At 36.5% G+C, this 120,435-nt stretch overlaps 2 protein-coding genes across 7 annotated transcripts; one reads left to right on the forward strand and one right to left on the reverse strand.

The window, feature by feature from the left end:
* Nucleotides 1-4,340: 4,340 nt before the first annotated feature.
* On the reverse strand, nt 4,341-58,513 carry LOC120776704 (arginine-glutamic acid dipeptide repeats protein). Of its 6 annotated transcripts, none has more exons than XM_040107597.1 (16): nt 57,467-58,513; nt 30,621-30,740; nt 26,072-26,228; nt 25,903-25,979; nt 14,404-19,264; nt 14,216-14,339; nt 14,002-14,146; nt 13,773-13,930; nt 13,258-13,317; nt 12,594-12,677; nt 12,376-12,496; nt 11,243-11,342; nt 11,041-11,129; nt 10,926-10,978; nt 8,315-8,929; nt 4,341-6,084 (listed from the first exon to the last, which is right to left on the reverse strand). In XM_040107597.1, exons 2-15 carry the CDS (start codon nt 30,666-30,668, stop codon nt 8,914-8,916), a joined length of 6,093 nt encoding a protein of 2,030 aa, XP_039963531.1. In that variant the 5' UTR covers nt 30,669-30,740; nt 57,467-58,513; the 3' UTR covers nt 4,341-6,084; nt 8,315-8,913. The 6 variants fall into 6 exon arrangements, with proteins under 6 accessions (XP_039963531.1, XP_039963533.1, XP_039963529.1 ...); XM_040107599.1 differs by having other exon boundaries at nt 11,243-11,276; nt 30,606-30,740; XM_040107595.1 differs by having other exon boundaries at nt 30,606-30,740.
* Nucleotides 58,514-59,065: 552 nt separating this feature from the next.
* On the forward strand, nt 59,066-110,480 carry LOC120778009 (UPF0687 protein C20orf27 homolog). Its single transcript, XM_040109674.1, has 2 exons — nt 59,066-59,674; nt 109,246-110,480. Exons 1-2 carry the CDS (start codon nt 59,644-59,646, stop codon nt 109,734-109,736), a joined length of 522 nt encoding a protein of 173 aa, XP_039965608.1. The 5' UTR covers nt 59,066-59,643; the 3' UTR covers nt 109,737-110,480.
* The last annotated feature ends 9,955 nt before the right edge of the window (nt 110,481-120,435 follow it).

Here is a 120,435-nt window from a genome sequence, read left to right on the forward strand (position 1 = left end):
AATAGCAATTATCAAATTGAAGAACAACAAAGCGGCAGGGGCCGAAGAATTATCGGCAGAGTTTTTCAAATACGGCGGTGAAGAACTGACAAGGCATATGCATCAGCTTCTTTGCAAGATATAGTCGGATGACGGCATGCCCGATGATTGGAACCTAAGTGTGCCCTGCCCAATCCACATAAATGGGACGGAAGAATTTGCGCCAATTACCGTGGGATAAGCCTCTTTATTACCGTGGATAAGTCTCCTTAATATTGCATATAAGGATCTATCGAGCGTATTGTGTAAAAGACTGAAGCCCATTTCATCAACAAACTGAAACAAAGCTGCCTTCGACAGTACGAAAAGGAACTGCCTCTATGCAACTGTGTAAGCTGACATGAGCAACACAAAGAGCTCCGTCAGGTTCGGTAATGACCTCTCCGAGCTTTTCGATACCAAACGAAGTTTCAGACAAGGAGACTCCCTATCGTGTAACTTCTTAAATATATTGCTGGAGAAAATAATTCGAGCTGCAGAGCTTAATCGAACAGCTCTTCTATAAGAGTGTTCAGCTGCTGGCGTACGCCGATGACATTGATATCATTGGCCTCAACAACTGCGCCGTTAGTTCTGCTTTCTTCAGAACGGATAAGGAAGCGAAGAAAATGGGTCTGGTAGTGAACGATGACAGACGAAATATCTTATCAAACAAACAGTCTTCGCATTCGGGAATAATTTCGTTTACCTTGGAACCAGTGTCAATACGAATCACTCTTGCTAACCGGTGCTACTTTTGACTGAGTAGAAAATTAAAAAGTTAAGTCCTCTTTCGACGAACAAAGACAAAATTCTGCAAGTCTTTCATCATTTCCGTCCTGCTATATAACATCATCTAATGAGTCGGCCTTGGAATATTTATGATTATTTGCGCATTGGCAGCGGCGAGTACCGCAGTCGATGGAACTAGGAGCGGTACGAAATATACGGCGACATTGACTTAGTTCAGCGAATCAAGAGACAGCAGCTACATTGATCTAGATCACTTTGTCCGGATGGAAGAAAACACTCCAACTTTAAACGTTTTCGATTCAGTACACCTGGATGCAGTGAAACGCAGACGAAAAAGCTTCAGACGTGACAGAACACTGCAGTCGCGACTTACATAGCAAGGCCCGTATGCTTCCAGTTAAAAAACACCACGAACTTCTCTTCAAGCAATTTCTGTTGGGTTGTTTTCGCAGAGTGACGCTTGCGCAGCTTCATTCTGGATACTGTGGTCCTACTTATCCAACACCGACCCCGTCATACCAAATATATGTCCAGCATGCAAAGAGTCCTCAGTTGATACTAACCAGCTCGTTGCATGCCCAGGAAACTTCACTCATCTAACACCCGTCATCCTATGATCTGACACCGTCGAAGCACCTGCTTTGTCACGAAGTTTGTAACACCCAGTCGTCGGAGACCCTATAAAGTATGTATATTAATGATCAGTATGTTGAGCTGAGTCGATTTAGCCATGTCCGTCTGTCAGTTTTTAAGATATCCTTTTGACATTTCGCAAACGTCATTTTCTTTTCAAGAAGTTGCTCATTTGTCCGAACTGCCGATATCGGACCACTATAACATATAACTGCCATACAAACTGAACGATCGGAAAAAAGTTCTTGTATGGAAAACTTTTGCATTTGACAAGATATATTCACGAAATTTGGTATATACACTGAACGATCGGAATCAAGGACTTGTATGGAATCTTTTGCATTTGACAAGATATATTCACGAAATTTGGTATAGTTTATTTTCTAAAGCAAAATTGTAATCTCCGAAGAAATTGTTCAGACCGGTTAACTATAGCATATAGCTGCCATACAAACTGAATGATCGGAAAAAAGTTCTTGTATGGAAAACTTTTGCATTTGACAAGATATATTCACAAAATTTGGTATAGATTATTTTCTAAGGCAACAATGTAATCTCCGAAAAAATTGTTCAGATCGGATTACTATAGCATATAGCTGCCATATAAACTGAACACATAGTTACTGAAAGAAATGCACCTGTGAAGGGTATATCAGCTTTGGTGCAGCCGAAGTTAACGTTTTTTCTTGTTTTGATTGACTGCTTTTTTCGGGAAAAATCTATTAAAAGACTTTTGAATCAAACGCATATTTTATTAGGATTTTTGAAGACATTTCTGAGATTTATTGCTGTAATTGTTTTTGTTTTCTTTAATAATTCTTTCATGTTGCATTTAAGTATTCCTTAGGCATAAAAATGACCGTACAATAAATTAAATAATGTTTTTTGCTTTCTTTTGTTTTCACACCGCAACCCCCATTATTTCTGAGGGGCTTAATGCATTTATATGCACGTGTGTGTGTGTGTGTGGTGTGGCGTGGCTTTCTGTGTGAATCTGTGTAATTTAATGAAATTTTGAAATTTGTGTGTATGTGTATGTATGTAATTGAATTTACTTTGATTTTGTTTAATGTATGTATACATATTTTTTTTGTTGTTGTTGCGCTAACGCAAAATCCTTATATGCAATGTATTTTAGTTTTCTACAGCTTGTATTTTTGTATTTTGTTACGCTTTCACAATAATGTTAGTCATTACAATAATTAGAATTTACTTTTCACATCTTCTATAACTAGATTATTAATTGTAAAATATATACTTTATAATAATTGCTTATGATCTTAAATGTATGCTATACATTTTAGCCTAGTAGCGTTATTTGAACTTAAATTTACACATATCGCTATTTCTATATATATTTATGTGTATGTATGTTTATATTTTGTATTTATGCATGGTTGTTTTTTGTGTATATATTTGTTGTTGCAAATTGTTGCTGTGTTTATTACATAACTAAATAATCAATCAATTTTTCGTCCCTAGCGTGTTTATATTTTTTTATGTTTTTTTTGTTTTCGTGCTTGTTATGCTGCAGTATGAGCTCATAGCTGAACTGACGCGCTTTGCTTTTATTATTAAATTATTTTTATTGTTATAACGATTTATTTTTTGCAAAATGCATATGTTTGTGTATGTTTAATGACTTTTAAGAATGTGCATTGTTGTGAAATTTTTACTAATTTTATAATGCCAAATTATATATTGTCGCGTCATGAAGTGATTTCAAATCAGAATTTTAATAAATTAATTTTTTAATAAAAAATAATAAAATAAAATAAAATAAAATAAAAAAAAAAAATTAAAAAATAATAAAAAATAAAAAATATTAAAAAATAAAAAAAAATATTAAAAAAAAACAAAAAGATTATTAAAAAATAAAAAAAAAAACATAAAAAAATTTTAACAAAAATATAAAACAAAAATAACTAAAAACAAAAAAAAATTATAATGGATTATAAGCAATAGGTGGCTTGATAAATGTAAAACAAAAATAAAATTAAAAAAATAAAAGTTATAAAATTAAAAAAAATAATAATAAATTAAAAAAAAGATATGTAAATAAAATCAAATAAAAATTTATAATATGCATTATAAGTAAAACGTTGCTTGATAAAAGTAAAAAAATACAAAAAATAAAAATAAATTTAAAAAATTAAAAAAATATAAAAAATATAAAAAAATAAAATAATAAAAAATATTTAAAATATATAATATATATAAAAAAAAAGATTAAAAACATTATAATAATAAAAAAATATAAACAAATAAAAATTTATAATAATGCATTATACGCAATAGATTGCTTGGTAATTAATAAATTAATTTTTTAATAAAAAGTAAATAAAAAAATAAAAGCATTAAAATAATAAAAAAATTAATAAAAAAAAAATAAAAAAAAAATAAAAAAAATAAAATAAAAAAAATAAAAAATAAAATAAAAAAAAAAAAAAAAATTAATAAAAAATAAAAAAATAAAATAATAAAAAAATAAATATAATAAAAATAAAATAAAATTGTAATAATAAAAAAAAAATAATAAAAAAAACAAAAATTAATAATAATGCATTATAAGCAATAGCTTGCTTGTTAAATGTAAATTTTGAATTTTCGAATTAGTTTTTAATGCTAAACGCCGTTTATTTACAGTAATGCAATGGTGCTGCTGCTTTTCTTGCTGATTTTTGATTTTTGCGTGCTGTTACCTACACTTTAGTTGTAATTTTGAAGCATTATTGGCATAAAACATTTTTGCATTTAATTTCTCATTTACTTTTGAAAAAATTTCGAAATTTTTACTTTACACTTTATGCACTTAAAATCAAACAGAAGCATATATACACATTGCATATACATACATATATGCATGTAAAAATACCAATTTTCATTATTTTACTTTAAAGTGTTTTTTTCGTTTGACTGTCGCATAAATACATACATACGTGCTAGCCACCAAAGTACTAGAGCCATATTCGAATTTTATTTCAAAAATCTGTTTCTGTTACCAACTAATTTACATACACAAACATTTTGGCTTTACATTAGCATATCGTACCTAAATATATACATGCGCTTATAGTTATCAAAGAAATTGCAAGTGGCGGTGCTGCTTGGAGGCGACAGCTCAACTCTTGTCATTAACTACTTTTATATATTATCATTAAATCAAATAGTTTAGTTGTCAGCTTAAAAATATAGCATTAGACTAATTTTGAAAATGTTTGTCAAGTATTTTGCTTACATTTTAGGCATATTTTATTCAAATTCCACGCTAACAAGTAATTTGAGCGTCAAGTAAATGTATAAATAGCATTCAATTAATTATATAAATAAACAAATAATACTAAAGTGTGTTAAATAAATATGTTTAATACGAGTTGAAAGCATACAAACGAGGAGTACATTATATAATTATGCTAGCAAACAAAATACTTCAAGGAGAATCGCTTAAAAACACGCTTCACATTTGTTCATTATTAAATTGGTCAATTAAGTAACATATTTACAGATTTATGTGTGTGTGAGTGAATTTATATACATATACATCTATGCATATATGTATATTTGATGAATATATAGATGTATATTCAACACGATTTGCATGTACATATGTGTATGCTTCACAATTCCATAATTTGTCTATTCAATAGTGCCACAGCGCAGCTACAAATATAATATTCTTTGTAAAATAAAACAGAAAACTCTAAAAAATAGTATTAAAACAACTTCACTGTCATGGCTATTTATTGGTTAACTGAAACAGCTTGCAGTTGTAATTATAACTACCATCTATGTATGTGTGTGTAGTGAACACGTGCATGTCGCTGCCTGCAAGAATAACGCATTCCGTCAAAAAGCTTTGTTTTCTAACAAATAACTCAAAAATCATTAACTGCACATTTAGCAGCTACCGTTAATGTGCATGTTGTTGCAAAAACAGCTTGGTTTAAGCGAAAAAAACCATATGTAAGCGTATTTTTTTTGGGTTACGTCTAAGCAAACGCGTTGCTTGGCGCATGAATTATACCGTATTATACTCTCTATATGTATTTATTGTTGTAGTGTGTTGTCAACTTCTCAGCTACTGCATTTATCACTAATTTAGTGTCTAACGCCTACTGCCGTGAAAAGACTTGCTCAATATTGGCTTTTTGTAAATCGAACGCGTTGCAAAAACGGGATTTCGAAAACAACGTTTGTACAAAAATCTATAAATTTATGTTATATAACTTACAAGATATACCACTAAACACTTTTTTGTTTACTAATTTCAGTTATCGCATATTTTTTAACACTTTCCTTGTTAGAAATCTCATTTAATTACTTTTTAAATTTACTGTACTGCAGTTTACGCGCTTTCTTAAGTGTTGCTCAAATATTTTCGAGTTGGCTTAATAGCGCCGTTATACACATATACTACTACTTCTTTCGTCTCACTTTTGTGTATGTGTTTATATACATTGGTTTGTTGTATTAAACAAATTTATAAAATATTCAACTTATTTGATATAAATATGCTTGCATTGCCACTTTGTTCCAATTCCATTACAGTTCGGTGTTCATCACTCATTATAACGGTTGTTTGATTGGTGGAATATATTCATTGCACTTTTTTTCGTTTTGTTTTTGCTTTATGGCGGTTGTGTGCTATTTATTCCAAGTAAATACTAACGTAGTTGATTTCTGTGGAACAATGGAAAGTATTAGAAAGAAATGTTAGTGGAATATTTGATAAACATTATTTAGTATACATAATATAAATTTATATTGTATCTGTAAATAATATAAACGTTTAGGAACTTATTAAAATTTATTAAATTATTACTTAATATAAGTGAAAGTTACTATGAGTGCATACTTTTAGCTGTACATTGGCCTGAAAAAAAAACTATTTTGTACCACTTTTTTGACTGTTTCGCATTTTAGAACAGTAAAAATTTCAATTTAGGGATATATTCCAGACATAAAAAAAATCTATAAAGAAGACTATTTAAACATTTTGGTTCAGTCATAAAATATTTTACACCTATTTTAAGCCCACCATCTATAATTTTAATTTTAAAATTTACTTTTTAATATTCAATTCTATTAAAATCTTTCATAATATTGGGTAGTCGAAAAATTCTTTTCGTATTGCTAATCAAACTTCAACTTATTTTTTTTTATATTTATAATGAAGTTTAATGAACCAAAGATGTACCATTTTAGTCGACCACTTTTTGCCATTTTTCCGCTAGAGAAATTATTCCATCAGTGTAAAACTTTTCTGGTTTCTCGGCGAAAAAATGGGACAAGTAATTTTCACAGGCTTCTCTTGAAGTAAACTTTATTCCATTAAGCGAGTTCTGCATTGACCGAAACAAATGGTAGTCCGATGGTGAAAGGTCAGGACTATATGGTTTTTGCCGAGTCATCAAAGATGTGTGTGGTCTAGCGTTGTCCTGATGGAAGACCCTTTCTGTAGATCAGCGAATTAAAAGACAGCGGCTACGCTGGCTAGGTTATGTTGTCCGAATGGACGAAAACACTCCAGCTCTGAAAGTATTCGACGCAGTATCCGCCGGGGGAAGCAGAGGAAGAGGAAGACCTCCACTCCGTTGGAAGGACCAGGTGGAGAAAGACCTGGCTACGCTTGGAATATCCAATTGGCGCCACGTAGCGAAAAGAAGAAACTACTGACGCGCTGTTGTTAACTAGGCTAAAATCGCGTAAGCGGTGTCTACGCCAACTAAGAAGAAGATCCACTTTTCGTCTCCTGTCACCATTCGCATTAGAAATCGTTCGTTTTCATTTCGTTTCACAAATTTCATTGTGTGGCTTGCGTGGCACTCTTTCCGTTTTTATACAAAAATTTCAAAATATAGCGAATGTCTTCATTATTTTCACTCAATTTAATTTTTTTTGGTTAAATGAAGCTTAAAATCTCTCCTTTCCAACACTATATGGTATGATACAATGTGATGGATGGCACTGGAGATATACGACTGACAAAATACGAAAAGACTTTTTTGACTACACAATATTTATAATTGATTTGTTCAGTCAGTTTATATGGGTGGCTCTATGCTATGGTAGACTAATCTGAAAAATTTGTTCGGAGATTATGCCGTCGCCTTGGAAAATGATCCATGCCAAATTTTATGAATATATCTCGACAAATAAAACAGTTGTCCATACAAGCACTTCATTTTGAGCGTTTAGTTTGTATAGGAGCTACATGCTATAGTGGTTCGATATACGCGATATACGACATTTGAATTTCAGAACGACAGACAGACTGACGGACATGGCTAAATCGGCTCAACTCGCCACGCTGATCATTTATATACATGTACATATATATATATATATATAAACTTTATAATAACCGCGTAAACCTTGTCTACGCCAAAGAAGATATGTATGTATATAGTTCAAGGGTCCTACTTGATGTTACAAAGTTTGTGGCCAACACAATATACCCATACCCACAATATACTCATGGTATAAGAGTTGCTTCAATTTTATAGCGAGATTTTACCTCGCAGGCTTTATACACTACATTAAAATTGTTTTTCTGCCATGCACAACTAAAAATACGATATTAAACTATAAATCTTATATATACATATATGTATAAATGCACCAGATTCAACAAATGAATGACGGCTTAAATTGATTTAGAAAAAAAAACTAAAACTAAAAAAATATTAAAAATAAAAAAGTAATATTTTTGAATTCGCCAATATGCACATGTACATTTTTGTTTAGTTTCAATTTGCAGGCCGCTCAGGAATTTTTGTGTCTGGATTTTGTTTTGTTTCAATACAGAAAGTATATGCAAACAACAGCACAAATGGTGTTGCCATTGTAATAGTAATTTTATTTACAGTTATTTATAAGTAGTAGTTTAGGAAATGACGAGTATACTAACTTTTCGCCGTCGAGGGGAGGAATTGTCAACAATTGCAACAATTAATTGCCCAAAGCACAAGCATTACACAACAAATGAAATGTACTTCACAATTATGGATGGGAAAAGTAAACACAAAATAGTGTTCGCTGTACATTTCATTGGCGATGATGTTGCTTAATATTACAATATGATGGAGTCGATACTGATACGAGTGGAGTGGAGTACAGTGAAGTGGAGTGGAGTGGAGTGAAGTGAAGTGGAATCGAGTAGAGTGGAGTGGAGTGGAGCGAAGTGGTTGCGACGCATAAGTTTGTTGGCTTCCTTGTTGTTGGATTGTATCAAAGATGTTGATGGTGGTGGTGATGATGATGATGGTTGTTGTTGTTGGTGGTGGTGTTGGTAGAACGATGAAGTACACGTACGCAGCTACGCATTATTTACACAAGCACTAACGTTTAACGTTCACTCTATTTCCAAGCGTTTACACACTACGTACTGGCGCTACACAAAGGACGCGTTAACGAAACTCCAAGTTTTTTTTCCGCAGCTTATTCAATCCATTTGTTGGGTTCGAAAACTTAACGCATACTATAAAACGTTCTACCAAAGTGGTCCATTTATCTGGGCCGTTGTCTGTTAAGAATACACAAAATGAAACAAAACAAATTCAAAATTTACGAAATTTCATACAAAGCAGAGACAAACTATACATTTTTGCTTGTTGTTTTACAAAAACTGTCTCAATATTATACAAACATACATATATACTGGGTGTGGGTGTGTGTTAATATATGGAAATAACAGCAATAATGTATACAAATAAACTTAATAGTTGAGCGGGAATTAAATATATTATTAGGCATGAGTTTGTTTGTCAAATAATTGCTGAGAACTTGAAATTGTAAACAATTGATTTATGGCTCATAAATCTGTTATAATTTATGTATATTTTAATTAATTCCATGTACATATGCACTTTTTATATGGACAATAGCGTTTAATAGACTATATATCGAGTGCTAGGTGTGACATTTTATGGCTTTCGTTGTATACCGCAAGCAGGCGCCGCATTATATAACTTGATTGCATGGATTTTATATTTGCAGTGCACTTCAAAATGATTTATTGCTGCGAAATGTTAGCATGTTGTGCTGACAATGTATGCCGCAGTGACATTGTATAGCTCTTCAAAATTACAATTAAAAGGTTATTTGTATTAAAACAAAAAAATAAAAAAGACCTTTCGTAAAGTACTTAAGTGTTGAATAATTAATTTACAATGCTTTAAACTCGAGTTTATCAGTTACTTTGATATTTAATGTTAAACTATTCCTATAATCTTCACAAATAAAAAATGTTTTTCATACAAGAACTTAATAATGATCCGTCGGTTTGTATGACAAGTCTAAGCTTTAACAGTCCGATCTGAACAATTTATTCGGAGATTGTACTATTGACTCTACTAATCAACTATGCCGAGTTTCGTGAAGATATCTTGAGAAATCAGACAGCTTTTCATACAAGATCTGATTTTGATCGGTCGGTTTATATGACAGCTATACGCTAGAGTGATTCGTTCTGAACAATTTTATTATATGATGTACCGTTGGCTCTACCAATAAACTATACCGAGTCTCGTGAAGATATCTTGACAAATAAAAAAGTTTTCCATACAAGCACTTAATTTTAATCAGTCAGTTTCTATGACAGCTTTACGCTAGAGTGGTTCGATCTTAACAATTTATTCGGATATTGTACCGTTTACTCTGAACATAATCTATGCCGAGTTTCGTATAGATATCTGAACAAATAAAAAAGTTTTCCAAACAATATCTTGATATTGATCAATCGATTTGTATGACAACTCTAAGCTATAACAGTCCGATCTGAACAATTTATTCGGAGAATGTACCGTTGACAGTTACAATAATCTATGACATGTTTATCGAGAACTCATCTTGACAAATAAGCACGTTTCTATACAAAAACTTGATTTTGATCGGTCAGTTTCTATGACAGCTTTACGCTAGAGTGTTCCGATTTGAACAATTTATTCGGAGATTGTAGCGTTGACTCTAACAAAAATATATACCGAGTTTCCTGAAGATATCTTTAGAAATAAAAAAGATTTCAATACAATGACTTGATTTTGATCGGTCGGTTTGTATGGTAACCCTAAGCTATAACAGTCCGATCTGAACAATTTATTCGGAGAATGTATCGTTGACTGTTACAATAATCTATGCCGAGTTTCGTATAGATATCTGAACAAAATAAAAAAGTTTTCCAAAAAATATCTTGATATTGATCAATTGATTTGTATGGCAACTCTAAACTATAACAGTCCGATCTGAACAATTTATTCGGAGAGGGTACCGTTGACTGTTACAATAATCTATGCCATGTTTATCGAGAACTCATCTTGACAAATAAGCACGTTTTCTATACAAAAACTTGATTTTGATCGGTCAGTTTCTATGACAGCTTTACGCTAGAGTGTTCCGATTTGAACAATTTAATCATGTAGCTATTCAAAATTTCTAATACATAAAAACACAAAACTTTTTGAAGCGCACTGCAATACGGCGCCACACTGGTGAATATACGAGATTCAGATTTTGGTACTCACCTAAAGTACTGCTCGTGCAGTGACTGTCGCTGAAATTCCGCAGCCTGCAAATACTGTAATACAAATATATATGTCATTAATTATGTAAATATATTGAATATTAGTGGGGGTAAACCTGAAGCTGATCGGCGTAGGACATGCGCAGCAAAACATCCGGTTCTCTAGGCATAAGCATACTTGGCCGTGGATACTGGCCAACATTCGCTGCATATGCAAGTAGAAAAGAAAGAATAAAGAAAGGCAAGTGTTAGTTGGTTACATGCACTTTTGGCCAATGCGATATGCATCGCTGGCACGTATTTTATATACAAACTCACGTGGCAGTTGAAATCCGGCCTCCGGTGGTTGCGGCTGTGAAGGCAAAGGCAAATGTAAATGAGTATGAGAGTGTGCATGATATTCTCTCGTCAATCGTATCTGAAATTTTAAATTTTCAAAAACGTAGCGAATTGTTTTGAGTGTGTTTTTTTGCATTGCATTTTTTAGGCGGGGTTTGTTTTGATTTTGATTTTGATTTTTTTCTTTAGCAATTGTTGCGTTACTTTTTTATAAGTTGAAAAAAAAATTACAACTATTTTTGATGAATTTACGAAAATGAGTATCGGATGCACTTTAAATGTTAGCTTAACTTTCGGTTTTGATTTGATTAGTTGTTAATTCGAGTAAATGGGCGGGCAAAATGGTGCAAAAGCCAATTGCTGTAAATGCTTAGCGTTAGAAAAAAAAAGGCCAAATGAGTTTACAATGATTAATATGAAATAAAAAATGTTCGGCAAGACAACACATAAATGCCGGCGACTTTTCAAAAATCGCACAGACACTTAGCAGATGAACTGTGATAAAATGTTGGCGAAACACAAAGGAACCCATACAAACTTGCAAACAGACAACAATAATAATAATGGATCGAAAAATGGGCAGCGTCAAACTGACTTTATGTTACTTTATGATTTTTCAGTTGAATTATGATTTTTGCTTAATTACATTACCGTTAAGTGTTAAATGTCGCCAATTAGTGTTGAAAAAAAGTTTAATATGCAAATTTTTCACAAGTGATTTGAGCGATTGTTAGATATGAATGCATGAATACAGACACACGCACACACACAAACATTTTTATACAATATTTTATTTTTTTTTTGTTTTAATATTTTTCTTTTTTGTTCTGGTTAATTCGCAAATTTTGAAATTTTCTTCCAAATACGATTGAAAGTTTGATTTGATATGTCCTTAAATTGAATCGATACGATACGATATGAGATGACAGTATGATACGATACCAATTTCATGAACATATGATAAATGTGTGTAATTTCAAATATAATTTTGAGGTAACAATAATGCAATAATGATAACGATGACTTTGTTGTAATACATAATTATTGTAGGTGCTATTTTATTTATATATTTTTTTTTTGTTGTTTTGGCAACTCATTGTATATATATTTACCATATGCTCGCCGGGATCCAGGCCAACATGATGTGGCGGCGGTATGCCCAAACGCTCGCGCTCCATTTGTGAAATAGCCGCAGGATTGGCGTACAGCGGGAACTGTGATGGATGTATGCCACTGTGTGTGTAAATAAATAAATAATTAAATAAGTTATACTACATAAATATATCATATACCATAAGCAACTACTTTTTATAGGTTATGTCACACTTACCGTCTGTAGTATTCCATCCAATGCGGATCCATGCGCGACTGACTGGCGGCGGCCGCTTGTGCGTTCTTTATCTCTTCCAATTCCCTAAAAATATGTTTAACGCCATTAATAAATTTCGTTAAATAGAAAACTCAAAATCGAGTAGCGTAGAAGGAGAGCAATAAAATAGAAACATCGACAACTTTTGCGGTGGACAGGTTAACAAGGGAATTCTTTGGCATATTGATAGAGCTGGAATGCATGGCGAAATGAAATGTGGGCATATATGGAGAAATGCTGCATATAATTTGGTATAAATGAGAAAAGCAATGCGAAATAAGTGAAATGAAGAGCAATGATAGCAGGCAAATGAAGTTGAAAATGAAATTAAATACAAGGAAGACCTAAATGCCAGCATAACAAATTTTTATAAATATTTTCTAATTTATAATAAAATTTTTAATATAGTTCATATAGGTATATTTATCGATAGCGATTACCAGATTTAAATAAATAAATTTTTCAATATAAAATATAAATATACATAAATGAAATGATAGAGTAGTTGAGCAGGTATTATGACATATTGGGAAGCTGTTCAAGCAGTTATTTGACATTACTCGATTTCTGTTAGAAGTTTTATGTTTTTAGTAAATTAACAATGATGTTGTTTAGGCAACTGTACCTCTCTCTACTATACATTGGCCCCATTGGGTGATGATATGGTACCATCTGTTCAACAGGGCTGAAATAATTCAAAAGAATACAGACGTATAAATTTTCAATTATTTCATTTCGTCTCGCAAGTCGTAAAATACATAAATACATACATACATACAGGCATATGCAAAGGATCTATACTAAAACTGAAAACAAGTATAGATGTGGAGATGTGAAAATCAAAAATAAATGATATGAAGTTTGAAATTTGAAAAATTAAGTAAAAAATATTACAAATGAATTTTTCATGTATGACTTTAGTTTGTCAGTGGGACAACAAGGCCGAAATGGTTAAATTTTTGCCAAAAATATTGCTTAAACAAAGTAAGAGAGTTAAGAGAATTTCATATTTTTTGCATTTTTTATTTAGATTTTACTTTTCGCCAAATTACTGTTCGATTTTAAAATGAACTCAAAGAGAAAATTTGTTTTATGCGTTGAACCTGCGCACAACATCGAATCTACACTTGTCACACTCACCTGAAAGCCACATGTGGCCTGGCGTACTCGGATAGCTGACGCAGTGCTGGCGTATCCGCATATGGCGGTTTGAGTTCGGCCTTCAATTTGGCCTGTTGGGCTGCCTGTTGTGCTGCGACAGCCTGTTGCTGCTGCTGTTGTTGCTGTTGCTGTTGTTGCTAAGCAAACATATCGTAAATGAAATTATGTTAGTATGACTGAACATTTTTTTTACAGCTTCAATACTCACCTGACGCCGCTCACGCTCCTTTTCGGCTAGCTTTCTGTCGCGCTCTTCACGCTTTCTCGCGAGTTTCGAGTCTGCCACAGGCTTGAAAATCAAATCCGTACGCGTGCAGGAGTTATAATCACCACGATCGATGTGACGCACAAAGCTATAATATATATAAGTATAAAAATGCGTGATCAGATAGGCCAAACAGTGTACTTCGGTCATGACTTACATAGCGGACTGCGAGCGATGGCATTCGGTGTCGTCAGGTTTGGCTTCGGGACTAGGACCACGCGGTATATTTTGCGTTGGGCTTGGAATTTCTGGCTCTGGATCGGGCTCGATGTCAATCGGTACTGCCAGATATAAGAGATTTGTATATTTAATGAAATGTACTTTAGACAGTTTAGTGACACTTACATGGTTCCGTCGGGTGATGTGGGCCGCCCAGATTAGCCGAGTGTGCGTGCGCTCGCAGCGCATCCATGTGCGACGTTGGCTTCATACCCATTGGCTGACCATCTTGGAATGGCGAGGAGTGCGGCGGTGGTGGATAACCGGCTAAATGCCCTCCTGGATAACCAGCTGGTGGCAGACCAGTAGGGGCCGAATGTGAACTGCCCGGCGGACCGCCACTGCTATTGCTGCCCTGCGGCGTCTTTGGTGTTGGGGGTTTGTTCTGTGCCTGTGCCTGCGCCTGCGCTTGCGCTTGTGCCTGTGCTTGAGCTTGAGCCTGAGCTTGCGCTTGTGCTGCCGCTTGTTGTTGTTGATGCTGATGATGTTGTTGCTGTTGTTTTAACTGGTGAGCAGCTACTGCTTGTTTTTCGGCCGCCGCCGCTGCTGCAGCTGCCATTGCTGGATCGTCGGGACGTGTGGGCGGCGGTCCCGGTAGACCAGGATGATGTCCACCTAGCACCGAAGCTGGGTCAAGTGGTCCACCAGGGGGTGGTGGTTTCATGTAGGCTGTGGGGAAACCAGGTCCGTATGGTCCGTAGCCATAATTGAAGGGATTGTGATGATGCGGGGAGTAGAACATTGAGGGATGTAAAAGTGGATGGGGATATGGCGACTGACCGGGATGTACGGCTATTTGCGGTATACCAGCGCCTGTCGGAATTAATGGCAATGGCAGTGGCATTTGTGGGTGTCGGATGACAGGCGGTGAAGCGCCAGGCCTTAAATGCGGTGGCGGTGAAGTGCCCAGTACGCGTTGATTCGGTTGAGGGCAGTACATTTTGCTCAATGGACTGGCCATCAACGTGGAAGCGCTGGATACTGGTGGAGGTGTCATGTGCGGTGATTGCTGTCGTAAGAGTGCATGACGATCTCGCTCTGCTACTGCGGCAGCCGCCGCCGATAGTGCCGATGACGACGGATGATGGCTGAGTGGACTTTGCGGTACCGGATGTAGCGGACTCTGACGACTCAAGCTGCTAACACTTGAAGCAGGCGATGTTGATCGATGCGCAGCGTTTGAACCAGGTGTACCGCTATTTCCAGGCAATCCAGCACTACCACCGCCGCCGATGCTTTGAGGTCCACCAATGTTGGAGTTAGGTCCCTGCACGCTCGGGCTAGCGCGACTAAAGGCAGATGATGGCACAGTATTCGTGCTTGTTGCAGTGCTGACTGACGTTGTGGTAGAAGACAAACTACCAGAAACAGATGAATGTGGCGGTGCAGACGAGGAATGCGGTGGTGCAATATGTGATGGCGGTGTGCGTCTACTGAGTGCCGACTCTGGCATGCCAGTCAACGATGGTGGCCCAGCCAATAGAGCGATTGGGCCACCACCTCCCGGACCCAAACCGGCCATTGAGTGCGATAACATTGGATGTCCCGGATGGCCAACGCCAGCGACAGCAGCGTGTGCTGGATGACCAGGGGGCAAATGCGCTAAATGTGGATGTATGGGCATAGGATGACCAATGAGACCTGGTGGTGGATTTCCTGGCATACCAGTTAAAGGAGAACTGCGGTGTGCATGCGGTGACTGTTGGGGTGGCATCGATGCTTGCGATGTTGGTGGTTCACGTGGCGGTCCAGTCGGTGTGCCACTATTGATATTCATGCGCTCCTCGTGCAAACTACGCGACTGCGGTTGCTGTGCTGGCGACGGCGTGCGCACTGTGCTCGATTGCAATGGCTGGGGTGGCATTTGATGTGTAGGTGGCGGCGGACCACCTCTCGGATCATGACCTTGTAATGTGAGTGGAATTGGGGTATGCGGATGCATACCAGCGGGCATATCTGGATGCTGACGATGCAACTGTTGCAGGTGACTGGGCGGGAGGTGCTGGGGATGTAGGCCTGACGGTGCTACCGTTGACAATGGCGGAGGTGCGCCAACTGAAGACGGTGGCATCGATGAAGCTACAGACGACTGTGGGTGTGGTCCTTGTAATTGTTGCGAGTTGTTCGGGGATGGCGTTAGATGTGGATGATGCATTGAACTGGGTGGTGGTGGACCAGATGCACCAGGTGGCATACCGGAATTCAACTGACCATGAGATGGCGGTCCGTGGGGTGATACCAAATTTTGTGGATGCATGCCAGGCGGTAAACCACCACCAGCCGGTGAAGGCAAATGTGGTGATGGATGCGGCGATTGGAATTGCTGTTGCTGTGACGACGGCTGTGAACTACTATTGCTTCCCTGACTGTCCTGACCCGGGGTCGAACGAGATGATGCATCTATTGGGCTTTCTGAAGGCGGGTATTTCATACCACCAGGCTCTTGAGTGCCGTAAGGAGAACCTTTAACCAGATTTTCCGCATACGGTGATGGTTTCATTGGACCACCATCATTTGAGCCTTGAGGCGGTGGCGGATACTTCAAATCTTGTGGCGGTCCATACTTTGCAGACATTGGATCGCCATACTTTAGCATTAAGCTTGACTCAAAAGCAGAACGCGCCAAGGGATGTTGCACCTCATGCTGATAGTGAGGCTTCGGCATCGCAATGCCGGGTGGCGGCGTAGCACCAGGTGGCGCACCGTGCGTAGGTGGTGGCTGCGGATCTTGCGGTACACCTGGGCCAACGTACTTCAAACCACCTACATCGCCCGGCTGACTGGCCGCAGGCGCATATTTGCTTTCAGCATTTGGCATGTTATAAATACTTGAGGCCTTCATCTCAGGCAACTTTAGCTGCTCACCTGGGAAACCTTTCGGCGGTTGTTGATGTGCAGATAGATCGCCGGGATACTTGCCCGGTTGTTCCAGGGCAAATTTCATATCATATTTACCCGCTGCTGCAGCAGCTGCTGCCGCCGCCGCCGCGGCTGCTGCTTGCATATCTTGTACTGTGCCATACTTCATGGCGTGTTCCAGTGGAGGTGGTGGATACTTGATATCCTGCATTGCAAATTTGCCACCTTCATATTTGATGCCAGCAACAGCAGCAGCAGCCGCCGCTGCAGACTCATTGTACTTCATTTCCATATCACCAGGATACTTGTGCGTTGGTGGAGGGCCACCTAAGGGCATGCCCGACGGTGGCGGTGCGTTGTTATCATTACTTGGCATCGATTGTGGTGGCGGCGGTCCATACTTGAGTTGCCCATCTAAAATATATCCGGGTGGTGGTTGGACACCGGTTGGTGGTAGGTGCATATGCATGTGCGGCGGCTGTGGCGGTGCCTCTGGACCTCCGCCTGAGTCATTGACCGCTGAAGACATTGATGTCGGCGGCATGCCCACATTATTTTTGCACTCCTCGTTTTTAATCTCCACTTTAACTTTTAGATCTTGCGGTTCATTACTGTTCTGATTGCAAGTAGCATCCATGGAATCATCCAAAGGTTCTTTCTTAATGAATACTGCGGTTTCTTGCATATTCACATTAGTATTGTTTGGTGGCAGTTGTTGTTGCTGCTGCTGTTGTTGCTGCATTGATTCTTGCTTCATATTGGCGATCTTCTTCATCATCTCCTGCTCCTTCGCTATATCAACGGCAACAGAATTACTTTCCGACACATCCATTTTTTCAACAGTGTCTTTTCGTTCCGTGGACAATTCGCCGCGGCCAATCGAAGCATTTAACGCTTCAACGGTAGCTATTGTCGGCACTTTCATGGGTGTTGGCGGCGCACTGACCACACTCATGTTCTCCTCGTTAGCATTGGAGATCGGCTCTTTAGTCGCAACGCTACCGGCATCGCTTGTTGGTGGCGCTACAGGCGCTTGCCCGCTAACTGGCGCTTGTATATTTGTCTCTTCATCATCATTTTTGATCGTCTCTTTGGTGTCTTCAGCAGGCTTTTCCGATTTCTCAATAATATCCGCCTTTGAATCGCCATCTGCAGCACCACTATCTTCTTTGCCGGCGGAGCTATCCTTGCCCTCTTTTAACGACTGTTCTACGGTATCGGTCGTATTTGACTCGGCATCATCCATTACCGAATCAGGTCGACTATCCGAGTTCATGCTCTCTTCCGCCGGACTATCGGGTCGCTTACGCTTACCACTGTCCTTACTAAGGCTGCTGCCATCATCGGTGACATCACCACTGCCGCCGCCGCTGCCAGAACCTGCGCTACCATCCACATCGGTACGCTTCTTCTTGTTCGGCGTATCCTGCTTACCGCCTTTACGCTTATTCGCCGCCACCGTCGTTGTCGTATTATTCTCAGCGTTTGCGTTTGCTCCTTTAGTTGGTGTCTTTGGACTATCGGCTGCTGTTACTGTATCGGGAGTTTCAGTACCACGTTTGGGTCGTTTACCATTCGCTACTTGGTCTTTTGTATTGTTATTCTGTTGTTGTTGTTGCTGCTGTTTATTGCGTGTCCTCATTCTAGATGGTGATTCATCCCTTTTGTTTGTCAGACTGGAATCGCTGTCGCACTCGCTGATATCGTCCTCGGTTAGAGAACTATTCTCCTCCTTGGAGACAACGGGCGACGAGCGCGTCGAATCTGCCGCCGCTGACGCCGTCGTCGCCGTTTGTGGTTCCGGTGTATCCTCCTTCTTCGGAGGTGTATTACTAGCGCGTGTGACACGATTGCGACGCAAGGCACTTTGCCGGCGTCGACGATGCGGTCGATTATTATTGGCACCCGGTGTCTTCTTCCACAAATAGTAAAATTCCACCAATTCGGGTGTCTCTTTGTGCGGTAGTAAATCTTTGTGTATGCGAAAGAAATTCTTACCGAATTGCCGTAAGCCCTTAATGAATTTCTTTGTTTCGTCCTCGGTCCACTTTTTATCGATGCCCTTCGAAACGGGACACTTAACGAGTGCTTGTAGTGCTTTGCCTGGATCGTAACCAGAATCGTGTAACTTAAATTGGAGAGGAAGAGAGAAAGAGAGAGAACACCAAAAAATTAGTCAAAAACAAAATTTAATTGCAATGAAAATTACAAAAATTAAGGATTAAAATCGAAAATATGTAAGATAAGGAATAAAATTTTAAGCGGACTTTCGCTACGGGCTAATGGCAGCATTAACGGTATAGCATCCAAAAAAATATTCTTCTTCTTTACTGGCGTAGACGCCGCTTACGCGATTATAGACGTTTCTTCTTTTTGTTACGTGGCGCCAATTGGATATTCCAAGCGAAGCCAGGTCCTTCTCCATTTGGCCCTTCCAACGGAGTGGAGGTCTTCCTCTTCCTCTTCTTCCCCCGGCGGGTACTGTGTCAAATACTTTCAGAGCTGGAGTGTTTTCGTCCATTCGGACAACATGACCTAGCCAGCGTAGCTACTGTCTTTTAATTCGTTGAACTATGTCAATGTCGTAATATATCTTCTACAGCTCATCGTTCCATCGAATGCGATATTCGCCGTGGCCAACGGGCAAAGGACCATAAATCTTTCGCAGAACTTTTCTCTCGAAAACTCGCAACGTCGACTCATCAGTTGTTGTCATCGTCCAAGCCTCTGCACCATATAGTAGGACGGGAATAATGAGTGACTTATAGAGTTTGGTCTTTGTTCGTCGAGAGAGGTCTTTACTCCTTAATTGCCTACACAGTCCTAAGTAGCACCTGTTGGCAAGAGCAATCCTGCGTTGGATTTCCAGGCTGATATTGTTGGTGGTGATTATACAGATTCCTAAATAGACGAAATTATCTACGACTTCAAAGTTATGACTGTCAACAGTGACGTGAGAGCCAAGTCGCGAGTGCGACGACTGTTTGTTTGATGGCAGGAGATATTTCGTCTTGCCCTCGTTCACTGCCAGACCCATTTGCTTTGCTTCCTTGTCCAGTCTGGAGAAAGCAGAACTAACGGCGCGGGTGTTAAGGCCGATGATATCAATATCATCGGCATACGCCAGCAGCTGTACTCTCTTATAAAAGATTGTAGTTGCTCCAGCAGCAGATTGAAGAATTCGCACGATAGGGAGTCGTCTTGCCTGAAACCTCGTTTGGTATCGAACGGCTCGGAGAGGTCCTTCCCGATCCTAACGGAGCTTTTAGTGTTGCTCAACGTCAGTTTAGACAGCCGTATTAGTTTTGAGGGGATACTAAATTCTGACATCGCTGCATAAAGGCAGCTGGGCATGGTGAATATTTGGTCGGTTGTGGATTAGCCAGATTTAAGGCCACACTGATAAGGTTCAATCAGTTTGTTGACGATGGGCTTTAATCTTTCACACAATACGCTCGATAGACCCCTATACACAATGTTGAGAAGGCTTATCCCACGATTGTTGGCGTAGTTTGTGGGGTCTTCCTTTTTGCGGATTGGCCAGAGCACACTTAAGTTCCAATCGTTGGACATGCTTTTGTCCGACCATATTTTACAAAGAAGCTGATGCATGCTCCTTATCAGTTCTTCGCCGCCGTGTTTGAATAGCTCGACCGGGAATCCATCGGCCTCCGCCGCTTTGTTGTTCTTCAGGCGGGTAATTGCTATTCGATAGATCCTAATGGCTTATTTGGAATATCGGAAGGATCAGTGAAAACCAACCAGCCTAAGAAAAGTGAAAGTTTTTTCGAAAACAGCTTTCCTTCTACCAGGAGGAGCGAATATCATGGCAAAGTTGAGCCGAAGCCGAAAAAAACACGTCAAAACAGATCTAAAATCAAGGTTACGTTGACAGTTTTCTTCGAATATCGAGGTGTGGTGAACTCTGAATTGCTTTCGATCGGCCAAACTGTCAACAAGGAATACTTTCTGAGTGTTATGCTTCGTTTGCGCGAAACTTTTCGTAAAAAGTGGCCGGAATTATAGGCCGACAACTCTTGGTTTTCGCTTTCATTGATTCTTCGTGAGTTTTTCGCCAAATTTTCAACTAATATCGTACTGCAACCACGGTATTCGCCTGATTAGCTTCGTGTGATTTCTGACTATTCGGCAAACTCAAACGACAGCTCCGAACAAACCGTTTAGAGTCAATTGAAGACATTAAACGTGAATCGCCTCCGGATATTTACTTTAACAACTGTTTCGAGGATTGGAAAATACGTTGGCACAAGTGTATTGGGCCAATGGGGATTACTATGAGGGTGACGACATACATATTTTGAAGAACAAATTAAGAATTTTAAAATTATGAACAAATTCTTACTATTTTTTGCTCATAGTAGTATATACTTATATGTGTATGCAGAAGATGACTTCACGATAAAGAGGTTTTTTAGACCAGAAGGGTAAACCTGAATACTTGAAAAGCTTGGCTATCGACTACTATATTCGCTATAATTGATTCACACATAATCACTTTTCTTCCAGCTTAAAAACTAAAAATGCCAACCCGTGTAATAGCTTTCACAGAATCGGAACGACCAAACGTGCAAATTATAAATAAAATTAATCATCTTAAGCAGTATTTTCTCCTATATTTTCTTCAAAATATTGCAATTATTCAGATTATTTTCAGCTATTGAGCGAACATTGCTTCGTTAACGTTTTGTTGACACATCACATTTATTATGATTTTTATTTTCATAAATTTGATTAATTTCCTAATTAAAATAATACGAATATATTTATTGATGGCATGCATAACGATCAATTAAATCTAATCTAACTAATAAAGCGGATTCAATTGACTTCGAAAGAAATTATTGGATGACCAACACATACATACCTACTCGTACTATACAATAAGGTATATTTGCATAACTGTAGAATGTTTGACAGCGAACATTCAATGGCAATTAAACGCTTTAATGATTGCTTTCGCTATAAATTCAAATTTCTAGAGACCTGTGTATACACTTGTAACCTCATTAATTTATATGTACATACTTATGTACGGCCATACATTAGGGACTTACCAAGTTCTTAAAATATATCGATACATTTTATGATTCAAAACAACTTAGCAATTTCTTAAATGTGAAGTTAACAATTTGAAAACCTGCACCACGTAAAGAAACCAAAGGAAACTTCTGATAAAGATATAGGCCACCGAATAAAATTTCAATTTTTAATGATGCGGACTGGCTGAATGGAGTCAAAATCTTAAAATTTAATGACGACCCCTCTCTGCTATGCGTAAAAAAGTGGTGGCTAAGCTTCAAGGCTCTCAAGGCCGGTCTCAAAATTGTAGACCTAAAGCCACATTTTGGGATGGAAACCACAAATTACCAGAAGGAAAGGAAAATGTTTCAATGAGCAATACTTTGAATAATGCTATTGTTTATGATTTTTTTAAATAATGCACGAAATATGTAATACAGTATTGGCGTAAAATTTCCCTTTGCTGTTAGGTGGCAGCTCTGGTTATACAGTTACGAAGAATAAAATAGAATCATCCATGGTACTAATTTTCCTTTCTCAAAAAAATTATGAATTTAATTTAAATTCAACTAAGTTATATTTTTATTATGTACTTCGCATCAAGTGCTATTGGTAGCAGTAAAAATATTGGAAAAAAACAATTCATAAATATTACAAAAACAAAGGTAAAGAATATATTTCAAAAATTCGATGGACAAAAAAAAGAATCAAAATCTTTTACATTAAAAAAAAATATATTTTTTAAGGGAATTAATAGAAAAATTGGAAGTACATTGTAGTGTATTTTTAATCGTCTAATACCGATGCACATCTTCTAGGCATAGACCTATTTAGGCTACCGAAAGTGTTCTGTGGAACAGAATACCAGACCTTTGTATCTTCTCTCAGAATTCTGCTTTATTTTTCGGTTTAAGGGGTGCAATATTTTCCTTATCAATTTTCCGTAAGTTTTTGATGAGATTCAGATCTGCTGATTACTCTGGCCAAGCCATAACTCTAGCACCATGATCTGAAAACCATTTTTTGCAAGACCCGAAGTATGTTTCGGGTCGCTCTCTTGTTGGAATTGCCAAAATGCAAGGCCAATTCCATTCAGGGAGTATGACCTTATCTAAAACCTTAACGTATATATGGCGGTCAATGTTTTCTTGTATCCAAAATATAGGTCCCGGAACACAATATGAGAAACAATACTAAACCATTATATTGCCCCACGGGGCTTGAAGGACCTAGTCGTGTAGCGGACGCACACTTCTTTGTTTTTTGGACGTCGGACTCACGCGTAACTATCATTTCCTACCATATTAATTTTTCATTGAGACCATAAAATGTCGAACCATTTTTTCTTAGTTTTCAGCTCCGCCCTTATTAATGTGTCGTTTTGCAAACTGAATACGATTGTATCTATGCCGTTTTCTCAGCATTAGCACCTTTCGGGACCATGTGCCAAAGCACTTTTTCTCCACAAGTCGTCTTCTTACTGTTTTTGAAGAAATGTTTGCACATAATTCTTATTAAATGACTGCAGAGGCCTTAAACGGTACGCACATCGGCAATCATGCAATATTTCGAACGACTTGCGCAGTCATTTTTTTTGTGATCGGCCTATTTATTCAATATTTTTTCAGAAATTTTAAGGCATCAAACACAAATATTTGAGACATATTTCATATGTTTGCAAAATTTCAAAAAAATTATGCCATTGTTTCAAAGCAACACCTTTGATTCTATTTTATTGTCCGTAACTGTATATGTATGCCTTTCGGAAGATATTTTTCAAAATATCCCGCAATTGATGTCTATTTTTTATAACTTATTGATACTAATTGTTGAACATATGCAAAATGGCCTAAAACCTTGAGCCTGATTTTAAACCTGAATAATGACCGACTATTAGAAAACAAATGGTAATAATAACGAATTTTTCAATAGGGACGCATTTTTGCCATTTCTCTTCAGTCTTCAGTCTAGTGCAAAAATTTGAATCCACAGACACAGTACAAAATGTTCCCGTGCCAGTGAGACAAAGAAGTGGCCGTAGTGTCGAGAATATGCTGCTGCTAGCGCATCAATTCAGGAAGACCGACTGATTTGGATCTCACACATCGTTCTCAAGCGTTGGGCATCGCTGTGACGTCGTTGTGGCAAATTTTGAGAAGATCGTGGCCTACATCCTTACAAGATCAAATTGACCACCAGAATCATCCTATGTTCGTGAAATGGGGTAAGCACCAACTTGAAAATGATCTGGATTTTCATCGAAAAATCATCATCATCAGCGGTGAGGCTTATTTCTGACTTCGTCAATAAGCAAAATATGCGTTATTGGTCAGCCAGCAAACCACACGTACTCCATGAGTCATCATTGCATTCCGAAAAAATTACGGTTTAGTGCGGTTGAGCGTCGTTGAGCCGTACTTCTTTCGTAATGATCAAGACCGGCACATTACCGATAATGGGAATCGCTACCGCTCAATGATAACCGAATATTTTTGGCCCGATTTGGATGATATTAATTTGGTCAATATGTGGTTCCAACAGGACGGCGCCACAAGGCACACAGTGAATGTCACAAACAATTTATAGAAAACCAAGTTTGGTGACTGTGTCATAAAATGTCCCAGTCAATTGGTCGCCAAGGTCGTGCGATTAGTCTAAGGTCTATGCCAACAAGCCGATTGATGAACTTCGTATCGGCCGCTTTATGCTTGAAAACCGTCGAATATTGGGTTTGGCGTCTGGACTTCTGCAAGCATGCCCGTGGTGATCATGCAAAAGAATTAGGATTCCATACATAATGGCATCGAATGTACTTTCACAGGAATAATAAATTTGAATTTAAAAAAACTTTTGTAGCGCTCTTATTGAAAAACACGTTATTTTTCAACAAGTGGGTATACATAGATATACATATGTATGTACACATATTCCAATTTTCCATAGCCATTTCGGAGTTGCTTCTTGGGGTGAAAAGAACGTGTGCAAAATTTTAAAAACTGAAGGACTAGTTCGCATATATATATATGTATATACATATATATATAGACAGACAGACAGACGGACAAGGCTAAATTAACTCAGCTCCTCACGGATCACCGACGTTTTCTTCGGAGCGTTAGAAACTTCATGGCAAACTTAATATACCCTGTTCAGGGTATAAAATTTTTAAAAATACCACCATAAAATGTTTTCTACGGCAACTTAAATCTGAGCAATCGGTATGTTATTTCCATAGCCACATTACAAGTCCATATAAAATATTAAATGATTGCTCAACAAAAGTGCCTCGAAGGATTATAAATTTTAAAAGTAATAAAAAATATATAAACTTTCCACTCGAAGCACTTCAATAATAATTATTGAAGGAATTTTATTATTTTATTTTATAACTCATTAATATTATCGTCGTAAAAGTTTATTAACCTAAATGTTTTCGGCAAATATTTAATGCAAACAAGTCACATTTTTAGCAGTTATATATATTTATTTTAGTTATATAGGAAATATTAGCACTCTATAATGTGTGAACAATACACAACAACACCAACAAACACATGTAAACGGGCGCCTTTTCACAGGTTTGCTAGTAAATAAACCAGCGATATTGAGGGGAAATATATATATATAAATATACATGTACATATGTACATATATGTAAATATGATATAAGTAAAACAACAATAAAAGCTCCATACAATGGAAAGTGTGCCTGGGTGTGGTACTTACAATATCCAATGCGTTAATTGTTGTATCGTCACGACTAGCAGCCAAACAACCGTCTTCTAAACCTCCATCACACATTCCTGAAAGGCAAAGCGTATGGTAATTGTTGAAACGTTTTTTATTCAGTGAAATCTATAAATAATTGTTATTATTTGCACACACACTTTATTACCTTGAAATGCAGCCATAGAACGCGCCGCACGCAAAAACATTAACAAATCGCCATCGGCCACAATGCCAGGACTCCATCTTGATTCTTCTAATTCACGTTCGTCGCTCTCTTTGTCAACGGGGAAGCTTGAAATTGGATTATAATCGGGCAATTTTGCCTTTTGTGTCCATAAAACAATTACGCAATTAGTAAAACTTATATGCATTGTTAAGTGTTAATTAATATTTGTTTTTGTATTTTTTTTTTCATTTACTTTTTACGCCTTTCTAAGTGATTTACCTTAGAGTAGCATTTAGTTAAAATATATATATTCTTTTTGATATTATGTATATTATTATTGCTTCATTAATAGTTATTTATTTGCTTTTGTTATAAATTACTATATTTTATTATATAATTATCTCGTTTACACAACAGCAACAACAACGAAAAAGTCTACTATCATTAAGTTACACTTTGGTTCTAAGTATATCATATATTTACGCTTATGTACATACACAAATACACATACATATGTGTATATTGATAAATATGTATTTGTAATGAGTGATTAATGTTGGATGGGAGGACGACTGGATTCGGTTCGGTCGGTTGGGTATTATTGGAACCCATTTGCTTTGTTGGCAGGCGGAAAGCCGCAACTTATTTTGCGAACGGGTTAAGCAACTTTATTAATGTACTAATTGTCAATTATCGTGAGCCAATTACAGGGGAAAATAATACTATGCGTACACATACATACATACATATGCACATATATAGCATGTGCGATGGTATCAATGATGAGAGAATGAATGAATGAATGAAATCTTTAAGCAAAATTAAAAAAAAACTAAAACGGCATCTAAATTACGCTCAAAATAATAGTTAAACAAAACATAATATAAATATAAAAGAATAATACAAATACAACAAACAAAAAAATTAGTAAAAAAATTAAAATTATGTATAGAATATAATAAATAAAAATAATAATAACAAATAAAATAATAATAAATATAATAATAGTAAATATAATAACAATAATAATTAAAAACTAATAAAAAGAAAATATAAAGTTTTAAAAATAATTCTAAAAAAGTATTAACTAAAAAATATTTAATAACTAAAATACATATGTACATTCATTCAGAATAAATAATAAAATAATAATAGAAATACAACAACAAAATAAAAACTTAAAGTATAAAAATAAAAATTATGCATAAATGTAATAAACAAAAAAATAATTAAATGTTAAATAAATAAAAGTTTTATAAAATATATTATATATATATATTTTAAAAAATATTAACTAAGAATATTTAATAAGTAAAATAAATACATTCAAAATAAATAATAAAAGAATTAATTAAAAATAAATTTAAAAGCGATTAAAAATTTATCATTAAGAAAAAAAATAATAATAATAATTAAATATTAAATAAATAAAAATGATTTATTAAAAAAACATATAAACTTTTAAAAACAATTTTAAAAAATATTAACTAATAATATTTAATAAGTAAAATAAATACATACAAAATAAATAATATAAGAATTAATTAAAACTAAAGCGATTAAAAATTTATCATTAAGAAATATGAAAAATGTTATAGAAATATTATTAAACGAATCATAAAACTTGTATAAACCCAAAAATTAAATAATTAATATAAAAAAAATAAAAGTATAAGAAATACAAGAATAAATTCATAAAATATATAAAAACCACAAAAAAAGTCAATATAAAAAAATAATAAAAAAAATAGAAATAATAATTGAAAAGATATTTTAAAAAAGGTAAAACACTAAAAAAAATACAAAAAAAATAACATTAAATAACAAATTAAAATAAATAAAATAAAAAACTTAAAAAATAAACATAATAAAAAGCTTAAAAAAGAAATAAAAAAAATAAACAATTCATCAATTACAAATAGTAGCTTCAGTAGCTAAAGAATCTATCATGAAGACATAGGAAAAATATTATAGAAATACTATTATTGGAGCAATAAAATTGATAAAAAACACAAAAAATTCAAAATAAAAAAATTATAATCAAAAAATTAATTTTTAAAATCAAATAAAAGTTAAAAAATATTTAAAAGAGTTACAAAAAAATATAATAAAAAAAAAATCAAAATAAATAAAATAAAACAAAGATAAAAAATACATCAATTACAAAAGGCTAAAAAAATGATCATAGAGAAAAAGGAAAAATATTGTAGAAATAATATTAATGGAATAATAAAACTTATAAAAATACAAAATTAAATGCATAACAAAAGAAAAGAATAAATTATGAAGTCTACAAATGAAATACTAAAAGTATAAATATCTAAAGCTTTCAGCTGAGCAAGTAAATATCTACAGTATGCAGTGACAACGTGCTGCTACTAACGAGAGTAGAGTACATAAAATTATAATTAAAATTTAATAATTAATTACTTCTACTTTGATTAACATTTACATATATTCTGCGTTATGTATGTATATTAATGGTGGGACAAAAAAGCGAATTCAATTATGGTCAACCTAAAACTAAGCTACGCCTAACCAAAAGTAGGACACCGACGTTTCTAACCCAACTTTTGTTTGAGTCACAATAAGGAGTGAAAATTCTTATGAGTCTCAATTACTTTTAGAGTGGTCCATTCTTTTAGTCATGATAAAAACAAGCAAGCATACTTTTAAGAAAAAATTAAATAAATTAAACTGTAAACGGCTTGAGCAAGAACTGAAGCCGCTAGACATTCCCGAGCGACATCGCTTTGCTCTATAGGGTCTTGAAAAGTTTCAAGAAGATTCGACGTTTTCGAACCAAGTTTTGTTCAGCGAGTCCCATTTCTGGCTCAATGGGTATGTAAACAAGCCGCCACTTCACCTGAAAAAAACAACAGTTTGGTGGGGTGTGTAGGTCGGTGGAATCATCGGTCCATATTTATTCAACAATTACGCCGGTGAGAACGTAACCGTTAATGGCGGCCGTTAACGCCCCATAATAACCGACTATTTGATGCCTGAAAAAAATGAGGCTGCTGATCTCGGCGACATTTGGTTTCAACATGACGGCGCTACTTCACACATCTCATAAATCAATGATTTTATTGAGAGAACACTTCGTTGAGCAGATAATTTCACGTTTTGGGCCGGTAAATTGGCCACCAATTCTGTAGGGATATGTAAAGGGATATGTAAAGTCTAAAGTCTATGCGGACAATTCCGCTTCGATTCAGACCTTACATCAGAACATCATGCGTGTCATTCGTCAGTTATCAGTTGAAATGCTCGAACGAGTCATGAAAAATTGAACTCAACGGATGGACCAACTGTGACGAAGCCGCGACCAACATTTGAAAGAGGCAATCTTCAAATAATAAATGCCAAAGAATATTCTTTCGAATGATAATAAACATTCCTCATTAAATTTGAAGTTTCCTTTTTTTTAAGTAGGAAAACCCGAAATGGATCACCCATTATTTACAGAATACTACTAATATTTGGCTTGGTGGATCGAAATACCTGCTTCCTAGATAACTTTCTTATCTTTCTGCGTGTAGGTATTATGTGAAGAAGAAACTATTGTAGGTCAATGATATTCTCAACTGTTGAATCGAACTCCTCGAACTAAACTAAAACAACTAATTTTGGTGGTAAAAATATTGATAGAGTTATAAGTATGGAAACGAAAATTCCCATTTTAATCTGCACTTGTAAAAATGCATGGCAGCACAGCGCTCAAATCTATTTCAATCAAAAATTTAATAATCTCATCAATTAGTTTGTTTACCCGCTTGGCTAATGCAATAAACTCCTTTGTAAACACAACTAAGTGACATGGCGTCAAAACCAGCAAAATACCGACAATTAAGTTTCAATTAACCCATATTTGTCGTGAGGCTAAGTATTCACGTATGCTATTAATTACAAATGTATTTATTTAAATATCTAAAACCGCCTCTAAATGCGATTATACGCTTAGCGCTAATTACACAGGCATAATCAAGTGAAAATACTGCCAAACCAACACACACGCACACGCGCACATATAGAAATAAGCTCAGCATAAGTTAATTATAACAATGTACAAAAAAAACAACACAACAAAAACAAAAATGTATGAAATTAAAACCGCAAAGCAATAAAATACAACTACAAAAGGCTAAAGCTCGGCACACAACAAAATATGTACAACAAAAACTCACCCACACACACAATAAATAATAACTTGTCAGCCGTGTCAGCAGACAGCAAATTAAAATGTGAAAATCTGTATTAACGTAACTACAACTCAACGCTTAGTAGCAACAACAACACAAAAATGTGTACAATATATACAAAACGAAAGCTTTTTCGCTTACAAAAACAAAAAAAAACAAGAGTATAATAATATTATGACTAGTGCATGAACTTTATGATACGATTATGATGATTACGTTAAGACTTGGAATCGATTTGATTTCGTTTCGTTTTTTCGATTTGGTTTGATGCAAATTTTGAATTTGAAAAATTAGGCTTGTTACCGTGAGATTTTCGTGAGTTATGTACGTACATAGACATCGTTTACCTGGTGGCCGGGACCCACTCGAATTTCTCCCTGAGTGGAGGCCGCCATTACCCTTTAAAGACACGCTTCCGGTCCAGTGTTAAGCTTTTTATTGCCCTCTATGATGATATAATATTTAAACTGTAAGAGAAAAAAACAACAACAAACGATGCATTAGTCACACAATAAAGATTATTTCATGGTTTTCAATAATTCAAAGCATAGTTATACGATAATAATGGAAGTACCAGCGCTGTGGGGTGGTTTAATTTGAATTGAAAATTCATAACCATCAGAAAATAGGGAAAACGACAAAGGTAATTGATAGAGCCGCGTTGATGCTGATGGCGATAATGATATTTAAGGGTAAATGTGCCCAAAGCACGTACGCAGCCATGTACAGGGGTGATAATAAAATTAAAACAATTTTCGAAAAAAACATTATTATTTAAGAAATAATACGAATTTGAACGAGTAAATTTATTTTTTTTATTTAATAAATGAGAATTTTAATGAGCGGAAAAAAAAATTGCATGTTCGAAAATTTTGAACAATTTTTATAACTTTCTTTATTATTTAAGAATATGAATTTCATTTGATTGGATAAATAAAATGCATTTTCGAAAATTTTAAAAAAATTTTCAACTGAGCTTTTTTTGAATGTTCCAAAATTTTTCGAAATGGAAAATTTTAACTACTAATTTTTTTTCATTATTTAAGTATATGAATTTAAAATTTAAAAAATAACTTTCATGTTCGATAATTTTGAAAAAATGTTATAACTTTTTTTTTTGTTAAAGAAATAGCAATTTTAAAGAGTGGAAAAATAACTTGTATGTTTGAAAAATTGGAAAAGTTTAACTAATAACGTTTTTCATTATTTAAAAGTATGAATTTCATACGATTCGAAAAATAAAATGTATGTTCGAAAATTAAAAAAAATTTTCAACTAACTTTTTCATATAATTTGTTTTTCATAATTTGTTTTTCATTATTTAAGAAAAAGAATTTTAATGAGTGGAAAAATAACTTCCATGTTCGAAAATTTTTATAATTTTTTTTTTTTTGGTTTTTTGTAAGAAACAGCAATTTTAATGACTATGTAAGTTTTTCCAAATTTTTTTTTTTATTATTTAAAAAAAAGAAAAATTTTAATGAGTGGAAAAATAACTTCCATGTTCGAAAATTTTGAAAAAAATTTCAAATTTTTTTTCTGTTTTTTGCAAGAAATAGCAATTTTAATGAGTGGAAAAATAATATGCATGTTTGAAAATTTGGAAAATTTTAACTAAACATTTTTTTTCATTATTTAAGAAAATGTATGTTCGAAAATTTCAAAAGTACTCCACTAATACAAAAAACAATATTCGAAAGAATAGTGTACAAACAAATCGTAAAATCTAATAATTCCTACAAATATTTCTAAATGATTTCAACTGTTCTATGAAAGCATTGAATAATAATCGAATTTTATTTATTTTTAGTCACTTCGCTTTTATGCGTTTCTAATTACTGTGCTGTCCACATTATTTTTACTGAATAGTCGAATACTGATTTCCAATAACAAAATATTGCCTACATTTTTGGAAATCACGTCAATCAATTTTAAAATACTTCTTAAATATTTGGAAAAAAAATCCTATTCCCACTGTATGCAGCGTCACGTGTGACTACAATTCTCCGCTGTTATTGACTAGCTAAAGCCTCATTGCAGTCAAATGTAAAGCAAGTGAAGTAGCAGATATAATTACAGTAAGTACAATGCAGCAGAAGTGGGGTCCATCTAGTACAATGAACATCAATGCAAAGGTTGTACAATTAAATTCGCTGCAATTGACAGGAAAATCACAAACATGTCCCTCCTGGGGCGCACAACAATAGGTATACTACAAATGCAAGATGACCGTGTGGGAAAAATTTTCATTGAACCAAAGCAGAATACGTTGACATTGAAAGTAAAACATTTCAAATAAAAGTAAGGTTTGAAAGAGTAGCAAACAATTAAGTAATAAAATAAAATAAGAAATACTTATGATTTTGCTTCAGTTTAAATTTTTTGTATTTTTAACAGATTTTAATACTATTTACATTATTTTACTATTTACCCTGAAGGAAGTACATGAAATTTGCCTCGAACTATTTTTCAGTTTTTGAGATATCGGTCTGAAATTTTGCATACGACCTTTTCGGCCCAAGAAACGGCTGATTTTTCGAAACCGACGTTATCGCACCGTAATAGGATATAGCTGCCATACAAACTGACGGAACCAAATCAAGCGTTTGAATGGAAAACTTCTTCGTTTAACGAGATATCGTCATGAAATTCGGCAAATATTATTGTACAAGGCTGGGATACAATATCCTAATACACTGTTCAGATCGAACTACAAGGGGGACTAGCTGCCATACAAACTGACCGACCAAACTCATGCCTTTGTATGGAAAACTTTCCCATTTGTCAAGATATCTTCTCAAAATTTGGCAAAGATTACTGCACGCGGCAGCACTACAATTTCCGAACAAATTGTACAGAGCGGACTACTATCAAATATAGCTCAAAATCAGTTCAAAATTATGGAACTTTGACATCAAACCGTAACGTTAGAAAGTATACCCGCTTCTTCGCCTGAAAATTTATAGAATCACTGAGAGAAAATTAAGTGACTATCAAAAATATAAACAACAACACTTCCTACAAGGCATCCACATACATATCAAACACAGCCACAAAGACCGAAGTGCCGCATTGTGTACACGAAATATGAGACGAATCGGAAAACGAAGCAAGGAAATTAAGAATAACCAACAAAAAAAAAACCTTTAAATTTTTAAAAGAAAAACTCATCACAGGACGAACACATCAGAAAATTGGCGGCGATAGCTTGAAATGCAACAACAACAAAATACCACAGCAGACATAACTGAGGGCTGCACAACGAGATACTCAAATACTTACATACATATGTATGGCTTATATGTACATACATATGTATGTATGTAAGGCGATATGTATGCATAGGCGGGCAGATATGAATGCACAATGAGGCGTAAATGGTTTATTTGTAATCAAATTAACACAACACGCATACTTAAAAGCGCGGAACCTTTGTGCGAACACAGCTGCGCACACACAAGCATACACACGACGCTCAGTTCGCGCACATTCTTGGTGGGCACCTTTCTTACCTACGTTTTCGGTGCGGCATTGAGCAGCTGTAAAATGATTTTCCACTTTGCCCGTTTATGTGGAAGTGTTGCTGTAATGGAAGCTATTTGCTGGTTGCCTAAAAGGTCCATCAGCACCAGCAACAACAATAACAACAACAGCAGTTGTTAAAGAGGATTCCGAAATCAAGGATAATAGCAAAAATAACAGCAGTAATAATGCGTCAAATCCACTTACTGCAACAACAAATGGAATGACACTCGCATGGAGCGAAGGAACGCAACGGCAGCAACAACAACATTAACAACAAGCACATCAAAGACTGACGTACGTATAAACAGCAGTAAACACATTTTGGCAATAAATCAACTTCAATAAATCAATAACGAAACACTCAATTACAATTTCAATTGCCCAATGACGATGTCGACAGCGATAATGTTCATTGGTGTTGATGGTGGCAGCGGCGGTGGAGGTGAGCCGATGGAGCGGTGATGGGTGTAGATGGCAATCGTGTTTGGTGAATGGTGTGGTGTGGTGTTGCCGGTGTCGTTTGACGCCTTGTAAAGTGTTTGGTTGCTGATTGACGCCGCTCTACTCGCTGTTGTTGCTGTAATATGACATGTTGTCGTCGTTGTTGTAGTTTTGCTACCGATAGGTTATTTATCATAGCACATTCCTATGTAGATTTTGTTGTTTTTGTTGCTTTCGCTTTTATTCCTAGCGTACACAGCAATGCAACGCTGTAAACGTGCAGCACACCACCAACCACACAACACCACACCGCAGCACACCGCATCACATCACATCACAAAATCCGCACTCAATTGCTACTCGCATTTTGCATTTAAAGTGCACACAAATTATCGCAATTAAATGCAATTAATTAAAAATACACTCAAACAAGCTCGAGCTAACGGCCGCCCAGCGCCAAGCACAACACACACAGCACACAAGCAACAACACAAACATAATCAGTAAACAGGGAACGTAGCGCAGAGACAAAAACCGCCAAACGGCAGCCAACAGCCGACAGCGAAGTGCACAAATTACAAAAACAAAACAAACACAAATTATTATGAATAAATAACACGAGCAATTCCAACGGCCAAACCGACCAACCAACCAGGCAACCCAACGAACGATCCAGCTAGCCAGCCAAGCCAAAGCGACAGCCAGTCAGCCACTCTCAGTGAGTTAGTCAGACAGCTGGTCAACGCGCCAATCGGTCAGCCCACCGCATAACCAAGGTAAGCTAAGGCAGGCAAGGCAAGGCAAAGGGGCGTACGCGGGCACGAAGTATGGCGACGAGCACGACGATGGCGTGTGGTGGTGGTGTGTCGGGGTGACGTAGCACGGCATGGGTGCATATAATAATATTGTAAATCATCATAAAGCTGCAACCGCACAACCGAAAGTGACAACAACAACAACTACAATGATATACACAGCAACATTAGCATGTAGATATTTAAATAAATAAAAGAGATATTAAAAAAAATTAACTACCGCACAGCACAGTGGGACTCTTGTTGGATAAATGTGATAAATAAATTTTTAGTACATCGCTTAGCTTGTGTAGTAGAGTAGTCGGTATTCAACAGCGCACAATTGATCCTTCTTCAAGAATCATTCTACAGGTGAAATGTCTTCTGAAGGCGACAGCAACGGTCGAGTAAAGTACCGAAGTATTGGTCGATTTTCATTCTTGCGACCTGTTCAGTCAATGCTTTTAGCCCAGTACCGGACCAAGAATTACTAGAATATGCGTTTTAAGGTCTTGCAACTGGTGAGATCGAAAAAGCAAAGACTAATTTTGCCATTTCAGCTTAATCCGACCTTATTGACAGCCGATTTCTAATTTGTTGACTAACTCATTTAGGGTACCGGGTCTTATGTTACCAGAAGAAACGCGAGTTTACAAAATTTCTGCAACAGGAATGAAATGTGACCGAGTTCATACAACTATGAAACAATAAGACCCTGCACTTCCAATAAAGATAACTGTCAGGTGTAGTATTAAAATTGGGATCCCATTTAACCGATATTTTTTTAATTTAACCGAAGATTCTTGAAATGCTGCAGACAGGTTATGAATATTTTGCTCTGTACCTCCTTTTGTGACCATATTGAACGGTAATATGGTGAAAATTCAATACACCATGTTACATAAATTCGAACACTAACCTATCTATAAGGGAATTGTGGAACGGTATTTCAAGATACTTACGCAGTAGAGAGAAAGCAGTCCGCCTACTTTGCAATGTTGCGATCAACCCAAAGTGGTGATCTAGTGACTGATGTTCAGAGCATACTGAGGTCAAGGAGGGAACATTTCTGCAGCCTGCAGAAAGTGTAACATCTAGAGATGGCGATCCCCCAATCAATGACGATGGAATAAAAGTTCCATTGCCCGACTATGATGAGATTCGAATAGAAATTATCCGCCTAAAAAACAATAAAGCGGAAGGGACAGTACCTGCCGGGGGAGGCAGAGTAAGAAGATCTCCACTACGTTGGAAAAACACGATGGAGAAGGACCTGGCTACACTGGGAATTTCCAATTGGCGTCAAACAGCAAAAAGGAAGAACGACTGGGCGCTGTTGTAAACTCGGCTATAACCACTTAATATGAAATGCAGTCCCAGAAAACGATAATCAATCGAAGACCTTGTTTGCAGGATCGCAGGTAATTATCGCATAAAATAAATGGAAATTTATCTACCGTAACCACTACTATGGGCGGTCCGGAAATACGTATATTTGCGAACTGGATTACCCGACTGCCGCTCCAGCGTTTGCGCGTAATAAAAACGAAACATCAAACAGTTTATTAGTCATAAATCTACACCCATAATACACAGTGCAAATTTAATAAAGGTAGCACAGATAGCATATGGCCGCGATGCGAGAGCAGGCGCACATAGAAAGGCTATGGGCACGACCGAGAAGGCACGCGCAGGCAGAGTCGACGAAGCGTTGAAAAAGCAAGAAAAATATTGTACAAGTAAGTCTTTTAAACTGATTTGCACTTCACACTGAATAAATTTAAGTGGGCGCGTGGTAGAGAAAAATTACGGCATATTACCACATCGACGAGTGTTAAAGTAATAGGTACACCGAAAAAACGGCACAAAACGGCGCGATGACGATGCGGATGGACTGCACGGGTATTAGGCGGGTAGGTAGGTGGGTAAAGTGTGTTTTTTCGCCTGGCGGACCGACAGACAACAATTTAGTGACTGTGAATTTCTCACCACCAACGGCAACGACGACGACAACCATGAGACCAATAGACCAAGTCATGTCGTATAGCGTACGGTAGGTAACGCAGATAGGAACGAAATAGCGCACCGCCCCGCACGACACGACACTTTTATTCCTGCCGTTCCTTTGTGTCAGTGAGCGCATATGCGCGCGCAAACATAAGCACGACAAAGCTCGAACTGCCATGACTTGCAACTGTTAGCCAAACGAACTCCAAGCTTAACGAGCGCGTACAAAAGCGACTGTGGCCAGCGACGAGTCAGAGCTGCGAGCTTCAGTGAGTACCAAAATGTAAAGCTAAAACAAAAAAGCCTTACCTACATATACACATAGAAGAGGACACATTACCAGGAGCAACAAATGTATGTACATACGTAGAAGTGGTGGCAAATGTGGTAGGTATTAGCAGTATCACGATTTCAACACCATTCGACCCAAAGCGCAACGGCACAGGCGACAACGCTAAGCGCATGTTATAGCGACACCAATGCGAATAATACTGCCAGGAGAAGCGCCATTAAAATCACCATCACCGTCAACATCCCTCGATTATTTTGCCTTGCCACCCCGATGTCGACGAGGACGACGACGACGACGACGACGACAAGGCGAATGGGCGCAAAACCAGAGAGACAGCTAAAATCCACGGTGTGCCGGTAAGTGCGCTGGCAGCGGCACACAAATCGTCAGGAAGGAAGGAAGGAACATTGGATGATATACACTGAATACGTAAGCATTCGGCGCGCCACCGAACAAATGTCGTTTAATACTCATATCATGGTTAAGCTATAGCGGACCGGACCGGTAGGAAAATGGTAGGTTGCGTTGGTGATGGCGATTTCCGTCGACCGTCTTTTCAAAGTATACTGCTCGTGGTTCGGTGCGCTATAGCCGAGGAGGGTTGACTTTTATGGTTTTAACAAGAAAATTTTAAGGTCACTGCTTAATATCGCAAAACAAATGACATGTAGGGTGGCGAGAAGGCAATAAAAAGGAACAAACTTATTAACCGCATGCAACTACATAAATCGATTTTAGGTAATTTGGGAAATTGCGATTACATTTGGTTAATCGAAACCAATTGAATGTGACACAAAAAAACAATGAAAATAAAAGGGATAATATAACCCAAGCAGCATGTGGGGTTGTTTCTAGTGGTAGAGGGTTTTTCTCAAACGGAACGCGTGTTTTTGACCTAAAATTCGATTTTTTATGTCTTTATGTATAAAAACAAACATACATTTGTATTTGCCTGGGTGGATTCGGTGTCATCCTTAAAGACAACAAGTTGAACACATCCCCCAACCAGATTAAAATTAGATAATAAGGAATTTTCGTATGTTCTGGTTCATAAATAAAACAATTTTAGTACAATTCATTTTTTTTGGATATGGAATGGTCACTCATAACAATAGAAATGAAATATAAATAAGGGCTAGGTTAGGTTAATCTGGTAGGCCACGCATAGAGCAGTTTGGTTCTTTGCGATTTGGTTCAGATGGAGTTTAGTTGCTATGTCCAGGATGAGTAGTCATCCTTTAGGATACCTGCGCTTGGCATGAATTTTAACGGACTCTGCGGCCTTACTATTGATAACTCCTCCAGTGTTTCATACCGTGAGGACCCCGCACGCGTACAGCGTAATCTTGCCAATGCACGAGAGATGCGGCACTTTTTCCCCGGTGCCCTGCTCTAGAAATTTCCTGCAGTACTCTTGAGAGCCTATTTAAAAAGATCTTTGAACTCTGAGTCACCTGAGATTAGTTCGAACTGCATTTTTGATAACTTAAGCCAACCAAGATGAGTAAAACAAATACGTCTCACCATTTCTATAAAACCAAGGATCGAATGTTAAAAAGTGTTCAATAGTTCCACGTTGAACCTAAGTTTAGGCTAACTGTCATTTAGAAATTTAGACGCCGTTATTCATACATCTCCTCTATTTTTGTGATTTCATTCGGAGCACATATTACGAGCTTTTCCAGTTGTTGTAACAAATATATATACCCGATTCAAACAGAGTTACCTTATTTTCACACTAGCTGTTAACATTGTACTTGTGATTCCTAAAATTTCTAGTTATGGAGCACCGAACGCTTTTAGATCAACGAGCTTTGAGCCAATCACATACTTTTTAAGGTGGCTAATATCAATCCCAGTCGCTTCTCCAGGTTATAGTTGGGAAGTAAGTGTATACATAGATGATTTCACATCGCCTTCCTCCATACAGATTTGGTAATTAGCATCGGACAAGACAGGGTTCATTTCCACGTCAATCGGAACCATGTAAGAGGAACGAACACTGACTTTTATCTGTCCCAAGGACTATAAACTCGGCACCATTCCTCGAAATTACTTCAGCCGTTCCTACGTCAATCGAATCTAATAACCGGAACGCACATGGATTTTTATCCAGTTAAGAACTATAAAGTCGACAGCATTCAACGAAATTACTACAGTAATATTTTCTGCCGGTACAACAACAAATACACGGTTAGAACGCCGTTATGACAACACCTGTTCGGATAAAATCCGGGACCGAAAGCGGTAAAATCGGCTGATGTTGTTGTCGTTGTTGTTGTTGTTGTTGTTGTTGTTGTAGCGACAGAGTTCTAGCCCGACATTTTCAAAAACAAGAGAAGAAACAATACTCAGTCTAAAAGGTGCTAATAGCCGTTGTCTAATTATTTTCTTTGAAGAAATCTTTATATTTCTAGGACAAAGAAGGACGCGAAGACATGCAACCCAGTCTTATTTGCTTTTGTACTTATTTGTCTTATTTATAGAAATGTGAGAAGACTTATCGTCGACCAGATCAAATTTACCAACCAGTGCAAGAATTGGTATATTTTGGGTTTACCAGAAATTAGGGTGGGTGAGTGTTACAGGGTTTTTTTCCTTTTATTATAGAAGCAGGGAAGTATTTAAAGACTTCGTAAATAAGAAAATTAGAGGGACTCAAATTCATTACATGCTTGCTTCTACGAAGTCCACACAATGCCTTCATGCCAACAAACATACAGACATATTAGTGATATAAAAGATTCGACACATTTGAGCCGACAGTTATCCATCAAAAGCGATCAAGTACAGGCACCGAACGACAACGCTGTGCAAATATATAGATATGTACGTAACAAAAGGTGATCGAGTGGCATTGTATTTCGCACCTATTCACATACACACGCGCACAAAGGAACGCACAAACAGAGGGAGCTACTTCAACTGCCGATCGATAAGCGTTACAAATTCAGCACAAAAGCGGCACTAATTACGACAAAAGACCTTACACTAAGTGAGTAGCTTGTCTATCAGTTAATCCAAACAATAATACTTTTCACAAAGCATTAAATGTGTAGACACACAACACACACACACATGCATCATATATGCGACTGTTTGTGTGTGGTTGTAAACGCACATATTTGAATGCAGGAGTAAATGTGTGCTAGATCTAACTGAGCGGAAACCGATTCCGACACATTTAAACTTAAATTAATTACTCTAACAACAACAAACAAAGCTATTTGTGTGAATTATTGTAAGAAAATGAATAGCAAAATACACATTTAATAAATCCCTCAAGTGATTTCCCTATTAGGTACAAGAGTGCTCGTATATGCACACAAGAACAACAACAACACAGCCAACAGCGACCATAAAACACACGCGCACAGTGCTCTGGATTGGCTGGGCATGCTGGCGGCGGCGGCAGGCAACAGTTTTAGTAAGTTGGTGAAACGAGCGACCCGCCGACCGGGCGTACGACCGACAGACAGAACGACGAAGTAACCAACCGCCGTTATGACCTTCCGTCCAAACGACTTCATATATGTGTGTGTGTGTGTGTGTTTGTGCGTGATCCCCTCGACGCTGGGCCCCTGCTGTTGTTCGGCGCAACCACAAATTCGTGCCGTGAGCTCTGTGAGCTCCGTGAGCGTCGACACGACAGCTGGTGGATGGGGAGATCGCATGAGAAAGGCGGCAATAAACGGGCTGACACGACCATAGCTTACTTTACTTGGCATTGCTTACTCGCACTCAAATAAAAATGTTTGTGTGTGTGTGTATGTGTAATTGACTGCCTAGCGGCGGGCTGCCTGCTGCCGTTGCTGCTGACTCGATATTGTCGTTATTTGTCTGACTGCCGCCTGCCTGCTGGTGCTTGGCTTGCTTTGGCTTTGGCCTGGTCGGTCTGCTTCGGCTTACTTACTTGCCATTGCCAGCCAGGCATCATCATCATGGTAAGTGGCAGGCAGCAGTGGCGCTGCAAGTAAAGCGGCGGCGAGCCAGCAAACTTTAGTGAAATATATTTGCTATTGTTGTTGGGATTTTATACACTTGTGTATGCACATATGTAAGTGAAAATGTACGTCAAAATGTGTATATCACCAACTTGTACGAGCTCGTGTATTTTGTGTGTAGACAAGAAATGGTATTTTTTTTCCTTTTGTATTCAACACCAATAATACTTTCAACGAAGCATTCGATTATTGTTATTATACAAATTAACAAGTAATTTGTAAAGCATTAGCAGAGATAAATAAACGCCGCGCACATAACATCGGCAACAAGAAAATTAACATCGAGCACAAAAACAACGCCAACAGCACTAACAACGTTGAAAGCAACTAGTGTGGTATAGTAACAACAACGAAAAAGAAGGCAATGAGTCAATCAAATATACTAAACTCACACACAGCTAACCCATGCAGCCAAATTGCGAGCGGAACACCTACTAATAACGGTAGGTATTATCAAAAATCTTCCCAAATTTTTAGTGATAAAGCTAAAATTGAATGGGAGTTCCAAATTTCCACTTTAGAAATAATTATTTTTATCACCACAGTTATAAATTGATAATTTCCGCAAACCGTTCTTTAGCAGTTGGATGTTGATAACCGTTATACGGCAGCTGGTTGTAGTTATTGCATAAGCACTTTCATGTTATCAAAAAAAAGTCATTGGTAGACAAAAGAAACCTCAAAGTACCGAATTTTACATGGAAATTCCGGTTTCAGACCCCATTTGTACTGGAAACTTAGCCTTCAATAAGTATAGGTCAGACTTGCAGAGCTTAGAATATTTGTTGTAGACAAAAATAACCCCTCATGTAGATAGACATATAGAACTAATGAAAAGAAATCCATTGTTTGGAAAGATAAAATTTCATACTTAAATATCATCTCAGACAGTTGCCTCAAAGATGGACACCAACAAAAAAATACCCCATCTTTTAAAGTATTTCTTCGAGAAAGGTGAAAACGCAGGCCAGGCGGCTGAAATGCGAATATTAGTTATGGTCCTTATGCTGTAACAACCTATTAGAGACAATTTTGCCTTTTCGACTGTGTTCCTTTAATTTAGTTGTCAAAGATGCATCAAGTTCTGGGAGACCAGTTGTCGAAAATATCGATAAAATAATGAAAATTGCCACCCCGACAAACCCTAGAGACGGGCAGCTTTAGCCAACACGAGGGGAATTTTATTCTATCAGGACAACGCCAGCGCAAACACATCGATAGTGTTTAGCCAGAAGCTTCGAGAGCTTAGTTGGGGCTTTCTTATACATTCACCGGATCTGGAAACAAGTGTTTACTACCTGTAATGTCTATGGCGAATGATTTTCTTCTTCTTTATTGACGCAGACACCGCTTACGATGTTATAGCCGAGTTTACAAAAGCGCGCCAGTCGTTCATTCTTTTCGCTGTTTAGAGCCAACTGAGCTCACAACTTCCGGTCTTATATCAAGTATCCTCTGGGTAACCAAAAACATCAGTTTGGCGGAGAGCTAAAGTGAGAAGCCGAAACCTCCCTTCTTAGGAATGTGCGCTGGTTTTTTTTCAAATCTGATGATTCTAACTAAGCACAATAAAACCTTCAACTTAATGTAAAAATTATGGATTCCTTTTACTAAACTCTATATTTTAAGATTTAACCCTTTTAGTGCCGGGACCAACGTTACTCGAAAACAGCTAAACCTATTAGTCTCAAATTTTAAAACGAGTTTTTAAATATATTTTTTAGAAATTAATCGAAGATTTTTTTTCACCGATAAATTTTTTTATGATAATTTATGGTTGAAATCGGTTTGAGAAATCGCCATTTTGTCAAAAAAATTTATTTTGTTTTTCCTTCGATTAATTACTAGATTTAACATTACTTTAAGCGGTTAGGGGTAGTCAGAGGCACGAAAAAATTAGAATTTTTAGTATTTTTTTTTTTGCTAATAAATCGTGTTATTTTACAAAAGTAGTAATATGGCATTATTATAGAATGTGTTGAGTTGAAGTCACGAAAATTTCCAAAAAAAAAAAATTAATTTCCAAAGTTATGGTTGTTTGTGTTGACCCAGTTTCAAAAAAAAAAGGTACTTGCGGCGACAACCATAAGTCCTTGGAGATAAATCTAAAATCAATCGGACAAAAAAATTTGTTTTATAAATAGATAATTCTGGGCCTGATCGAAGGATTTTTTTTTTCAAAAATTAACAAAATGGCGGCTTCAGGAAATTTTTTTTCTACGTTTTTGGGAAAAAATCAACGGTTAATTGGTCTTAAAAATCGAAATGCAAAAAAATAATAAATTTTTTGAAAATTGTGGATTACCCCCAACCCCCTAACGAAATTCTTTAATTTCAGAGGGTTCAGTTTAGAGATATAGTGGTCACCGCAAAATGTTTTTTTTGAGAGGAGCTTCCCGACGTCAGTTGTAGTTTCTTTCGAAATAAATATTTTTTACTAATAATAAGTTAAATAATACGATAATATGTGTATAAATCTCGGCATCAATTGCTTTTTCAGCATTTAAACTGTATACAACCCCTTAATGAGATATTCGCATACTATCTCGTACATAATCAACTCGATAACTTTATTGTTAGTTTTGCATGTAATTTCTTTGGCAAGAGCACACCGATACGAGACTCGCTTGATTTGCCCACTTCCAATACGAATAACGAAAATCAGTTGGGCCTAAAAAGTGTATATTTAATTTAATTTTTTGTAGTTTATAATTAAATAAAAACACTTCTAAATTTGGTAAAATAAAAGAATGAGTTCAAAACATTCAAGTGTTAGCCATTTGGCTGACTGGGTTATGCCGTGATGACTTGCAACACTGACTGGGCCGCCTGCTCAGGTTAATAATGGAAACGCGCGCATATCGTACTAATAATAACAGCTTAGTGGCATACTGGGCTAAACATATTAGGCGTACAACAACAGCAGCAACAATACGAACATTACATTATAGGTAGAACAAACGGCAAAGCGAACGGATGTGAAAGGTGAGAATAATGGGGAGAAATGGGGAAGTGTTCACGCATACAAAAGAAGCCGCAGCTAAAAATAAAGAATGTGGAAGAAGTCGAAGTGTAATTGGAAGTGTTGTGGAAAAGCATGACTTATGAGATGCTTACATAATTAACGCCAATTACATGCACACACACGCATACACACACACGCGCGCGCAAAAGAGCATGCCATCGTAATATGTCAATGAGAATTGTTGGCATGAAAATACCACAACGGCACTGCATAAGTCAAATAAATGCTGTCGAAAGCTGGACAGCAAAAGTAAAAAGAGGAGAAAAAACAACAAAAATTTTCTTATGAATGTAATTCTTACATATTTTTGTCGTTTTCAAGCAACCCTGCGTGCGCGCATGTGTGCGTGTGTAGCTGCAAATATGCAGATGCATGAAAAAGGTCAAACGGTTTGTGTTGAATTCCAAAAAAAATTGCAACAAAAACAAAAAAATGTGAAACTAAAGTACAGAGGGTCAATCGCGCAGGAAGCCATCGCTTTCCTTACATCCTTGAGGACCTGGGCAATTACCATTTTGTATACAAAAAATGTCTCGATACCGAGTCTACGAAGTGCATAAATACAAATTTACATATTTGCAAGCAAGTGCGTGTGCTGTGTGTTTTTGCGTGCCTGTGTGTCGAAGTCAAACATTTACTGGCTTACCGCACCACTTGAGGCGATTTCGCAAAGCCGCAAAAACCAGCAGCTAAAAAGACAGACAGACGCTCATTCATACTTAACAAACATACATACATACATACATACATACATACATACATGCACTATGCTGTGAAACGCTTGCGAAAAAGCTCTTTGTGTCTACATATAGTCCGCACGCTCAGCGCTTTTGCCCCTTGCCACTTGGCCTCCATGATATGTATGTATTTATGTATGTCGGTCGGTATGCACATGAGCTGGCCTTTATTCATCATTGCGTATTGACCATGGAGCATGAACCGCTTAAGTGACTTATGAATAAGTTCTTTGGGAGGCGAAAATGTACATTTGTTATTGCTGAGCACGCACAAAGATCAAAAGCGAGCAACGAAAATAAACCAAAGCGAATGGACGGACGGACAACAGCAAAAGATTGCCCAAATGAAATTCATATGCTGGCAGCACCACTACAAACACACACATACACACACATACACATACATTTATGATGTAAATGTAATGTAAGCAGTGGTGAGTTCTTTTCCGCGCAACGGCAAATGAAAATCGCTACAACGGAAAGAGCAACAGTCAATGGCAGACGAAAAGTGAGCTGACGATGTCGACACAAAGATCTTGTTAAACATCGAATATTGTAGTGGACGGATATTTGTACATTTGTTGAACAATTTTCGCTGAACGCTTGAATGCTGATGCCGAAGCTGATGCTGATGCCGTTGCTGGTGCTGTTGCTGTTGTTGATGCCACGATACACGACAAACGATGACGGCAATGAAGATGAAGATGAAACCACATAAATTGTAGGGATTTTTTCTGGGGCGGAAAATAAACAAATCCCCTTGCTTGCAATACTTTTAGTGGCGCACAGCACACTCCAGTCAGTCGCTGTTGAGCAAACATTGCAACCATCTAAGCATGCGGTGCATGTGTTTGTTTGTTTGTTTGATTGATGTTGTTGTTGTATAGTAAGTACATATGGCGTGTGTTGTTGCATTTCACCCGCTTATGGCAGCTTCAATTTGTCAGTGAGTTAATCTCAATCGGTACTTTTCCGCACTTTCATCCACTAGTGATATTACTCAATGTGGCAACGCCGCTACAAACAAATGCAAGTACAGAGTAGACTAGTGGTGGCTGTAAACCATAGTTTTATGTAGTAGCGATGTGTTGGAAAATATCCTCTTTGATGCCATACATACATTTGTGTAGTACACAGCTTTACTCGTTGAAATTGAGAGAAAAGTTATAAAATTAAAAAAAAAATGGATAAAGTTGTTGCATAACAACGGACACAACAATAAGAACTACAGGAAATATAGTTTATGATATTTTAATATAATTAAATTTAAAACTTTCCGAAATACTATTGCATATTTTTTTAATATACCGTCTGATCAAATATGACACGGACTGAGAACTCATTTTCGCGCATTTGAATACCATCTTTATTACCCCACGTTTCGTTGTTGTTGTTGTAACGGGTACCTAACCTAACCCCGTTAGGATGGTAAGGATTATAAAGGTTGTCATCGAGATCATCCAACGGTAGATCCAGAAAACGGTGTCGGACCAAAGGAAGAAGGATGTCAGATGCGTAGGTTTAGCAGGGTATGCAAAGAGGTGACTAGTATCATGCAGAGATGCAATGCACGCTGGACATATATATGTTTGATATGTCCGGGTCTATTCCGGATAAGTACAACTTTAACCTGCTACACTATCCGCAATGGGTGGTGGTTTGACTCCAAGTACGCCATTCACTGAGAGGGAGTCGGTGAAGGTGTTAATGGCTCCACTGAGAATGGCGATCAGTGCATGTCTGAAGTTCGTTGCGTCTGAAGTTTGGTCGGCGTATTGTCTTATGTTGTCGACGTAGTTGAGGAAGGATCTCTTGATGCTCCTAAGAGGCGGTACCGCTCCTACGAAATCAACCCAGCAGAAACTGCTTGGAGAGGAATTCATTATGTTCCTTAACTGGAAGCAAACGGGCCTCACTGTGCAGGTGTTCGATGGGAGACATCAAGAGGCATCCTGTCGTAGTCCGGAGTATTCTGACATGTTTGTTGCTTCTTCGTCTGCGTTTCACTGCATCCAGGAGACCATATTGGTGCGGCGTAATTAAGGACCAGCCGGCCGATTGCCATGTTTATTGCCAAAACGTTATGTGCTGCCGGCTAGCGACTTGAGGATCTTGTTGCGGTTCTATACTTTGGCAATAATCACGATCTGGTGATCTCGTGGGATGTGATCCACGTCTCTTCAAGAATAATGACGCGTTTGTTGAATGTATAGTCCTCAGCATCTCTTTTACAATCTCCAGGTTTTTTTTTTTTGCAAAAATGGAAGGCTTTTGTTACGATTCTAGCATGAACATGCTTCATACACAAAAAATTAACCAAAATGTGATTCATAATATATGTTGATATCATTTGCTGCTCTGATATCTCTGAGGCCAACACGAGTTCAAGCACTGTTTCTGTAATCTTTTCGATGTTATCCTCATTAACAGAGGTGGATGGACGACTCGCATGAGACAAATTTTCGATGACTTTTCGATCGTCTCTGAACACTTTGTGTTATGCAATTAATTATGGCATATGACAATGGATAAATAAATCATTTTATTTCTGAAACTATCCAGATAGATGAAATAATGTTTAACGGCTTATACATACAGTTTTTTGGAAACCTTTGAAGCGGAAAACACGGGAAAGCAGCGCAATCGAAAGAGGAAAGAAATATTTGCGGGATCCTTCCTGACCTTTCAAAGTCTTTTTTGTTGTTGCTGTTGTTGTATCGGCAGTAATATTCTTGAAGTAATTTCGACCCATGGCGCCGAGTTAGCAGTCCTTGGCCGAATGAAAACGCGGATCCGTTTCAGTTTCTTAGATCATAGTTTCGTGGGAATGGTTATTTTTTATTAGCTACGCTTGCTTATGCTTAACACAAACATAACATGATGAGTCAATTAAATATATTGGGCTACTCAATTGACCTAGGTCTAGGAGTTTATTCCTAGAAAATAACTGTGAGGAACAGTCGAGAAAACCACTCGTAAAAGCCGTATTTTCTTGCGAGCACCCTAAGATTATATTAGAACTCCATTTAAGGCACAAAATCAACATCAATTAGAACGATGGACCGCCAGCAACTTTAGTCCACTGACTGACAGACAACTGAGCGCTAGCTTAAATAACCGTATTCGCTTTAATGTACCCGAATGCCTTTTATGTTTAGTGTGAGTGTGTTGCTTTTCAGCTTAAATGAAAATGACAATTTTGTGAACTCAAAAATCATGACTAAGTGAAGTATTTTTCCTCACTTAAAAGCAATCAGAATCAAGAGTACAACAATAGATCCCCGCATTGTCTACTTTACTGGCAGCAGAACGAACAAAAACTCATATCCAATGCTTTTGCACGTCTTTCTTCTTGTCTTTAATCACCCAACGCTTTTGCTAGACCCTCAAAAAGCGCCGCGCCATGCCACCCAACACCACTATTAGCAACGCTTCGTTTCGTTCCATTTCAGCACGTCACTGCCGACCGACCAACCAACCGACCGACCATGCCCTCTGCTATTTGCTGTGTGTACCTTTGGTCCATAGAATGCTTTTTACCTCCCAAAGTTTCTACACTATTGTGACGTTTCTCAATTCTTTTTTTTTGCTCGCTCGTCTTTTTTATGTTCACTTCATTTTTGGGCGAACCAACGTCCGACACAACACGAGCCGTTCGGGCGCTACTTACTGCTATTGTTGTTTTTAATTTTTTGTTAGTATTTCGTGTTGTTGTGTACAGTTGTTTGGCATATGGACGCGTCGTCATCGGTACTCAACAGCGTAAGCATCAGCATCAAAATCATCACAATCGCCAACGCCATCCTTGTCATCGTGGTCGGACTTCATTTCGTCGTGCCATATTTAAGCGGAGAATGCTTGGCAGCCAGCTTGCTACGATTGTTGGTGAGTCGGCCGCGGTCGGTCGGTTGGATGAGTTGATGAGCACACAGACCGTTGGATGGATAACTGTGCGGCGAGCTGACTGACAAACTGAGAGACTGCCTCACTGGGTGGCTGACTGACTGACTAGCGCATACATGGCGATGACGAGCTCACTAGCTAGCTGAGTGTACAGGCAACAGGCGGGCGGACGGACGGATGAACAGACTGTGTGACTCGATCTACTCGGTTGAAAGCTGTAAAGTTTGCTTCGCTAGCTGGCATTGCCACTGTCATTGCGGCTGCTGTTGCCACCATACGGTGGCACTCGCAGATTGAATCCATAACTATATGCTTCCAATGTTTGGCGTTTTTATACATACAAGTATTCGTTGTGTGTTGTGTGCGCAAGTATTCATGTCGGCTGGCTTGTAAGCCACTTACGAAAACGAGTAAATGCCACTGGCATCCGATTTGTTGGATTTGCTCATGAAGTTGTTAAACAGATTGTCGGTGTAGATACCGCACGCGTTCGCTCGCTCGCTTGCCTGTCGTTCGAAGCTCTTCGCTCGTACCACGAACCTTCGCCCTCGTGCCTCGTACCTCGTGGCGCACGCCGTTTTGGCTATGGAACTGCTCCTTATAGACAGTAGCTTTGGCTAAAGTCAGTATACTACGAGTATATTTTGAGGAACGCGTGTGTGTGTGTTTATGTGTTTGTATCTACCCACCACCATAGCCACCAAGTGTAGCGCTCACTCGCCTACCTTCCGCATCGTGCGCTGTGGGTGTTTGATGGCTGCTGTAAGCCAATGCCGACGATACGTACGACAACTTGGTCCTTCTGTGTGTACGTACCTTCATCATTTTTCGTATGATTAGTTTTATGTAATTTTATCAAGAGTATTTTAGGGATTTGTAGCTTTTACTTATGCTTTGTGGTATTTCATCTGAGCAGTATTTTTCGTTCGTTGTTTTGTTTATTTAGCCACTTCGCTTCATGATTTTCCGCTCTCTCGCCACCCTGTCGTCGCCCGCTCTCCCTCTCTCCATCTCTTTCTCGATGCCACTCTCCACCACCACCACCACCACTTGGTGCAGAGCGTTGAGTGCTTTGGGCAACTTGCGGCTGCTTGTCGGAGGGTTTATAGCGTGATAATGAAATTTATTAAAATTTATGAGCGCTCGCAAATAAATATACTGAAATTGATTAGTCATGAGTTTTATTAGGTGGCGACGATCACCACAATTACGACTACTGCAACCGCAACCCTTTGATTTTTCTTGTTTTTGCTTACAGCTTTTTATGTTTTTTTACTCAAGTTTGGTTTATTATACCCTGAATGTTTCTAACACCGAAATGGAAAGGTTGGACACCCCTCTTAAGCATATGTACATATAAACGATTACCGTGATGGGATGGATTTAGCCATGTCCGCCTGTATATACGCAAACAAAGCTCTGAGCTTTTAAGGTATCAACTTGAAGTTTCGCAAACGCCCTGCGCTCCCCAAGAAATTACTCATTCGTCGAAACAGCATACTTAGGACCACTATAGCATATAGCTGTCATACAAACTGACTGATCCAAATCGAGTTCTTGTACTGCAAACTTTTTTATTTGAGAAGATATCTTAACGGAATTTGATATAGATAATTATCAAAAGCAACGCTGTAATATCCGGACATATTGTTCGCATCGGACCACTATAGCATATAGCTGTCAAACAAAATGGCCAATCCAAATCGAGTTCTTGTACTGGAAACTTTTTTATTTGAGAAGATATCTTAACGAAATTTGATATAGATAATTATCAAAAGCAACGCTGTAATATCCAAACATATTGTTCGCATCGGTCCACTATAGCAAATAGCGGTCATACACAATGACCTATAAAAATCCGGACAAATATATTTGTATGCCCTTTTATACTATAAGAAATGCAACTGTGAAGGGTATTATAGCTTCGTTGCAGTCGAACTTAATGATTTTCTTGCACGTAACCGGAACGGACTCGGATTGTTTATCCGAGTGTTTAATGATTTCCTTGCAGCCGAATTTAACGAGCTCTTCAGTGGGTCCATTCCCACGACAACCGGGTGTACGTAACCGGAACGGACTCGGCTTTTTTATGCGGTCAAGGACCGTCAACTCGACAGAACTCTATACCAACAACAACCACGACAGTCGGGTCTACGTAAACGGAACGAACCCTCATTTTTAACCAGACAAGGACTGTCAACTCGGCAGAATTCTGCCGCTAGAACAACAACATTTTCTAGTTCTTATTTTAATTTTGAAAAATGTCGAGTGTTTCGCCGGCGATATGAGTGTGAAGGCCACGATACACACTGCTCCGATTTACAAATATGATAACGGTTGAGTGCGGCACACTCATTTGTACATACATACATACTTATATTAATGTATTGAAGTATTTATTTCATTTGTAGCTTTACAAATAAATCAATTCACTTTCAATTAAATGTTAAGTAAATTTGCGTATGAATAATGAATGTGAAAAAAGCAACAACAAACAAAAAATCGCTTTCAACAACATCAGCGATATTTTTGTTGTACACTTATTATTATTGTCATATCTGTTGATGTTGTTGTTATTGTTGTTGTTGCAGCTGTGTTGTCGTTTGGCCATTGTTTAAGTGGCTTCCAGTCAGTTAATCCTTAATAATCCGCATAAACATGTTAAACAAAAGCAGTGCAGAGATTAACGCTCCTACACAGCACACCCACACACATACACATCCACGTACACACCTACAAACATGCAGGGAAAGGTAAAGATGAATAAATATACACGGTTTAAGTGCATATTGGAGCGCATGTGTTTACATATACATACATATATACATACATGTAAATGTGTGTGTATTTGTGTGCCTTGCAAGTGGGTTGATTTCAGTTTAAATACTTTTTAATACACAAATTTGTTGTAACGAACGCGCGCAAAATTTATTTTCCAACAACCTGAGTTCGTGGAAATTCGCAAATCCGATGACTCGATATTATTTTGCCTTAGTTGGCATTGAGCCAAACGCTCTGCACATATGCACACAAACATGTAAACGCTCCTCTATAGTGATGTGGCAATGTGTGAGTATGCACATGAAATAAGTTTTTGAGAAATTTATTATATTTTAAGGACTATTTGCTTATTGAAGGGGGGAGATGCTTTTCCAGATAAGTATGCATCAACAAATATAGAGAAAATACAACAAAATAAATAGATTTTTAATGTAACATTGCAATTAGGAGTATATTGAGACTTAATATGGTTATTAAACCGGTAAAGTCTATTTTATTCAAATTTGCATTGCACATACTATGTGGTATGTGGGAGTTGGGGCTCTCACATTTTCATTCAGATAATTCACATGTTGGCCGATGTACTTGTATGCGGTATAAAGTGACCCGGAAGTTCGAACATATTAGGAACATATTAGTGCGCGTTCAGGGAAGTGTAGACTCGATTCAACCCATTTTTGATACACGGAGTTGCCAATATCAGGAAAGGATTCTATCATTTCAATTGTATTTCTCACAAATTGAACGACAGATACTGTGGTCCACATACATATTTGGTACCTAGTCTTGAACAATTTTTCGTCTTACGCTGACGTAATCTAAAAGCATTATTCGCGCAAAGTGTTATCCCGTTATAATATTTGAATCTTGATTTGTACACTGGAAAGCAGTCAGATGGATTTTAAAATTGTGATATACATATGAGAAATGGGCGTGGTTGCAGTCCGACTCCATTTTCGCACTGTGACATAGGAATGTGGGTAGAGGGTTACATACTGAATTTGGTTGAAATTGGTCGACCAGGTCCTGAAATTGGTCGACCAGGTCCTGAGATATGTTATTTTAGCCAATAGTGGACGGTACCAGCCAATCGTCACATTTTTATACTGGCTCGTATAAAGCCCTCTCAAACCATCTCGAGCGTCAAATTTAATGTCACTAGCGGTACATAGTTATAGATTTTTTGCGCTTTTAGTAGTTTTTATATGGGGATCTGATTTCATCCATTTAACTCTGTCGGTTTTTTTAAGAATTGACCTAAGCGAATTTGGCTATTTTAGCTTTAGTAGTCTAAGGGATATGTACATTAAAACAAAAAGAGGGAGTCACGCCCACTTTTTTTTTAAATTTTACGCCCACAGGGCCTCTTTTCTGCGATCCCATGTGCCAAATTACAGTTTAATGTTGTAATTAAGTGCTTAATTATGGCACTTTGAATGTTTCCTTTAATGGCGTTTTGTAGGCGTGGCTGTGGTTCGATTACGCCCATTTACGAGCTCACCTTCACTTTTTTGCCAAGAAACATTAACATATACCATATTAATTTTTACTCAAGTTATCGTTTGTACAGACAGGTGGACGGACGGACAGACATTTACCCGGATTTCAACCGTACAACAGGTTGTAAGAGTATAAAAATGTATAAAATAAATAAATTTGAACAAAAAGTCAGTTGACGGATTAATAAAAAAAAAACTGAGGCCGTTTCGGTTGTTATTTAAACTTTCTGTTTTTCTTTTTGGATTTCAACTTCAAAATTACAACAAGTTATATTGTTGTTAAAACAGAATGACAGAAAACATCCCTGAAGTAATTTGTAGGAATGCTGCCAAGTTGACAGTACCTGACCGGATAAAAATACGGGTTCGTTCTGGTTATTTAGACTCGACTGCAAAAAATGCAAGTTTAGAAAAAAATATTTCTGTTTTCTTCTTTTGATTGCATTGATTTTGATAAAGAAAACACTAATTTAGCTTCCAAGTAATTTACACCCTAAACAATTTTCTTTTACGAAAAATTAAAAAGAAAAACACATAAATTAAAAAAATAAAATTTAACAGTAAGTAACAGAGATTTCAAGCTTGATTATCGTCAACGCCATTTGCGATAATCTAAAGTGTAGGACGACAATGTGGGCAATCAATTGAACTGTCAGCGTGACAGCGTGAACGATCCGCCAGACAGCCAGCCAACCAGTGAACATGGCAATTCGAAGGCACGCCATCAACTACTCCAACTCACTTACGCGCAGTGTGTCCTTATTATTATTTTACTGTCGATTATTTGCTTTATTATGCTTGAATGTAATAAATATCCACCCTCATTTGCGCTTCCACGAACTACTCGCTGTGTGCGACGATGACATGGCCGGTAGTTATGACTTTATTGCGACAAGCACATCATCCACCCACGGCCACAATAAGTTACTCGCCCCGCATGTATGGTACTTACTTGCTTACGTCGCACCAACGTCTGCACCACGGTTTATGCATAAGTTCGTTGTTCAACTACTACGTTGACGACAACAAGCCTTACTATAACGGTTCAAACATACATACATATATAGTGTATGTACATACGTATTGTTTTGAGACGACGGTGTTGATGATGGGGCATAAGAAGCGTGAAATCGGGCGCATGAACTCACAAATTGACCATATTTGCAAATTGAACGCGTGAGCAAACGGGCGAATAAGTGAATATAAACGAAGCCCCGTATCGCCCGAATCCACACACCCGCACACTAACAACACTAACCAAGCACAACTCACCCCGCACAGGGTACAGCGGCGTCTCGTCGAGCGAGTCGAGTGCGCCAAGCTGCAGGCTCTAAGCCTCGGGCGCGGAAATGGTTGTGTACGCAGTTAAAAGCCATTGTAAGCAGATTTAGTTTGTAATAAATGCCGTGTTTTAGTGGTTGCACTCCCAAATGGAATGGAATTTCAAATTGTCGTGTAACAACACTTTACAAACAAATTGCGGCTTGTCAACCTTCCGCAGGCGTGGCGACGAGCAAGCGCTTTCTCACATTTGCCACATTTGACTTTTCATAAACGTTGATTTTTTGGCATTGCGCCACATTCATTCACTCAGTTAGTTAATTCACACAATGTAGTGTGTTAATTTGTGCACAAATTACAATTTCCCCTTATCATATTAGCCACTAAATATTTTATAATGTTAATAATTGAATGTGTGTGACATTTAATGTTTATCCCGACTAATTGTTAACGGCACTGCTGTTTGATATAAAAAAAAAATTATTCTCTATACTGTTACTTGCTTGTACGCGCACACATCTGCTTTATAAATACAAATGTGCCTTACAAAAATGTTTTCATGCATTTGTGCGCACATGCTGGCTTATACTACAAAAGTGTGTGCTTTGTATGTGGGCTTACCGAAAATAATTTCACCGACTTTCCACCTCATAATTGAATTAATTGCCGAGTATTGTGGGTGTGAAAGCTTAATTGAAGGTTATGAACAACTGTAGTACTCAATTTATTTAAATATTAAATAAAAACAGGGAAACCTTACCTTATTTCACTGAAGCTATACACCCTTCACAATAATCGAAGATTACAACCTTGATTTTAATGGGCAGTGTGTAAATAAGCTATATGCTATAGTGCTGCGATATAATCATCTGATATTGTAGCTTTGATAGGAACAATAGTTCATGTCGAATTCCGTGAGAATGTCTTGACAAAAAAAACAGTTTTTAAACCAGGACAGGATTTTGAGTGTTCGGTTTGTATGGCAGTTATATATGCTGTAGTGCCTATTTTACAGCTGTCTTAGAAAAAATCCATGCCAAATTTCGTCAAGATATCTTGTCAAATAAAAAAGTTTCCATACAAAAATTTTATTTCGATCTTTCTATGGCACGCATAAGCTGTTGCCGTCCGATATCGGCGATTCCGACTATATTTCTACTATATTGCACTATTTGAACAAGTTTAGCATAATAAATTAATCGCACTTATTAATTTTTCCCACAATACTGCGTAATGTATTAACCACTACCCACTAAGGTATGTAACTGCGTACACACACATAAGCAAATATCTGTAGTTTCAATTTTATTTTCAATTGAACGGCGCCTTTTATGGGCGACTGTTTATTTTTTTCCCCCTTTTTTGACTTTGTACACGCATAACGAACTAATAGACTTGCTATAAACTGTCACAATGTACGGATACAATTTAAATCAATTATGAAGCACCACTTTTCGTTCAACAAAACGCAAAAAATTATTTATTAGAATTACTTATACGTCTGTATGTAGTTTTAAAAGCACGTAAAGTTACTACTTTTATTGGCATGTTCGTTGTGTGCGCGTTATTTACAATAATTATGATAGTAATAAACCAAAACTTATCACCCGGAGAATACGCTTGCCTGTTGAAATTGAAAATCAATCAATTTTATAGCTGCGCTGTTAAGTGGAAATGTTGTTACACATCAATTATTATTAACAACAGGCCAAAGAGGCGATAAAGCGTATTTTAGCAACGTGTAATAATAACATATTATGTCATTCAAAATATAGCAAATACAAATTTAATTATGCATGCACTCATATAATCATATATTCGTACAACATATGTATGTATAAGTAAATTTTTGTGCATACGTTGGACTTAACCTTTCATGTTATTTAAACAATTAATTTTTCATTTTTTAACATTATCAACGTTATCGAAACTTCAACGTTATCTAGAAAGTCGATTATGATAATATTTATTGCAATACAAGTGGTGTTGATTAAAACACTGATTGCTGCAATAAATAATACACAATTTTAAGAATATTTGAAATTTTGGTAAATACAAAAATAGACATATTCACATTTGCAGGGTTTGCTGTAGAAGTATTCTGAGGAGATAAGAGACTGTATAACTACTTATGAACTACTGCAATTATTTTGATAACCAAAAGTATGTACTTAAGTAGACACAATTGACAGATTGGCCTTTGAATTGAGTTGTTGTTATAGTATTGATTAAATTGTTAAGTACAAATACAAACTTATATACTAGCCGTTTAAGCAGTATGCTTGTCGAAACACGGTTAAAAATATGAAATGATTTATTCAACAAGTTTCAGTAAAGGACCAGTGCGCTAAATCACAAATGTCATTATATTTGTCAGTTAATTGTGTAAATTTTAAAATACAAAATGTGCCAAATAATAAAAATTATATGAATAAGAGATAAAAGTATATTTAAATATGAAAACTTTACAAAAATTAAGTGCAACTTGACAGATTAAATGCATACAATATGGAAAAATTGAGAAGATCAAAGATACCAAGCATTTTCCTGAACCCTCTGTTTCTAGTATATTTATATTTATTAATTTTCCCCTAGCACCATTGTCATAGAACCAAACTACTACATATTTGGGTATTTGTAGACTTTCGAACGGAGAATCATCCTATACATCATCGAAGTTATACACCGCTCACAACAGTTGGCATACGTGTGGGCTAGTTAGAGAAAATAGCGTATACTTGCACGCGCACATGCCTGACACAGATCTTATAATATAGATACATCTGTACATACCTACTAACAAATGCAATATTTGTAGGTATGTGCATAACAAATTTAATAACCAGCGTTTAATACATTTCGGTTAATAGACTATTTTATAAAGCAAATTTTAGAATTACTTACCATCGATTTTGACAAATTGTGTAATTGCAGCTTTTATGGAAATATTAACTAACAGCTGTCTGTGCGGCCGTAAAAATAATATCCCGTCAATTACGGCGTTATTTGCAAAATGTGGGAAAGCACGAGTAAAATGATGATTGCTTTAATTAATTTTGTTGACACATACACACGGTACTTGGTCAATTTGTTTAGCTATTTGACTATATGACAATCGCACAATTAATTTAAGAGTTTGAAGTTAATTATTCACAAGCTTTAATTTTTTAAAAGCTATGAATATTTATTTATTTGTACTTAATATACACTTATAAAATTGTGCTAAGAGTGTTGTACTTCACACACCAGTATCATTTATCGTTGGACAAACACTTGCAGGAAATTTAGATATTTAGACTGTTTTAGCTGCTAATAATCCATAGTTGCTAAAAGTGTTGCTCCGCCCAAAGGCGAGGAGGAATGCGGCGTGTCGAAAGCTGTTCTATGCTTGACCGCTTCCCTCCTGCTGCAATCGGTCTTGAGAATGGTATTCCCTTTAAATTGCTTTGTTCTCATCTACACAGACGTGCTTAGTTCAAGCGCGATTCTTTTATTTTATGTTTTGCCTTTTTCGCACTTTTGTTAATTAAACACTCGTAGTATAGCTAAACGCGTGGCTTCCAGGAATTTTCCGAAAATAATTTTTATAGCACTATTACTAAATACAATATACAACTTGCAACTGCTATTTGTCCGTCGCCCGTTTGCTCTTTGCTCACTGAATGCATATACGTTCAATACTTTTTCGCTTGTTTGCTTTTCGCCGTCGCTGAGCACCGAAAAATGCTATGAGGCAAATGGGGGAACAATTTTCTTTTTGCATACACTTTGCGCACGATATTGAGTTCCAACTTTCACACAAATTTTCGACACTGTTTTGTTGTGATTGCGCGAATTTTTTTATAATAAACTGAAGGCAATATATATGTTGAATGTTTTTCACTAAACTTTCAGAATTTTATTACTTTCGATTAGTAAATAATTAGTTCTGAACGGGAGCTCAAATTTTCTTCGCGCACTCAACAAAACAGGGCGACCATTTTGAATTTTCTACTCGCTCATTAGCAACTCGTTCTTACGTGACGAGATAAGTTGGATGTGTTTAACGCGAGTGTGTCCAGCAATATAATAAAGTTGCCTGTCGAAAATTTAAAGTAATACAAATTAATTAATTATTGAAAACTTTCTTTAAACAGAAAAACCAATACTAGTTTAAGAAAATTAATGCCTTTGAAAGGCATACCTAACACATCCTAAAAATATTTTGCTTTTTTTAACATAAAAGAATACAATTAAGATTTATTTCTTTTTTTTTAATATAAAAAAGAAGTGTATAAACGCGTAGTTCCCCTTTATTAGATGTTTTATTCAGTGTTTATCTAGAAAGTATATTTTTATTAATGCATTATCAGGAAAAATTTAAATTTTGATGTTAAAATTTTTTTTCAGAGCAAGTAAAATCAACCCTGATTTTGCTATCATACAAACACTCTTTGCGAATGTCAAAGTGAAAGAAAATAGATTGGGGAGAGTGGAGCAAATTCTTGGAAATTTTAGCGCATTTGGGGCCGTTTCAGTTGATTTTTGTTACTCCTTATGATTACTATGTGTTCGCGGTCTTTTTAAACTACTGTTTGTTAATAAAAATCGTACAGCTTCATAAGTTAAAAGTTTTGTGGAAGGCATCGTTATACGGTAAAAAACAGTCTTACATACATGTGCCAGAAATAAAACCAGGCAATCATTGGATACTCCGGATATTGGCCAAATAAAAGTGCAACAACCTTGAAAGAGCGATTCTAGTACAGCCGCTTCGGTGTATAGAAATGCACACACACTACAAAAGTTATTAATTGTATATCTGCCTTCTTAAGACAACAGAAACTTAATTAACATTTTCTGTGTGTCGGCTTGATAACACAACAAACCCCCAATTTGTCATCTAATTGCTTTACTAAAAGTTTACTTTGGGCTTTCAGTGTGCCACCAGTATTGTGTGTATAGAAAGAGTTAATCGATGTGTAAATAAGTGATATAATATTTACGCATTGAATGTACAAGGCGCCTTAAAAAAATCAAATTAGTTTTAACAGATATTTTATTAGTGTACATCGACAGCCCAAGCAAAGCCGGTAAACAATATGGCGGAAGCGAAAGTCGAAGATCTTGGAAGTAAGTCTGACTGAAAACTTAATATTTATGTAGAAGAAAATTAAAAAATAACGTTAATTTCTAAATATTTATATTCACTATATACATATGTAAGTTCGTTCATGTGATGATATCACTGTCAGCTGATATTTTTATACAATTTGTACTTTTACTTAATGAAGTATATATAATTTATTCAATTGGTATTTGTAGAACTGGATTATCCCATACCTTTTATAATTCAATTTTGTTTCGGGACTCATTTCGTTCTTTCTTTACTGCAAAAAGTTATGTTAATTTACTAATTCACAAGAGATCACACACTATTGTTTTGAATTTAAGTACGCAAAACAAGCAAAAGCTTTTCAAGCAAATTACCAGTTCATTTGAAAATTAAAAATTATTTTTATACCCTGAATAGGATATACAATATTAAGTTTGGCACAAACCTCGAAGGACAGAACGGAGACCTTTAAAGTTTACCATATACATACATACATATGTATGTATGTTCATATATGTATATATAAATGATCATGGTTTTGAGATCTTTATCTGGAATTTTGCACCCAGCTTTTCTCCTCAAGAAGCTGCTTATTTGTCGGAACTGCCGATATTCTATCACTTTATGAATTAGCTGCCATACAAAATGAACTATCAAAATCAAGTTCTTGTATGGAATTTTTTTGTATTTGTGAGAGGTGTTCTAACGTTTTTTTTTGTGTTATTACTTCATAGAAATTTTAATATTGCACGAAATTAGACACTTTTCACTTTATATTATTTGTTATATGGTATCTCTATAGTTTTGTGAACACATATTCTAATCTGATTGTTTTTGAGATAAGCAGAAAATAATATTAGCAACATATATGAATGTATATGTATGTGCATACATACATATGTAGCATTTAGGTAATAAATTCTGAAATCAATAATTATATATTCATTTAGAGGAAGATTGGAAAGTTTGTAGGCTAATACATAGATAATACTACTATGTAATATTAAATCCATATGATTTTTAGTCAGCCCCTATATTTAAAATATATGTACGTATGTATACAAATATGACAGCTGTCGAACTATTAGTTCATGAGATGTTTAAAGAAACTTGTATTGATTACAAAAAATAAATCAAAAGGAGTTTAATAAATCTTTCCTTTTTGAGGAAAAAATACTGCGGAAGACAATATTTGTATTGATCAACATATAAAAACCCCAATTAGTTTTGCATGTCCGTAAAGTGAAATTGTTCCAGATAGCTGAGACTCTCAATATCAAAGAAACTTATTGGATATATCGTGATTGAATATTTGCATAGGTGAAATATATTTCCTAAGGAGTATTTTAAACTCTTTAATCGTAGTAAAGCCGAATTTTTGCGACGATATAAGGCAGTCTGTTATTGTTGTAGCGGTAGAATTCTGCTGAGATGACAATCCTTGGCCGGTTAAAAAACCAAGTCCGTTCTGGTTACTTAGACCCGACTTCCGTAGGATTGGTATGACAGTCTGTCTGTCCCAAAGCGTAGATATACGCAAAAGTCGGCTGGTAAGGTTATGGCACAAGTAGTTTTCGATGAATGTTGTATCCCCATCGATCAAACAAATTTTATCAAAAAAAATTTTCTATGTTAGCCTACAAACTCTTCTGCCAAATTTATAAATTGTTGTACATGGCGCTTAGATGAAGTTGTGAATACATATATTAAATAATTTTTGTATACATAAGTATATAATTTTATGTTATAATTTCTAACCGCTTTTGTTGCTCCACAATAATATAAATGCCTTCTCCACTAACTCGCTTATACTTGTCATACATATGTGACCTGGTCTACGGAAAGGGGCTTTAGGTGTCAAAAAAAAGGAGAACAATTAATGAGATAACGAGAAACTGACGATTATTTTTAACAGCTTTTCCCAGAAAACTAGTTTTCGCACGTTAGCTCCCTTTTCGTAGACCAGGTCACATATACTGCTCAAAAGGGCACACATTTTTTATAAATACTGCCGTCTTATAGTCATAAATATTGTTTCTATTGCATTAGACTTTACAGAATATATTATGTTTCTGAGAAATAAGTGAAAAACAACAGTATTACAAACAGCAACTTGAAAGTTTCCGTAAACCTGGGCTTCTATTTATAGACTTGTGTTCATATTTCCAACTTGCCATCACTACAGCTTGCATGTAGACATCAGTTTCCGTTTCCGCAGCCTGATAGCATAAAGCACAGCAGTAGAAATGCAAATGAATTTGTGTACATATGATTTTCTCTTTGAAATGTTTTAAAATAGATATTCTACCTTAACTGCATGCATACACATACATATGTACATATGTATATGTAGAATTATGTAGCTGCATTGTGTTTAGAGTTTGTAGGTTTTGAAAAAATCGGATCAACTCAAAAATAAGTTATAAAAAATCCATATGATGTTAAATGTAAAAACTTGTAGACAAATACATATGTATATACGTACATATATATTTTAAATACATACATATATAATTACCAACTTTTTTCATAGACACATGAGTATTTGCAAAACTTTGGTAGAATTCGCACTGAAATTATTTATCTTAAGCATTAAAATGGAGTCATGTGTAGAAGTTCAAGCAAGTGAGGAAAGTTCTCTGATCGTCATTCACTTGGGAGTGACCAGGAAAGATCCCCTCCACAGGGTTGTGCGCTGGGTTTGGGACTTACCACGTAAAAAACGCCACCAATGAAAAAGAACAACAAGCTTCGGAAGAGAAATGTCGCATTTGATGAAACGATGAGCTGTATGAGATATACGCCAACATGGACCTAGTTCAGTGAATTAAAAGACAGCGGCCACGCTGGCGTGGTCATGTCGTCCGAATAGACGAAAGCACTCCAGTTCTGAAAGTATTCGACGCCGTACCCGCCGGAGGAAGCATAGGTGGAGGAGGACCTGGCTTCGCTTGGAATCTCCAAATGACGGCACCTTGAGAAAAGAAGAAACAACTGGCGCGCTTTTGTTAACTCGACTATAACTGCGTAAGCAGTTTCCACGCCACTAAAGATAAGGAAAAGGCATTAAAAACCTAAATCCATAATCTACAGCAAACTCTGACGCTCATCTAGATCATAAATTTTTTGCCTCGCACTAATTCTAAATATGTATGAAGTAACACTAACCTCCTCTTAGAGATGGTTTCATGACAATCTTTGACCGCGAGACCGTACCAGCTACAGAGGCTCAAGTCCTCATAACGTTGGACTTATCAAAAGCTTTTGATACAACGCTACTTGAGGACATCGAATGTCTACGCTCCCTCCAGGGTTGAAGGGGTGGACTGGGAACTACCTAAACGGTCGACAATTATCTGTACTGTTTCCAGGTAAAACTATATATTGAGAAGTATTAAACAGAGGGTTCCGCAGGGTGGTGTCCTCTCCCCTTTGCTGTTTAATTTCTATATCTCGAAACTTCCTCAACCACCAGAGGGCATGTACTTAATGTAAAAGGCTATCTCTCCGACCTTTCTCGCTTCCTTGCTGCACGGAACTTAGTACTCTCTCCCACTAAATCCACAGTAACCATATCTACAAACTGGACGAAAGAGTACAGACTTGACTTAATATTGCAGTCGATAGCATTAAAATTTCGACTGTCAATAATCCTAAGATTTTAGGTGTGAAACTCGACAGCCTATGCTCCTTCACTCCTCACACTACAAAGTGCTAAAGTACACAGTCGCAACAAAATCCTCAAGTCACTAGCCGGCAACTCATGGGGTAAAGACCATGAAGCGTTGTTGGTAACATAAGAAGCAATGAGCCGGCCGGTCCTTAACTATGCCGCATCAACATGGTGGCCTGGATGCAGTGAAATGCAAACGAAGAAACTTTAGACATGTCAGAACACTGCCTCATGATGTCTCCTATTGAACATCTGCACAGTTTTCATAAAAATCATCCCTGCAGTTACCTGCTTAAAGCGGAACCGCTTTCTAGGCGCATCATGAGGTCCTTCCTCAACTCCGTCGCCGACTTAGAATAATAAGACGACCAAATTTCGGACGCAACAAACTTCAGACATGCACAAACCGCAATTTACAGTGGAGCCATTAACAACTTCTCCCTCTCAGTGAAAGGCGTACTTGAAGTCTAACCACCACTCATTGCAGACGAAGAGTTCAAGTTTCCGCTAGAATCGAGAGTGAACCTTGCGCAGCTTTTTCTGGATGCTGTAGCAGGTTAAACAACTATTTAACCAAAATCGACACCGACATAAACAAATGTCCATCATACAACGAGTACTCACATGACTCTAGCCACCTCTTTGTAAGCCCAGCAAACTCCACACATCTAACACCCCCTTCCCTATGCTCCGACCCCGTCGAAACAGCAAGTTTCCTGAGACTACCCTTGGATGACCTCGATGACAACTTATCTTTACTTTACCAGCCTACCGTTGGACGACCTTGATGACAACTTGCCTGAACCTTACCACCCTAACGAGGACTAAATAGCTATTACAACAACAACAACCAATCAAATCAAGCTAAAAGTCGTTTTATGCTATAGGAATTTAATCTGTGAATGGTATTATAGCTTCGGTGCAGCCGAAGAAGCTAATTTATGTATCTAATATGAAATTAACATATCTAATCGTTAGATGTACAAGGTCAAGCAGCAAGTCGTGAAACTTTTGCGACGCTTCAAACGCCCTTACAGCATTCCAACATCAAATAGCGGTTATCCGGTGTAATTGCCGGAAAATATACGTCAACACATATGCAAAATAAAATATGTAAAAAATTGTCACGTCAGATAACCTCAAAGCAACGAGTGGAATTAATAAATTTGTCGAAACGCTAACAGATATTTACGTAAATAAATATATACGTGTGTGCGGGTGTATGTGTGGGTAAATGCAAATATAAATTTACACAGCTGTATTCCGACGCTAAGTTAGTTATGGACGTCGTTCCGTGCTTTCCTGCACTTTCAACTTTCCACAAGTGCACTTGCGCACCACGGCGTATACGTTATGCAAGTGAAGAGGCGAGAGAATGAGCGGAAGCAAGTAAGCCGCTAACCATAAAGCGCTGATAAGGCTGGTTCTTTGGCGCGCAGCCAATGCCGCGCATATCGTGGCTGACAACAACAAAGAAACGGCACAATGGCATTGAGTGCAACCGCTTTGTTGTTGTTGTCGAAATTGCTTTTTAATACTTTCGAAAATATTTTCGCACCTCAATGCAAATAACGAGCTTTAGCGCCATGCGCCATGCTACAGAGAAAGAACGAGGAAAAGCGCCGAGCGAAAAGTAAACACACACATATGTATGTATATACATATGTATATACACTTGTTTACCTACACGTGTACAAATATACATAGAATATTATATTTCTTATCCAAGACATTTCCGTAAATTTGTTACGTCCACCGTGTGGCTCAGCTTTGGGCTCTACATTGCTTAATACCGGAAATCGCCTTGCATCAGCGCAATAACAACAAACATGTATCTGCATGCATAAATCCTAATGTAAACTATATTGCACTCGTAGAGTGAATGCAGCTCTTGCACACCACAGCACAGCAGGCTGAAGATGTTTTCATTTTATACACACATATGCACACACACAAACATCTATACCATATGGTATATACTATACAACTGTAAAAGCATGCATTTTTAGCTTTCTTATCGGCCGTTCATGCACTCGTCATCGCTCAGGTGCAATTTGCACTCGCTTTCTTTGCTCAAATTGCATACTTTCAATTTGCAGCCGCCATATTTTATGCCTCAACATACATACATACATTTCTACTTTTCCCAAAACTACTTTCTTTCACTCCAAGCTTATGTCCTTGCTTCCTGATTCGTTATTTGCCGACAGCAAACTCACCAGAGCAAAAGTTTGAAGTAACTGGACTTGCAGTGCAACGACCCAGTTTTGGCGCAGTGTAAATTTCGCTTTAATATTCATATACAGATATGTACATATGTATGTAACAAATATTTATGGGCGAAATTGCCATATTTCACTTAAAAGGAAAACCAGTCATTGCTTTTCAAGAGCGTGTACGCAACACCGTTAGAGTTTCTTGCCTGCAGAGCAAAGAGGAGAGAGGCAGATAGAGGCTAACAAAGAACTGTAAAAATGTTCAAGGAGCTACAAATTCGTTGGTCTAAGAGCATGAAGCGGCACTTTGATATATTTCATAAGGTGTTAACATGGGTTTCCTCGAGCAAAAACAGTCATTTTCAATACTTTTTTCAAATTTTCCAATATTATAATCCATTATTCCAAAGATAAAGTATTTTTCAAAAGTTTTGTGAAATTTTCAAAGGAAAATATTTAAAACTCGGCCATTATGATGTTGTTGTTGTTGTAACAGGCGCCTAATCCACGTTAGGATGGTATGGATTAGTTAAGTTGTCGTCGACGTCATCCAACATTAGCCCCAGGAATTTGTGCCGTGCTGTTTCGACGGAGTCGGACCAAAGGAAGTAGTGTGTCAGATAAGAAGGGTTAGCAGGGCATGCAAATAGGTGGCTAAAGTCATACAGGGACTCATTGCACGCTGGACATATGTAAGATATATCAGGGTCTATTCTGGATACGTGGGAGTTTAAGCTACTACAGTATCCAGTAAGAAACTGCGCAAGGATCACTCTCGACTCTCGCGGCAACTCAAGCTCTTCGTGTGCAATGAATGCTGGTTTAACTCCAAGCACGCTATCCACTGAGAGGGTGTTGTAGGCTCCACTGTGAATTATGACGTCATTTCGTGCAGTCTCTTAGAAAAACGTGCCCCCATGTTCACAACAGAACTACTTACAGGACCATTAAAAGTAAAAAGAAGACAATGCGTGTTCTTTTAAGACCGAAAACTGACATTTGATGCAGGAAAATACAAAAAAAGTTGAATTATATTTTTTGCAGCCGTTTTTATACAAAAAATGACAAATTTTGGTAAACATTTCTTGAGTTTTTTAATGAAATAATTAAATTATATCTCGAAGACCACTGTAAAATTTCAATAAGATCATTTGAATAGTTGGCGAGAAATCTTGACAACTGACTTTAAAAACACCGTTTCGAGAAAAACGCGTCTAAAGTTGTAAGTGACTAAATAGGTGATCTCGAACTCCTCAAGGCTCTACCTCCAAAATTATTACTCGGCTCAACTTGAGAGTTTTTATCCAATATTCTAAAGAAAAGGTTAAATGAGACAATATTTTTTTCATTTGGACTCTGAACCAAGAAAATCAACCGTTGAAAAGTAGTTTTCTAAGTTTGAACTAGGTGGATGACCGTAAAGTGAAGTTGTTCAAAATAGCGGGCACCGTACATCATATCATTCACGAATATTTGGGTATGAGAAAGCTCTGTGCAAAGTGGGTGCCGCGCGAGCTCACTTTTGGACAAACACAACGACGAGTTGATGAGTTGATGAAGTGGAGTAGTGTTTGCAGATGTCCCAGCGTAATAAACCCGAGTTTTTTGCGTCGATATGTGACGGTGGATGAAACATGGATCTATCATTTCACTCCGAAGTCCAAACGACTGTCAACCGAGTGCGCTGCAACTCAAAGCATGGAAAAACGCAACAGTTGGCTGACAAGGTTATGGCTTCTGTATTTTGGAATAACTTTTATTGATTACCTTGAAAGAAGAAGAACCATCACCAGCAACTAATACATAGCGTTATTGGACTGTTTGACGAACGAAATCGCCGAATATGTCCTAATTTGAAGAAAAAGAAAGTGCTGTTTCACCAAGAATTGGGCTTCAAATTGCTTCCGCATCTACAGTATTCTCCAAATCTGCCCCCCTTAATGTTTTCCTGTTCTCAGATCTACAAAGGATGCTCGCTGCGAAGAAATTTTCATCGAATGATGAGGCCATCGCCGAAACAGGTCTATTTTGAAGCAAAGAACCAATCGTTCGAGGGTCGCTATAATCAGTGTATCGCCCATGAAGGGAACTATGTTGAATTTAAAAAACGAATTTTGCCTAAGAAATGTAGGTGAGGGACTTTTTAATTCACATTCCTACTTGATACTAGAATTCTCTTTTCGTATTTTTCGTCGATTATCGATATCACTATTCCGATTTAAAATTGTTCCCTAGCATTCATTTCGAAGAACATTTCATGCAGTAAAACAATGTTTACACCCAAAAAGTCGATTTTTCGTCATTAAGCGTCCTTAGCTTGCTTTTAATGCCACAGTGGCAAAAATACGCTTTTACTCGATAGTACAACGTCCTCGTAGGAGGATTAGCCTCACGTGTTTATTGTAAGTATCCATATACCCCATATACCATATACAAAAAAACACGTATTTCCAAAGTAGAATACGCTGGATTTTCCGCTGATTGACGGACTGCTTGTTGTGCTAAGTAATTTACCATAAATTTTCGCTAGAAATCATCCCTTTTGTTTGGTGGAAGGCGGCCACTTCGGCCACTTTGGCGTTGGTTGCTGTCTCCCCAGGGTGGAGACAAAACAATTTTATAGCCGCTATTTTTCGCGTACAAAACATCGTACATAGTACACACCTACATTCCTAGTCTGTTTGTATAGGCCTTTATGTAAAAATTGGGCGCATAAAAAGTACAAAAAAAAGGAAGGAAAAATGCTTTTTCTTGCTTTGTGATTTCACGTCGCAAATCGACATACTTTCACAAATATGATGGGGCTACTTAAATATGTATGCGGTATGCGCTGAATTTTACTTGTCAAAGTGCTTTTAAGGCTAAAGATAATTGAATTAAATTTTATTGTGGTTAATGGTAAGGAACAAAAGAATAAAATGACGAGGAATTTTAAAAGATTTTAATTCACTTTTGATGAGTTTAAAGGTTGGCAAATGCACAAATTATCATGTGGAATACATTTTTTCGAATTCTTTTTGTATGTTTTAAGCAGCATTTGTGACATGTAAAATCGTGCTTCAACGTCTCTTTGCTTCAATTCATGTAGCACCCTATTTCCCTACATTTGAATGTATCAAGCTGCTTTTAGACTTTTTCAATTGGCCGCTTATGTGCCTCCCAAATATATTGAGAGCTCTTCTTGCCTTTGGCAACAATCTTCATCGCGTAATATATCTAGTTTCTCATCCTCAAACTCTTTTGGCCGTCCAGGACGTTCTTCGTCTCCCAAGCCAAAATCCCCACCTTGAAATCGCGCAAACCACGCTCTCAGCTGGAGCACGTTCACCATAAGCTTCCGAAGGTTTGAATCTGATTAGTAAAAAGATAAAAAGAGTCCCGAAATCTTTTTCTAATTACTAAACGAGTTATGCATTTCGAAGTTCCCTACTTTTTTTTAAAGAAAACAAAAACTTCAAATTTAATGGTTAATGTTTATTATCTTTCGAAAGAACATTTTTTGGCATTTACTTTTTGAAGATTATCTCTTTCTAATGTTGGCTGCGGCTACGTCTCAGACGATTCATTCGTTGAGTCCAATTTTCGATGACTCATTCGAGCATTTCGATTGGTAAATGGATTGTCCGCGTAGACTTTAAACTTAACATATCCCCATTGTAAAGAGCCTATCGAAAGAGTGGCCAATCGACCGGCCCCAAAATGTGAAATTATCTGCTCAACGAAGTGTTATCTCAATAAATCCATTGTTATCATGGCACGATAACGGTCGCCAATGACGGATACATTCTCACCGTCATCATTTTTGAAGAAATATGGACCGATGATTCCACCGGCTACAAAGCACACCAAACCGTTGATTTTTCTGGATGAAATGACAGCGTTTGAATCTCTTCGAATTGCTCTTCGTCCGAAATGTGGCAATTTTGCTTGTTTACGTACCCATTAAGCCGGAAAGAGGGCTCATCACTGAACAAAATTCACACGAAAATGTCGGATCTTCTTGAAAGCCCACAATGCGAAGCTTGGGTAGGTCGAGCGGCTTCAGTTCTTGCCCAAGCTGTATTTTGTACAATTTCAATTTAAGATCTCGACATAAAATGCTCCAAGTCGTTCCATACATCAACGGCGCCGAATCGGCTCTCCATGGTCCTAGTGTACACTCTTAGTTACGGCTGCTATATTTTCTTCAATGCGTTGTGAACATGGTCTATACGGTAGAATATTATCCAATAATGAATAAAGGGTCTCAAGATGGGTCATAGAGTTGTGAATAGTACGCACGAAACACATTCTTTGTATATTTTCGTAATAAAGTTGAGCGATTTGTAAACGTTGTTCAGGCGTAAGTCCTTCCACGACAAAATGCCAAACAATACTGAACAAAATTAAAATGACAGCTTGAGACGACTCACGTGTGATCTGCCAAAAGAAAAAAGTATCTTTACTTGGATCACCCGTCATAATCGTCCTTATTTCTCTTCCTTCTCCCTCTCTCTTTTCCTTTATTTGCTTCTTTCTCTTTTATAAACTTTGACAAGCTATAATAACAAACGTGACTTGTATAAATATTATCATACCTTTTAAAACACCCTTTACATTGCATACCAGTTGTCTGCAGATATTATACTACTGTGATCAGATTGAAAGGTGAATTTTTAAATTGTACTTCGCGTGTTTTTCGAATGGAAATTTTTTTTTTTGGTAAGTTGGTAGTACTGTTAGTGACATCTATGCTAAATTGCTTTTCAAAATATTCATTATTATTTGAGACAGACATTTGTTTTGTAAGACTCTTAAAGTGAATTCTTCGATTTTTACTAAGTCTGAATTTATTGAACAAAGAAGTGTGATAATCCATCATCTCATACTGTATTGGTTATTCGTGATCATTTCGCCACATTTTCAACTAATATGGTGCCGCAACCACCATTCGCCTGATTTACCTTCGTGTAACTTCTGACTATTCAGCAAATTCACATGACCACTCCGAGGACACCGTTTGGACTCAATTGTGGATATAAAAGCTGAATCGAAGATGGCTCTGATGACCATCACGACCGAGGATTTTTCCAAGTGCTCTGATGAGTGGCATAAGTGTATTGCAGCGGGAGAAGATTACTTTGATGAAGATGAAATGGACAAAATTCACCTTTCAATTTGATCACAGTGCTATTTATAGTTAGTCATATCGCTAGAGCTAACTAACAAATAATACATACAAATGAAAATAGCAAGACGATTATCTAGACAATTTATCTGTTCAGTTGTGTTCCGTGAATAAACATATGTACATACACTCGTAGTCATTTATTGAACAAAAATACAAGTATATGTCTAATAGCATTATATCCACAGATATAAGAAAAATAGCGTTTATAATTAATTTTGACATTTCGTTTGTTAAGCAAAGAATAGTCTTATCTAAACTAAATAGTCATATGAGTCTTCTTTTGTATTGTTGAGAGCTAATTAGTTATTTTTTCTGACAAATTTATGGAAATAATGTGGTTCCGTTATTTAATTGAATTTTTGATTAATCACTCGTTGGTATAACTGGAACTACGAGTACAATGGAAATGTTTTTAGCAAAATTAAAAATGTTTAAGTTGTCAAAATAATAATTAGAATTTATCAAAATTAGAAAATTATTAGAAAATAATAGTAGATATTTAACAAATATTATTAATTATTTATGCTCATAATACTTAGGAGTAACTGTAATATGTATTCGTTTTCATTCATTCACTTATAACTGATAATTATCACTGCTGCCATCAATCAGCTGTCGGTGCAAACAAAACAACTACATATAATAATTCCAGAAAGAAGCATTTGTGTGCCTAATAAATCAAATCGTTGTTATCGCGTATCTTTTATTGCCAAAAATTTATTTTTACGAAACTGAGTTATCTATACAATAATAAATTTGCTGACAAAAACAATGATGTTAAAGTACAATAAAAAATATTTTTGAACAAGTAAGGAAGAGTTTGCTACTTTCAATGACTAAAGACAGAGAAGTACCTTCAGGTACATATGGCCTGTTCGTTATATGTGGTCTAGGGTGAATTTTCGCCCGATTTTATTCTTTCTAAGCACAAAAATCCACCGTTATAAGCAAAACACACTCTCAATTTGCAGTATAAAGTCACCCGGAAGTTTGAAACTTTTGATATTAGGCATACAGGGTCCGGCACTCTAAGTGTAACCAATTAAAAAAGCCATTAAATCGGTTTGGAAAATTATTTTTATTTATTTTTAAGTACAAAATGTGTGAAAATAATCATAAATTCAGGACCAATCGATATGACCACCTTTTGCCTTAACTATGGTCTTGAGACGATCAAAAAACGAATCGCAAGCTGCCCGAATGTGACTTGTCGGTATTTTGGCCCACTCAGGGACAATGGCTTTCTTCAGTATCGCGAGACTGGTGTATTTTTTACTTCGGACCTTGCTCTCCAAAATGGCCCAGAGAGAATAATCCATTGAATCCGCATCTGGTGAATTCGAAAGCCATTGTGTGGTCGTAATGAAGTTCGGAACGTTGTTTTTCAGCCATTCTTGGTTCACTCGCGCTTTGTGAGACGGTGCTGAATCTTGTTGAAACGTCCATGGTTTGCGGCCGAAATGTTCGTTTGCCTTCAAAGCAGCCTCCAGAACACTTTTCTGATAATATGTCGCATTTACTTTGACGTCAGGCTCGATGAAAACAATTGGAGAGCGCCCATCTGCGGTGACAACGGCCCAAACCATTATTTGTGGTGGGTGCTGCCTCCTGGTGGCCAACCGATGGCTTAGATTCTCGTATGAACGGTCGGTCAAGTAAACCCTATCGTTTTGAGAATTTACGAATTGCTCAATTGGAAAAATTTTTTCGTCAGAAAACACAATGTTCGGAATTTGCCCGTTTTCGGTCAAGCGAAGCAACTGTTTCGCTCTCTCAAGTCTTACTTGTTGCTGCTTCAGTGTGAGATCATGGGCCTTTTGGAACTTGTAAGGCTTGACCTTGAGCTCATTTTTCAATATGCTGCGGTCGGATATTTTCAGTTCTTTAGCCATCTGATTGGCACTTTGTCTTGGATTTCGCTCAAGTCGCTTCTTCACTTTCCGAACCATCTTACGTGACGTTGCAGTCTTTTGATGACCACCTCCATTGCGTTTTGCGATGCTACCAGTATCATTGTAACGAGTGATGGTGCGATAAACAAAAACTTTACTCACATTAAGGTGTTTGAGCTCACGAACAATTGCTGGCTTTGATTTTCTAGCTAAATATAAAGCAATCACACTATTACGTTTGAATTCAATCGCTCATCACTTTTTTACACTTCGAGTGCCGGACCCTGTATATGGGCTAAAGGAAGTAATTGACCCCATTCAACTAATTTGTAGCAAACAGACATACAGTAGTATCAGGAAAGGATTCTCTCTGAATATCAATTACAAATCTGACACATTGACAAATATTTTCGGTAAAACGTCAAATACGGTGCTGGAGGGGTCCACATATTGGTACCTAGGGGCTTGAACGGTTTTTATAGGATTTGAACAATTTTAGTCATAAGGTGGCATACTTCAAAGGCTTCGTGCAAAGTTGTATTCCGTTATATTAATTGCTTCTTGATTTGTAAACTGGAAAGGAAAGAGTCAGATGGATCTTAAAATTGTGTTATGTGGGAAGGAGGGGCGTGACCGTAGTCCGATTTCGCCCATTTCCCCACTGTTACATAAAAATATCAGAGGAATGCTACGTACCATGTTGCAATCGGTGCGGTGGGTCTCGAGATATGTGCTTTGACTCAATGACCAATTTTGATCCGGCTCCATTAAAGCCCTGTTGTTATACCATCTTGTGGGTAAAATTTAATGTCTTCGGCGTATTTAGTTATTGATTTATCAAGCGTTTAGTATTTTTGAACAGTACCGTTATATTAGGGTGGGTGCATTTAGCATCAGTTGTCATCCATTTTAACACCATTGATAGGAGTTTATCTTTTATTTGGATTTTTTAGCTTCGTTGATTTAAAAGTTATGTTCATTAAACTTATTAAACGGGGGGCTACGCCTGGGCTCAGTTTTCAGAGAATCGCTTTCAGCTCTATTATAGCACGGTACAGTCTTATATTGTCATACGAATGTTTACTGACTTCCCATGCATGTCAAATATATCTAATCTCTCTCAGTTTTGAGATTACTTATTTGGAACAGAGTTGCCGGTCCCGTTTGTAGTTGCTCTGTGTGGATCCATCAACAGGCGTGCTCGCGTAGGCAGCATTGAATATGTTTCTGGTTAGGGCTTCCGTAGCATAGTCAATATTTGCCTCAGAGCACATGGTTATGTTACGATCCACATTTTTCTTTAGACATATACGGTATTTTCAAATGTTTGCCTCTTTGCCAAGTACACTTGTGGGTTTGTTTATATCAGTGAGCCAAACTAACCTGTGGTCAACGGTAGAATCCTCGAAAAATTGATCAGATCAGACCACTATAACATATAGGGATCTTTCAAAATGCTCAATCAAAATCAAGTAAAAGATATTTGTATACCCATTTATGCTGCAAAAATGGGGAAAATCGCTTCTTCTTCTCCTTAGCACCTCAACAAACACAAATTTTGTACGAATTTGAAGCTTCGAGCGGCTCTGTGAGTCACAAACTTGAATGTACGTCTCAAAATGTTCCAATATTTTAAATCAATTCCATCACGTACTTTATATACTTTGTGTATGCAATTTATTGCACAAAAAATCTTTTCGAATGAAATTTATTCGCAATTTATTTATTTTATTGTTTAGTGTTTACACGTATTATCATATTTCCCTCTCAGTAAATTTGTAGGTATGTATATTAAATGTAAATATTTTTTTATTCTCACATCGGCGTGTATTAGAATGTCAACAAGGCATGCATGTGCGAAAAATCTCGACAACCCGACAAATGCCAAGCGAAAACGACGCTATGCCGCTTACGAATCAAAGGCATGGCCGGCATTTATTTTGTTAATGCAGAATGTTGAGCATTTGCATGCTTGCGACGTCAAGCTCAAGTGCACGAATGTTTGCGCGAAACCGACAGTATTGGATGCATACGATTCATTGTATAATTTACAGTAACGTCGAAAAAATATGTACACTAAATAATACATGTTGATGTATACAGGGTGCGACATTTTTTTGTGTTACTGCAAAGACATACTATATTTCATGAAAAACAAAAATATAGCTGTTTGCAACAGTACTTGCGCCAACATTAGCTTAGAATCACATTTTTCGGAAACGAGAGGAAACGTTAACTTCGATGGCACCCCTTTACAATTATTGAGTAGTCGAAAAAGTCTTTTCGTATTTCTAATCAAACTTCAACTTATTTTTTTATATCATTAGTCTAAATCGAAATTTCCAGAACGAAAGCGAGCGAACCACTGTTGTGCTACATTAACTGAAAGAGCATCGTCTTCGTCAGCTATACAAATTTCATTGGTGGCTTCCGTGGCATTCTTCCCCTTTTTATACAAGAATTTCAAAATATACCGAATTTCTTCATTATTTTCACTCAGTTTTGAACAACTGTAACTTTTTTTCAACTTTCCCGAATTTAATTTTTTTTTGTTAAATCTCACCTTGCAACACTATATGGTATGTGATTGGTAACTCTGGAGATATACGACTGCAACGACTTCTATTGACAAAATACGAAAAGACTTTTTCGACTACCCAATATAAAACTTACCATACGAAAACCTGATCTTTCGGCAGTTTGTATGACAGCTACATATATGTTCCAGCGATCCGGAGCAAATGACGTGTGTAAAATTTCAGATCGATATCTCGAAAACTGAGGGATTAGTAGGCGTATTTACTGACAGACAGACTCAGCTCGTCACCCGTATCATTCATACATAAACATGTACATACATTCAATAGAGTATCCCAAGTTTCTTTCCGGATGCAACACTCGATATCGCTTAACAACTCCTTAAGGGGTATTCTACTCTAGAATTTTGAAAAACTCGATTTTTTTTCATATATTTAAAGTTTAGACCCTTAAGAACATATCCTCTAAAGGATTTTTACAAATTAAAATTATTTTAAGAGTTACACTTACTTTAGTGACGCAGTACCTAGCCCGGTTCCCAGTATCGAATTTTTTAAACGCGTTTTTCTCGAAACTACTTTTTTCCACACGGTACCGGCATTATCTCAAGTTCTATATAACCGATTTACTTGAAATTTTGTGTGAACCTTCTTTATATAATCCTTTATCATTCCCATAAGCATCGTGTCAAAATACAGGTACTCTTTTCAGAAACGAAAATTCTCGAGACATGTGATGTAAATACATAGTAGCAACTCAGATAAATATCTCTACATATTCATTTACTTTTTTGTTTCAATTGAAAATACTTGTATTTCCGTTCGATATCCTGAACGCAAGTTTTACCACAAAACTATATCCTTATTTATAGTATTTCAATATCTATCTAGGTATTATTTGCTCCAATGAAGACAATTTGTTGTTCCGCAGCTACAAGATTGTGACCGCTGTGGCATGTGGTAGCTATGCAGACTGGGAGCATCATTCGTTGTTGTGTTTTTTTTTTGCAAATTGTTTTCAATACTAAAGCACAACACGGCATTCGAATGGTTAAAAGATTTTAAGTCCGCGGAGATTCGCCATTAGCTGTAGATGAACGATTACTTTCTCGATTTTAGCTAGGCAGGGATTTGAGAGATTTAAATCTTGACCCACCTGTACGATGTTAATCGTTTGGTATCTCGACTAAGCAGCTCTGGATGCCATTGCTGGATTTGAAATTAATATTAATATTAAATATTATTTATATTATCTCAATTAATCAATATTATTTTTGTATAGCTCAATCGCACGAAAACCTAGAACATATCTTGAAATCATATCAGAGTAAAGAAAGAAGAGAGGATCCAAATTTATATCCATCTAAGTAACATCAAACTCTTTGGATTTAAGAACAACTAATTGACGATTTTTTTATACCTCATACTATATACAGGGTGCGGCAGTCAATACTGCAATTATAAATAGCGCGCAGGAGCGTAGGAGTGGTGGGGGGCGAGCAGCCAAGGTCACCATTGTGTTGTCCTATTCATAGCATTTCAGTAGACATGGAGCCGTGGACTAAGCAACAACGTTCGTTTGCCGTGAAAGCTTTTTATCAAAGTGGTAGCTATGTAGCCGCTCGGCGTCGTTTCCGAACGCATTTTCAAATTAATCGCAATAGACCAGTGCCTTCGGTAAACGCAATAAAGTTGTGGGTCGAAAACTTTGAAAATATTGGTGAAACGACAAGAAAAAGAGGTGGCAGTGCGAGATCGGAGTTAACGGAGTTTTTCCAAACCGAGTGATTTCCCGCAATGGCCCGATTCCGTGGCCGCCCCGTTCACCAGACCTCACTGCGTGTGATTTTTTCTTGTGGGGTTATCTAAAAAGTAAAGTGTACGAAGAAAGACCTCATACTGTTGGTGAACTGAAGGCAAGAATCCGGCTAGAAATTGAGAGAATTCCTCAGCCTATGCTTCGTGATGTTATGAACAGCTTCGCAAATCGCCTGCGCGAATGCCGTGCACGGGAAGGCCGCCATCTTGCTGATGTTATTTTCAAACAGTGATTATTTTCAATGTTTCTTAAATGCTTTTTAATGTAGAAAAATATTTTATGAATATAATTTTGATATCTATGTCCGTGTTTTTTTTACACCTACTTCAAAAATGCGGGATTGACTGCCGCACCCTGTACATATGCACATACATCTATCTTTAACCCTTTTAGTGCCGGGCGAAATAGAGGTGCCTATGCGAAAAAAACCGGCCGAATTTCACAGTTTTACAAGGGTTCGGAAAAATACTTGTCAAACCAAAACGAGAAACAATATTTACATGATTCAAAAAGCTGCGTATTATCTTGTAATGAAATTAGATTATTTATAACGCAGTACAAATTTATTTTGAGATAGAGTTCTACCGCAATGCTAGTAGTGAACCGCTATAATTCCCGAGCCGATATATCAGCTCTGGCACTTTTCGCAAATACAGCTGTATATATCGGTTCCCGGCACTAAAAGGGTTAATGTATATATTTCGCTTTTCTTATGCCACAAATTTGGTTCTGCCCTATTATATATTTCATTACTGCATTTTAGCACTATACTTGTAACACATTTCCATTTAGAAGAGATAAGTCAATATGCTTCGAAAAAACAAAATTTGATATATCTAAGTATGTAAATAGAGCTCCGACATACGACAACCCTCATTTACAAAAATTTAAGTCGTCTATATGTTGCCTAGACTTCCTATACCGAATACAAGTAAAGCTTTATTTCGTGAAAAACAGTGGTTAAATCGGTTTATACCATTCCTTTCTTCCTTTCTTGTCTTCCATATGCTCATTATAATAATTTCTGACTCTTTCGTTAGCTTTATAGCGTATGAATACATCGGTCAGTGTAGGTAATATAGTACTAAAATAAAGTGAGAATAGTTTGCGTAACATAAAGTGATTCCGTATCGAAATTGATTGATATCGGTCTGTACTAACTTTTCTTTTATTAATATTCGTATGAGGAAGTGATTTGTGTGAATGAAATTGATTTTAAAGTATATGTTTCAGTAAAAAACAAGACGACTGTATCGATAATAAGCCAAACTTAGCGCTCTCTTGTTTGTTATATACATGGGTTTCCAATAGCGATATGATTTCGTGTGTTAAGTGTCGTTTCAGCAATTTTTAATATGTCATGAGATATGTTTTCTTCATTGTACTCAGTAATGTTTACAATTTCATCATGGAAAGATATAAGCAACTGCAACTTTTCGTGCGCTTTTGCCATTTTATGGTCGTAATAATCCTTCACCGGTGTTCGCTATTCGTCGAAATTTTGAAAATTTCGAGCGTACATTTCCTTTACATAATGTTCAAGTGTCAATAAGACAAAGAACCGCTCGAAGTAACGACAATATTGCTGCCGTTCAGACAAGTGTTTCTGAAGACCGAAATTTGTCGCTTCCAAAACGTTCTAAAGAATTGGGAACCTGGCGGATTTTGAGAAGGGATTTGGGTTTGCATCCGTATAAAATTGCTCTCACTCAAGAACTGAAGCCATTGGAACACCGTAAATATCGTGAATTCGCTGATTTTGCCTGGAACAACTTGTAAACGATAACATCTACTCCGATGAGGCTCACTTTCATCTGAGTAATGCGGTAAATAAACAGAACTGTCGATTCTGATGCGAAGAAAATACACAAATTATTCATGAACAACCATTACATTCACCTAAATTAACAGTTTGGTGTGGTTATTGGTCTGGTGGAATATCGGTCCATACTTCTTTCGAAATGATTCTGGTCACGCCGTTACTGTCAATTGAGAGCGGTATAGATCGATGATAACAAAGTTTTCATGGCCGCTATTGGAAGAAGTTGAACTTGATGATATATGGTGCCAACAAGACGGGGTTACGTGCCACACAGCACGTGCAACACCCGAATTATTGCGAGAAAAGTTTGGAGATTCGAATATTTCAAGAAACTTTGAAACTGAATGGCCTTCAAGAAGCTGTGATTTAACACCATTAGCCTACTATTTATGGGGTTATTTGAAGTCATTGACTCTCTTCAAGCTTTTGAAATCAATATTGAATGTGCTATTCATGACATACATCTTGATTTAGTGTCAAAAAGTACTCGAAAATTAGGATCATCGAACTAGTTCCAGCTAAAGAAGTCGTAAATGCCTTTTGAATGATGTTATATTCAGAACTTAACGGCTTCGATTGTACGTTATATTATATAAAAAGCATTTTAAATTATTATACTTTATTGTATTTATTTTACTTATTTATTTTTTTCAGTGTTTTTTTAGGAAATCATATCACTCTTATTGCAAAACACTTTATTTAGCTGTTTTGTCTACATTGACATCTGTGTTTTCTAACGGAATTCTAAATATTTGGATGACTTACGTATATAAAATATGCACATACATATGTACATATATGTATATATACACATATATACAATGCCGTGTAGCTGCATATTTACAAACCAACAATAAAAAATCAGGAAAAATTTATAAAATTGTAAAATTGAAAATACGCAACAGATTGAATGAAAAATGGAATTAGTAACAAATAATGGAAAAACAAGTCAACAACCTCAGCGGTGAAATGAAATAGCGATACAACCGGCACGCCCACACGCGTACATACATATGTATGTACCTTTGCTGATGCTGTTGCGCCGATTGCTGTTCTACTACTCTTTGTTTCTGTTTTTGTTCTTTTTTTGTCTTTCTTGATGTCAACAACATTGTCGACGCTTAATTGTAACATCAGCAATTCAAAGGACGTTGCCACCTACATCACCTCCTACACACAGGCACATGTGCTAGTATGTACTTACATATGTATGTATATGCGTACGTAAATAACAACAGTCAAAGCGTAGAGCTCTTATTGTTTGCTGCGCGTCACACTAACAACAAATATAGAGTATTTATTGTTGCAACACGTTGCACGAAGCCCCACGGGTCATTTTTAGTTGAGTTAGTGGAGCGCTTATCCTCTCATTTAACTGGTAATATTAGCTGTTTGTGTTAACACAAGTCTTTGCCGACAATTGATTTAAGTCACAACAAATTGCTATGTGCATACATACAAACAAACATAGATTGGAATGTGAAAATGTTGCTGGAAATCATAAGCCAACACATTTTTCTGATTTAGCCAGAAAATAAATTTTCAATTAAATTTTAACAAAGAAATCCAATTAAATGATTTTTTTTTAATATTTCACCAGAATTGGTTACGTGAAGGAATGCAAAAATGCTGCGTTATTTTAAATGTTCGACTATTTTTTTGAAAAAATCTGAAACTCGTTTTAACTAACAAACTTTGTTGTCTGATACCATATAAACCCATATATTTGTATACCCTAAACATGATGTACCTAACAGCCAAAGTGAAAAGTCATAGACCTTATAAAATATATTGCAAAAAATAGTAAGACTTTGTTCATAATTTCAAAATTCTTAATTTATTCCTCAAAGTACTTAGCCTTGGACACAATACATTTATGGCAATGTTTTTTTAAATCCTCGAAACAGTTGTTTCCGAATTGCCTTCAATGCGCGAAGCGGGTTTCGCCGAAGTGATCTTTGAGTTGTCTGTATAGCCAGAAGTCACACGGAGCTAAATCAGGCGAACACGGTGGTCGCGGCCCGATATTGAGGAAAAATTTTACTACAAACTCAGGAAAAATCAATACAGTAAGCGACGGTGCATTATCGTGGTGCAAAAACCAAGAGCTGTCGGCTCATAATTTCGGCCCCTTTTTACAAAAAGCTTCGCGCAAACCACACATAACACCAAAAAAGTATTGCTTGTTGACAGTTTGATCGGTTGGTGGGAATTCGAAATGTACCACAAATTGATAATCGAAGAAAATTGTTAACATAACATTGATTTTTGATCTGCCTTGACGTGGTTTTTTCGGCTTCAGCTCACCTTTGCCACGATATTCGGTCGATTGATCGTCTGTTTCCAGGTTGTAAGCACAGATCCAAGATTTATCGCCAGTAATAATACGTTGCATAAAATCCTGGTAGTCGGAAAGCATTGTTTCACAGACGTTAACGCGACTATGTTTTTCGAAAAAATTTAGTGCTTTTACTTTTTTTAGGCCGAAACGATCTTTCAAAATGGTAAGATCTTTCACCTGTTAATCGTTGATTCTCAAGCACCAATTCCTTTCTTTTATTGACGTGTTGATCATCAGCTGATGTCTTAATTTGACATTTACAGGATACAGAAAAGAAAAAAGATGAAAAAATCACAACTTGGCCTTGCTAGTAGAACTATTATTTAAAATAAATTCCAATGCAAACATCTAGTGAATAAGACTCAACATGCTCACACATATGTATGTACATTATACGTACGAAAAAGTTGTGGTATATAATAGGTTGTCAAAAAAGTCTTGCGGTATTTTCGCTAGTTGGCGCTGAAAGCGCGTAGTTCTAGTTTTATTCGTCGCATCGGGTCATGCCATACCTTTTTGGAAAGCTCATTTCACGCGCTAACACGTGTTTGATTGCTTGTTGTTTCTTTTAAGTCGTTCGTGAGTTATAGCGTCGCAAACATGGAGCAAAATAAAGAGAAAATACGGCATATTTTACAGTACTACTACGATAAAGGCAAAAATGCGTCTCAAGCCGCCAATAAAATTTGTGCAGTTTATGGACCCGATGCAGTTTCCATTTCCACCGCACAACGATGGTTTCAACGTTTTCGTTCTGGTGTAGAGGTGGCCGAAGATGCGCCACGCTCCGGAAGGCCTGTCGTCGAAAGTTGCGATAAAATCGCTGAATTGGTCGAAAGAGACCGGCATAGTAGCAGCCGTAGCATCGGTCAAGAGCTGGGCATGAGTCATCAAAAATTCAATTAAATTTCAATAAAAAAAAAAAAATCAATAAAAATATTGCAAGACTTTTTTGACAATCCATTATGTACATATATGCATACTCATATTTTAGAAACCGTAATTGTTCAACCATACAGATATTCAAGCCAGTAAAATCCTTATTTGGAAAAATGCTTTAAATTTTATTCACGGCAACTTAGCGAATTTAGATGACCGATAAATTAACTTGTAATTTCCTTTTGCAGACATCTTTCACACATACTTACATTGTGTAAAGCTGTAATATTAATTTTCTGGTTCACAACGAACTTTCATTTAGACAATTTTGTAAGTGCCAATATATTTTTGGGATACTACTGCAAGTTGTTGCAAACTAAACCAATTAGTTATTTTTACTCGATTTGGAAAAGTTCACCGTTCACGTGCCGTTAGGTGCATGTATACAATGGTGGCCAGATTAACAGTCATCAAATTTATTTATAACGTTCAATGACGCCAGAAGCAAAAGGCTTTATAAATATCATTCAAAACCGGTGTTAAATATTTTTTCACAGATTTACCAATTTCTTTGCTTTATAAAGACTATGAATTTAAGAAAACTTTTAGTAAGGTTATACCTTACAGTTATACAGGTGTATCAGTTCAGTGATTGCAATGTGAAAGAAAAAGTAAAGGCTGTAGGAAGGACGTAGAGTGTCCATATATAGGCTCATCACTCATATTATAGTTAGGATGAGTCGCATGCCTCAATAATTTCAGCTTTACAAGTTCGTGTACCTGGAATAGTGAAAAAGTTTAAATCAGCTATTATGGTCTATATGTTTGTCACTACAATATCAACAGCATGAGTTATTCTTAAGTACGCCACTGTACTTGCTCATAGCAACGAGGTAATTTTAGCTGCTTGCGTCCATTGAATTATTGGCATACAATAACCATTTTAAGCAACAATTGACTGACATAAGCAGGTTAACAAAATACGAGCAAATAGTGTAAGGGGGAAATTGGAAAGTTTTTCAAACAAAAACCGCAAATGAGCCTACAAAGAACCCTCAGAGAAATTTACAATCGCGAAACCATATATAATTATTCAACAGAAAAGAGGATAATGAGAATATGTCTAAAAATCATGAAGCATAATATTAAATACATAAGTCTCAGTATTTCCGTTTTCAGCTGAATGTAATTTAAAAAATCAAGCAATTAAAATCCCAGCTTATTAATATGAGACTTAACTTTAGCTACTAGATCACCACTTTGGGTTCTACAAGAGTATGCTTCAGCTGCCTGCTTTCTCTCCACTATGACAGTCCTCATCGTGCCAGCTGTTCTTTCGGCATTTACGAACATCACTGGTTTCGCTTGCAGCTGTACGTAAGGAGATTGAAATGCCGTCCCACACTTAGAAATGGACGTCGTACCTTATCTGCGTTAGTTGATGGGCGTGCTTTGCTGTATCTTTTCTACAACAAGATAGTGGTCCGAGTCGATGTTAAGTCCTCAGGTCGTACGCCCGTCAAGGACATTGGAGACGTGTTGTCCATCTATCACAACATAATCGATCTGGTTACGAACTTTTCGATCCGAAGACTTGATGAATTTTCCTGTGCTGGAAACTAGTACTACAGATAACCATATATCGGTCCCCTGCGAAGACATTCAGACTCAACCCATTTAGAGGTGTGTCGCCAGGGAAGCTGAATTTGCGGACTTTTATACTTAAGATGCCTTCTTTGCCCATCCTGGCGTTAAAATCGCCAAGAACAATTTTTATATCGATATCGATAACGTTGTTATAGGCGCGCTCCAGCCACTCATAAAAGGCAGCTTTGGTCATATCGTCCTTCTCTTCCGTCGAGCGTGGGCGCAAGTCAGAGTACGAAACCCTCACCGAATTTGCGCTCTTGTAGTAAATGTCATAACGACCTACTCGTCTTCGTCCTTATCCCGTCCATCACTCTTTTCTTCAGCCTTTCCTTTTACAAGGACATCAACCAGCTGGACATCGCCACCTTCCCAGTTTAGGGACCGGATATTCCAGGTGCATACCCTTAAATCATAGTCCTTATTACGTTTGCTATGGGCGTCATCAAAACTGTGGTCATTCAACCGAGGCTGTTGTTTCATTTTCGTTGGGAGTGGTTTATACGTGGCGGGTACAAAATCGACCGCAGTACCCCGCTAGGCGAGTGGTATAAAGTTTTAGCGAAACCTTAAACCGAATATGTCAGCGGGGCTTCGCTGAAACTTCCTCTCCTTTAGCCGTGACCCCAGACTCCACATGGGTTAGCTGCCGCACCTTACACAAGGGTTGCTTAAGTTTCGAGGTAACAAAAGAAAGCCGAGTTAATGTTATGTACCAAATGTGGTTCAAATACGCTCAGTAAATTCTAAGATAGGAATTTCGCCTAAAGGTGGGCGGTCCAATTTTTAGCATGTTTGTGCCACCTTTACTGTAAAATATAGTGTTTCCAATGTCTCACGCTCTCTCTCTTTAGTGAATTACTGCACTTTTTGTACTTTTCAACATAGCAGTTATATGGAATTGGACGTCCCACTTTATAATGAAGGAGCGAGAAACACTTGTGTCACCTGGAATTAAACTCGTCTCGTCAAACTGATAATTTTTTCAAATATGTATAACTTTATATTTATCTCGATTAGTTGCAGGTGCTACAACAGGTGCCTTAGGTGGACAAAACTACTATACTTTGTAGAAACATATTGCGAGAGTATAAAACGAATTAATTCAATGAATTTGCATAACTTTATTTTGCATTTCCACCAGCGAAGCCCTCCAGCGCTGAAAATGGAAATTTTTCCGCTCAAGGGCAGCTTAATATATTATTGCCCCATATAGGTGGATTATTCTCGCCGCAACGCATTGCATTTGTTGTATAAAAACAAACATACATACATATATGTATATGTGCATTTGCCGCACATGAAGTAAAAGCCCCGCACGTAAACCTACCTACTTTATGTTCTTATTGTTGTTGCGATAACAATATGGCAACAACTTGCATTTGCGAATTCAATTTATTTTATCTCATTTTATAGTTTTGCTAATGTTTATTAATGCATCGGCGTTGGTGTGTGTGGGTGTTTGGTAATCATATGACCTCTTTGTTGTTTTCATGATTGACAAGTGCACGCCGAAAGGCTATTGTTAATGGTTGGTCGGTCGGTCGGTCGGTCGGTCAGTGGGCGGCAGCTCTAAAACACAGGTGGTCTTGGTGACAATGCTCGTCCGTTGGTTGATAGTTGATGTTGACGTTGACGTTGATGAAGATGAATTCACAGTTACGCGCATATTTTTCGCATACGCAAAAACACCTGCAATGCCATAGTGCTACATTGTGGTAAAAAAACATCTTATTTTTTCCATAGTTTGTATGCAAATGAATTTTTGAGATTGCAGCTCTTGAGCTAATTTAATAAACTTTGCTTGTGAAAAAGCGTTTTCAAGTGAAAAAGTTAGAGTGACGGTCATTCATTCATTATCATTGATTATTACATTTACTTATTATGGATACCCATATTAATAAAGGGGTCAGTAGGGTAATCTTTTTAAAAATATTTTTTTTTTTGCATTTTCTGTTTCCTTATACCCTTAGAATTAATATAGAAACCCAGTTTACCATTGGAAGATTCGACGTTCGGAGCGCTCGTAGTGCACACCTCAAACTTTAAACGCGTTTTTCTTAAAACACACTCAATCGATTTGCTTAATTTTTTTTTTAATGTTCACAAAACGCCTAGCTATCGTCCCTACTAGATTAATAATTTTTGATAAATTATTGACAATGTTATGACAAAATTTATGTAAAAAAATATGGAAAAAATTAAAAAAAAACGTTAATTACTTTTTTATTTATCAACATTTTTTCATGATTTTAGTAGGGACGATAACCATTCACATACTTTTTAAGAATAAATTGGGTTTTTGTATTTCAGATGATACAAACATGAGAAATCATGTCCGCCAGTGAAAAAACGCATCTCATTCACCCAGCCATTTCTCCGACAGATGTCATCGAAAAATTCAGAAAAAATTTGTTTATACAATCCACGATATACCTCATGATTTGTGAAAAAAGTTCTATTGTAGAACAAAAATTTCTATAAAAAAATGTCAAAAAACAGCCCAGATTACCCTACTGACCTCTGAAGTGTTTATATTTCTAAACACATGCGTTTAAGAAAAGTCGTCGTTTTCTTCATTGTCTGACACTGACGTCGTTGATGGGCATGTTGCCAGTACGACGATTACTATTTGTTTTGTCAATATGACATTTCATTAATACATGCCTGCAATATAAACGCTGTCTGGATGTTTTCAACTGACTTGTATAGTTTTAAGTTTTGAGAGAACTAAAAAAAATACTCAAAATTCCGGGATGTCAAGATATATTGCAAAACGCAAAATGTTATTAAAACAAGAAGAAAACGTAACTTCGGCTGCACCGAAGCTTATAATAACTCTTCACTATGCATTTTTTATAGCATAAAGGAGTATAAAAAAATCATTTCATTGGTTTAGATCGTTCAATTTGTATGACAGCTATAACATATAGCGGTCCGATCTGAAAAATTTCTTTGACGATTTTTTTATTCCCTTGGGCAATAACCATTGCCAAATTTCATAAAGATATCTATGGGTTTTGTAATAATATGGTATTGAAGCAACAACTTAATATGACGCAAAAGTATATGTCGCGTATTTCAGCTTAAAATTTGGAGAGCAGGATAAAGTTTGAGCACGTCATAAAGTCTGCCAACGATATGTTGAAGATCTTCGAAATTGGTTTAAGGGCAAGAAAAAAGCTTTCCGTTATGAAATTCGTATTGTTTGGCCCGAGCAAAAGAACCATAGTGATGATGAGTTACTTTTATTCGTATAATACAAAAGGGTATAATTCAAAGCGGAAATAGTAAATTTCATACCCCAGTCTGCAATCAGCTACCCGTATCATTCTACGTGGTCATGATGACTACAATCCAAAATTGTGTCTTCTTTCTGGTTTAGGTATCGTTAGAAGCAGTTCAGTTCCTAAATTGACCAAATTAACGACACATTTAAGATCTTATACGACCCAGCACCGTGACGTATTTGTATACATTATTCAAATACAGAGTTTGTCCGGAAAGTAACAGGACTGATTTTCTTCTGCCGCGATTGTACATCGGAGCGTGCGCGCTCCCACTGGATTCGGTAGAGGACGTTCCTAGCTAACGAACGAGCGGCTGGTCACTTGTCTCCGAGCACGTGGAGACTTAGGGCAAACACTTTTGCGCCACGTGTTTCTGTTAGTGGTGTAAGCCGAGAATGCAGCGTTCGTTAGAGCAGAGGTACGCGATTAAATTCTGTGTGAAACTCGGTAAATCTCCGACAGAGACCTTTGATATGATCAAGCAGTCTTACCCAGATGTTGCTTTAGCAAGAAGTGGTGTGTTTCGGTGGCACCAGGCCTTTTTGGAGGACCGGGAAGAGATCGCTGATGAAGACCGTGCTGGGAGACCTGCGACTTCGGCAAACACCGACAATGTGACACGTGTGCGCAAAGTTTTGAACTCAATTCGTCGACTAAGTATTCGTTTATTTGCCCAGATGTTAAATTTATCAAAATCTGTAGTTCATGACATTGTGACGGAGCACTTGAACATGCGCAAGGTTTGCGCGAATATGGTCCCAAAAGTGCTCACTGACGACCAGATATTAAGACGAGTGGAAGTGTGCCAACAAAATTTGAACATGTGTTAAAGTGACCCCCAATTTTTGAATAACGTAATCACAGGTTAGGAGTCATGGATTTTGAGTATCCTTACCTGAAAAGGCCGATGAGAGGCAAGCAGTTTGAGACAACAGCGGGAATCCAAGCAGCATTCACCTCGGCTCTCGAGGATATTCCGGATAATGACTTCCGTGACGCCATCAATGCTTGGAAATCGCTGACAGCGCTGCATCGACGCAGAAGGAACCTATTTTGAAAGTTTTTAAACAATTGTAACGATTGATTCAATATTTTTTTTTTTAAATCGACCCAGTGCTATTACTTTTCGGACAAACCCTGTATATGCCTTAAAACAGTTCAGCAATTTCTCAAGTCACTTCCTAGAGATGAAAATTGTTTCAAATACTTGGTATCCAAATTTACAGATTACTCAGAGTCAAAGTGTTTTCGTTGGACCACATATTCCACGATTTATCGCTGATCCACAGTTCATCAAAACCCTGACGGATCCTCAAAGAGATTCAGCACCCCCAACCGTCTTATAGCACAGACCTCTCTCATGCTGACTACCATTTATTCCGGTCCGGTCTATGTAAAAAGCCCTCACCAGAATACTTTTCGCATCAGAACATATGAGAAAAAATGAGGGTGATTCATACTTGACCTCCAAGCTAGCGCAGTTCTTTTGCCAAAAAGATGTTATAGGTTCGGATTGGCAGTACTATAAATTATACTATTGTATATGATTTTCACAAATTTTGGAAAAACCGCTCAAATATAGTAATAGATCCAATAAATACCGCTATAACTGTAAAGAATTTTATTATTCCAGTTTTGTTTTTGTTAGATTTGTACGCCGAGTATTGTGAAGAAACGTAGGTATATAAGAATGTATAATTAGAAAAAAAAGCAATTTTAATGCTATATAATCACAACACATGGAATTTTTGTAAGCTTTTGAAAACACTTGGAACAGATTCGTTAAATATTTTACGGTAAGAAAAGTCAAACGCTAAAATTATGATTTTTATAAGAAAATAAAAAAAAACAAGGAATTTAAGAAAATAAAACTTAATTAATTGCTTATGATTATTGGTGACTAAATAATTTGTATGTTGGAAAAATGAGGGGGTGTGTAGCGCTAATCAATTTGCTTGAATAAAAGCGTCACTGAAACAAACAAAATATATATATATGTACGTAGACAGCCTCACAAAGGTATATAAATACATACATAGATTTATACACATGTGCCACTAACTATTTATTTCCTTTAAAAAAGAGTAATTTTTGCTTCCACAGCGTTTAGCCAGCGTCATCTCCTTTCCTCCAACCAATGTGGTTCAAGGCCGCTTTAGTTGTATGTCTTCCACGTTTCTTTATTTTATGTAAAAATTTATTTTCAGCCAAGTTGAATGGTGCCACCCGTGCCCAGTTAAGCATGTTTATGCTACTTGAATAGTTTTTCGTTCTCCGGACATACATATAGACATGTGTCGACACAGCGCTAATGGCAAACTAAAAATCGATAGTATTGAAACAATATGTGACCCACACTTAAGTGACATAAATACATACAGATGCAACACTTATGTGTACATATCCGGTATATAGACAGTCTTTAGTGAGTGTTTTGCAAATATTGTGGACAACATTTAGATAAAGCGACATTTGTATGGCCAACACAAATTGGAAAACTGAATGTCAGGGTTCAAGTTGAATATCGCTAACTTTGAAACAGAGGGGTTGTGAGTGACCAGTGAACGTGTAATGAAATATTTTGTTTTCATGATTTTTATATTAGTGTATACTTCCGTTTCCATGATCGAACTTTAAAATTTAAATATGACACATATTAAGGGGCTATACTAGTGTGACACTTGCAAAAAAAATGTTTTTTAATACCCTGTGAAATCGGCAAGGTCGTATCTTCAATAGTTTTTGGATGACAACGTTCTAATGAGCGACCGCTCGGAGGTGCAAACATATATAAGTGAATTTTAATGGCGTTTTTCTCGAAACGACATTTCTCAAAATAGCTGACATTATAACTCAACGAGAAATTAACCGATCGACTTCAATTAAAACTGAGTATTGTTGAATACATTTACTATACAATGACCTACGGTCTTTTTGATTGGTTGAAATTTGTCAATTTGACATTAAAAAACGACAATTTTTTACCTAAAAAAACTATTTTTTTTTTTATCAAAATTACGTCATTTTGTTAATTTTTGATATTTTTCAAAGATCGTGGTTCATTGTATAGGAAATATCTTTAAGTTTAATAAACTTTTTGATTTTTTTTGTTTAAGCTACTCATTCGGCCGTAATCATGTCAGCAGTTGGGGCACTTTTCTTTGGCACCTCCGAAGACAGCCCAAAACTCCGTTATTTTTCAAAATTTTTGTAAAAAAAAAATATAACTGAAAATATACCTTATTACGTTCAAGTAAGTTCGAAACATTTAATAGAGTACTTTCTTTTGAAAAAATTCACGAAAATCGCCTAATTTTCATGCGTCACACTGGTATAGCCCCTTAACGAATATATAAGGCTAAAAGTAGCTAAACGGACACTGACCACATTACGATGATTTTCCAAAGTCACTTATTTTATTTCATGCTCGTTTAAGTAATGCCCGAATTTCTCGTTGTAAACACAAGGAATTGATCCAGTGAGATCTGAAATTCCAACTAGAAGTAATTGGTGTCTCCTCAGTAATCTAGATTTTTAACCAATCCAGATGTGATAAGAAAAATTATCCGGACTAAAAAATGTTATATTTCTGAGGCAATCTCAGAGAATAGTAGTTTTGAACTATAGCTTTTTCAACTTACGACACTAAAACATAAGCCGCGTAAAAATAATTTTTTCACTGAATATTGCCCAGTTAGCTCTTACAGTTGGCAATGGTCCGATTCAAACTATTTATGAAAGCTTTGTAGTCGTATTATTTACGCATTCAAACTGTATGTGTGAAAATAATGTCAACATAACTTATCTTAGAAAAATACAAAAAATGTCCACAATATTAGTGTTTGCACATTTTCCCGCAATTTGCTCAGTGAACAGATATTTTTTTATTCGAACGAGTTTATTCAAAAAAAGACGCCATTGAGAGCATTAAGTTTTTTTATTTCTGACTCAATCGGCACTTAGGCATTTCTGTTTGGAGAAAGATCTTGTACATCTTCATCTTTATTGGCGTAGACACCGCTTATGTGATTATAACCGAGTTTCCAATAGAGCCCCAGTAATTCTTCCTTTTCGCTGTTTGCGCCAATTGGAAATTCCAAGTGTAGCCAGGTCCTTCTCCACCTGGTCTTCCCAACGGAGTGGAGGTCTTCATCTTCCTCTGCTTCCCCCGGAGGGTACTGCGAATACTCTCAGAGCTGGAGTGTTTTCATCCATTCGGTCGGCTAAGCTGGCTAGCCGCTGTCTCTTAATTCGCTGAACTATGTCAATGTCGTCGTATAACTCGTACAGCTCATCGTTCTATCGAAGGCGGTATTCGGCGTTTCCAATTCGCAAAAAGCCATTAATCTTCCGCAGAACCTTTCTCTCGAATACTCATACCGCCGACCCATCAGCAGTTGTCATCGCACATTCCTCTGCACCTTATAGCAGGACGGGAATAATGAATGACTTATAGAGTTTGTTCTTCTCAATTGCCTACTCAGTCAAGTAGCACCTGTGATTCTGCGTTGGATTTCGACGCTGACGAAATTATCTACGACTTCGAAGTTATGACTGCCAACAGTGACGTGGGAGCCAAGTCGCGACTATTTGTTTTATGACAGGACACATTTCGTCTTGTCCTCGTTCTCTACCAGACCCATTGGCTTCGCTTTCTTATCCAGTCTGGAGAAAGCAGAAATTTTCTACATATGCTACATAAAACAGTTTTTGAAATTGAAACCCTAACAAATCTCCTCATTATACCTTTATCCAAAAATCCCGGAATCGGAATGGTTTATAAATTATTATAGACTTTTAGTTTCCTTTTATGAACAATTTATTGTCTCTGGAACCATCAATAAAATTATTGAAATTAGCGTCCCATTGTCTTGTGTCACATATGCATACATATTTACACTATTACCAACCAATTGGCCTCAGCTCAGCCTCCTCCAGTTATTTATCACAATAATAACGATGTAAATAAACTTAATTGAATGGCAATACAACAAAAAGGTTTTCTATTAAACACACTTATATACAAGTGTAACAAGAAAAGTAAAGCGGGAAATAGGTCAGTGGAGAAAATTGTTTGGCGTAAAATATGAAATGAGGGAGATGTTAAGTCTAAGAAATTGATTTTCCTGATACAAATTTTTCTATCTGATAGTAAGAACAAATAAAAAACTGTTAGGCGAATGACCTTTTCGTTACAATGAAGAGCTCATATTAGGCGAATCTATCTTAGAGATGTCTATCAACCAGTTTTTAGAGTACGAAGCGAAAAACAATCGGTTTTTGACTTACATATGTGTTTATGTATGTATCCAAACTTCCACAACTTTTTATATTAGCTTAAGTGTAGACACATCACGTCAATGTATGCTTATATTGTTTAATGAAATGTTGTTTAACAAATCGTTGAAAATTAATTTTATTACAAACCACACAATGAGTGAAAAAAAATTGTTAAATCAATTTATTAAGTGAGTGAAATGGGTGAACTTTTGTTGTCGATTGCAGCAACCGAACAATTTGAACATGTTGGTTAAAATATTTTTAAAATGAATATATGATGAACCTTGTGACTTGAAAGAAATATTTATGACTGTTACTTCTTAGTTGGAAGATACGAATTGTATGTATGTACAAGTTCTTTTGGTGATCTTTAAAAATAAGATAATATTTTCTGTACGTGGTTATAGCTGTTAATAACAGCGCGCCAGTCATTTCTTTCTTTCGCTATTTGGCTTAGAGATTCCAAAAGCAGCTCTTAATCTGCATCCTCTTCTTTCTTTTATTGTTATTTTGTGGACTTTTTTAATATTTTCGTTGGTAGCAACGTGCACTACGTTCACCGTCTTTGCTCATTATGAAAAAAAAGTTGCGCTTTACACGAAATGATACACATTGTGACAAAAAAGGAACCGGAAATTGTTAATAAAACGCAAAATATTTAACTACTCGTCAATATTTATTGTGTCGCCTCCAAAGTAATCACCACAAGATGTCTTTCCCAGTATTTGAAACATTTTATCTCTTCGATCGACTGAAATGAGTTGTACGGAGCGGCAATTTCAGTTTGGTGAACAGGAAAAAATCACGCGGAGCCAATTCTGATGAATACGGTGGTTGATCGATGTTATTAATAGCGTCTTAGGCCTCAAATTCGGTCACAATCGATGCGATGGTGCATTATCATCGCGTAAAATCCATGAATTGTTCTTCCACAACTCTTGCCGTTTTCGACCGATGTTCTCACGCCAAATAGAACCCCTTATTGACCGTCTGTACTTCCGGAACAAATTTATGATGCACGAATATCAAAAAAACAATGAACTTCAGCTTGATTTTTATAAAAAAATTTCATAAAAATGTGCTCCATTTCAGCAATGATTTCGGCATTCTCTGTGGATGAAACCTAAAAAACGCTCGTTAACTACATAGAGGATATTATCCGTACTTTTCAAAAAAAATTTTGCCAAAATTTCGGTCGTTCTTTGGTCTGTCAGAATTCAATTTTTGATTAATTAGGCTGTTACATTTTAGAAAGATGTAAACCAAAAACTATTTGTGATACGTATATCAACTTGAAATTTTATCCAATTTCAGTCTGAGTGTGGGGTGGAATTAAACTGGTAATATTGTATGATTTTTCATAATTCGAAATATTCATAATTTATTCAAAAACATGAATTATTCTGCTATAATCACGTGAACCCATCATTATATTCTACATGTGACTACATAAACACATTTGTCTGACAGCAAATTGGCGCGAAAGTAAATTTAGACAAAGTTATGTGGCACTGACTGAGCTTGTACATACGAAAAGTCAAAATGTGAAAAATGATTTAGCGAAATATTTTCGCGAAAAAGAAAAGCGATTGGTTTCGTGTGATAATGAGCAGCTGTTGCTTCCGTGTCGTAAGCGAAAGTAAATTCCCGCCCACATATTGGCATCAGCCGTTGAAAGCAATGTGGCAAACCAGGCGGTTAATGCTAAAATGGTTTAGACCAACAATCAAAAAAAAACAAATCTTTTACCATACTGATTAGCTGATTTGAATACTTGCAAATAAGTTAAACAAATGGATTTGATAAAGCTATATATTTGTTACATTTGTAGAAGTCCAATCAAAGGTTTCATTAATCCAAATTGCTGTTGCCTGCTCGAAGAGATCGCACGAAAATTTAGTTCCACAGCTATATGCTATAGTGGTGCAATCAGAACAATGCCTTTGAAACAAATTCATGCCAAGTTTCGTGTTCGGTTTTCCGTTAAAGGGCTAGAGTGATCGATCAGTTTGTATGACAGCCATATGGTAGAATTGTCCGACATCGATGGTTCCGACAAATGAACAACTTCTTGAAATAAGGACATGATGTGCAAAACTTCAACTCGGTATCTCCTGTTCAGGGAATAATTCATTAATTTTAAAGGTGGTGCCACCGTTTCTATTCTGGTTTACGACGATTGACTTTTATATTTGAGCCTTAGAGAACAAAAACAAATATTAACCATCGAAAATCGCTTTTAAAAATATTCTTCATTAAAATCTATACAATTTCGTATGCGTTTGATTGCAAGAAATACTGGAAAAGGTATCGAGTGCGGCCACAGTGGAATTCATGTTAAGCACAGGCATCCTACAGGGCTTCTCATGGGCATCACAACTAAACTTCATCTGGTATCGCAAAGGGCAAAAACTGGCCCATGCATGCCTACCAAACTAACCTAACCTAACCTGTATGCGTTGTTAATTGTCGAAGCTTTTTTACCACTCTGATTGAAGTATCTCCAAAACAGGCGTTTTGAACGTGTCAATCGCCTCTTCAGGTGTCGAAAAACGTTAGTTTTTTCTTTAATTCGGTTCATCTTGAAACACAGTCGACTGCTTTTTACTCTCGGGCTCATACACGTCACTCTACGTTTCATCACCTGTCAGGATGTCATAGGCGTATTTTGAAGCATAGTTATCCTATTTCTTGAACATTTCTCGACCATTTAAAAGGTGCCTTTTTAGCGATCGATAAATTATCTGTGTGGGATCCAACGTGAAAAAAATGTCTACAATCAAATGTTCATGCGATATTGAATGCATGCACGTAGTAGTCTCAATCTCACGATAGATCACACGAGGATCTGACAATATCGTTTTGCGCACAGTAACAATAGTTTCAGGAACAACAACTGATGTTGGACGACCTTCACGAAATTCGTGTTGAAGTGATCTTCGTCTCGATTGATTTCACCATATGAATGATAGACACTGGTTCTTTATGGAGCTTCACGGCCAAACATTGGTCCATCGATACACTGTTGGTGAGTTAATCCACTTCGAAAGTTGTAAAAAATAATCGCGGGAAAATGTTTACGATTTGATTAAATTTTTTGGATGAATATTTTAAGTTACTGTAAGCAACGTCAAAAATATAAAACTTTAAGATAAAGTTGTGAGTTGGCAGATTGCAACACTTTTTCTTCTTCTTTATTGGCGTAGACACTGCTTAGGCGAGTTTACAACACTAGGGTTGTCAACTCCCGAAATATAAAAGGTAGCCTATGTATAACATATACCCGGCAACAAAGCACATCAAAACGCCATTCCCTCCACAAACCACAAGAATATGCTGGGTGGTGTCATGAATAAATGTATATAATTAACTATTGTACTTGTTGTATTGGAATTGTGGTTCGGTTAATTGAACCCAATTGAACAATTTTTAAATTGAATTCGAAAATCCACATTTTAACATACAGATGTTTATTGATTTGTGTACGGGTACGTACATGTGTTTTTATTTGCTACCCATTGACAAGAAAGGCATTATAATATGTTCCCGTTCTCCAGCCAAATATGGGATTACGTAATTTTCTATACTAAATTCTGTGGGTGAACATGTCATGCTGAAACTTTGACTAGTCCGAATGATAATAGCCGGAACCGGACTTAGCAAGCTCTTTGAGCAAATTTATAAAAAAAAGTAAATAACTGGGACAAAAAAATTTCTGATAGGAAAGCAAAAGGAACGAAAATAAAGTAAATAAAAATGGGTCTATGGGAAGGAAAATTCTAATTATGGTCCCAAGTACCTAGCGAAAAATTCACACCATCCAGAGCCAGAAGAATATCTTCAATTTTTGGTTTCGAAATGACTGTGCTTCTCATTGTCGGTATATGAACTTTTTTTTTATATTGTTAGTTTAGAGTTCAAAAAATGTTTATTGATGCTTGCGTTATCTGTTTTAAAGTTAAGGGGTCAATAGGGTAATCTTTTTTCAAATATTTTTTTTTTTGCCTTTTCTGTTCCCTTATACCTTTAGAATTAATGTAGAAACCCACTTTACCATTGGAAGGTTTCGAAAAAGGCCCAAAAATAATAATACCGCTCGACGTTCGGAGCGCTCGGAGTGCCACACCTCAAACTTTAAAAGCGTTTTTCTCAAAACACACTTTTTTTAAACTGGCGGACATGATTCCGGTCGAACTACTCAACCGATTTGCTTAATTTTTTTTTAAATGTTCACAAAACGCCTGGCTATCGTCCCTACTAGATTCATAATTTTTTATGGCTGTGAATTGTCCAATATTTCAACTGACACTTCTTCTTCTTTATTGACGTAGACACCGCTTACGGTTATAACCAAGTTTACAATAGCGCGTTATTCTGCGTTGGTTTGCGAGGCGTCAGATGTTGTTGTTGGTGTTACTGCTGGTTTCAAGATATTATTTTACGACTTCGAAGTTATGACTGACAACAGTGACCTGGGAGCCAAGGCGACAGTGTGACGACCGTTTGTTTGATGGCAGAAGTAATTTCGTCTTGCTCTCGTTCAATACCACATCCATTTGCTACACTTCCTTATCCAGTCTGAAGAAAACAGAACTAACGTGTGGTTATCTTGGCAATAATATCAATATGTGAACGATCGGAATCAAATGTTTGTATGGAAATCCTTTTTATTTGACGAGATAACTTCAGGAAAATTGGCAAAGGTTATTGTCTAAGGCAATAGTGTAATCTTCGGAGAAATTGCATTATCAAATCACTATAGCATATAGCTGGAATACAAGCTGAGCAATCAAAATCAAATTCTTTTGGGGAATATTTTGTGTTTGTAAAGGTTATTGTAAACTTCTTTGCAAGTTGACGATTTTTCTTGTTTTCGATTTTTTTGGATACGGAACTGGTTTGGATTTTTAACGACAACAATAGAGTTCCAAATGTTATCAATATATGTCTACTATCCTTCATTTTATCTTTTTCATTCACAATTGATTGATGGACAGGCAGATATCCCGAAATTAGTTATTCTTGTCTCCCTAAGCTTATTTCTATATGAATTGATTAAAGTTGTTACTAGTACCCCTTATGTGAACAAATCTATTATAATCTAGATTTGAGTAGATTATAAATACTTACGACTTCGGTACTTAAAAGTAATTACCGCTTAATTATTTGTTTTTTATATTTATCTAACAATTTTGTAAAAATATGCGAAAAGCCAACACACTTAATTTTAAATGGACCAATAATAATACTTAGTAATATATGTAACTCTAATACGTTATTTTTTCAAAGCTAAAATATTTTGGGCAAACAATGAAATGTGCGAAAGTGCACGAATCTGCTAAAAATATTATTATACATAAAAACTTACAAACCAATTCACATCTTAAAAACTGTCGACGCGTTCAAAATAAATACAATAATACTACTACACGCGATGTTATTTATATTTTCCACACTTTTCGCTGTTTCTGTTGTTTTCCACCAAATCTTCGAATGCACACGTGTTTCTCGCTCTCGAGATTATTGTAGAATTTATGCTGTAGCTATGCGCGCTTGCCCATGTTGCCACGGTCACGCTGCTAATCCGAATTAATTGACGCTTTTCCCCCACATCGCACGCGAACATGTGACGTCATTGATGTAGAGTATGCTTTGGCGCTTCTACAATTGGATCAAAATAAAGGGCGACACGCCATAAGCACACTGCATTTACCCTCTTCCTCCAGTGCTGTGTGCTATTGCTAAGCGCCAGTAAATTGTCGCGCCCACCTTGTAACTGCATATTATCGTTCGTGAATTGCGAAGCGTGTCAGAATTATGACTGCCAGCCAGCGTCCACTTAGCACCACGTTGTGTTGGCGTACTTTTAAATGATTACTTTAAATGGCAACAAATTTATTTTATATTAATTATTAATATGACGTGCAACGTGATATGTAAAGCATTAGAGTTTATACCTTTTGAGCAACGCTGAGACTTTCTTATGGCCAAGAGAGGTTTGTAAACATGATCACAATCTCTGCTTGGTCTATCTAAACACATCAAACTCATAGATAGTGTGCGTTTTGATAGGTAGTGATTTTTGCAGATATAATAAGGCTTTAGTTTTTATGGCAATTTCTTCATGGTTGATGTTATGAAATTCGTTAAGCATTATTACGCAATCGAATGCTTTATTCTTAGCTCTTGAAAAAGGCAGAGTATTCATAGCTGTCTTTGACATTTATTTCTCTTCTACTTCTTTATAATAACCTTTCTGTGAATGAACTATGTATATGGTATATGCTGTTGCAAGTATAAAAAACGGTCTTCGTAGTAAGGTTTTTTTACATTGCAATTAAGAATCAAAGCAGGGTAGTTAAATTTATAACAAAGCACCATATGGGTTATACTATTTTGAGCAAAAAATAGTAAGACTTTGTTCATAATTTTGAAATTCTTAATTTATTGTTCAAAATCTATGTCGTCTTGCTCAAAGTAATCCCCCCCCAATAGACTTATGCCAACGTTTTTTCCAATCCTGGAAACAGTAGTTAAAGTCAATTTCCGGAAAAGCCTTGAAAATGCGTAGCAATGGCCGATCGGAAGGAATTCGAAATGTACCACACCTCGATAATCGAAGAAAACTCAACATTATCTTGACTTATGTCCTACTTTGATGTTGTTTTTTCGGCTTCGGCTCACCTTTTCCACGATATTCAGTCGATTGATCGTCGGTTTCTCGGTCGTAAGCGTAGATCCAAGACTCACCGCCACGATTTCATGACATTTTGGTAAGCGGTAAGCATTGTTTCTCAGACGTTCCAAAATGGTTTTAACTGCTATCTCGATGCTCCAACGATGCCACACAGTGTTGCGAAACCGGAATTTTTTGGAAATCATATTGCCTAAACTGTAATTTTAATTGTATCGATGAGAAACTTCTACAGATTGGTCAGAATGAAATCCCAAATAGAATGAGTGAAAAAAAATTTACACCGAAAAAAATTGTTGGGTCAAATTTTCAACAAAAGTAAAAAAAAAAAGTTGTTCGAAAAATATACAAAAAAATGTATTTTAATTCTTCTTTTGTTTCTGATAAATACCCTATGATTAGTTTTTTAAAGTATAGGGTGGTCCGAACAAGAATTATAATCGTCAAATTTTCATGATTTTTCGATATTTGTTGAAAAACTCTGAAATTTTATATAAAACCAAAATCTATTTCATTTCTTATTTGAAAGGTGGCAATAAAAGCTTTAATTTGATACCGCTTTGAAGTCAATAGCTTCAGTTTAAAGAGAGTTATGCTCATTTTTGTGGAGTGCTAGAATAAATGTAGAATAAAAAAAATAAGGATTCCGAGAATTTCCGTTCTATTTCTATGGAATAAATACTGAGAGTGATATACTAAAATCGCTATAACTCCCAGGAGGGCAGGTATGGGCAGCTGATTTTTTCACAGTTCGTTGAAAACAAATTATGTAACATTTCTGTAGTGGTTTGGAACTGGGACTCTCTGGGACTTTTTAGATATTGCTTACCTAACCCAAATTTAAAGGAAAAATGGACCTTTAGTCGGGTTTTCGCTCTAAAAAAGGTGCATATGAAAATGTCTCAAACAGCATTCCTTTGTTTTACAGAAGATACTTGTCCGAAGGCAGATTTTTTTTCCGAATCAAAATATCTGTCACCAAAATCAAATGAGATCATTTTGAATACAGCCCTGATATCCCCTCTTTACGTGAAAATTTTGTATATTTGACTTCTAAAATCATTTAAAAATCAACGGGCCAACATAAAAATAAGCTTTATGTGTTTTTTGTTTACTTGGAATGTCTGTAACAAAATTGCATCATTAAAAACACTGAAAAAAATAATCAGAGAAAAGTTACTTTTCCACTAGCCGCAACACAGTGTGCCAGTAAGATCTCTGACTATTAATCGTTGATTCTCAATGACCAATTCCTTTGTTTTATTGACATGTTGGTCATCAGTTGATGTTGATGGTCGTCCTGGAGGTGGTTTGCTGTGAACGCTTTGGCACAGACGTTACTTACAGTCGTTAAAAATTTTGTAAAATTCGACAAACACTACTGAAGTCGACTGACATAAACAGCTGCTGTAAACAAGTTTTTGACAGATCGCGCTAATTTTTGACATCATAATTAAGGACAGTTGTACCAACCTAGGAAAAAAAATTTACCTTTCTTCCATATAAGCGGGATAAGAGAGGGGGATCCCGATACTTCCGTGACAGGGTGTAGATATAATTGATCAGGATGATGAGACGAGTTGAAACGCCCCCATATAACGGTTATGTTGAAAAATAGTAAAAATACAACAAATTGCCAATTAAATACGTTAGAAACTACACTACTTGGACTATAAACTCGTCTATTTCCTATATATTCTATATATCTGATTTATTCACTTTACAGTGTATAACTCGAGAGCCAATAACGTTATCGAAATCTGTACCTAAAAAGAACCTGCCATACCTTATGCCATAATACTGAATATGGTCCACATAGACTAGAGCTTATGACTGAGTCGTACACAATCGGTCTCTCAGTATTATATATTATTAATGTGCCCTTGCATCAAAAGTGTCTAAAATCCGATCAGCAGCTCTCTTAGCTCTGATATATCTAATTTTTCAGTTAGTTTTTGGGTTGTATTTCTACAATTGCAAGAAAACATGTTATCGAACATATTTGGGTAATGCCATTTTCTGGTTTTGAATATGAAATGTTCAGTTACGCTCCAGCTAATCTCTTCCTTTCTAGCAAATTTGAAAAATGCTTCTCGTGATCATAAACTCTCGCAATCCTCCTCAATAACTTCATAATTCACTCCACAAATTTTGTCGAACAACACTTTTTACTGCATTAGCAAATTTACTCAGAATCACTTAATTGCACTTTCCGACTATTGTTGAATCTGTAATTATTTGTATATATAATTTACACTTAATTTGTTTAGTTATATTGCCTAGACAATAATCCCTTACAACATTGGTTGAATGTCGGTTTTGCTATAACCTCATGTATAATTTAAATCGGTAGCAGTTGTGGCGGTTAGCCGCAAAGCTTTACATTTTTGTTGTCAATTAACATAATCCGGCACAGATAAGTATTTAAATTATCTCTGTAATATGACGCTAATTAATCTCTGTATAAGTGTGTGTAAGCTATTTGAAGTACATATATGTATGTATATGTACATTGGGTAAATATTTAATAAACCCAATACGTATACATATATCTCATTTTTGAGTGAAATGTTAATTGGCACGAATGAAAACTGACTCTAAAAGAAAAAGGCCTGTAGTATTTTGTTGTTGTTGAACCGATATATACATACATTCTTATTCCTCAGTAACGATTATGTACATGATCATAAATACAGATGTTTCACCGAATCCTGGTACTAGTAAATATTGTGTTGGATCTTAATCTAACGTTTTGCCTTCAGTATTTTAAACGAACTCGTAACCTGGTAGCCTAGCTTGCTTGCCTAGATAGCCGGCGAATATCATTAAAACGCTGACGCCTACCGGCCATTTCAAAGCACGTACAAGCGTAGTTTTCAATGGAAAATACTTAGTGATTAGTTGCATTAGTACCTAATTGAAATGTGATCAAAAGGTACTTCTGAGTCTGCAGTGTCAGTCCTTTAGGCAGATATGACAGAAAACTAAACGAATCGGCCATTGGAAGTGAGATTTTTTCTGCGTCCGCAAACTCTACATCCCTGTTAAACAATTAACTAGATAAAAGAACCGCTACATAACCTTATCAGCTTATGGAGAATCGGATAGTTCTGATGCTTAGAAAATTGCGATGTTTGTTGATATGATGTTATAGTTACAACCTGCTTTAGAAAAACTTTCGCATCAATATTATGCACAACTTTTGAAGCAAGAAATGCGATCAGATATTTGACATTGCCTGTCAAAAGTTGACTGTCATTAGACTTTCTGATAGTCTAAAAGTACCCTGCTAGGCTTACTATCCAATTTCCAAATACTTCATAGTGCATATAATTACTATACTAGTTATTTAATTACTAAATATCTTACTAACTACAAACTTCGATAATGAATTCATATCGGCTGCTTGTTGTTGTTTTACTAGTGTTTAGTGAGCATCGCGTGCTTGTTTGTGCTTAATTTCTAACAACATTTTCCGAACTCCTGTCTGCCTCCACCGCATAATTGCCAAAATAGAAATAGTGTTCATTTACTTTGGAATAATAGCGCCTCAGTCTAGCTGCCACCCGCACACATCCACCAACCTGTGGCCCCAGACACAACGCAACATCTGGTCGTCTGGAATAAAACAAAAAAAAAAAATGAATTTGATGATTGAACAGCACGCAACGGTTGTTTTTTATACTCTTGCAACTTGTTGCTACAGAGTACAATAGTTTTGTTCACCGAACGGTTGTATGTATGACCTAAAACTAATCGAGATAGATATAGGATTATACATATATAAATCATCAGGATGACGAAACGAGTTGAAATCCGGGTGACTGCCTGTCTGACCGTCCGTCGGTAGAAGCTGTAACTTGAGTAAAAATTGAGATATCTTAATTAACCTTGGTAGACATGTTCGTTGGCAAAAAAGTAAGGCGGAGTTCGTAGATTAGCGTAATCGAAAAAGTGGGCATGGTCCCGCCATCTATCTGTTTGGTTTAATTCACATATCTTCCAAACCGCTTAAGTTCCAATAACCAAATTCGTTCGCAACAAATCCTTTTAACACTCCCATCGACAATGTGAAAATGGATGAAATCGTTAGATAGCCCCGTCCACTCCCCGTATAATGGTTCTAGTAAAAACTACTAAAAGTTATAAAGCAATGACTAAATACGAAAGAAAAATTAAGTTTTACCTCCGATATGGTATGAGAGGTCTTAATGGGAGCCGGTGGGAAAATTGGACGAAGTGCGTGGTACCGCCCACTTTTTGGTGAAATCACATATGTATCTCGGGACCCGACCAACCGATTTCGGCTAAATTTAGTACGTTGCATTCTTTTCACATTCTTAGGTCGCAGTGTGAAAATGGGTGACATCGGACCACAAACTCGCCTACTTCCCATATAGCACAATTTTAAATTCCACTTGATTCTTTTACTTTCCAGTACACAAATCAAAAAGCAATTAATATAATGGGATTAAACTTTGCACGAATAATGCCTTTAATGTATGGCAACTTATGACAAAAAATTGTTCAAATCCAACCAAAGCTGTTCAAGACCCTAGGTACCGAATATCTGGATTCCAGTATCTATAGTTGACTTTTTACCGAAAATATGGGTCAATGTGTGAGATACACAATTGAAATTCAGAGAGATCCTTCTCTGACGATAGTAACTCTGAGTATCAAAAGTGGGTTGAATCGGGTCAATACTTCCCTGAGCCCCCATATACCTAATATAAAATTTTTCGAACTTCCGTGTGAATTTATTCCGCATATATTGGCCATTATTTGAGTTATCTCAATGAAAATTACAGAACATATTTTACTCATAACAGTGTATCATTGTGCCTAAAATGGACATAATTGAGGAAAACTTGAGCTAACTTGAGCCATTACCAGTATTTTCGAACATCCGGCTGACTTTACTCCATATGGTGATTGTATATGAGGTACCTTAATGAAACCCAGGGAAGATTTTTCTAGTATGGCGCATTATAATAGTTGTTAGATAAAATTGGGTCGATACTATCCCAACTCCGATATACATACTTCACATCGTCACCTAAAATACAAAATAACGTATTATCACTTTTCATAAAGTTACAAGTGAAGGAAAAACGATATAATAGAAACACTCATATTGAAACAAAACGTGTGTTTTGCTTACAAAATGGTTATATTGGACAGCGGAAGCTTAAAAGTTTATGATGCATACATACATACATACATATATGTATGTAGTATGATGTAATGAATCGAAAGCAATAAAAACTCAATTTCGAATTTTTTGATGACACGTTGTTTTCCATTTTAAGTGACGGTATAATGATTTTCGTTTTTCTAATAAACCTTATGGTGAATGTGTCGGACAATGGATTCCGATAATCTGGTTGACGTTTTACACTTTAAGGTTTTTCCCTGGCTTTGATTCTTGTAAGTTGCAAGAGTATGAAATGTTCGGTTGCACCCGAACTTAGCTCCTCCTTACTTGTTTTTTTTTTAAGAAATTTTCTTTGTGAAACGGCAAACTTGTGTTTGTGCTTGTAGTAGATGTGTTTGATTATATACTTGAACTTTTATTTTGCCATTCGTTGTTTATATTTTCCGCGCAGTAAAAAGCGATGCTCATTTTGAACGATTAGTCAAGTTCTTATTGATAGTTTGTTAGAAAAGTTATGTAAATATTTTGAAAAACTGTGAATAAAACGCCACAGGTGCTATTAAATTAAGTTCGTAAACAACGTTTTTTACGAATTATTTATTTTTTTGCACACTTTCAACAATTTTATATCAATAAACCAAGAGAAAATCGTATAGTATCTTCCTTTTTATTAGCGTAGACACCGCTCACACGTTTATAGTCGAAGCTCGTACAATATACCTACATCTGTGAAAAATGTGGTGCGAATTTTAATACAGAACATTCGCATGATTTTAGCTACGAAGCCATCAATTCGAAATGCCAATAAAGTCATAGCCTTTGCTACTTAAGTATATTAAACAAAAAGAATTTTATTCACCTACCACAAAAAATAAGTACCGTACCAGCTTTTTCTTAGTTCTTCTGAACAATATTTGGAAATGGAACTAAGTTGTTTGTCTTATTTATGTCAACTAAATAATATTTGGAAAGACCTAAAACATTAAGAGATTGCAAATAATACTTCAGGATCATTTTATATTTTTGATTAATTCATTATACTTCAGGAAGACCATGCCATAGTAAAATCGAGGTCACAAAAGTTCGAGTATATTGCACCTACTTATTTCTAACGGTGACGGTCTTCACCAAAATTCAATTCCGTTTTGTTCATTAATGTGTTGATGACACCTGAAGCTCAAATGGTTTTATATAAAGTTTGTTGACTTAGTCCATACATTTGTTTCGACACGTCGAAAAACTTATTGATTTAAAAAGCTTTCACTATTCTATAGATATGGGTTTTTGGCTCGGTTGAATTACGGGAGGCAATAGCTGCTCAACCTATCCATTTTTTTGCAAATATTTATTTAACTACTCTTTATTGGCAAGTATTTGACCGTTCTTCTTCTACATATATAGCGTTTGGTCCTATAAGTTTAGACTCTTAGAAGTTTGACTCCTACAATTAATTGTTTTTCAGTCTCAAAACTATGATCTCTTTATTGGCTTGGGCACCGTTTACGCAGTTTTCGCCGAGTTTACAACAGCACGCCAGTTGTTCTTCATTTTCTCTCTTTGGCGGCAATTGCAGATTCCAAAGGTAACCAGGCTATTCTCCACTTGGTCTTTCCAATGGAAAGGAGGTTTTCCTCTTTCTCTGCTTCCCCTAGAGTGTTTTCATCCATTCGGACGACATGACCTAGCCCGCCTAGCCGCTGTCTCTTAATCGCTGAACTATTTTGACGATTTTGTAAATCGTAATCCTTAATACGTTTGCAGTGATCGTCATCAAAAGGAGGGACTGTCATCAGATGCTGCTGTGTCCTTTTCATTGCGGGTGCTTTCTTACATGGCGGGTCCCAAACGCAGCGCACAACACTGGGGAGGCTTCATTCGCCTTTTGACTTTAGCTCTCCTTCAAATGGATGTTTTTTTTCGGCTACCCAGAGGATACTTGTTCTAAAACCGGAAGACGTGAGCTGCTTGAACCATATGTAAAAGAATCGTTTCTGATCACTCCCTAGTAAATTGCGCGCAAGAACTTTCCTCAGTTGTGGGAATTTCTACACATGGCACCATCTTCCAATTCATCCTGCAATCAAATGCAAAAAAAGTTGAGTCGACTTTAGATACACCAGGAAGGTATCTGTAATTTCATTAAGTCTGGGTTCCGTCCATACTTTGAACAAACCACCAACAAGCAGGTAGTAACGCGCCCTTGCCACCCAGTTACGATTGATACTTATTCGACTTTCTCCGAAGAAATGTTTTGTTTGCAATCGAAATTCCAATGTCTTGACGAAATTTACGTTCGCTCACATTGTCATACTGCATATTTCTATACACCTGCATATTAAATACAAATTAGATGGCGATCTAAATCCTTATATGGCCGCAGTGCCTCGTTTTTATGACTAGCAAACAATTGTGTGCAAACAAGCTGAAGCTCAACTGCTCCCATTCGGTATTCTTTTATTATACCAATAATGCTTTCTTTACTCTTTTTAGTGTGGGTGTTAAATTGTTGGCAATTAATTTCATTTTATTAGAGACTCGCTGAATGCATTTAAAAACATTATTTTTTGCTTCTTTTTTAATTGCGAAATCACCGTTATCAGCTTTTTTATTAAGAGTACGTTCATAAAATGATTGGAGTAAATTTTTTCATTCACTTTTCTAAATAAGAAGATATGCCTTCTTATATATAAATTCTACTTGTATGTATTCTCGTATAAAAAATTAAATATCCAATTTTTAATTAAATTTGTATACTTCTAATAATGATTTCATGTAATCGTTTTATACTTCAGCAGCCATTATAATTATTCGATTATAAACTTCACTTTATTCATTTGCATTTTAACGATGAGATCATTCACAGGCAAATAATTACACTGCATGACGAATTTAGCCGCTTTACAAAATACGAAAATTCGATATGGCAATTGTGAAAGGAGAAGAAAGAACTACACAGTGATGGGCATCATTTGATTCTAAAACATCACAACTTAAATAAATGCCACATATTTTTCAGCAAGCTGAAGTATTTCTAATTTTTCTTTATATTGAAACAAATAACTTGAAATTAGTAAGACTTTTTAATTTAAATTTCTCGTGAAAACACATTTGGGAAATATTATTATCAATTTTGCAAAGAGGGTCGAGAATGCGTTGGTGACGAACCACGTCCAGGACGGCCATCAACATCAACTGATATTCAACACGTCGATAAAGTAAAGGAATTAATGCTTGAGAATCGACAATTAATAGTCAGAGATCTTACTGGCATTGTTAGAATATCGGAAGGAGCAGTGAAAACCATTTTGAAAGATAAAAGAAAAGTGTGTCGTTAGTCTCAGTCATAATATCATCAAAATTAACTGCAGAATAGGTAACCCAAAAAGTCGTTAAGATATTTATCGCGTCAGAAGCTGTTTTTTGTGAGTACGGCACTGTCAAAATTAGTTCTAGATGGCCAATGCGGTCACTTCTACATTGGACATCTCACCTTCTAAAAATTCTATATGCCACCACCAAAAATAATGGTATGCCGTCCCTAGCTGAGTTTATTCCATATAAAGTATGTGCACGAAAAAACTTGGTCGAATGTATAACGTTATAAAACTTATGTTTATTATTATATTTCAAAAATATTTATAGAAGTTATAGTTTATATATAGATTTATACGAATTCAAGATATAATATTCAGGATATTTTTATATAAGTGAATAATCGTAATTTAGATTTAACACCCTTCATAAGCGCTTGCACAGAATCTTTATTGAAGTCTTTAGTGACGTTTCGCCACTTATTCCTAAATTGCCTCTAATTTTTCACTGTATGCTGCGTCTTTAACAGTTTTGCTTTAATAATGGCCCAATAAGTTTCAATCGGCCTGAGCTCTGGGCAATTCGGAGGGTTCACCTCTTTGGGAACAACAACCACTCTATTGTCCTGGTACCTCTTTAAAGCGGTTTTTCGTTATGACATGTTACAAGATTAGGCCAAAAGAGTACTGGATCCTTATGAAGCTTAATTAAAGGCAAAAGACGTTTCTATAAGCACTCATTAACATAAATTTCTTGATTTATTGTTCCATAGTTTATAAAAGGTTCACTTTTAAAGCCGCACTGGCAAATGGCCTACCATACTAGACATTTTTTTTGGGAATTTGTCAAGCTTTTTATTTTTAAATTTATCAGAAATATTTCCCCTTTTGTTTTCTGTGTAAAATTGTCGTTCGCAATTTGTTCGAATTTGTTTAAAGTCCGCTTTTACATAGGATTCATCGTCCATTATAACGCAGTTAAAATTAGGCATGAACTTTTCGTATAATTTTCGAGCACGTCGTTTTGCCAAAACATTTTGGTTATCATTGCGGTTTGGTCACTTTGAAGGAACGTAATTCATTTCGTTTGCGTGCTTTCTGTACATATGAAAGTGTCATTAGCACTTTTTTGGCGACATCTCGTAGTGAAAGTCCAGGATTTTTAATTTTTTGGCGATGTCGCTGTGAGACATGCCTGGATTTTCCAGCTTTTTGCGCAAAACCGATTCGCGAACGTGTATATTCATTGCTGACAAATTTTACACTAACCATATTTTTGTAAAAAATATAATGCAATTATGCAGATAATGTAGTAAACTTTGCGTGTAAATTTGAATTTCGATTTTACCGTTAGAAATTTCTAAGCTGTGCGGATTTATATGTGACCAGTTCGTGCACCTACTTTATGTATGTTTTTTACACATTATCTCATAATTCTTTTTTCTGCCCGTCCTTAGCCCTTTCTCACTTGCTTGGTAATAACCTTATAACGTGTTTTTTTCTCACAAAATTGTCGCATATGTGCTGCCCTATGCCCGGACTGTCAAAGTTGCGTGCTGTTTTCTCAACATGTTGCCTTCTAACCTGAAAAGAATTCACATTTGCTGGCCTTCTCAAAACGTCAGAATGAGTGTTTGATTAAGTAAACTTTTTTAAAATCATGTTTTTATACTAATTTTACTTTTTCTACTAACCTTTCCCAATCTTGTGCTTGTAAAAGTATATTAACGATATTTATTAGTACACCATTCATTCGTAGTTTAATTATAATTCACTGGTTATAAAACCTACATATATACAATAAGTTATAAATTATATATTATGTCTACAAATTCGCTCTTCTTTTCTCCTCCTTTCAGAACATCGTGTGCACTTTGATTCGGACAATCTGAAGGATGATCTTGAGTCCGGCCACAGCGTCACCTACGATCGATGCGATGATGTTATATTCATAAAATTGGGTTTCCTACAAGTGAATCACAGATACAGGGTCGATCTTAAACTACCAATTTCCCTATTCGATAAGGGCACCACATTTCATCCTTCCTTGGAGTCGTCGAATTGCAATCCAAATTGTCGCATATCGACATTTGCCGGTGTCAATCATCCAGAACAGGATTATTTCGAAATGCAAATTGAATTTTTTGCCTACAAAGAAAATCTGCTACGCGAAATGGTGAGCATCGTCAACGCCAAGGACTCGAAGGAAGTGATTAAGCTAATGATCATAGCGCGTGCGTTGGGTAAAGGCAAAGGTACGCCGCTGCTGCGTAGTGGTATACACTGCTTAGGTGAGGAGGACCCTGAAGAGTCGGAGTCTGACGTGCCACGTTTTGACAAAGGCGACTAAGGCGAAGGGAGCATGCTGCCAATTAACTCCTTTGAAATTGTATTATACATGAGAAATTCTAAAATAAACCGCTATCTTTGTATATGTATACCAAACTATATGCACCGTTTAATTAAAATTACGTCGAGAAAACCTTTAAATGCAAATTAAAAATTAAAATGTCATAAATAAACTGAAATGTTATTTGTATAGATATAAATATAATATGTACTTAAGGCTTAAGCATTTATGAAAATGATCGTACAGGAAAACTGTTTAATTAACGACGCTATTTAACAGAAAATAATTTCATTGAAAATCTATTTGTAATTAGTCGTTAGTGAAAATTATGCCTCGATCAACTTTATACATCACGAAATGATATATTATATACATACATGCATACTTAAATACATATGTACGCAAAAATACCCACACACACCTGCCTATATAGAAACTTACTTACTTTAAGACAAAGCAAGCGTTTTGTGTGCAAACTCAAAGTATTTATTACTCACTTGAAAAAAGGGTGAACGAATAACGGAAACAAGTTAAGCGTCTCCATAAGCGCTGGAAAAATGTTAAACATAGTGCTGTATTGTATGAAGGGAATTGTCTAATTTGTTGTTATGAAATTTGTGCACGTTCGAAAGTCGTTGTGTAATTCCAGTAAGAACGGTACAGTTGCATTTTATCTAAACGGAAATTAATTGTATTTGTAAAATAATGCTAATTCTTTAATAAAACTTCAACTAAACATTTTCATTTTATTTTTATTTTGTATTTGTACAAAATTATTGTTTTATATTATTTTTCAAAGCGTTCCAACAGATACCAAAATTTAGAAAATATTTAACCGTTTTACAGGCTTTAATTGATTAGGTGGTCGGCACATTTACATTGAAACTATTCTGTTATTAGCTTAATTTCCTGCAAAACTATCAGAAAACATATTAGTCAAAATAAGTTTGCGTACAAAACTAGCAGCAATGGCTCATTAAAAATTTGAATGTAAACAAATTTAAATTGTAGAAGAAATTTAAGAAATTGCTTGCCACCATATAATATGGCAAGCCCTTCTTTTTAGATAAAATCAGAAATGGGCATCGCCGCCGCAGAAAAGTTTGGATACAAAACAAAACATGGTAAATCCCTGTATTTTTTTCAGGTTAAACTGCACTAAAATTAATTAGATCACAATTCTTCGTAAGGGTGGAAGTATTTCTGTGAAATTTTAGTTATGAAAAGAAAGTTTTGTAAAATGGATAGAAGAATAAAGTCAACAAGTGCCAGTAAAAGAGATATAATAGTAAAGTTATAGAAAGAAGGAAAAACTCTCCGTGAAATCGGCCCGACAGTGGGCTGAACACACTCCTTTATTCAAAGAGTGATTGGAACGTATAAATTGATGGATTCCATCGCCTCAAAACCTCCTTCAGAGCGCCATTTTCAATTAAGTGACCGTGAAAAGCGCTATATCCTTAAGGAACTGCAGAAAAATCCAAAGACGAAGGCTTTAGACGTTGCGAAAAAGGTTAAAATAAGGTTCCTGTAAACCATTTGCAGTGACACCGTTTGCAAAATTTTCAAAAAAGCTGGTTATCGCAGCCACGTCGCACGGAGAAGCCATCCACATAAAATATATTTTGGAAACGGTTTTTTTTTTCAAACGAAAGCAAATTTTGCATATTTGGAATATATGGACTGAAGCTGGTTTGGAGAAAGCCCGGAACTGCATTCAATAAACATGATTTTGCGGCGACAGTAAAACAGTGTGGTGGTGGTGTAATGGTGTGGAGATGTATGTCTAGTAACGGAGTGGGCAATGTCAAGTTTATTGAGTCAACTATGGATAAGAGAGTTTATTTAGATATGCTTAAGGAAAATTTGAAGCAAAGTGCAGCAAAACTGGAGTTGGTATTTGTTCCAACATGACAACGACACTGCAGAAATTATTAAATTTTGACTTCTCTACAGTATGCACAAATAGTTACTTACGCCCAATCACCAGATCTCAATCCCATTGAGCACTTATGGGATTTGTTAGAATATCGAATCAGCTAACACCTTATTTCTTCGAAAGAAATGCTAAAAAGTGTTATGCTTGTGGAATGGAGCAAAATCACAACGGAGGAGATGTGAACTCTCGCTAATTCAATGTCGAAGCACTTCGGAGAAGTTTTGTGTTACTAGAAACTATCATTTTTGTTTTTTAATAACTAAGCAGTATGTGAAGCTTGTACGCAAACTTTTTTTGACTAGTGTATATGTGGGCAAAATATGTAGGTTGCCTTTTATATTTGGGGATTCGAGAACAAAAACAAATTTTTGTCATCAAAAATCGCTTTATAGTTTTACAAAATATTCTCCATCAAGATCCAAAAACTTTTTGCATGCGTTTAAACCATTTGTCGAAACACTTTTGCCATTCTGATTGAGGTATCTCCAAAACATGCTCTTTGAACTCATCAACCGCTGCCACGAAACACGTTGACCTCTTACGAGAATAAAAATAATTCATTCGGTGCAAAGTCAAGACTATACGGTGGATGACTCATCAAATTGATGGTTTTAGTGCCGAAAAATTCAATTGTTTCAGTCGATGATTGAGAGCTCGCATTATGATGGTGAAGAGTGATCCGGCTTCGGCGGTTGGTTTTCCTAATTTCTTGAATGCAATTGGCAAATAGATAGTTTTGTAACACGCAGAATTTACTATTCTGCGTTGTTCTAGTGGTATGATTGCGATATATCCACTTGTTCCACAAAAACAGGCAACCATTTGCTTGAAAATGATTCGTGCGCGAACAGCTTTTGTTGAATTTAGCTCGTTTTGAAACACCCATACAGTCGACTGACCTTTACTTTGAGGCTAATACGCGTTTCAAACAACGTTTCACGTTTCCCAATCGTGCTTTAAAGCACCGTTATCGTATTTTTTAACACCTCTACTAATCGACATGAGCCTTTTTTTTAGCGATCGACAAATTGTGTGATTAGAGAAATATTATTTTCGAACAATAAAGCAATAAAACTTTGATTTTACGTAGGAGCTTAGAGACTTTGACCTATACTGATTAAATGAAAAAAAAACGACGAAAGCATTAATAGTAGAAAAACGTAGATTGGTTATATCTTGCAAATTAACTTCGTCGATAATTTTTATGGTGTTTGAATGTATAGAAATCATTACTTTCGTTGATGGTAATCAATGTACGCCTAGAGGCCATAAAATCATATTTCCAGAAAATGTGAGTTTCGAGCGCATAATTTCGCAATATGCCGAAAAGAGTATAATGTGCAACTAATGTCGAGATGATTTGTCTTCCAGCTGACTGGCTATCTCGACGCACTACTTGACATTCAAAAACAATATTAGACTATAATACCAAAATTTAGCAAAGTAAGGTCCAAGTGGAAAACAGCCTCTTGATATTATTTATTTCATATAGCTCGCCCGGCTCTACCCAGCCATTTTATTTATATCCCAGAAACAAACTATGCTGTGGGGGAAAATCTTGCTGTCCTCTCAGTAGCTTATATGGTATTAAGCGTGCATACATCAGTTCAAAAATCAGTATATAGGCGTAAAAGCTCCTAATCGGGAATCGGGATTGTAATTTCCTCAGTTTCTAATTTCCTCTGTTTTCTTTTCTCTCCTCGGGTTTCTAATATCCTCTGTCCAATAACAATATTAATTTGAGTATCGTCAGCTTGTTCGTCTTTACAATGGATTTCTCAAGTTTGGGAGCTTTAATCGAATGATGAAAGTCGGTATACATATTCCTTCCCTTAATATAAAGACCATTGAGTCCCATTTTCGATGACTTGTTCGAGCATTTCGACTGGTAACTGGCGAATGACACGCATGATGTTTTGTTCCAAGGCCTGAATCGAAGCAGGATTGTCCGCATTGACTTTAGACCTCGCATACCCTACAGTCTAACGGTGTGGTATCACCGATCGACCGGCCCAAAACGTAAAATTTTGTGCTCACCGATAAATCCATTGATTGATGTGATGCGCGGAAGTAGCGCCGTCTTGTTGAAACCAAAAGTCGGCGAGATCACGATCTTCAATTTATAATATTTATAATGGCGCGATAACGGTTGCCATTGACGCTTACGTTCGCACCGGCATCATTTTTGAAGATATATGGATCGATATTCCACCGGCTCACAAGCCACGCCAAACCGCGCAAAACACATTCTTTAAAGATCGTCAATTTCGTAATAAAGTTGAACGATTTGTAAACGTTGTTCAGGCGTAAATCTTTCCATGATGAAATGTCCAACAATCCTGAACAAAAATAATACATATGAAAGCTTGACACGACCCACGCGTGATCTGTTAAAAAAGGCTATTGAAAAAAGTACATCTACTTGGATCACCTGTTAATATGACGGGTATGGAGTTGGGTACTTATAAAATAAAGTTCAAAGCATATTTCTCGAGACAACTTACAGATTTCTTCTCATTTACTTTAAATTTGTGGGAAAGTTACCAAAAAATAATTCCAATATAATTCTTCGATAACGGTTGAGAGTTATCTATTGTCAACTTCTATAAGCTGATTACATTCATGATGGAATTTTTATTTATTCTAATTGCTTTTTATTTCAGTTGGATTGTAAATAAAAATGTACATATGTAGTATTAAATTAGGCAAAATGGCATAGATTACTAAAAGATAATTGTGGCTTAGGACAAAACCTTGTCGGATTATACAAAATGTACGCGCTCTAGAAAAATTTGATCGCCAAAATACTTGAAATAGTTCAGCACTTTTTCGTATATATAAATGAGGAAAAAATATATATGGTAAATCTAGCACTATAAAATTAAATTTATCAAAAGAACTGACTGCACATGAAGAAAAAAAAAATTACTTTTGATTAACTGTACTCCTTTATTATAACTATATATCTACATGTAGTAAAGAATTTTTAAAAAATCATATTTCCGCAATTTTACACGCCCTAATACTGACTTTTTTATATATGTACATACATCTTATTCTATATACTTATGTATATCCCTAATGCCACTTTATAAAAAATGTTAAAACGATCTTATGCTAACACTACCAATACACTCCAATACACACTTTTTATCTACACATGTATGTATTTATATAAATTAAAAAAATCTTGAAAAATACAATACAGTTATAACAATCCCCAAGTGTTCCAAAACCCACTGTGTAATTCATCATTTAATAAAAAAAAAGTTTTCATTAAAATTTTCAATTCAGTTTTGCTTCTAACTTTCCACATGTATTTAGTTGACTAAGAAGTGATTTCTTTTTTGAAAATTTTCGGTAATACTACAATTCCCAATGTTTTAAAATTTTATGATAAATATTAAGTGAAAAACGTGTTTCGAACTTTGGTCATACTGAAAAAACCTGAAATCAATAAATGTTTTATTAACCAAAGATAAGAAATGATCTGTAGTGTCATGCGAGGCTCAGATTTTATGATTTTTAACCGAACAGATAATTTCACATAATTTTTTGTTATGAAAACTGCGATAGGACAGATGCGTTGTTTTTCCATACATCAAAGGACTCTTCTATAATAATTCAGTAGTAATTCAAATGAGCAATACGGTAAGCGATTTGGATCTCTCAAAAATCATCATCTCACCACAGAAATAAGGGAACCGGTAGCCTTCAGTGTCGATGATTGAATTAACGCTTTAACGACTTCCTACCGATATAACGAAACCATGATAATGAGCTGATAAAATGCTTGGATTGTTAAACTATTGTAGAATATGACCAAATTAAAGCATGTTCTTTGAACAAAATTTAGGTTGGTAAGATTAGTTAGGCAAATTTGGAATGGATGTTTCCGGAGTTGTTCGATTTTAAATCTTATTACATAAAACAACTCTCTTCGGTGTAAATTTTTTGATTATATATATAGTATATTTTTATATTCTTGCAAGCTGTTGCTACAGAATATGATAGTTTTGTATGGATACGGTTGTACGGATCACCTAGGCCTATATGCATATAAATGATCAGGATGGCGAGACCAGCTGAAATCCGGGTGACTGGTTGTCCGTCCACCCGTCCGTGTAAGCTGTAACTTGAGTAAAACTTAAGATATTTTTATAAAACTTGATACACATGATCCGTGGCAAAAACGTTAGGCAGAGTTCGTAGATGGGATGGGCATTCAAGGACCTATAAACTGACATAACTAAGCACTAAAATATGATTTAGAACTGTAATTTGGCACAGAGGATTGCAATAGCAAGTAGCACACGTGGGCTGGAAATTTAAAAAAAGTGGGCGTGGGCAAACCCTCTAAAAGGATTAATGTACATATCTCCTAGACCACCTACAATAGCCAAATTCGCTTAGGAAAATTCTCATAAGACCTTTTACCGACAGTGTGAAAATGGATGAAATCGGGTGATAACCCGCCCTCTCCCCATATAACGGTACGGTTTAAAACTACTAAAAGCGCAATAAATCAATAACTAATTACACCAAAGGCATTAAATTTTACTTTCGAGATGGTATGTGAGGTTTTTATGAGATCAGGTACGAAAAATTAATGAGCGTGCCCACTTTTTGGCGAAATCCCATATCGCGGGATCCAACCAAGCGATTTCGATAAAATTTAGTACCTGGCATTCGCTTCATATTTCTATGTCACAGTCCGAAAATGGGCGAATTGAAATCCCTTTTCATTCTTTCACTTTCCAGTACTCAAATCAAGAAGCCATTAATACAATATAACGGGATAACCTTTGCACGTATAATGCCTTTATCGTATGCCATCTTATGACCATAAATTTATTAAAAAACTGTTCAAGGCCCTAGGTACCGAATATTTGGACCTCAGTACCTATAGCTGACTATTTACGACAAATATCGGTCAATGAGTGAGATATATTCTTGAAATTCAGCGATAATCTTTTCCTGACAGTGATATGTCTGTGTGTCGAAAATGGTGTGAATCGTGCCAATACTTTCCTTAGCTCCCATATGCCTAACACAAGGATTTTTGAACTTCAAAATGACTTTATACCGCATATATCGGCCAATATGTGTATTATCTCAATGAAATTGGTACAGCGTGTTTCAATGATAACAGTGCCTAAAATGGATAAAATTGGGAGAGAACTTGATCTAGTCCCCATATAATAAACATATAACATCTAGGTGACTTTACTCCAAATAATTGGTAATGGTATGTAGGGTACATTAATCAAACTCAGGGAACATACTTTTGTCGAATATGTCAGTGAGGTGTATGAATTATATATACTAGAGTGATTCAAAAAAAAAATTTTTTTTGGTTTCGTACTCAGAAAAATAGGTTCCTAGACACCTCTAAGAAAGCCTCTCCAAACATGAGTTTTTAACTGTCACGGGAAGCTCCTCCTACATACAGTTTTCTATTTTTTCTTATTATCAGATAGAAAAATTTATATCTCGCTTCCAACTACTTGAAAAAATATCTCGTTCCTTACATTTTGTAGGAAATTGAATGCTCTACAAAAAAGGTCTAATATGATTTTTTCGTAAACCCAACCGTTTAAAAGATATTAACGGTTGAAGTTTGATTATTTTTGGGAAAATGTTTTATTTCTTATGAGTTTTATAACTCAATGAAAAAAATCATTATGAATAAGGTTTTTGGGGAGGCTTTCTTAGAGGTGTCTAGGAACCTATTTTTCAGAGTATCAAACGAAAAAAAAAAAATGTTTTTTTTGATCCACCTTAATATGCATTGATGTTTGACGATAAATATCTCGTAAACCCTTAACTTAATCGAAAAATCATAAGAGACCATTTTTATAGAGCAGTAAATTTCCTACAAAATTATGAGTTTCATCATTCATAATAATTTTTTTTCATTGAGTTATAAAATTCATAAGAAATAAAAAATGTTCCCAAAAATAATCAAACTTCAACCGTTAATATCTTTTAAACGTTTGGGTTTGCGAAAAAATCATTATAGACCTTTTTGGTAGAGCATTCAATTTCCTACCAAATCTAAGGAGCAAGATATTTTTTGAAGTAGTTGGAAGCGAAATATAAATTTTTCTATCTGATAATAAGAAAAAATAGAAAACTGTATGTAGGAGGACCTTCCCGTTACAATTAAAAACACATGTTTGGAGAGGCTTTCTTAGAGGTGTCTAGGAACCTATTTTTCCGAGTACGAAACGAAAAAAAAAAATTTTTTTTTGAATCACTCTAATATATACTATATGTAGATATATATATAATAGCTTGGATTCCGAACCTCCGGTTTACTCTTTGCCTTAAGGTGCTTCCCTGACTTTGATACTTGCAAGCTGCAAGAATGTAAATGCTCGATTGCACCAGATCTTAGCCCCTCTTTCTTGTTTTTCATTAGATTCAGCAAAATTCTTCTATTCACTCACAAGATCGGATATCGAATTTATTGCTTTGTATTACACAACACGACTAAAAAAACGCAGAATTTACGAAAATTATATTTAATAATAATTGATTTTATAGTTTGTTATTATTAAAACCTAATAAATCACTACAATAATTATCCCTCAGCCCCAAATATGCCAATAATGATTCTTTAGTTCACGTTATAATGACAAAGGATTCATACAATTACCGAACGAAAAGTTTATTTTCTGTTAAACAAGAAAAACAAAAAAATGTATTAGCATAAAATCTGAATATCTTGTATACACTAACTTACATATACACATAAATATATACTCTAATCCTTAAACGCAATACTTTTTTAATTATAGATATACTCTACAACTATTTATTAAGGTCCTTAAGATCTTAGAAGCTTTAATTCGAGTAACTAGGTACTTGTATGTGTAAATATATATACAATATTATATAAGAAAAACGTTTTCTCTATGATATATTCGATAGTTTGAATTGTTGAAATTGGCGAATTAATAATACTAATATTCTACAATTTTTGTTTCTAAATAATAAATAATAGTTATGTAATATTTTTAACCAATAAATATTTACTTTAAAACTTAGTTGTGTACAAATATTGAATCCTTCGTGTAGTAATGCTATTTCTAAATACAACAGCTTGACGGTTTATTATTCATTATTTAGAATCTTTACCTAGATCTCATCTACTCTCAGCACTCTATCCAGAATTGTGCCTGGCAACTAAAAATTTCGCGTCTGGTTGATTCTGGCATCCATGTTGGTCAAAATACAGCTTACGAGTTTACAACAGTGCGCCAGTCGATCCTTCTTTTCGCTGTTTGGGGCCAATTGGAGATTCCAACTGTAGCCAAATCCTTCTCCAGCTGATCTCAATTGATGAGGTTTTTCTCTTCCTCCGCTTCCCACGGCGAATACTCCGTCGAATACTTTCAGAGCTAGAGTGTTTTCGTCCATTTGGTCAACATGACCTAGTCAGCGTAACCGCTGTCTTTTAATTCGCTGAACTACATATGTCAGTGTCGTCGTATATCTTGTACAGCTCATCGTTCCATCGAATGCGATATTCGCCGTAAGGCAAAGGAACATAAAGCTTTCGCAGAACCTTTCTCTCGAAAACTTGAGAAGTCGAATCATCAGATGTTGTCATCGACCATTCCTCTGCACCATATAACAGAACCGGGATGATGAGTGACTTGTAGAATTTGGTCTTTGTTCGTCAATTGCCTACTCAGTCCGAAGTTGCACGTGTTGGCATGAGATTTTCAGCGTTGGATTCCGATTCTGACGTTGTTGTTGTTAATGCTGGTTCCAAGATAGTCGAAATTATCTACAACTTTCAAGTTATGACTGTTAACAGTGACGATGTGGTGGTGACGCTAACTACCAGATACATTTGCTTCGCTTCGTTATCCATTCTGGAGAAAGCATAACTAACGGGGCGATTCTTGAGGGCAATGATATCAATACTATCGACGTACACCAGCAGCTGTCACTCTCATAGAAGATTGTACCTTCTCTATTCATATCTGCAGCTCGAATTATTTTCTCAGGAAGCAGATTGAAGAAGTCGCACGATAGGGAGTCACCTTGTCAGAAACCTCGTTTGGTATCGAATGGCTCGGAGAGGTACTTCGCGATCCTGACAGAGCTTTTGGTATTGCTCAACGTCAGCTTGCACAGCCGTATTAGTTTTGCGGGGATACCAAATTCATACATAGCGGCATAAAGGTAGCTCTTTTTCGTGCTGTCAAAAGCTTTGAAATCGACGAAGAAGTGGTGTGTGTCGATTCTCTTTTCACGGATCTTTTCCAAGATTTGGCGCATGAAGAATATTTGGTTAGTTGTTGATTTTCGAGGCCTGAAGCCACACTGATAATTTGCAATCAATTTGTTGATTGTACACTTTAATCTTTCACACAGTAAGCTCGATAGATTCTTATACTCGTATGCGATGTTGAGGAGGCTTATCCCGTGGAAGTTAGCGCAGATATGTTTTTGTGGATTGGGCAGAGCTCACTTAAATTACAATCTTCAGGCATGCTTTCGTCCGACCATGTTCTACAAAGAAGTTAATGCATGCTCCTTATCAGTTCTTCGCCGCCGTATTGGAATAGCTCGGCCGCCAATCCATCGGCCCTGTCACTTTGTTGTTCTTCTATTCGAACTTCATGGTCGAGCAATGGAACGTCCACTCCATCGTCATCGATTGTGAAATCGAAACTCATCACCAGTAATAATACGTTACATAACATCCTGGTAGTCGGACAGCTTTGTTTCACAGACGTTAAC

The sequence above is a fragment of the Bactrocera tryoni genome, chromosome 5, assembly GCF_016617805.1.
Source record: "Bactrocera tryoni isolate S06 chromosome 5, CSIRO_BtryS06_freeze2, whole genome shotgun sequence".
In the NCBI taxonomy this organism is placed as follows: Eukaryota; Metazoa; Arthropoda; class Insecta; order Diptera; family Tephritidae; genus Bactrocera; species Bactrocera tryoni.

Coding starts and splice junctions, on each gene's coding strand:
- LOC120778009 (XM_040109674.1), top strand. CDS start 59,644: ATGGCGGAAGCGAAAGTCGAAGATCTTGGAA. Junction 59,675..109,245: donor GAAAGTCGAAGATCTTGGAA/GTAAGTCTGACT, acceptor TCCTCCTTTCAG/AACATCGTGTGCACTTTGAT.
- LOC120776704 (XM_040107596.1), bottom strand. CDS start 30,668: ATGGCGGCCTCCACTCAGGGAGAAATTCGAGTGGGTCCCGGCCACCAG. Junction 11,343..12,375: donor TGGATCCCGGCGAGCATATG/GTAAATATATAT, acceptor TTAAAATTTCAG/ATACGATTGACGAGAGAATA. Junction 11,130..11,242: donor GGCCGGATTTCAACTGCCAC/GTGAGTTTGTAT, acceptor TTGCATATGCAG/CGAATGTTGGCCAGTATCCA.